Source organism: Astatotilapia calliptera, chromosome 18, assembly GCF_900246225.1.
Source record: "Astatotilapia calliptera chromosome 18, fAstCal1.2, whole genome shotgun sequence".
NCBI classification, from domain to species: domain Eukaryota; kingdom Metazoa; phylum Chordata; class Actinopteri; order Cichliformes; family Cichlidae; genus Astatotilapia; species Astatotilapia calliptera.
Window position 1 is genome coordinate 29,127,018 of NC_039319.1, and position 106,264 is coordinate 29,233,281.

At 41.8% G+C, this 106,264-nt stretch overlaps 1 protein-coding gene across 1 annotated transcript; it reads left to right on the forward strand.

The window, feature by feature from the left end:
* The first annotated feature begins 17,819 nt into the window (after positions 1-17,819).
* Positions 17,820-91,786, forward strand: zswim5 (zinc finger, SWIM-type containing 5). The gene is made up of 16 exons (XM_026148527.1): positions 17,820-18,932; positions 73,037-73,224; positions 74,337-74,505; positions 75,911-76,059; positions 77,933-78,083; positions 78,880-79,056; positions 79,221-79,397; positions 80,012-80,158; positions 80,248-80,385; positions 83,558-83,709; positions 84,465-84,567; positions 84,844-84,979; positions 85,661-85,818; positions 85,930-86,093; positions 86,716-86,797; positions 87,419-91,786. Exons 1-16 carry the CDS (start codon positions 18,404-18,406, stop codon positions 88,279-88,281), a joined length of 3,483 nt encoding a protein of 1,160 aa, XP_026004312.1. The 5' UTR covers positions 17,820-18,403; the 3' UTR covers positions 88,282-91,786.
* The last annotated feature ends 14,478 nt before the right edge of the window (positions 91,787-106,264 follow it).

Sequence of the window (106,264 nt, forward strand, 5' to 3'; positions counted from 1 at the left end):
AGGCACAAACGGTGCGCTCGCGGTTTCACCACAGGATAGGTGATTGCACACTTCCCCATCCCCCGTGACACAGACCCACAAACACACACACACTGTCTGGACAGTCCCCAGCCTGTTAACACCCTGGTCTTAATCATCACCTGAGTGTCACGGCTGGGTAAAAAGAAATGCACCACTGCCTTTCTCAAACTCTGCGTTTTCTTTGCTGGGGTTGTGATGTGTTACCTTTCTCTATAAAAGAATCCCTAAAGTGATCTGTGGGATTCAAGTTGCGCAACAATCTTGTTCAGGCTCGTGTTTTACCCTTTTTCTTCTTTAGAAACTCTCGTGAGGTTTTCGATTTGCATCCGTGTGGAATATTTCCTTCTTCCTGGCTTCTGCTGACTGGGAGTCTACTGTGTTTTGGAATGTCCACAGTACTTAATGATTGCATCCATGAATATGACCTCCCAACACATTTTCCATTCTAGCAGCCCCATATCATTACCTCCGAGATTAAATTTTGCAACACTTAGGTACGCGTAAACATGATGCTGTCTGGTCTCATCTAACCAAAGAGTGCATGCTTAGTAGTCATCTGAATAATGTTTACATTCTTTAGAATTGTCTACTAAAGCTCATGAAAGCTATCTATGCGATGTCCTTCAAATGGTCTGAGCTGTCACAGAAACTCACATTTCCTTTGATAGTCACGTTGCCATGTCTGAGGCGCTGTTTCAGTTGTGCTAGCGGTGTACTGTCCGTGGCAGCATTTTTACGCCATTCTAAATAGCCACACTGGTTCATTCTATACCTCCTGATTACTTGCTTGAAGCAATCTGCTGATTTTTAGTTTGTTCCCACTGTATCCTTTTCCATCATTGTGAAGTCTCACAGTCAGATCTGTCAGTTCCTCTAAGGACTATTTTTTACATATCTGTGGGGTCACCGTTTTCAAGTAGAAACCTGAAAAATTAAGAAATGTTTCTTCAACTTTCACAACCAGGCAATTAGACTGATTAAAAACCACAGGTGTATTTAATTCTCATTTAATGATCACAGTGTTTCTAGTTTTTATGCATATTTCCAATATGAGCTCTCTAAAGTAATGGTTTCTAAGAGGAAATGCCGGATTTGTCGAGTTAAAAGTGTTGCAGTTATTGAGAGGTGATGCATTTTAATCCATTTTACATTTAAGTGATGTTGTGCAGATGTGCACTCCTGTTTTATAGTTCACATGCATATTTTGTATTTGCAAATGTGCAAGGTGAGGTTCAGAGTCTGGCTTTGATTAAATACTAATTAATACATCATTTACTGATTGAAATAAAGCAGACATTAGCACATATTTGAATACCAGCACCAAGATCTAAAGTGATGCACCAATAAAAATGCCTTATTTGTTTTGCTTATGTGGAAATGTGGATTAGAGTAATGCACCATGTGACAGGAGAGCATGAGTGGGCCCTTGTCATCTGCCACCAAGCTCTCCCAACAGAGTGTAGGGACAAGCAGGTGTCCATCAGGCACTATCCCAGATGGTGTCAAAGCCACACATTAAATTAACTGTCTTACAGAACAGAACTATTTCCCCAAACTGAGAATATTTTGCAATTCTACTTATATGTATTTACAGATTTTGGGCATTACTTGGGTCTTTATTAACAAGATGGCATGTGGTGGCAGGAAAAGAGGCCTTCAAGAGAGGGGAGCTGAAAAGAACTGAGCCAAACTGAAACATGGGCAATTATGATTCACTTTTATTTACTTATTCAATAACCTACTGCTCATAAGTAGTGACAGTCCCAATATTTAGGAAGAAGATTAAGACATGGCCTCAATTTGCCATTTTTATTATGCAGTAGCCCAAGGCAATTCAGCGTAATCGTGCCCAGGTGTACTGGGAAGCTGCATCATATCATTATTTTGAAATCACAATGAACAAAATGACAACAATAACAATCCCATTAAAACTCTCTCAATAGACTGCTCTCATGGAGAGATTATTGTTAATGTTGATTTGTTGGGTGGGATTTGACAAACAATGAGACTGAAAAGCGAGAATTTTTATTGTGTCTGGTCTGGTCACATGGGGGGTAATGTACACTGTATGAGGAGGTAAAGATCATTATTGTTTTACTGTTTCTCTCAAGGTTTTGGCTGATTCCAGAGTCCAGAAGCATCCTGGTTTCCATTTGTAGTTCATTTCCTGTGAGAGTTCTACTAGAAGATCAAAAATGAGCAGGCTTTGGTAGCACGGTAGCATCCAAACAAGTGGCTATTGTCTGATACAAATTGAACCTATTAACTAGATGGAACAGGAAGTTCTTACCTCTGTTATATTAAAAAGACAAAAAAAACCATCACTGTAGTTTGCTGGGTCTGAAATCTGAAGACACGACACAGTTCAAAAACACAAGCAAACCATCTTGTTTTAGCCCTATGCTGATTCTACCGCTAAAAATTTGCTCTCTAACTCACTTTGTTGCTGCAAAGAATCTCCATATTCTGCACATTTAGTGCACCCACTAGATCTGGGAAGACTAATCCAAATAGGGATTTCCCAATCTCCTATCAGTACCAGCATAATGGGATTGGTATTCAGTTTTTCTACTCTGTGTTCAGTAGGCTGAACCCAATGTATGAAAAAGAAGATGCTAATTTAAACACTGCTACTCTCAAATCTAGCACAGAGACTTTGCGCCTCCCTTTCCCATGCTCTGCTTTTAGTTGTTGTGCCATCATGTGATTCAGCAACACTGAGCTTGCATGTGAGTCAAAGCGTTACGGCACAAAGAACGAGGAGCATCCTGTGGAGAAATTTACCTCTGCCAAGGAGGTCATGTTTCTGGTAGCATTTGCATGTATGTCATAGATCTTTCTTTAAACACCATGGCTCTGAAAGTTTTTAATGAATTCTGATAAAATGTTGTAGGGGTGTAGAGCAGGGTCATGCTAATAATCCATTCAAATTTGGCTTACATCTACCAAGATCTTCAAGTTCAACTTAACGATTTATTGGTTGAAAACTGACAAAAAGCCTTAAAACTGCGATTCTTACAAGTGTAGTGTGTGTTCTCAGCATATACAATATACCATATAAAGATTTAAAATATCATGTCTTATTTGTCATTGCTGACTGTAACACCTTTCATTGCTGACTGTAACACCTTCATTAGCAGCTAGCATGCCTCATACAGGTGAACCATGTAAGCTGGTTTGAGATCTTGCTGGGAGGGCGTCATAGACACTTGAGAACATGGATATTGTATCAAAGTGAAAACCAGGGTAGTAAATGTGGATCTGGTGGCTACATCAAAGCTGTCACGGTCCTGGGTCAGTGACCAAGTGTTTTGATTCTTGCATTATTATTGAGCTTTGATTTCATCGTGGTTTATCATTATTAGTCTTTTGATTTATGGTTCTGTATTTCTAGCTCTAGTAGTTCTTTGTTCTGTGATTTCTAGTCCTTAGGTTTTGTTTCTGTGTTCCCTTTGTTCAGCCCAAGCCTCTACCTGTGGCATGTTTCCTGTTTTATTTTTGATAGTCCCTGTCTTGTGTGCCGTGTGTATGGTTTTGATTCCCTTGTCTCGTTTGGTCTGATTTGTCCCAGTCGTGTTTCCCACCTGTCTCCCATTCCCTGATTGCTCCAGCATAAGGCCTGTGTTTTCCTTGCACTGTGTTGTGTCGTACCCTCATGCCCGGCTGTGTGTTCTGCCTGCCTGCCCGCCTTTGTGTTCTGACTTTATTTTGCTGTCTTGAATTCTGGCGATCAGAAAGCTAAATATCTGTCTGGGGCTTCTGAATTTGTTATGCTGTCATGTAGTTTGCCAGTACAATGTCAACAGTCATTCTCTTGTCCTATTCAGCTGTGCCACCTTTGTAGACAACACAATAAAGAAATAAAATTAAAAATAAAAATTTACTCTAAAGCCTTAATATGGCCCTGATTCTAAATGTTGGATTCTAAATGCCGTTTTCATTAAACAATACATGTAAAATGATCATTCTGGAAAAAAGATTTAATGCTGCAAACTGAAAAGTAATTACCTACTCAGCAAACGAATATCAGAATGGCAGAATGCTTCATTAGAGACTGAGTGGGTTGTTATGACTGCTTAGACGAATCCATGTGTTTATTACATTGCAAGGACATTAATTGCACCTGCTTCTGTTGTGCAGAAAAGAAAGCAGAAAACTATAAAAACAACTGCTCATCTGTGGTGTAGCAGGATAAATATGTGTCCACATGTGAGTGCAATCAAAGTACAAGTCAGCTAGAGAAGGAAGTTCAGGCCGATCACTGCTTAGTGTGTGTGTGTGTGTGTGTGTGTGTGTGTGTGTGTGTGTGTGTGTGTGTGTGTGTGTGTGTGTGTGCCAGTTTCTGTAAAGCTGTAAGACTGCCAGTTTCTGTCAAGCTGAACAAAGCTGAAAGGAATCACCACAGCAAATGAAAATGTGTAGTTCTGTTGGTAGGTTCCGTCATCCAAACAGATCGGTTAGGTTTAGGGAAAGATCAAAGGGGTGCACTATGAGACAGAGATTAAAGGTTTAGTGAGCTGTCGAGTTTAAAGTCAGTTTTCCGTATCACAAAAGTGGTTCTCTTTTTAACTGGCAATATCACCAGGGTAACTTATGCTAAAGTTTTGCTGGTAAAGGGTAGGTAATTTTCCTAATTTTAGTTGGCTGGAATTGCCAATTTTTACTGATTCTTTTATTTGCAGCATGTTTTAAGTGCAGTATAGATTCTCTACTGGGACAAGCCATCTCTTACTGAAACCACTGAATGAACATAATCTGTGCATCCCTTTTCCAGGGCAATGAGCATGTCTTAATTTGGTGATAAAAAAAAATGTACAAATGTTTTATACTTGATACTAATGTGATGCAAAGCTACTAGAACACAGACCAAACACCAAGAATAAATATTCAATCAATAAAATTAATTTCATTTCGTTCTTTCAATAATCTAAAGTGAGTTCCACATCTCTTTTAAAATGAACCTTAGCATTTATTGTATATATATAAGTATGTTTAAGTGTATTACTTCGTATACGTTTCAGAGCTCTAATGTAAACCATCCACATTAGAATTTACAGCTGCAGCAAGCGTGTACTCAGCCATAAAATAATTATCTTAAATTAAAATTTTCAGTTTACAGCCCCATGCGCTAAATACCAAGTTTGAGGATTTTCTCCAGCATTAATAGATAGATTTGTATCATCATTATATTGTTACATTACATTTGATGAGGTGTCACATCGTTTTGTGCTGAAGCTGAGCCTGAAACAGAAATTCCTGCTCAAGTGGGAAAGCTGATGGCCACCGCCGTATACCATTTATCCCCAGCAGGGTTTTAGGTTTTGTTAAGCCAGCTAACACAAAGACAGCCTGACTGCCTTGAACTTTATTTGTAGTTTATCCTTCAGCATTTGACATAGAGATCATTTGTGATTATCATAGTGTAGTGGTTTATCCATTCCCCTCATAGGCAAACGATCCTTAGATCAGTCCTAGAGCAGGATACAAATATCTGGGGGGGTTCTGCTGTAAATTTTCAGCAAAATCAAATTTGTGGAGTTATCTGTTTGATGACTCTGTGTGAATAAGGGAGCAATCAAAAAAGTTTGGAATAACGATAGTTTGAAAAAAGAATGAAAAATGAGCAGCAGTTTCCATCTTTTCAGGCCATTTGGTGACCCATCCATTCACCCTTACCTGGACTTTGTGGCTTCATAACTCTGTGACTCATTTCTTCTTCTTCTTCCGTCACAACTACCAGCATTGAAGCTGTGGTGGAAATGAAAGGTAACTATGGGTTTTAACAACCTGCTTGTTCGAGCAACGAATGGGGTTGTCTTAAGAGTCTCAAAGTTTCAGAGCCTGTTTCATGATCAAACAGTCCCCTAAACCCTGTTACAGTTTTTCTCAGTCGCTTTGGTGCGTTTCTCAGAACACCATTAACATTTGCACAGCAGTTAGTGCATTTCCCAAAACAATTAGTGCAAACTGCAAAACCTAGTGGATAGCCTGCTAAAGCACGTCACATGCACAGAATTGATTATCCATACCTCAAAAGCAAGTATCCATGTCAATGAAACTGTCAGTGCCATCAAAATGAAAAGTCTTGACACCATCTTTATGAACAAGATAGTCAAATGGCATTGTCATGTTTCCACTATGACAGTTTATAATTTCAGTGTTTCCCATTGCAAAAACAATTGGTGACACCTGAAAATGCTGACGACAGCACTATGGCTTACCTGTACAGCCATCTGAAATGTGCAGTAAAGTCACTGTAGATGTTATGGGAGTCTTGGGAGTAACTGAGACACTGAATACGTACGTTTCACATTTCCATTGTGTAGAAGTGTTTGTAATCCTACAGAATTGTGCAAAAGAAAAATATGCTACAGTCACTTGTTCACTGTAGAATACATGTAAACATAAAATCACCAATTTGGTAGAGCCTCCTCATGAGTGACAGCTGTAATTCACCTGAGATCAATTGTTCAATTTCGGAGACATTTCCAGGAAAAATGATACAGAAAGGTATAGGATTTGCTTGACAGATGGCCAATATTTGGCATGTGATAACTAGTTCAACAATTTTGTGTGTGATGACTTAAGCAATGGATGTATGACTATTAGTTTTATTGGGAATGACTGTTCAGCATCCATAGGTATGATTACTTTTGACTGACATGACATAAGCAAATGGAAATGTCAGAAAGCAGCAGGGAAATGTATGGAAGCAACTGATTCATGTCCAAAATCATTTGCAGTTTGTTCAGAGAGAGGAGAAATTGCTACTATGATGTGCACAAATGACTGAGTGTTGTGGAGGTTGAACTAATAGTTATGAGAATTTCAATTCTGATCTGAGAAACGCACCAAAGCGACTGAGAAAAACTGTAAACACACGGCAGTTTCAAACGGTTCCTGATACTTTAGCAGTTGAATGAATTTTGACTTGCAAATGAGTGTTTGGTATCAAAAACTGACTCATTGTTATTTAAACAATGGCATTAGTGTCTTTATTATTTGGAAAGTAGTTTTGACCACACCACAGCAAAAGCTGGATTTGAAATCAACATTTAACATCTTTGGTTTGACCACACTTTCATTAGTGACATTTCATGGGTGGCGTGGTCATGCAGTAACTAGTACTGTCACCTCACAGCTGCTACTGAAGTTCCTGGGATGGAATTTGCTGGGTTTTCCTGGCTGCCCAGGTCTTCCTCCCAAAGACATTAGGTGAAGTTAATTATGGATTACATTTTTTTGACGCTCTGTGTCCAGCCTGAACCCAGACATTCACCTAATGTCAACTGGGATAGGCTCCAGCATATCCATAACATTGTTTGGATAAGCGGTTAAGAGGGTCGATGGATAGATGTTTCACATTTAACATTGAAATCAGCCTTAGCTAGAGGTCCTTATCTATCAGTGCAGTAATAGAGAGCCCTGTTCTTTCTATACAGACAGACAAAGGACACAGACATGAAGTGAGAGATAGAAAGGTGGATATTTTTTGCTCTATTGTCCCCCACTGATGAACCACTCAAGTGGAGTGTTTATGGCGGGGAAACATTTCCCGACCTGTCAGCCCCTTGGTAAGCCAGATTCTGGGAGACAAAAGGCATGTGTGCCTGTGTCAAAGCCAGCTGCACACACACATATTATCTGCTGAATGTCTTCACACTGGTGAAGCTGTGTTCCCCCCACCTCCTGCTTTCACTGGCTACACTGATCTATTTCTATCTATTTTTCCCTCACTCTTCAGAACATGACTATTCTACCTGAGAGAGTGCATATGTTAGCGTGTAGGCCGATTGTAAGCTACACAGCATTGGTGTCAAAGCAGCGTATGCCTGCTGGGATTGTATATGAAATCAAAGGAATATGTAGATGATATATGAGAAAATGTACACATATGTATGTGTGAGCAGTTTAAATTGGAAACATGTATGTATTTATGTATTGTGTTTGGATGTAGTTGAGATGTTGGGCTTTTTTTGTGTAAAACTCTGTGGCAAAGCTGGCATTACTAAAATTCTGTATTTTAATAGCTAAAGAATGGCTAAATGAGGCTTGCTCTGAAAGTGAGACAACCTGCTTCGATTCTGTAGACAGTATGAAATGTGGACATACAAACTTTATTTGTCACATACACAATCATACAGAGTACAACATGTGATGAAATACTTGTGTCCGAGCTGCAGACGTAGCTAGGGCTTGGTTTCAGCATGGGGGGGGTCTGGTCAGGACCCTTACTGGAGTTGAACTTGCGACTCCTGCTCCAAAAGCCTGTAGTCTTACTACTACACTATGCAGCCGCCTATACTGAAGCTTCCAGGTCATAAAAAATGAAGACAGTGCAGAAGTGTCTTAACCCTGCATTCTCTGGAAGGCCACCAGACAGCAATAGCTGTGGTTGAAAATAGATTTTTGGACCTCAAAAGTAGAATACCTTTCTGCCCTGACCTCTGTAATGTCATTCATACACACACACACACACACAGATAGATAGATAGATAGATAGATAGATAGATAGATAGATAGATAGATAGATAGATAGATAGATAGATAGATAGATAGATAGATAGATAGATAGATAGATAGATAGATAGATAGATAGATAGATAGATAGATAGATAGATAGATAGATAGTATTTATTTATTGTCATTGTCAAGAACAATGAAATTGCGTTTGGGGCTTCCATACAACCCAAAAAAAAAAGAAGAAAATAATAAATACCCCTTAAAACCCAAGTGTACATATTTAACCCAGTGTGACTCCAATGCAATAAGACAATCCTTAGCAATAACATGAGAACATGACAAGTAGTGTTCGTAGAAATTCAGACAAAGACCTGAGAAACATGACAAAGTACAACAATGCAACCCATTCAATATTATTGTACTGTGAGATATGATATCAGATATGATAGTTATCTATTTAAGAAAGGGGGGGCAGGAGGGGGAAGAGAATAAAGATATGATGCACCAATGCAGACCAGTTCATTGCTATTAAGAAGTTGGATATGGTTATTGTCCGTGAGAGGGGGGCAGAGAGTTCAGGAGCCTCACAGCCTGTGGATAGTATTTAGTATTTAGTATTTATTTTTTTTAGTATTTATTTATTTATTGTCATTGTCAAGAACAATGAAATTGCGTTTGGGGCTTCCATACAACCCAAAAAAAAAGAAGAAAATAATAAATACCCCTTAAAACCCAAGTGTACATATTTAACCCAGTGTGACTCCAATGCAATAAGACAATCCTTAGCAATAATGTTCGTAGAAATTCAGACAAAGACCTGAGAAACATGACAAAATACAACAATGCAACCCATTCAATATTATTGTACTGTGAGATATGATATCAGATATGATAGTTATCTATTTAAGAAAGAGGGGGGGGGGGGGGGCAGGAGGGAGAAGAGAATAAAGATATGATGCACCAACAGGCTGTTGGCCAGTCTGGATGTTCTGGCCTGTATAGACCTGTACCTTCTCCCTGAGGGCAGCAGATGGAAAAGGTGGCGCGCAGGGTGATGTTGGTTCCGCAGGATACTGTGCACCCTCCTCAGACAGCGAGTGGGGAAGATATTGCTGATCTCTGGCAGACTTGTTCCAATAATTCTGCCAGCTTCTTTCACCACCCGCTGGAGTGCTTGCTGATCAGCCTTGGTGCAGCTGGGGAACCACACTAGAAATCCATACGTCAGAACGCTGCTGATGGCACAGTTGTAGAAGTTCAACATCAGAGATCTGGGTATGTGTGCGCTCCGCAGTCTCCTCAGGTAGTAGAGGCGCTGTTGGGCCTTCCGTGCAACTGAGGTGATATGGTTGCCCCAGGACAGGTCCTCGGTCACAGTTACCCCCAAGAATTTAAAACTGCTCACCCTCTCCACCGCCTCACTGCCAATGAAGAGAGGCAGATGGTTATTATGACCCTTCTTCCGGAAATCTACAATGATCTCCTTGGTCTTTTTGGTGTTTAAGACCAAGTTATTGTCGTGGCACCATGACTCTAGTTGTTGCACCTCTGTCCTATAGTTTGTCTCATCGTTGTTGGATATAAGTCTGAGCACTGTAGTGTCATCGGCAAACTTAACAATGAGATTGGACGCGCAGGAGGAAATACAGTCATGGGTGAAGAGAGTGTATAGCAGAGGGCTCAGAACACACCCCTGAGGGGCACCGGTGTTGACCACAAGGGTGGAAGAGGTGTTCTTACCCACTCTGACACTCTGTCTACGGTTAGTGAGGAAGTCCACAATCCAGTTGCACAGAGAGGAGTTAAGTCCCAGTTGGTGGAGTTTGGGACGGAGTTTGTATGGCCGGATGGTATTAAAAGCCGAGCTGTAGTCTACAAAGAGGAGCCGTGCATAGGTGTTCCTGTGTTCCAAGTGCTTCAGTAATGTGTGCAGCACTGTGGCGATCGCATCCTCGGTTGACCGGTTCTCCCTGTATGCAAACTGGTGCGAGTCCAGGGATGGTGGAAAAGCAGCTCTGATGTGTTTAATGACCAGTCTCTCCAGGCATTTGGCGGGAATGGGAGTGAGTGCCACAGGTCTGAAATCGTTCAGACATGTGACATTTGACTGTTTTGGGATGGGAACGATGGTTGCTGCTTTGAAACAGGATGGTACCAGTGAACAGGACAACGAGGTGTTATATATAGAGGTGAAGACGTCCGCCAGGTCCGCAGCACAGTCTTTTAGCACCCGGCCCAGCACTCCATCTGGCCCGGCCGCCTTCCTGGTGTTAATGCTCCGGAACACACGCCTCAGCTCATGAGTGCTCAGGACTGGAGCAGGATCGGTTGAGGGGACAGGACAGGGTCGGTGTTCTCCCTATCAAAACGGGCATAAAAGAGATTTAGATCCTCAGCCAGAGTAGAACTGTCAGCTGAGGGTGATGGTGTTCTCCTTTTGTAGTCCGTGATAGCCCTGATGCCCTCCCAGACCTGCCTTGGGTTTGTGTTGTTCTCAAACCTGGCCTTGATACGCCTCCTGTGCTGCTGCTTGGCAGTCTTGATGCCTCTTCTCAGGTTGGCCCTGGCAGCACTGTATGCCTCCTGGTCCCCGGATTTGAAAGCGTTGTTCCTCGTTCGAATAAGTTGTTGAACTCCGTGTGTCATCCAGGGTGGATTATTAGGGAACACACGGAATCGTTTCCAAGTTGTTACATTGTCCACACAGAAACAGATGTAGTCCAAGACAGTGGAGGTGTAACTATCCAATGCGACACGATTGTCAGTGTCCTGCACCTTGAATACATCCCAGTCTGTGCAGTGGAAACAGTCCTGAAGCATCGGAATAGCATCCTGCGGCCATGTTCTCACGGTTTTGGTTGTAATCCCAGTGCTCTTGATCTTTTGTGTGTATATTGGGTGTAGCAGAAGGGAGAGATGGTCTGACAGACCCAGGTGGGGATAAGCCTGGGCTCTGTATGCATTCGCCATGTTGGTGTACACCTGGTCCAACGTTCTATCTCCTCTGGTAGCACACTTCACATTACGGTGGAAATTGTGAAGTACAGATTTCAGGTCCGCGTGGTTAAAATCCCCAGCCGCAATAAAGACACTGTCCGGGTGTGCTACCAGGCTGTTATTGATGCTGCTGCTCAATTGTGCTAACGCTAGCTTAGCATTAGCATCTGGTGGAATGTAAACAGCGCTGATGTAAACGGCAGAAAATTCCCGAGGGAGATAGAATGGACGGCACTTTAACACCAACAGTTCTACCTCTGTACTGCACAGTCTTTCCGTTACCGTGACGTTCGTGCACCAAAAGTTGTTAATATAGATGCACAGCCCCCCGCCAGTCTTCTTACCCGAGTCCGCAGACCTGTCGGCTCGATAGGCGGTGCGGCCTGCTAGATCAATAGCCGCATCGGGAATGGCGCTGTCCAGCCAGGTTTCAGTGAAAATCATGCACGAACAGTTATTAAAAGTCCGTCGAGTGGCGATCTGCAGTCGTATTTCATCCAGTTTGTAACGGATTGAACGGGCGTTGGAGAGGAATATGATCGGGAGTGGTGGTTTAAACGGACTAGTCTTTAGCCGTGCCCACAGGCCTCCCCGCCTGCCTCTCTTCTGCCTCCGCTCGCAACGTCTCCTCCTGCGGCTTGCTGTTGCGGGTAGCCCCGGGGGTTGCTTAACGATCTCCGGGGGGATGAGATACTCGGATGTTAGTTGAAGATCTCCACGGCTTAGTTGTAGTAGATCATCTCTGTTGTATTGAAGTAACCCCAGACTGTGTGAAATAATACACAGTACCACCAAAAGTACAAAAGTGTAGGAGCTCCGGGCCGCTGCGTCTGTGCGCGCCGCCATCTTGCTGTAAGGGTAGATAGATAGATAGATAGATAGATAGATAGATAGATAGATAGATAGATAGATAGATAGATAGATAGATAGATAGATAGATAGATAGATAGATAGATAGATAGATAGATCTCATAAATCTTGGCTATACTATGTTTCAAAATGGAGGATTAGCTGTGAAACCACAGACTCACTGGCTAATGAATTTTCAATCACGAGTCATTAGCCAATGAGTGTGTGATTTCACAGTCAGATCCACCCCACCACCCCCACCCTTGATACATAATTTTTTTGTGGATGGAAACAGCAGAGACACTCGTCTTCAGGCTTCAAACAAATGATAATGCTATGGTGGCTCCTTCTCTCTTTTATGTACAGTCTTAGTGCGCATGGTGAGTCAGAAACACAAAGTTCACTGCCTTGCTCACGGGTAAGTTGAAAGCATGTTTGTTTGTTTGTTTTTTTGTTTTTTTTTTAATCATTTTAAGATGAGAATTGACCTTCCAGTCATAAACCAGCCTCTCAAACCTCAAGCGAGGCTCCTCCACAATAACTGCAAACCTGTCATTACAGACACTCTGCGCCTTTACATTCCCTGGACACTGCCTGCATCTGTACATGTGATGTCTCAAACCCTTTACAGCACTTTCCCGAACCGAGCGATATTGAGAATGATACACAATGGATCCACTTTTCTCTTTGGAGTCAGGAGGGAGAAATAGTGAGAAGAGCAGGCAGACAGAAAACAGAATACTGAGGGGAAAGAAGGGCTAATACAAGGGGAAGAAAGAGAGGAGTGGGAGTGACTGCAAGAGCAAAAAAGAATGATTGCCTATTGACTTGATGAGAGCGGAAGCATCATTATATAATTGTAAATCCCAGAAAGATAGGGTGTAATAGGACTTTCTCTCCTCCCACTGCTGCTTTGGTAATTTATCCCTCTCTCTTTCTCTCTTTCCATCCCTTTCTATCTCTCTGTTTCACCCTGTCACCCATCAATCTTTTTCCAATTACCTGTTCTGTCTATCTACAAATCCATCATCATCATTTCCATGGTAACGGGCCGCATCCTCCATTGGCTTCGGCCTATTGTTCAATATAATTGCACGCCAAAAAGCAGTCTTTAAAAGAGGGAAGGGGATACACAGAGAGGCACAGATCTGGATATTGTCTCCGTGCTCAGTGACTAATGTCTCTCCCACATCTCCAAAGAGTCAACTTCAGAGCAGATCATCTGCTTAATTTTGACCATGGCATCCATTCATCAGGCATTTTAGCAGCCATTATGTGTGGATTGGCTTCATCCCAGGCTGATGAAACATTTTCTCTGCCTGTGCAATTGTCAGTTATTGTGAAAATGAGGAAGTATAACTGCCCGTGCAAGGTCAGTGAGGAACAATAGTTATATGTATTTGGTAGAAATAAATGGGAGACACGGCTATCCAAAAATCTATTAAGGTGGTTTTGTTTCATTTAGCGACTTGTAATTATAAGTTAATGGACACGGTTATTCTGAGTGCCTGAGGCTTGTCTTCTTATTTTTCCACATAATTACAAAAGAACCACTTTTTTCACCCAAAGAGCACTAAATTCCTCCCAGCCTCTGAGGTAATACAATCAGTCTACTGACATCAGCACCAAAACTGTCCATGTGTGCCGAGTTCTCTTTCCTTTCTAATATAAGGTACTTTGTCAAGAGTGAAAATGAATCTAATTAAAATGACACAAGGTGGTTTTTCTTTTTCAATCTTTCATTTATTGGATCCATGCATATTATGATACTTTGAAGAAACAAAATTGATGGCAAGTCTTCATTTGAGGATTGAAATTCTGTTCTTGCTTTAGTTTCTGTGGTATGAGTAAACGGCACTTTTGAACAGCAGATAGTGGTGCGTGTTCAACCGGTTTTCAAGCCATTCATGCCGGACTGCTGGGAACTGGTAGTTTGCATAAGATGTGGATCCAGCCTGAGTACTCTACAGCATTCCTGTATTGTGAAACTAATCCATCTGCCAATCCATTTTCTACAGCTTATCCAGGTTTGGGTTGTGTGTGGGGGGGGGCATTAAAAACAGAGGTGCCCAGACCTCCCTTTCCCTCAGCTCCGGTTGTTCTGAGATGCTTTGTCTCATGCCTGGCATCTCCTCGTGGTTGAATCTGTCGAAAAACACCTCATCTAGGAGTCATCGAGGATACAGATGCCCACACTACATCACCTCAACTCCTCACTCTCACCCTAAAGATGAGCCAAGGTTCAAGGTTCAAGGTTCTTTATTTGTCACATGCATAGTTATACAAGTATAACACACAGTGAAATGTAGCCTGACACGCTCCTCGACGCTCCAAGACGGCCTTCAGGGAAACATTTATGACTGCTTATTCTTTCAGTCACTCCAGCTTATGGCCACAGGTGTTGGTGGTAGCGGGGATCTACCAGTAAACCAACAGCTTTGAATTAACACTCGGCTCTTTACCTCAAAGGGCTCCTTAAGCATCGATTTCACTAGAGATGTTGCACTAAACCATCTGCTAATAAGGAAGAGTTCCACTCTTCTCACCCCTCCACTTGCGGACAAGATCCCAAGTTACCTCCACTTCTCCACCTGGGGAATGAAAAGCTGATGGCATCAATACTTGATGATGCGTCTCCTTTGTAAAGAGCAGCAACACCTGGTAGGTATTTTCTTATACAAGTACATTATGAAACATTTCAGCAACTCAGGAAGTAAACGTCCGTGTCTGATCTTGAACGTTTAAAAAAAAAGGCAGCCACACCTAACCTGAAAGGGTTTTTCTACACTCCAAGTTCACAGAGCTCGATGAAATTCAGCTTTGTCTGTTTTGTGCAATTATCCAAAACTCAAATCAAAGCATCCCTCAAGCATTGAAACAGAATCGGCTTCAAATCTAAGCATTTATGCACTCATGTACCCCCAATCATGGAAAAAATCAATTTGCATCAGACCCACATTGATCATGAGGACCACTGCAGAATCTGAAAGGGTTATCTAATGTGTCATTTTTTTTGTATTTTCATTGTAATTCTGCAGGGCTTGTTATTCACTGGGGAAGCTGATAGAACTACATCTCTGTGTGCATCTTTGTTGAGTAACTCTGGCACGTTCTCTCTTCCGTAAAGCATTTTGCATTTCGGTCACAATAACTCATGAGAGACATGTATGCATTCAATGAGAAACGTCCCAAATCTCATCCTTCTCAAACTATACATGTTGTATAGCTATTGGCATAAAGAGATCGGTCAGAGGAAGAATGACTAAAGACTCAACAACATGAAAGCGAGCAGCGATGGAAACAATGTGCTTACAGTGATCATTGTAAAAGTGAATAAAAGCATGTGTCTGCCAAAGGTTACGAGAAAATGGCTTCATTTGGCGCTGTTGTGCTGTTGGCTAGACAAGATAAACCAACCTATTGTTGATCTTTGTCACAAGAATATAAATATGTCACATGAAAGGAAAGCTGAAACAAAGAAATAAAAAAATACAAAGAAAAAAGTCTATTTTAGCCTGTATCTTGTGCCCGTCTTTGCTTTTACTCATTAAAAACTCTATAAGAGCAACTTTCAAAAGTGGTTTTATCAATACAGCTGCTTCCCAGGCCAGCCTTCGTCACTTACCAAGCTGATAATCTCGCAGGACATATGCACATACTTTTAGTGTGATTCACAGACGTGCAAAACACTCTTAAACAAACAAGGGAGATGTCAGAGGTCAAAACCTGACTGCATCCAACTGTTACTTTTTCTTGTCTCATATCACACATTCAGAATTCAGAAAAATGTAGCTAATTTTGGCTGATCCTTTATTCACAACAGCAGGTAGCCGAGCATATTTTATTTGGCAGATTTTTTTAAGCAACTCTCAAGGGATTCATGTCTCCCCCACAGGGGAGTGCTTTGCTTGTGGGGGCAAATGTATAGCCCACGAGACTATAAAGCTCAAGTTAAATATAAATAATATTCACAACGGTGTAAGGCAAAGAGTGGTTTTGTCTAACGTCATACTCATATTTAACATCAGCCATCTGCTACGATCTCACAAGGAACTCCATACACAAAAACAATAACTGCACGAACAGACCCACAACTTCTGCTTAAGGCATAGACAGAAAAATGACAAGAATTCATTCCTGTTATTGTTCTCAAAAATGATGCCGCGATGAAGATATTAGCCCCACTGCGTGCCTTTTAAAGTCCTTAACATCCAGGTATGGCCTCAGGTATATGAGCAGCAGGCTCCATTGTGATGTGAAATGAGCATTAGCCAGAGTATTAGTTTAAACCCTTTGTGTCCTGCTGTGGGAGGCACACTCGCAACTGCATGCTGGACCCATTCAAATGAATGTGTATTTGCTGATCGGCGGTAATTGATATTTATGGGACACATAACACTGTGACTTTAATTAGCAAAATGGCAACTTTGTTATTCATGTGGAGAAGCTGAAATCGCTTTCTCCACTGGTGGAAAATGCTCACATCAAGGAGTGTGCTGTGGTTTGAAAAGAAAGAGTGAAGGAAGAGACTGAGCAGTTAATAGTCATGTATTTTCACAGTTATAAGAAACATCAAAGCCAAACTTCAGTGAGTATTACATGTATGTAAGTCATCCATATATATGACTTATTACTGTTGTTTTATTCTCTTCCTCCATGTGTGTATTTGCAGTCATTTGTATAATTACTGTCTGAAAGCAAGACAGCAGGTTTGGGACATGAGTCTAAGCTATTTTCTTGTCATTGTGCTGATTAATGATGCGCAGCATTCTCTACCTGTAATCAATCCTTCTCTCTCTCTCCCAGCTCTGTTGCCCTCTGTGCCAGCTAAGCTGGATCAAGTCACACAAACTTACCAGGAAAACGACAGGAAATCCAGAGTTTTGAGTTTTAAAATAAAAGACCAAAAGACACTGCATTTTCAAATTCAGAGGCAATGTCAGCATCGACTTCTTAACTGAGAATAGGACGAATATTTACCTCTGCAAGCCTTTATACATCCTAGGGGAGCTTTATCTGAGAGGAGAGAAATGAGAGGCAGCTAAGCAAAGTTTCTACAACTCTGGAATACATGCAGAGACAAAAGGGAATGAGGCGCAACTACCAACACATCAGTAGGATGGAATAAAATAACACCAGCAGTGGAGAGTTCAAAGACCTTGAAAGAACTACAGCTTAAAAAGTTTAAAAGAGGCCAGAGAAGCTGAGGAACTAGAAGCACCTAAATCAGGTATCATTACTGACTGTCAGACTGCTACCTCCAAAGCAATCTTCCAATTCTTAAGCATGTGGAAAATGTTTCTATGTTATGAATCAGAAAGAAATAATAAAAGCTTTAGAGGAAAGGCAGCTAGCTAAGTTAAATATTAATGATAAAAGGTATTTGGCTGTCATTGTTTAGTGGTTATATTACATCAGTAAATGTGTTATTTAACTTAGTTTTGATAATATACTATAATAACTGATATTAAGGGTAAGTTTATGACACCAGTCTTTGGAACTGATGTGTCAGAATAAGACCTAGATAATTAATACTTTAGATGAATGAATGGCATGTGTGCAACGAACTTTCAGGTCTTGACCTGATGTCACTTTGGGAAATCAGAATGACAAACATGAGTTAAGCTAAACAAAGCTGAATTTGCCAAAATTGCTTTTACAGCCGCTATCCGATGGATAGACAGATCCAGGCATCCCCTCATCCTTTGGGGCGTTTTAATCTAAATATGAGCTCATTGTGGTATTTTTCACCTGGAAAGTAGGCGTAAAAGACCTTGAGAAATGTCTCATTGATATCAGATCACAAGAGCCTAATTTTGATGGAAATTCACAGCATCAGGTCCGTGTTATGACTTAAATGGGCAGATTCTCTCGTTTGCGTACGTGTTTTATTTTGACAGCTGTGACCGGAAGCTCTGCCTGAAATACTTGCTAGTTTGACACGAGCCCCTATTTAGAGTGCTCTGGGAGCACAGAGAGCTTAGTGTGTGTATGTGTGTGTGAGAGTTGTTGGCTTCCTGCTGCTGCTCGGTGTCCGCACACCGTCCGTCTCGTTAGTGTTGATCGGCTCACCATGGCGGAAGGACGCAGAGAACAGTCGCCTCATCCTCTTCTTTCGGTACCACCGGCCAGCAAGCGACCCTGCCTTCGCCCAGCACCCCGAGGTCCCGGGCCGGGGCCCGGCCACGGCAGCGGGTTGCCCAGCTCCCGGTATCGTTCTCCCGAGTCTCTTCTGGACTGCGCTGCTAAAGCAGTAGCGGAAAAGTGGGCCTTCGAGAGAGTAGAGGAGCGCTTCGAAAGGATCCCGGAGCCCGTCCAGCGCCGCATCGTCTACTGGTCTTTCCCCCGCAACGAAAAGGAGATATGCATGTATTCGTCGTTTCAGTGCCGAGTCGCCGGGGAGGAAGGTCCGTCGGCGACTCCCGGTGGGGCTGGGGGTGCTGGTTCCGGAGCTACAACCGCCGGTGGCGGTGGAGGATCTGCCGCCGGTACAACAGCTACCGTTGGGGCAGCCGGGGCAGTGGGGACGGGAGACGGACTGCCTTTCCGTCGGGGTATCAGACTGCTAGAAACCGGTTGTGTGGAAAACGTTTTACAAGTCGGTAAGTGGAATATTTCTGTCTAACCGAAGCAAAAGCTGCCTGGCATAAACACACTGGACTGTTTTTTTTTCGAGTCTCCGCTGCGGCTGCTCTTGGACCTTTTACGGCGGATGATTGATGGAAGTTTTTGCTGCTGTCGCGGAAAGTATGCAAAGCGCCTCTTTTCAGCGCACATAAAACTACACAAACACTTCGTGTTTTTTTTAGTTCGTTTCAATCGTACTGAGGCATTTGTTGTCGAATTTAACGCTTTTTTGGTTTATGGGACCCAAATGAAAAAGGGAAGCGTAGGAAAAGGGGCGCTTGCTAGGTTAGCCGACCAGCTGCTGTTTAAAAATTAAAGGGCTTCCTATTGCGTTACTCTGTAGCTGTACCGCTGGCTACTGCCACTTTACCCAGCGTTGTTTAGCTTAAAGCTTCAACTTGCCTTTTTTCTTTTCAAAAGAAAAAAAAAGCGGAAGCCATGTCTTGGCAACTATGAGCACTTTTCTGCCTCGGCGAGGGTCAGCGTCGACGGCCGGAGGTGGCTGGAGTCGTGAGACAGGCGGAGGAGGAGGGCTTGACAGACGCGGATACAAAAGGACCCAACGTTATAGCGTCTGGGCTTTATCATTTCCCCCCCTCATTCCCTATTGCAGAAGTTTTTTTTCTTTTGTTTTTCCTACTCAACGCAACACTGGTTGAGGGTGGCTTAAATAAGGAACAAAGACGGTTATTGGGTCTCTTACTATGATTAATCCGGTGTTAATCCGGGGAAAAAATCCCCCGACTGCTTTTTGTTTATTTGCGGCTGCTGCTCGGACCGGACAAAGAGCTCCGACGCCACCAGCGTGGAATAATAAAAATCCACGTTGGGAGTATTTTTGTAGTTTCTCTAATTAAAGAGAACCTTAATAGCAGACGCAGTACGGCATTAATTTTCGTTATTACCGATGCCGTTTGCCCGCAGCCTCGCAGTCGCGCGCAACACAAAAGGTTTCCAGTTGAAATGATCGATAAGCGTCTCGCATTGCCAGCGCTGCAGAGAAGGCTGTTTCCAAACAAAGGGCCATTCCGCAAAGCATCCATCTCCACTCAGATTTTTCATAGGTTCTCGTGCACGGCCACGAATTTGAGCTCGAACATTGGCGAAATTGATCCGATGAAGCCGATGGATAATGTTGAAAAAAGTCGTTTATGGTAACTGCAAGGATTTTTCTTAGACCATATGGTGTGAGAGCCACTGAAGCTTGTCTGGGTTTCATGTTGCTCCAAGGTATGGGGGGGCGGTGAAAGCTACAAACTGTTTGGCTGCTTCTTTTCTTGCTGACTGCTGTATCTAATTGCATTTCATAAATGCTCATTGAACTAAATGAAATCTGAAGCTGGATGCAGTCTGCTTTGATAAGTTTCTTATTTTTTCTTCCAAAGAGAGTTGAGGACCCAGAGGCTGGTCTCACCTCAGGGATTCGAAGTGTGTGCTTTTGCAAAGATTGTCAGCAAACCGCAGTCTTGAGTTAAAGGTGTAAGTTCTGAGTGATGACCTATTTTATCACTTCCTGCCATTACAAACACAACCACTGAGGTGAAAGTCTGGGTAGAAGGGGGTGAAGGGGATCCTGTCAGGTCTACCGTCTGCAGCTACGGAGTACAATTACAGTAACTGTGAATTTTGTTGGTATAAACTTGAGTTTTGAAAGTTCAACAGTCAAAACAAAGAGTACATTCCCATAACACAACACCTTACTAAGTCTTACCTGGCTCCATGGCGAATCGTTTCCATCCTCCTCCTCCTCTTACCCAGCCTCCCCCTCCCAAGGTCAGTCAAGGCAGGCAGGCACATGGTTTTGTCTTTCTGTCAACAAAACACAAGACTGGGGCCAAATAGCTGCGTGACATCAAGATAAGACTCGGCTTGCTCGTCACTGTGTGGAGCATGGGAACCGGTAACTGTGGAAGTTTTTTTTTTTTTTTTTGCTGACTGACTGACTTAACAGGAGTACAATTGTCTTCGGGTTGTTTTTCACAGCTAGGTTTGGATAGGTTGGGCTGGCTCACACAGAATAGTTAAGGATCGCGTTGCACAGCCGCAAAAAATGTGCAAGTTTCAAGAGCTTGCTTTGGCCCGATGCGTGGCGTGTTTCTAAATGCCACTTATAGTGGTCATACTTGTTTTTTTGTTTTATAGGAAAGGGAGATGGACGTGGCTCATGTATTCTTTAATAGCAACTTGCTGGTGAGTGATTAGGAGCTGCGTGCTGACACATGCATGTTGATGTTGCATGGCTTGGAGGGGAAAAGGGGAGGAGGAAAGGTGTATTGGGGAATTGCAGTCTGGAACTGCTATTCAGTTTCTGAACCGCATGGTTTGCATATTAATGGTTTAGAACATACTCTGAGCTACTATTTGTACACCAAAACAAAGTAATTCAGTTGGGTGTTTTTTATGTGAAGGGTGAGACTGTGCTGCAGCCGTGCAGCCTCGTGTCTGCGTTTGACTTTTCTAGAGCTGAGTCAGCTGTTTGCCTGGGTCACCAGATTTGGGCTCTTTTATGGAAATTAAGTGCATTTAAAGTGCAATCGAGTTTTTCTTTTGGTTTGTTTTTGTTTTTTGAAGCACAGATGTGATGAGCCCACAAGCTAAACCATCACGAGATATGCAGTTTTATTTGTATTTATTGTTTTTGTTGTTGTTGTTCCTCACAGCTATTACAAGCACAGCAGGAGCTCCTATTCCTTTAATCTCCTGCTCATCTTTTGACTTTTTTGCCCCATGTTTCTCAGAATTGGTGCGCCTAGAGCAATCTCTCAAGTCGTTCTTGTGTTCTCAGGTAATAATTATTGGGACACAGCGCTGGGCAATATTCAGCGGACATGGTGTTTTGCTGCTCCCTTGCCTCTAGCTGCTGGGCTTTTATTGCTTTATCAGCTTGCGTAATGTAACGGCCCCTCGACTGATGAGCGCAATAATGAAATGAGAAGAGAAGGGGAGAAAAAAAGGATCTCTTCAGTTGAAAGTGATAACCTTTATTGCCAAAGACACCCATTGATTGATGCATTGACCATTTAGAAATGAAATGGCTGGTATTGTTCCTTAGTAGCCCCCCCCCCAAAAAAAGTACACTACAAGTGAAGGGCTTTTGTGGAAGAGCCTCTTTTAATAGTAATAGTGATGGATTGAAGGGACGTGAGCTCATCAACATCTCATTGGCACATGTGTTTATAATAATGTATTCCTTGCTCCAAGTCATAATTTCAATAATCAAAGCGAAGCATGCTTGTTTTTGTAACCCCCCCTTTCCTACACTGCAAAGTCGCCCTGAAGCCCCCATGCCACAGCCTTTATAAAGTCCTCAGAGAGCGGGAGGAAGGGATATAAGTGGAGGGAGGGGGAACGCGCGCGTGTGTGTGTGTGTGTGTGTTTGTGTGTGTGTGTGTGTGTGTGTGTGTGTGTGTGTGTTTGGGAGGGAGGGGGCTTCTTTAGCTTTGAGTCAAGCTTTGGGATTATTGGGTCATGCTTTGTTACCCAGCTGTAGAAAAACTCCTTGTTCACAGAAAGGGGGTGTTTGTGTGGTGTGTATGTGGAAGGGGGGTGCTTAGTAGTATGTGTGTGCACATCGCTGTCTCCGTGACGTTACATAAAACTGTAATGGGTCTCCGACGCCTTTTCAAGCACCGGTGACTCTGACAAAGCTCGGCAGCAAAGTTGAACAGGATTAAAGTGTAGAGACTGACAGCCAGTGGACTGAAAACCGTTATTGAAGAACCAAAAGTCGATACTTCACGGAAAAGTTGGCTCTGTTTTGTGTTCCTTTACTTGTTCTGTGGTCAGGAAGATGATATTTGTCCGTCACTGTTTAGGCAGTGACGGACACTCTCATTTTGCAGAGTGTGAGTGTCCTGCCAGTATTTCCACAGATGTCATTTCCTGGCAGAATGGCTGTGGGGTTCATTGTTGTAGAAGAGCTTGCGAGCCTCTGGTGTAAACCTGCTCTTGGATTTCTCAAGAACACGTTGCGATAAAAGACGGGGGTTGGTGAGCTCATCCTTCGCTTGCCTCATCTCCCATCTTTCTTCCAGATTCGAGTCTCAGGCCCCGAGTCCGCTGACACCTCTCGCTTTTCATCTCTCCTTCCACATCTCCATGAGCACTCTGTCTTTACTGTTCTTTTGTTTTTCATAAAACTCCGTGTGTTTTCCATTTATCAGGCTCTTTAATCTCTTTTGCAACCCCCCAATACACACACACACTTTTCTGCAAGTTTTGGGACAAGCTGGAAAGAGTCAGGTATGACTGAGTAAGAAAGAGGTCATACATTTGATTATGACGATGGCGATGATCTGGGTTTGTGACTCAGCGGTGTTTTTTTCTGCTGTGTCGGGATGTTGACTCATGTTTTGGCTAATCATGAGTAAACTTTAGACCCCAGTACGTGGAATGGTGTGGGATCTGCTAATAGTCCGTCCCAGTGATGATGACTCTATGTATATTTTCAGTGATTGTGTTCAAATCTAAAACTTCAAATGCTTGCTATAATGTCCTTCACATACTGCTTCCCAGCACTTTTGAGTCTTGTTCTGAGGACATTTCACATTTGTTTTATCCTGTTTTATGCACACTACTGGTTTGACGATTTTAAACTGTTATAAACTTGAAGTTGTTGCTGAAATTCTTTGTCTTATTGTCGCTTGAAAGGATGACTCATTCACCAGCCATATAGGCTTGTGGCATTCTTCCTGCTATGGAAGTTTAAATAAAGTTTTCTCTGCAGACTTTCCCACGGTTGTTTCACTTTTCTTTTCCTTTTCATTCCCACTTTCTGTCCTTTTCTGACCCAGTTTGATGGGATTTATGTCTGGCTATGGTGCTGGTCAGCCAGCATTTAAAGCCTTTAGTTAAACTGTTTTGGGTCATTATCTTGCTGCAACATGAAACCCTGACCAACCAGTCTGTCCTCATTTCTTCTTTTTTGCCCTTTTCTCACCCCTCTCATATCACAGAACATCACCAAAGAAGAAAAAGGGGTAGTACTGGTCAGTTGATTGTGGAAAGAATGAATGCAAAATTCCTACTCTTACTCTCGTTGTCTGCCATTTGGAATGAGAAAGACTTGCGATAAACATTGTCTAGGGCTCTAGTTTAACAAAAAACACAAACTTTCCCTTAACATTAGTAATGAGGGTTTCAATGGGAAGGGCATTTAAAAAGTGGAAAAAAAGTTGTCTAAATCTGATGTGGGTACTTCCACCATGGTGACCCCATTTAATTAACCAAAGGAAGGTTCAATGAAACTGCTAATGAAAACAAAACTGCATGAAAAAGGGAACTCATCAAATGATTAAAAAATAAATAAATACTGGACCCACAGGGGCTCAAACCCTCATCTCCCAGGCGAAAGTCTTTTTTTGTTTTTTAAATATCCCAAAGCTCTTATTTAAATGCTCATCATCCCTCTCATGTAAAGTGCTTTAGCCTGCACTGCAGTGGTGACTGTAGAAAAAGAAGGATTTTCTTTCGCGTCATATGCGTTTTGTTGTAGATTTATTTGACTGAGCCCAAACTTTAGCCAGTTGGCTATTTGCTACTCAATGCATTGGGGAAGAGCTAAAAATCAGACGGACAATATTTAATCAGTGTAATTAATTCCACGCCTGCCACACTTGAAAAGGGAAAATTGGTAAGACAAATCGTCCCCACACTCTTATTAGCTCTTGGAGAGACTCGTGAAAGATGAGGCCATTAGGAGGACTCTCTGTTGTTGTACTCATCAAAGGGCCAGCCACCTGTACGTGTGTGTGTGTCTGTGTGAGACAGAGAGAGCATGTCCTGATTACATAAAATCATTAATCAAAGCTTGTTGTTCTTTGAGAGCTTCCTCCACTATTTGTACATTACATTTAAGGCACGAAAGGAATGATGGAAGCAGAATAGAGGGAAGTATTAACCCACCCCTTCTTTTGTCTCACTGTTGTTGCCAAGTGCTCTACGCTTTTCACTTAAACAGCTGATCCAGTGCTACTTTTTTTTCTTGATTTAGCACATGGTTTTGAAATGTTAGTGTCAAGCCGTTCATGCTGTTCACATGCAATGTGTTGTCAAGGCACCACATGAAAACCAGCAAGAATGAGGAGAAAATGACTGGAAGTTAGAGCAGTTCTTTACGTGAGGGATTGTCTAACAATCCGGTTGTTCAGTGATGACGCGACGGATCCTACTTCCGGGTCTAAAGTAGTCTGCGTTTAATATGGCTTTTGTGTTGTTAACATGTTTAATGTTATGTATTTTCTTCTATTTGATCTCAAAAAGCTCCTAAAACAGTCGGTGATCCCTGTTGACCTCCCTCGGCTTTTATTACCACTAATCATTTATTTAAGCTCAGTTTTTAAAACCTTAGGCTGTAACTACAGCCCAGCCCATGCAGCAGTATATGAATGACTAACCTCGTATTGTGGATGGATTATCTCAGTTGTTCTCCTGGCTGAAGTTTGGTCCTTTTACAGCATCCTGCCATGCGATTACATTTGTTCCTGACCACCGAGAACACTCACGGTAACTTTTATCGAGTGGAAAAAAAGTTAGCTTGTTTATATTATGCTAACATAGCTGTGTCGCTAGCGGTCATGTAGCACATCATTATATACCAGCTAGCCAAACTTCAGTAACCCTGCAAACGTCACTGCTGTTTAGTTTTCTGTCTTGGAAGTGATAACAGAGCTGTACGTTTTAATTTGTTTCCAAAACCCCGCAGTCAGGACATGCTATATTGTATTTAGATAGAAGCTAGCGAGCTAACTCCCTGCTAACTTCTAACTCCGTTAAATGTCATAAATTCCGTTTTCATGGATGCCTGGATGTTAAACTCAATTTTTACACCTGGTAGAGCAGAACGCTGATCATTTTATTAAAGATGAAAGACTTTAGACAGTTTTTCAACTCTCAGTAATGCCATAGTGATCGTTTGATATATGGACCTGCAGCGGAGTTTAGACCCAGACACGGCTAGTGACGTCAGACTGAACAACCGGATAGCAATTATAGCACATGCAGCAATTAAAAAGATGTTGCAACTATTATACCTGCGTAAGGGTTCAACATGATCTCCATGGCTTTGTGTTGATTGTCAACAACTGTTAATGTGTACATGCATTCGTGCTCAGCCCTTACTAAAGATGTAGTGGATACCTGATTTACATCTGACACACAGGAAGGGTGCTCTTGCAGTCAGAGAAGACATTGAAAGCTCCTTGACATCTCAGTGTCCTTGCACTTGTGCTTGTTTTTTTGTTTTTGTTTTTTCTTCCTGTGGGGCAGGGCATGTTTCATGCGTTATACACAATTACTTAGTTTATTTTTTTTTTTGTGCAACATCATGAATTCTTTTGAGAAAACAGAGGGGTTGGCTGTGGTCTTGTGGTGGTGCTGGTTCCCAGTTTTGCTTTTATACATAAATTAAAAGCGTATTGCACAAACTAGTGTGTTTCAGACATGTGTGAGTCAAAAGTTTGCCCAGGAGACGTGTTTCTCTGTAAGGATCAGAGCAATGAACAGTTAATGGAAACACTTTAATGAGAGAATGGCTACAACCAGCTTTGTTACACTGTAACCAGAATAAATGGCCCTCACTTTAAACACAAAGAACCACTAAAAATGCCACTTGAACTTTTTTTGTTTTTTTAACTGTGATTTCTTACTTTGCTGTTTCCACTCAGGACATGTTTGCAGTAGGTAGCAAAAAAGGATGGCATTCTTTGCCGTTGGTATTGTTTGCTCTACTCTGTCCCTCAATAACGGCTCCTTTCTTACTTTTTTGTCACAGTACCAACATGTGTGTGTGTGTGTATGTGTGTGTGTGTGTGTGTGTTTGTGTAAAATAAAATGCAGTGCAAACACATTTTTACTGCTTCTGTCCTGTTCTCATGCTTCCCTATCCTGTGTGTTTTCCTCCTACCTAGCTTTTAGTGCTTTTACCTTAGATGGGTGTGCAATTATCAGCAGAGATCAATGGTGGCCTTGTCCTGTTTTTTTTTTTTTTTTTTAGCTCTTGAAGCTGACGGCTTGCTGTATTCAGTTATTGCACTGTTCCACACCTGTCCTTTATTGGCTTTTTGTATGTGCACAAGCGTATGTTTACTATGGTTGTTTGTGCACATTTGGCCTCTGTCCCCGTCTCTGAGAGAGGCTGAACTTGAAAAGGAAGATTAATGCTTGCAGGCTGGACTTATGTCTTAGTTTGGTTGTAATTGCCTAACAAATTTTGGGGAGAAAGGAGAAAAATGGGCTGACAGCGAGTAAAGGGTCATTTGAAATGCAAAGGAGACCCGAAATGAATGCAGTCCTACAAACAGGTTGTTACACTCTTGCAACAGAAACCCCCCCCCCCCCCAGTATAAGCTCATAACCTTCCCACATAAGATTAAGTTACACATTTCCATTAAAAGTACAAGTAATGCCTGTGGAGTGGAAATCCTGGATGTCTGAAGTGTGGAACAAATGCTTTGACAGGTAGCATTGTTTAAAGGGGGAATGAGATAAATCTCCTGAGTTTAGACCCGTCTGAAGAGGATGGGATTCCTTTTCGAGTTTTCTTTTTGGGATGCACACCAACCCAACAGAGTAATGTTACCCCAGATTAAAAGATGTTCTCATCATATTGACCTCAAACCCATTATCCTTCCTCCTGTCTTTAACTTTGTGGGAAACGGGCAGAATTCCTCTCTTCATCTCTGCCCTCCTATTGATTACTTGATGGTTGGATAGAAGTCAACCAAGCAGAACTCTCATTCAAGGTGCCCCCCCCCCCCCCCCCCCCCTTTTTGTTGCCTTCAAAGCTTAAAGGGATAGTTCAAACTATTTCACGAGTCAAAATGACTTTAGGTTGTGTCAGTGTGAGTTGTAGCGTAACAATATGAGTCATCGTTCTTCCAGTTGGCTTTAAAAACTGTTTTAATTGTCCACTGCAGCCACTTTTTGTTTCTCTTCGATACTGTTTTGGCTTTTTTTTTTGGTCATCTTTCTATACGTAGTGAACCACATGTTCAGCCATTGAGGGTTCGACCTATGCACACAGTTTTCTCCATTGGCTCTTTGGAAGTCTAAAGCAACTGCCTCTCCTTAGCTTCTCCATCAACGGAAGACCTACACTATGTGGAATTATGACTCCCATATTAGTCATGGCTTTGAGAATGCTGTGGTGATGACTAAGGAGGTTTATAATCATAAGAAAACAATGTGTTTGTATTAGCAAATTGGCCATAAATTGGTCTTCCCCCCATACTGTTGGTTTGGTTGTTGATAGAAAGACTGATGTGGTATAGTTTTCTATCATCATACTCCATATCATACATATGTGTAATCTGTTTGTAAGATCTGGGATCCTTTGAGCCAATTAAATTAGGGTTTGTTTGTTATTTTTGTGTGTTTTGTTTTTAACACTGACAGGTTTCTGTAGCTGTGGCCACTTCTGGGTTTGCACAGTCCACAATGCAAACTTGCACTGCACGTATATAAAATGCAACAGCTGGAAAGGAATCCCTTTTAAAGTAATATGATTTATGTTTTTGAGCTCCACATCTGTAGCGATCTGAGCACAGCGCTCTGCTGGCTTTGAGTGTGAAAGAAAATTCCTTCTTTCTGCTCCCATTACGCCTCACTTTGTGTTAGCCAGGACTGACTGTTTCTTGATCTCTATGCTAATGCTCCAATCTTTCTTTTCAACGCAGTGTATTTGGCCCTTTATTGTGCTGCCCGTCTCCACTTGGAATGGCCATTCGTAGATCATAGATTTCAGGCACAGATAATAATCGCCCTCTTTTTCGTTTTTTTCCCCACCCTCCTTTTGAATACACACAGCTGTGTATTGCAGCGAGTGCCTCTATCCTATGTGCATTTCCAGTCTCAGAGGCACTGAAAGCCCTTCACAACAGCGCTATAACTGCCAGCAAGACAGAAAGGGGCCCATAGGAGGCTGTTGTGAGACACAGCCATTAGAGTTGGATTATAAACTATTTCCATACACTTTCAGACTTTGATCTCGGGAAATGGAAGTCAACAAGCATGCCGGATATCTTTCTTCTTGCACCGCTTGGCGTTCTTGTGGCCTGCAGATGTCCTCCTCCTCACCATAGTTCTTTTCTGTTCCCTTCACATGAAAACATTTTCTGGCCTTCTGTTAACCGTTGATATGTAATTCATCAGTGCTGACCTCTTAACATGATTTGAGGCTTTGAAGACTGGTCATGGTTTTTCTTTTTCTTATTTCATCCTGCCATATGTGTCAACAAGGTTTTAAAAGGAAGCACTTAGTTCTAAAACTACAAATAATTGTATCACTCAGGGACCAAGCTGCCTATTATGGTGATTCAGACTGTCAGACTGCATTAGTAAATGGGCCTGGCTGACTCCCCCACCCCCCCACCCCCCACCCCCAGTGTGACCAGAACACCAAACTAGACTTATCCCCCCAAAAAATTGTCTTGCCCAATTGCAAGCTTTCCTTTGTAAAACTTTCTGCGTTGTCAAACGCAGCAAACTGAAACAAACTAACAGCAAACTGAGTACACAAAAGTAACAATGGCCAGTTGTGACACTGTCATAAATTAAAAATAACAAATGAATGTGTTTGTTTTAACGAGAAATCACAGGTAAATCTCAGTTAATAAAGAAATTATTATCTGAAGCAGCACAGTGGTGCTTGGAATAGCACTGCTACATCACAGATGATCATGGGTTTTAATTTTTTTTTTTCATTTATTTATGTAGAGTCTACATGTTCTGGCCCTGTGTGGGTCTACACAGGTGCTCTGGCTTCCTCCTACAGTCCAAAGCCATGCTTGTACTGACTGTAAATTGTCTATCGGTAAAAATGTGTGTTGTTGCTGTTTGTCTCTGTGTAGCCCATAGTTTATCCTCTCAAAATAAAAGGCTTTTATGGAAACGTGCATAGCCCAATGTCGTTAATGCAGATGTTTTTTCAAATTTAATTCTGTGTGTTAACGCTGCACTGAAACCGTTGCTGTGTACCTGCCCCAGGTACACAGCAACATGTGTACCTGGGGCGTTCAAAGCAGAGGCTTTGAACGCTCCCTGCATGTCTGTCAGTGTGCCGTGTAAATGCTGTTGGGTCATATTGCTCCACTATTTGGCCTCTGCTCCTCTAAACAAGCCAGTCAGTTAACTGCCAGAGCGCACAGACACAGTCAAACGAGGCCAGAGAGCAGAAGATGCCTCCTCAGCACTTGTTAATTGAACAGCACATTAAAATGAATCACCCCAGTTACCCCCCCACCCTTTTTTTTCCTTCCTCTCCTGTTCACAGTTCTGCTGTGTTTCTCCCTCCCCTCTTTTCTACGCCTGTCCATTTGCCTCCCTCCTCTTTCTCTCCCTATCTGCTAATAACAGCACTCTGTGTGGGTTTCTTTTGTGGAAGGCCTGCTATGGCCCATTAGGCCGCAGTCTCACCGACAAATGAATGGTAAGACGACTGCAGAGAGTGGAGGAGGAAAAGGGGGAGGAGGACAAGCTGTGTGTGGGTGGGGGGGGGGGAGTCTGGGCAGAGATGGGATGGATGAGATGAATGTGGAGGGGATGGGGAGGGTAGGAGAGGATGTAATGAAGGGAGAAATGGAAGGAAAGGGGGGTGAGGGGAGGTGTGAAGCAAGGAAGAAGCGACAGGAGGGAGGAAGAGGAGAGCTGAAAGGCAAATGTACAAAGTACATAACCAACCTGTCACCTCTGGCTCCCTGCCCCCCCCCCCCCCCCCCCCCCCTTCACACACACTCCTGTCACAAAAAAGCCAAAGGGGAGGGAGGGACCTCATTAGACTCTCAGCAGTCCATCACACACACAGAGAGGGAGACTACAGGCTTCACAGACTGGTGGTGGTGGGGTGGGTGCTGCTTGGAGAGGCAGGGAGGGAGGGGAGAAATGAAATTGAATTGATAGGAGCAGTCAAGTGCAGCAACACACAGGGACAGGAGGGACAATCGCACGCACACATCCTCTATATGCAACATGATTAATGTGGTCAATAGCTGTGAGGATCAGTGTAGCTGAGACCTCTCACCCTCTTTCTCTCTCTCACTCACACACACCTCCTATTCACACACCCTGCTCACCCCAACCAGCCGTCTCAATCCTCTTCTCACCCAAACAAAGATGGAGGAGACGAGCCAGACACAGTGTGTGTTTTTGTTTTGTCCCTCTAACTTAAATGCATTTGATTCATTAGCTTTTGTTCAGTGTAACTGGATGCTATGAAGGCACTGCAGTTGTCTACACTGTAAACCCAAAGAAGTTCTGCTATTGGTTGCCTTAATTTTTTTTTTAAGTTTATGAACTTAAAAGTTGATGCTTATCAGAACTCCAGTATTTTGATTATATTTGACGTGTACCTTTTGACTAAAATAAAAGCAAAATGTTTAATGAATTCAAAAATATTTAGTAACTACAAACTTTTCATTTGTTTCCCATACTCCCGTACATAGACCGATGTCCTGGTTCTGTTATTTTTTTTTTTTCAATACCTGCTTGGTTAACATTCATATTCAAAACAATGACTATCAGAAATCTCTTGTAGTCCAAAAACAACAACAAACAAAACAGGATGCTGTGCTGTGATACAGTGATCCAGACTCGTGAGTCTCTAAGTTGGGACCATTTCAGCAGCTCTGAATGAATACAGTGCTGTTCTGCTCCTTGTAATTATTGTAGTAGTAGATGTAGTGCATAGATCACTCCAAACATACCGAGAAGTTTATCAGCAGTTCTTGGGAGACCTTCACAAAGTCACTTTAAAAGAATTTCACAGACTGGTGATGAACTGGGTCGTTGTCATGGATTATTATAACCAAGGCCACTGCACCATCTCAGATCTGGCTCATCAGACATGAATGAACAAAAGCATAAACACACATTAATCCACTAATTCACAAGATCATTTTATAGCAAATCATCTCTCCAATTCATTATCGTAATCATACAATACAGCCAAACTACTTAGGTAAATTAATTTTAAACTGACTATGATGAAATGGTAGTTATTGGCTCTTCTCCATACAGTGATATTTGTTCTTCCACACAAGTGTAGGAGTTACTCCAAGTTTTGACCTGCTGCTTTTTCATCAGTTCTGAAATCTTCATTAACTTCATCCCCTTAAATTTGAAAGACTTCATCATAATGTCGGTATATTACAGAGAGCATTGCATCAAAAAAGGGGAGAAAACCTCAGAACAACACATTGTCCGTAATTTAAAAACTTAAGCCTGTCTTGGCTACCTCTGCACTGCTGAGCTGTGAACTCGGTCAGCTAATTTAGTAAAGTGGCTGTGTTAGCTTATTAGCTTTTAGCTAACAGTGCCACTGAATGAGCATGCTTTAATGTAACACATTTTCACAGTCAGCAGTGATGAAGACAGCCGCATTAAGACTGATGTCTCTAGCTTTTCAGTGAATCTTCAATCCCGCCTGCTCACATTTCAAAAACGAACACCTGCAACCGAGTGGACGGACCTCCATATTTGACAGGAAATAACCTCACTAGTGAAGTGTTAGAAGAAAATAGATTAAAAAAAAATCAAAATGAAAAGCTCACTTGACCGTTTTTAAAGTTTGCTATTAGTGCTTTTTTTTAATGCCCAATGGATAAATTACAGTAAATTCATAACTTTGAAATCACATTTATAAATGTTTATGTAATGTTTCAGTAAGAAATAAAACAACTAAAAAAAACAAGTTGTTAAACTTTGTGCATAATGTTAAGACAAAGACATTTTACTTTTACTCCATTGTCCTCTTCAGAATTGAAATCAATCCAGTTGTTATATCAGACTGAAGATTCCTGAGGTGAATTTGACACCAAACATAAAAGATATTAATCTTTTATGTTTGGTGTCAAATTCACCTCAGGAATCAAAACATTCCAAACATGTCTGTCATGTAATTTAAATAAATTAGTAAAATGAAATTATGTTTTTATAAGTAGCAGGTACTTGATATCCAAATAGTAGAAGTTGATCAAAAATAATAAGTCAAGCTAACTCAATTGGAAGAGAACCTTTAAAACTTTACGTTACTTAATTTCTTTAGGTACTTTCAGGGTACTTTTACAGTGTATCATTTGTAGATTTGTAAGAAGAAAATCTGAAGGTTTTAGGGTATACTTGATCATTATAAGACTGACTCTGTCAGTGCGCCCCAGGGTGGCTGTGGCTACAATGTAGCTTGCTATCGCCAGTGTGTGAATGTGTGTGTGAATGGGTAAAAAAAAAGGGCAGCACGGTGGCATGGTGGTTAGCACTGTTGCCGCACAGCAAGAAGGTCCTGAGTTCAATTCCAACATCAGGCTGGGGTCTTTCTGTGTGGAGTTTGCATGTTCTCCCCGTGTTTGCGTGGGTTCTCTCCGGGTACTCCAGCTTCCTCCGACCGTCCAAAGACATGCAGCTTGTAGGGATAGGTTAATTGGATAACCCAAATTGTCACTAGGTGTGAATGTGCAAATGAATGTGAGTGCGAACGGTTGTTTGTCCCTGTGTGTTAGCCTTGCGACAGACTGGCGACCTGTCCAGGGTGTACCCCGCCCCTCGCCCTATGACAGCTGGGATAGGCTCCAGCGACCCTGAAAAGGATAAGCGGAAGTGAATGGATGGAGCGAATGGATGCATGGTTGAAGAGATTCACTTGTCTGTTTTAACAGATGAGCTTGTGTGTGTGGTTTAATGTAGCTAACGAACCTTACTAATGCTAGTTCATATCTTAACACTACACTCTTCATCTATATAAGGTAACCTGTTCTTCAAAAATCTGCCATGGCCGCAGCAAAATGCTAATATTGTGGTTTTTAGCATGTGAAGTCCAAAAGCTAATGAGTTACTGTGGCAGTTTCCATCTTTTATGTACAGTCTATACACAAAATCTTCATTTTTCTCAGTAAATAAACAGAAATACTGGTGTTTTGCCTGTGGCTGCAATCTTTTTAGAAATCACCACAAAAATCTTCTAAGCAAAAACAAGAAATGCTGAAATTGTAACGGTCAGTCGTTTTACAGAAAAGAACTGGGTGACAACATGAGCAGCACTGTGAGTTACCTCTTGGCCTTACACTTCTACACACAGGCCTGAGTGCTAGTAAATGGGCAGCATTAGAGTCTTTAGCAGCTGTAAACAAATTTCTACAGCTAACGTAATGAGGAAATGGATTCTGGGTTTTTACCCAGAATCCATTTGCTGTTTGAAGCATTACCTTTGTATGATGGCCTCAAGATGTTTGAACCCAGACCACTTAAACTGTCAGCTCACATCAGGCACAGTAAACTGTCCAGCACAGGGGCATACAAAGGATACTAAATGTCCCCTCTGTGTGTGTGTGTGTGTGTGTGTGTGTGTGTGTGTGTGTGTGTGTGTGTGTGTGTGTGTGTGTGTGTGTGTGGGCATTTGTCAGTAAATGCAGGGTTTCTAGTAGTTGTCATGGTGTAATAGGATTAGGTGCCTTCTCCGCTGCCTTACCCCACAGTGGTGATGTGGTGTAACTGTGTGCACATGGGGTCCACTGGTAGTGTGTTGTCTGTGGGTAGTCTTGGAGTCCTGTAAACTCAGGTCGTGTGTTTGGTTTTGTTTCTTGTTTTTTGTTGTTGTTGTTTTTTTGTTGTTGTTTAGCGTGTGCCTTTTCTAGTTTTTGCTTACTTCCTGTTGTTTATTTGGTTTTACTTTGTCTTGACCTTGATGGGAATAGTGTTGAATTCAAGAAAAGATCCAGCACCGTATCTGAAATCCTCCATTCTTTTTACTCTCTGTTCCTCTCGACACACACAAAGCCTGATCTGTATACTTTTTTTATTACCGTATTATTTTAAAGTCTAATTTTCACCTAGTTAAAGTTTGCCCCCCACAAAAAAGAGAGCATGTGGCATGCTAAGCACTTTTTCTGCTACAGCAGCAGAAAGGACATCTTTGTGCGTGTATATATGCATATATATATTGTGTGTGTGTGTGTGTGTGTGTGTGTGTGTGTGTAAATGAGTGTTTTAAAGTGTTGTGTGTTATCAGAAGGATGAAACACCAGCACGGTAACAATGGGATTAAAGCTGAGCTTATGAAAGAAGCAATTAAATGGTATCTTATCTCATCTACTTCTAACACCAAAAAGCTAGTTCATATTTTTCAAGTTTTCTCCTCTTCCTTGTGTCTGTTAGTGTATGGAGCTTCCAGGAAGACACTGCTGCTGATTGGTTGACAAACATAACTGCCCTTTGGTCTGATTTTTCCAGCTGCACACACTTTGCAAACATGTAATTTTTATTTATTCTGTTGATCCGTTATTCTACCAAGTTGTGTCCCCAAAAACAGTTTTGTTTAAACTGGAACTTGTCATCATTGAGCGTGCTGATGTAATCCAGAGTCTAGCACCTAGAACTACCATTTCCATTAATTTTGTTTCTAATTATTTTTTCTGACTCTCATGTAGCCGTTTGACTGACACTTGCAGCTCCTGTGTCAGTTATTGCTACTAGAGAGACCTGCTGGCTTCTTTTGTGTGTAAGGATCTGCAAAATTAGAAGACACAGTAATGCAAATATTAAGTGTCTGCATGCGGACTGCTTTAGTTTTTGCTTGTTCCAATCAGCCTAACAAAGGCTGTGATGGTAAAATTCACCAGTGTTAGATTGGAGTATTTATAAAGAGAACTTTTCTACAGCTCCAGCTTTATTGAGCCAGTGGTGACGAACTATCACCCCTTTACCCATAAACATTGGGTTTGGGCTTACAGTAATGTGAGTATCTGTTGTTGCTGACATATCTTTCACTTCACCAGAACAATGGTTGTGTTTTTACTAAAGGAAATCTAAAATGGATGTAGATTTGCCAAAACGGAGGCTGCACTGAAAATGCCGATACAGCAGCTGCTGTGTGAAGTCAAACACACTGCACTGCTGTACATTTTTAAAATGCTATATTTTAAATTTTTTGAAGAAAATGGATTGATTAGATGTTTTCTGATGCTCTCCTTTTTTTCTTTTTCTTTTTTCTTTTTTTTGGTGGTGGTGGAGGGTGGGGAGTCGGGGTGTAACAGGGTGTACTCACAGCTATTACCTTTAATCATCTTTCACCTCTTCATTCTGAGTAGTAGGATGGATGAGAGGAAAGCAAAGAGGGGTAGCGGTGGGGGTAGTTGGATGGCTGATTGAAGAGGGTTTGTCAGGGTAATTCTCTCTGATGGCGGATTGGCCGCAGTGAGCGTCTGAGCTGCTACTTAGATTGAAGTTGGTCTTTTTGTCCTCTGTGTTGGTCTTCATTCTTTCTTTTCTACTCCTCTGTCCTTGAAGCCTGAGTCAAACATAAAAGTGGCTTTCAGGGAAGGTATGTCCTCCATATATTTATGTAATTGATTTATTTTTATTCTTCGTAGTTGGTTTTAAGTTCAATTAGATCAACAGATAAGCTTGCGTAAGACAACAAGTCATTTTTATCTGAATTTTCAGTCAAACTGAAAGTGAGAACTAAGATCACTGGAGGCAGTGTGGTTGCCTGCAAACAGCAGGTCAGTGCAGTGGAACCCAGGAACCCTGGAGATCGAACTGTGGGGACGTCTGCGCTCTAAACCGCTCCCTTTCTGATCTCCAGCCGATGGTGACAGAAGTTATTCAGTCAAGTCTGAGTTCAGCTGTTATGCCTTTTGGATCAGGAGTTGGTTTGTTTGTTTTTGTTTTGTTTTTTTACTCGCAAATTTGGCAGTTATCATGAACAAGTGTAATTCGGGTTACTGACAGTTCTGTTCATTGCGTCCTGTGTACATGTCTGAGCTGGTTAAGGACAGGAACGTTAAGGATTTTCAACACTCTGCTTTCCAACTGTGGCTCACCTCTTTAAATACATTTTTGTTATCTTTGTGGTTCATCTATTTATCTATTTATCCATCTATTGCATATTTTTAGTGAATGACGTTTACAAAAAGGTCAGAAGTTGGAACCCTCTGAACTTTGTTACAAATCTAAAATTCTGGGCAAAACCAGAACGATAAGTAAAGTTCCAGAACTACACAATTGGGTCTGAATTGGTGCACAAAGTCAACAGATGTTAATGTGAGTTTGTAGATTGCTGTTTCTATTGACATACACACATAAAGCCAACACCATTCATGTGTGTCCACAAAAAACAAAAGGCGAAATCATTCAGTGCTGTATGTGAACAGTGACATTGTCAGAATCAGAATAGTTTGTTAATCTTTAAGGGAGTTATGTTGTTACATTTGCACCAATAAGAACAGTAACAGACTGAACTAAATTAAATAATACAAAAAGTTACAAAATATAAGAAATAGCTCTAATATATACAATAGCTCCGATATAAATATCCGGGATATATATGATTGACATTTTACTCTAAACTGTATAACTTTCCTATTTATGTTCACTGTAGAGGATGTGCAAAACGGTGTAACTATTGTGTCCTGTGTAATGGATGTAATAGATCGTTTCTCTGTCATTCGTCTTTCCTCTTCTGTGCAGAGCTGCACGTATGCAGCTCCACCAGTCAGTCTATGACACTGCAAGATTGGCATTTTAGTGGGCTGACAGCTCAACGTTTACTAAATCAATGTGATAATTCTCTGTGGATTTAATATTTTCTGGCCCTTGCACAGTACACTTAGCCAGCTGATCTTTTTGCAAATACATAAAAATAAGTAGTGCAGAAGTACTAGAAAGTGATGGATGCTGAAGGAAAAACTACAAATGTAACCAAACTGTGAAACTGGAGACTTTAAAGCATCTTTCCTAACCATGCCATATGCAGTAGCTGTAGAGGGTGCAGCAGGCAGGCGTTCCCTTGGTTTTCAGGGCCATGAGACAGATAACAGCAAAGGCCCCACAGTAACAGATGCCTGTTCACATTCATGACTATTAGCTGCTTCCCCTGTGGCTGCCACGCAATCCATATATCATACAACACACACACTAACTACATTGGTAGTTTGATACAGACTCTGTTTTGTTCCTATTGCACGCTAAACTGATGGTACTTAAAAACACACACTGTCACACATTGTGCATATACTAAGTGACCCTGGCCTACACCCCTAGGGGGGGGGGGGGTTCCCATGCTATTTAACCGCTGCTTTTGTTGGACCGGTCTATAGCCTAGCTTGGCACACCTTTTACTTACAAAGACCATTTCATTGGAAGGCAGTGGTTACTGAGGCCTGGGGGCGCACTGTGTGTGTGTGTGTGTGTGTGTGTGTGTGTGTGTGTGTGTGTGTGTGTGTGTGTGTGTGTGTGTGTGTGTGTGTGTGTGTGTGCCATGGTGGGAAAGCCAAGGCACCGTGATCAGAACCTTGTCAATTTTCCAGTTCTTGCTCTTTTTTTTTATTGTTTGTTTTTTTCTCTCCAACCTCCCGACTATATTGTGTTCAAACTAAAGCTGAAGATGTACTGTTCCCTAAAGAACTTTGCATTTTTATTTGTTCACTCACAAACAGCCCACTGTGGCTTTTGTTTTATCGATGGGTTTGCTGTGCATGCTAGTTAGGAGAAGCTTTGGTAGTCTGACTTAAATTGAAGAGCTGAGGGGAGACCGGGCACTAGTTTTTACTGTGTTGCCAGGTGACTGATTCACCAAGCCCAACAGCAGTAGCTGACTGGTGAGCAGAAGACTGAAGAATGCTTTTGATATCAAATACCACAAAGAAGGGGGAAAGTCTTCTTTTTTCCTTCTTCTTCTTCTTTTTTTTCTCCCTTATCATTTTTTCCCCCAAAGGCGGAGAAAAGCCACTCAGGGCTTGCTTGGAACCAGCTCTAAATGCTGCACTCAGTGAGTACCAGTTACTTTGTAGTAGAGAGCTACATTCCCCATGACAACAAGATGCAGAGACGAATCCCAGAAATGATGTGCAACATTATAAACCCCAGAGGTGTGGCCCTGCTGGCCATGTCGGCTAGAGACCAAAGGCTGACAGAGTCTGAGTGCAGAGCAGACAAACTCTGATCTAATTTATTCTGAGACAAACTGCTCATTTTGTTTAAAAAATGAGTACATTTAACAAGGATGTCAGAAATTACACCACAATCAGATTAAGGCAACACTGGCTGTTGTGCAGAGGTGTTTGTTGGATTAGTTTAACTGCATTAAGCTCATGATCTTCTTTAACATAACCCAATTAACACAGCTAGATTCTTTTTTCTCCCTGTTTAGCACTCACATATTCTTCTGATTGATTGTGAATTGAGCTTAAATAATTTGATCGGTCTGTCTTCTGATGTAAAGTGAAATGACAACAAATTTGCTAATAAACATTTTTATCCTTGAGCTTACGAAAATCCAATTTATTGGTTTTTTTTTTTCTTAAACAGCAATATTGAATGAAATAACAAGGCCATGTGATTGTAACAGAGGTTTCTTAAAGTTAAAAACCAGGATCAAACCGTCAGCTCTACATAGCTCTCATTTTTCTGTTAGTCAGTTTGGTTGCAGAATTGCAATGTTCCTGTTTTGGTTTAGCCAAGTGCTCCTGCCAGCCTAGTTTCCTGGTGCAGCAGGAAGCTGTATTCACTGACAAAGCTCTGATAAAGCATTTATAACTACAGACAGACAACTGGCTGAACAGTTTCCAGCTAATGAGTGTGTGGGGGAGGGGATTTGTTTATTTTTTTCTTTCCAGCAGTTGGCGGTGACCAAAATTGAGTTTTTTAAAAAAGGTGGATATCGATATCACAGACTTGGCTCAAGTGGCGTCTCTGGTAGGAATGAAGATTAGTGAGTGAAAAATTTTCTTAGTGTAACCTGTGAAATGCATCTTTCAGATGTGCAAAAAAATGACAACATAGTTACTGTAAAGATGATTAAGGGTGACTATTACCTTGATGTGGTGAGTTAATGTTAACATAATGTTAAAGTGCATACGTGCAAGTTTCCTCCAGTATGATAAATGTGGTGTAATAGATCCATTATGCTCTCTCTGTCTGTCGGCCCCTCTGTGTCATCATAGTTGAATCTCTCTCTGCTCCTTACAGCAGTGTATCATTGGTGTCTGCTAACTTCAGGGGGAGTTTCCCCATTGGTCTGCTTCTTCTCCCTCAGGTCCACTTTGAAAGGATCTCTTCCATTGTCGTGTGTGTGTGTGTGTGTGTGTGTGTGTGTGTGTGTGTGTGTGTGTGTGTGTGTGTGTGTGTGTGTGTGTGTGTGTGTGTAAGACTGCAGTGACACTTTTCTGCTGGTTCAAAGCAGAGAGAGGGGGTGTTTGACTGAAGGATGCAACTATAAGATCTCAGTGTGTTAATATGTCACTCTATACACAAACACGCACATGCACACACTTTGGAACCTGCCTCTCCCTGAAGCTTGAAATCTTAGAGCTTGTCTTGTGCCACTGCATTGTATGATATTTCATGCCTAGCTAATGATCCTCACATTGACTTTTCATTGTAGAAATGCAGTATGCAATACAATGGAAGATATTCGAGCCGCGAACGGGGCTACATTTACTTACACACAGACACACACAACATATGTATTCACAGCACTGATCGTACGTTTTTTCCCCCTGTGGCTTTAAAGTGAGACCGGGCTGGTTTTGTGTCATAAGAAAGGCATTTTCATTCATACTCTGGCAGGTTTGGAACGTTATGTGCACAGCAGCTGTGCATGAACACACACTGAAGTCTAGTCTGTCACTATGTGTGTTTGCAAGCATGTGTGCGCTTCCCCTTTTGATGATGGCACCAAAAAGAGAAAATCCACACCATTATCAAATCCTTCTTTTAATGTCTGTAGTGCCAGCCAAGGGCTTCCATTCACTACCCTTATCTTTTTGCTTGCTTTGATTCTTCTTAACAATTAATATGCTTAAAAGTCCTGTAGGGCAGTTACTCAGTTCAGTCCATCTGTAGTGTATGTGGCAAACTGACTCTCAGTCTAAATCTCTCTCTCTCTTACTCTGTTAAAACTGTAAATAAGTAAAGGTATACACTTGAAGGGTTTTTTTTTATTTCTCATCTGACTGTTGGATTGTGTTGCGTGCAAAAATCACAAGATCTTGTCTGTCCCTTCTCAGGCACTGATTGAAAACTTAATCTTCCCTTTTATAATAGACACAGCACACATTAGACCTTCATGTGAAAACAAAATAGGCTTTGGATCAAAGCGGTGGTCAAAGGATGGAATATACAGCAGTGAGTCGAGGATTTGCACACTTGATTTTCTTTTTAAGACTGTAGGAGAATCTGTTGTCGTGTCAATGCCATCTGCATTTTAAAGCACAGTACTAAAGTTGGCCAACACACAGCCAGATTGAAGTAAAAGACTGGTTACATAAGTCTTGATCTGACTAAATTCTCGAGAAATGAGCAAAGCTTTCCTAGTGTTCCTAGAACCGGCCTGGAACCACATCTGAACATGAAACTAAACCGGAATCCTGAACTGAATACCCAAATTATACAAAGAACTGTGAGCTTTAAAAGTCTAGTTCTCAGCAAAGTTTGCGTTTGTACAAGCTCCCCATAATCTCCAGTGGGAGTGTGATAAAATGAAACTTTAATAGCCCCTGTGGGGAAAGTGGATATGATCACAAATTTACCCGACGCATCATTCTACATTATATTAAATTTAGCATTTACCAGAGGCTTTCATCCGGGGAGACCTGTACCAGCGTTACTAGGTTTTCATAAGCATATAAAGTACTTTTTTTTCCTTCCCCCCCTCTAAGAAACTACGTTGCCTTCACATCTGTTTGAACTGATCAGGGGAGAAAATGTTTAAGTATGCTTGGAGAATCCTCCCAGTGCTTTTTGCTAATTTAAGCATGCGCATGCAGAGACCTGTGAGCTCACTGGCCTCCATGCAGGGCCATCACCAAGCTCTCTACACTGTCTTTCCAAGCTCTATTCATTAATTCATTTCTTATTGGGACGGAGATAACAGGATTAGTGCTCCAAGCATCCAGGAGTCAGCAGGGAGGGAGGGGGACCCTTTAACCCTCTTCCCTGCTGCAGACAATGGCTGTGTGTGTGTGTGTCCTTGCCAGATGGGACCAGTGCCTCTTTTAACTAAGAAAATCAGAAACACACACACTGTATTCTCTAGCCCTCATCTTTCTCTTGGTTGGTGTCCAATCATCCACTCCTCTCCATTGTCTGCTCAGGCTTCCAGCTGGGCTCTGTTGACACAACCAAGCATCAGTCATTTTGGCCAAGTATTGCTTTTATACTAGAGATGATTGATTTGGATGCAGAAAATTAGTAACATCTTGATGATATGACATATTTAATAGAATTATGACAGCAGGTTCACTTACAAGAAAACCTGTTATTTAGTTGTTATGTAGTCTTCAGAGGTGGAACTTTTAGCTTTGAGTCATATATCAGTGTTATATGTGTTACTTGGGTAGGCCTCCCAGATATATTAATAGTATTTTTTTAAACTTCAGTGTTGCGGCGTTTTGCAGTATCATTCTGCTGGTCTGCTCTCTTCTCCTGCCATACTGCAGACCTCAGTGACGCAGTCATAGGTCACAATTTCCGCCTGTCCACGGTAGTCCTTGTTCTGTTCTCGAGATGTGCTGCAAGCTGGAAGGGTTCTCAAAGCAGGGGCTGAAGCAGGTCCACGACTGCTTCGTGCACCTCTGCACTGAGCTTGCAAGCGCTCCTAGGCCTGTCCACGGGATCTCCTGGATGCTGGGGATTATTGTAATGTGCCATTATTTATTAGTCTGATTGATGTTGGTCATTTAAAAACAAAAAACAAAACAAAAAACAAGTCATAATTGGCATTGTTTAGTGTTTGTGTGGCATCCAAGTGTGTTCGAAACATAGATTGGAATTAGTATTGAAATTATTATTCAATAGTTCCTTAGAGTAATTGCGTTACACCGCCAGTGTGTGAATGTGTGTGTGAAAGGGTGAATGACTGAATGTAGTGTGAAGCGCTTTGGGGTCCTTAGGGACTAGAAAACCGCTATACAAATGCAGGCCATTTACCATTTACTATTTACATAAATTACACAATTTAATGAAGGTCGCGACTCACTGTGCAGACTCTCCATGTAGCATAAACAGACCTCTTTGGACATCAGTGGCTGGTTTGGGGTTTATGTGGCTCTCAACAGTTTTTAATGTATCTTGAAAACAGCTGTTCTCTCTCTACCTGACAAGCTGACATAACAATGGTATGTAATGTGTTTGTAATGGTGTGATACCCAATGTGGTACCTCTTACAATTCTGCAAAAACTATGAGTTAAAGATTGTTTGCTGGTTTGCGCTTTTGTTTTTTCTTTCTTTTCTCTCTCTGCAACAGCGCTTTACCCTTTCTTACACAATCCCAGTCCCTTCCCACCCCTTCTTTCCTGCTGCTGAGACAGACTCCTCTCCCTGTTACTGTGGAGAATCTAGCAGCATGCATCCCAGGAATGCAAGCATACACCACATTCCTACGCACACACACTCACAACCACCCGGTGCCCTGCCAGCTTTGCGGGGTCATTGTATTTGGCACGTGGGCGCGCTCTCACTCGCTCTCTCTCTCTCGCTCTCTGTCTCTCTCATATGTACACAATTACACACACACACACACACACACACACACACACACACACACACACACACAGTCGCCCCCTGCCTGACTCCTGCCTTGGCAGACAGCTCCTGCTGAGTAAGGAGGCCCTTGCACTCTCTCTCTCTCTCTCTCTCTCTCTCTCTCTCTCTCTCTCTCTCTCTCTCTCTCTCTCTCTCTCTCTCTCTCCCTCTCTCTCTCTCTGCTTCCCTTTAGGTCCGTGCAGTTCCCTCATCTCTTCCTACAAATTTAACATGTCCTCAACCACACGCAGATTGAATGAATGAGTAAACCCAGAGCACTCCCATCCTCACCCGTTATTTCCTGATGCCGGTTTCTGGCTTATCAAACCCTTGAAAGGGTTTTACCGTCAGCCATTTTCCAGCACCGCTAAGCCCCGCCGCATCCTTTTGAATTTACACATTGTAACTGGATGTGAAGATTAAACTCTGGCCATTAGTCACGTCTTTATTCTCCTGCCGGCAGTAATGTTTCAACAAATAAGAATTAGAGGTGGGGCGTCTGGGATTCAGGCAGCTACATTTAACCTTAAGCTACAGGCAGTGTTTCACAATGGTAGCTAGTGTATAGCCGGGCTTGCCCGGTCCCCTCATTGTGACTCATATGAGTTATCAATGGAAGCTGCTGCTGCAAAAAAGAGAGTTAGCTTAAAATGGACAACGTCTATATGTTGGAACAGTTGTGTTAGCATCGCTAGGGGGAACACACTGAGCATGCACGCTGACTCTTGATTACAGGATTTGTGCTCTGAATGGCATCTGAGTCACTGGAACAACTGTTAAGCTGCTTTCCATACAATCACTACTGTCCTGTAAGCCATATAGATAATAACAGTATTTAGGGCTAGTGAAAAGAGGGCACAGTGTGTTTTCTTTAAACCGTGGCACTGTCTCCTATGCACTAACTACACTAACACTATATGAAAGCATAGCTGTGGTGTGAGAGGAATGGGCAGAACTCCTCTCAGTTCATTCTATGTTAAGTTTTGCAGGGATCGAGGAGAAGGCGCGTGTAAGGCATGAAGTGTTATTCCCCCATATAGCAAACAGGTTGATTTGTCGGTTTCTATCACCACTTTAATGTTTTTGGCTTTTCATTTTGATTTCTACTCCAGCGCTGATTTCGAGGTATTGTCTGAGTGATGACACCTATGATTCAGGAGAGTACTGCAGCAAGTACTTGCACCATTAGCGCTAGTATGAATGGTACAGAGCTTTGACGTCACCCTTTGCACATAACACGACCAATGTGAAGAGTATAATGGGCCCCTAAGAGGTAGCCATTCACTGAGTCATCACCAACTGAGTCATTCTTTCAGATCTAACATGTCTTTTTTTTCTTGTGGTCTATACATTTACGCTCAGTTTCCAGGCAATTGCATTTTCACCTAAAGCACGCCCTTACATGCCTCCCCATTTCTCACAGTGAGAAAAGCACATTTCAAGTTGGAGGAAAAGAACAAAAACAACAAACCTATAAAGAGGGGGGAAGTGGCCAAACTTATCGAGAAAGTCACCCCTCTAATAACCAATAACTGGAACCTGTTTGTTCTCCTCTGTATTGCTGTGATTTGCTTTGATAATCAAGGCTGTTTTCAGTGTTGGCTCCACCAGTTATTCCATTTCTTCTTGGAACAACTGTGCGATTGACCAGCTGTACAGACCTTTACAAACTGGCTACTTTTATATCAGGTATGAATTCAGAGTTGGATCCAAGTCTTACTGAACATGGTGGTCAAACACAGCTGTACAATGTTCTACACTTGATTATAGTTTGGGTCTTGATATTGATTAGTTTGATACTAGCACTGTTTAATGCTGCATAATTGGAGCTGGTGCCGCTTCAGAGGCATTGTAATCTGCAGTAAAGCTGAGCTTCTAATCTATGACTCAGCTGCTGGTCATGTTCCAAATGTTGCTTTCCTCTTCTCAAAGGTATCAATTTGTTTTTCCTTTATGAACTCATGTTAAAATGTATGCCACTAAAGTTAGTGACTAAAACTGATGCATCAGTAATTGGTTGACTTCTGTTGCTAAGGATGGAAGACAAAGGTTTGTCGGATAATGGAAAGTGTTTTGATTGAGGTGTGTTTGCCCTTCATGAGGTTAGAACTTGCCAGGCCTTGACTCAAAAAACTTGAAACTTGTTTTGAACCCATCCACTTACTTCCCAGCACTGCAAGTGAGGTTTAAAAACAAAACACACAAAAAGAAGCCTATCCCAAATATCAGTCCAGCTCTCTCCACAGCAGCCAGCTGAGTCTTGTTCAAGTTCCTCTGTGTTTCTTATCCCACTCTTATTTCTAAGATGAAAAGCGAATTCTGTTGCTTCTGTTTTGTAGCCCGGCACTGGCTCTCTTCACTGGAATCTGACGATCACAACTCTTTAAGTGTCAGGCGTCTTTGTAGCACCACTTTTCTTTATACCTGAGAAGAGAGGGAGAAATTGTGTGTGTCTTTTTATGTGTGTGTGTGTGTGTGTGTGTGTGTGTTTGTGCATTTCATTGTCATGCCAAGGACAAGCGGGCTTGTCCCGTGCCAAGTGGTGCCAAGCCAGCTGGCTGTCGCTCATGCTTTTGTTTTGTGCTATGCTCAGTATTCAGCCCACAACACGCATTGTTGTGAGGAGTCTTTCACTCACTCTCCCTCCCTCGTCGTCCTCTTTCGCGTGTGCGTTTCTGCATGTGTGTCCTTTATGGCCGTGACCTTGATGTGGCGTAAACTAGAAACACGAGTGAGCCCAAAAGAATTAGAAATCAAACACCGCTGCATGTAATTGCCAGCTTAGTTGCCACTGGTGTTTAACTTCGGACATACAGTACCTCTGATTTCTGCTCGTGCTACACCAAAGAGGTGAAAGGTCATGCGTGACTTAAATTGTGTAAAGAGTATTAACACGAGAAGCTCTGAAATGACACATGCTTCTTCAGTGGCAGTGCTGGAGCACTACAGTAAACTTCTCTCAGTTCTTGACTGTAAGCAAAGTAAAAGAGTGAATCCACACTTCATGTCACTGTATTTAAAGTTAATAAAAGAATAGAGATTTGTAACCTGAAATGTATACATGTGTTAGCTCTTCTACAAAGAGTCAAATGTGGTCAAAAACATCCAGTTTAAACACATCAGAGTCTAAACTCCAACCATGCGACACAGTTAGGGTCTCCTAGTCACACTAGGAGAAAACGTTGATTGGAGATTGCAGCACGACCAAAGTTACTGTGACCGTGTGCAAAGTACATACGATCTGGTTGCCTTCGAAGACCAGGACCAGGTCTGGGACCATTCTTATTAACTCATCAGCTTCGAGCTCAAGTTTAGAGTTCTGCGGGAAATCTACGTTCTAACTTGTGGAGCAACCGGGAACTCTTTTTATCCCTACACTGCAGAGATAAAAGGCAGTGTAGTTCCGTAGGTTGTTACAATGTAGGGTTAAAATGAGGTTCCAGTTATTGCGGATGTATCAACTAAGATCTGATGCAGAAGTATAATTCAGGGGTCAGTTGTCAGGGGATTGTTTGATTGCTGGGATTTTCTCTCTATTATAGCCCCTTTCTACTAATACCTACTCTGCTTTTCTCAAAGTTATTTTTTAGTACCTGGCCAGCTTGGGTTCCAAGCGAGCTCGTTCATTCTAAATATGTGATGTATATAGACTGCATGCAAGTCGATGACTCCTTCACAAAAGCCAAACCCGCCATTTTTGAGTAGAGGGAGATGGCTACACAAAAAATGCAGTGGTCCCCGAGTCTGACAAAAAGCCACAGACTGAGCAGCAAGTATACCATCCCATCAACGTCCTCCATTGTTGTGTTGTTTGTGTTGCATACAAATGACGTCACAGGACTTTCAGCCATGTTGCTATAACAACCCCCAGCATGTTTGGTGGTACTCAATTATTATGGGTAAAATGTATGGAGCTGAGCCAAGCAGGTACTAGTAGAAAAGAGACTTTATCTCAGGGTCTTTACCTTACACTAAAGAGCTCCTGCAACTGTTGTGATTTGGTGCTATACAGATAAAACTGAACTGAATTGAACTACTTACATTCATAAGAATCACAACCGGTTTTCCCACTCACGAGAAGGTTCTGTTTTTTCTCTAGTGCCATTACAGAGCATGTGGTTTTAGAATGGGAGCTACATTGGGACTACTGTTAACACTATTTCCTTTCTCATCAGCAGCCTTTGTTTGTACTAGAGTGTTTATTTCCCCGTCATGTTTTGGGTTTTACAAAGCATTATTCATACAAAAAAATTAGGGGAAGAAACACTCTCCAAGCTAGCTAACTGGGAGCCTGATTGTAAACAGGACTGCATGTTATTGAAAAGATGCATTTATATTGTTGACTGAAGCCTTTCAAAATAAGTTGCATATCACGTTCTTTTGTGCATGGCAGTTTTAGTTATGAAAACACATCGGTCTCAGGCTTTTGTTTGATAGACAAGAAGGTTTTTTTCTTTTTAAGTGTTATGCAACAGTCCTATTTTAAGTCCTTTTTATTGAACAGCATTTAAATGCTCTGGCACTGCCGTTTCCACATTGAGGCCAAAAACAACAACAAAAAAAAAATACAGACTGGCTTGACAGATTTAAACTGGGGTGGTAGAAAGAGAATGTCTCAAAAGAAGTTGATTGGCTGGTTCTCCCCATGTGGTGAACCATGAGAGGATATGTTTAAAGTGTCTGTTCATTAATATTCATGAGTGAGAGTGCAATCCTGCAACCCCCTTCGCCCTCCCACCTCCTGCCGCCTCATGTGTCCAAAGCTGTTTTTAAATCTACATAATTTGGGTTGAAGTGCCTTTCAGATGGCCTTCCCTGTTCCAACACTTTGAAAACAAGGGAGAGACACACTTATTAATCAGCCTCTTATTGTATACGCCTGTGTGTGTCTGTGTCAGCGGTGAGCAAGGATAGGTGGCTGCAGAGAAGGAGTTAGTAAGAAAGGAAAAGCAAGTTGCACACAAGTAGAGTGAGACGGAGTTACATGTCAAATGAGATGAGGAAGACTCGTGCTGAAGTTACATTATGGCTTAAAAAGGCAAAACCCGCTGACATGGTGAGATGTTGGTCAACCACAAGAGCAAACTGCCACAGTGGTTTTAGAAAACAAGATGTTGAACCTTTCCATGCACATCCGTGCAATTAGTTATTCTCTGGTGTGTCTGATCGCTTTAAGAGAGAGCACATGGGTAATGTATCTCAACTTTAAGAGTTTTTGATTGGTTGAGCTTTTTATTTGAATGAAAAAAAAAACCTGTTGTACCAGTAGCCCACATGCTCACGCCTACTCTGTCTATGCAGTATCCTGTAGCCCCAAACTCTGAGAGTGGACAGACCTTCTCCATGGTCTTTTTGGCCATGTCAAGTTTCCATCTGTGATTGGTTACCATTAACCACACGAATGCAACTCCAGATATTGATTGGCTAGAATGAAGAACCATGGTCAGTCCCTCTTCTCTCCTCTCCTTCACCATCACCAGTAAGGCTACTTTACAAGTCAGCCTGTAAGCCTTAACTAAACCAAATCTGCATTCACACCTGAATTCTTTGTATTCTCATTTCTATTTATTTATTTATCTTTGGCCTCACAATCAGTTGCAAGACATTGCATGACATCTCCAATCTAATGTCTATTATGCTTTGCCCAAGTGGAAACCCAACATCATTCCGGTTACTGAAGTCCTTTTGAAGTATGCGGCTTGGATCACATGCATAGAGCAGCTTGGTGACATCAAGAAATGCCACAGCAGCAACCTGTGAACAAATGTGATACAGGAATGGCAGTTGCTAGGTGATTAGCAGCTGATGAACTTTGAAAGTGAGGGTAAGGGAGAGATCTAATGGGAGGGGATGTGAAATGTTTGGATGGCTTCACTCAAAAACAGTTTGTTAGAAACACTGAGTTATTCTTTTCTTTTTGAGATTTGCTCACCATGATGCAGTCCATCTACTCTGTGCACTCTATTTAAAAAGATAAACATTTCAATTACACTCAAACAGGCAGCATGTACATTACATTTTAAACAGCACAGGATCCAGAATGGAGCCCTGGGGGATTCCATATTATAAAAATATGTAAAAGTGATTAAAGGTCTATGCCTTCATCAAGTACTAAAGGGAACATACAGCTATTTGTACATTCCCTTTTTTGCAGAGTACAGTCACAGGTTAAATTAAGCTAGGCCTGCAGTTTTTCAACAGTTTTTCTGAAGGCATTTCTTTCAAAGAAATCGCTGAAGCGTAAAAGAATGTAGGTCCAGGTTGGGTTTTTTTAAGACATTTCACAATAGCAGTTTTCATTGCCAGAGGGAAATAGCAGAGGGTAGAGGACGCCTGACAAATACCTGCTCTTGATTTTCTTGACAACTGAACACTCTTAAAAAGCTTGCTGCAGGTCTGGGCCCAGAGAAGAAGGATTTGAGCTGAGATTTATTTTTTAGCCACTGGGAAACGTAGATCTGTCCTTTCACGTTGCAGGGAGGTTTTTTTTTCTCCCAATATTACATTTATAATTATATGTAATTTATATAAGCTTTGTTTGAATGAAAACCTTGTATACTAGCAGCCCACATGCTCACATGCATTCTGTCGATACGTTGTTATTCTCAGCCCTGCGTTGTCTGTACGGAGCCAATTGGAAGGTTTGCATCACTGTTGGTTCAGTCTTAACCCATCCGTGCACTGTGTGAATCCGAGCTATTGTGATGGGTTGGTGTATGTGTGTGTGTGTGGTGCCATACTGAGTGTGGCCAGCAGGCGTGCTCCCGATCTCTCCTATCTGCCCTATATTACCAGCTTGGAGGAAAATGAATGAGACCCTCATAGTGAAGAAAGCAGAGCAAAGTGTAATCTGGGAAACAGTTTATTTCAGAGCACGCTGATGGGGAAAGGGGGGACAAGACGAAAAAGAGCAATTGAATGACTGAATGGAGGAAGTGAGAGAATGGTCTGCCCGGCATTGTGTGTCCCTCAGTGTGTATCGTAAAGGTCTGTGTCCCTTTCTCGCACCCCAGTTCTGTGTGTGTGTGTGTGTGTGTGTGTGTGTGTGTGTGTGTGTGTGTGTGTGTGTGTGTGTGTGTGTGTGTGTGTGAATGAATGTCTAGTGATTGGAAACCTTTTTCTTTTGTAAACTCAAGTCCCTGCCAGAGAGCATTGTGGCGCATTGTTTGCCAGCCTCCACTTCTTTGTTCTGCCTCTCTTTCTGCATGTGTGTCTGCGCGCGTGTGCACGCACTTTGTGTATTCTTGTGACAGTTGACATTATCAGATGATTGCTCCCACGGCTCAGCTGTGTGTGTTCACGCACAAGCATGCCTGTGGTTGTGTATATGACGGCAGACATTATTGGATTGGTGTGTGTGTGTGTGTGTGTGTGTGTCCATGAACAGCTGCATGCTTTTATGTGTCATGGTCGACATTACTGCACGACTGCCGGTGTAAATGTGTGCTTGTTTTCCATTCAATGGTGGCTTGTGGTTCAACACTGAAATGAAGAGTAAGAGTTACCTTGTGTGTCACACATGGTACTGCTGGAGCTGAAACTCTAGTGCGGTGTCGTGCTGCAGGTCAAATGGTTCTAGTTTGTGTTGCAAACTCGGTGGTGGCTGTTGTCTGGTGCCCACTGGCTTTTTTTGCTCTTTTAATCCATGTAAATCTCTAATGCTTTTTTCATTCAAAGCTTGTGCTCTGCAGCCAAACCTGAGTCAAAGCAATAGACCTGTTTTTAGATTGTAGGGTAGAGCCTAAAAATGTGTCGCAGCTGAAAGGACTTGAACACAAGGATAAGGAAAGAACTGCATTTCAAGACATTTGTAACAATTGTACATTGTGTTTGTAGAGCTGTCTCTCTGACATGAGCATATTCATGGAATCCCCTCTCTGTTACATCATATGCTGATCCTGTCTTCCTCCTCTCACCCCCAGCTGGTTGTGGCAGATGGCTGCCCCTCCCAGAGGCTGGTTCTGCTGGTGGTTTCTTCCTGTTGGGCGTTTTTCCTTCCTACTGTCACCAAAGCACTTGCTCATTGGGGGTTGTCTGTATGTTTGTTGTGTCTTTAATACAAAGCACCTTCAGGTGACTGTTGTTATGACTTGCCTCTGTATAAATATAACTGAACTGAATGCATAGCACAGAGCAGAAGGAAAAAACAGCTGCATGAAGCAGAATGTTTAAAGCAGTCTGAAGCTTGAAAATGTCTTGTACTTGAGCAAAGCTCATTATTTCAAACCTTGGTTTCACCACTGTAACAGTATGTAGCTCCATAACTATTTGGACAGTTTTTGTCATTTTTGGCTCAGACTTTCAGCTTTTATATGAGCAGTTTAATAAAAGTACTGCATTAACTGTTTCACAGCGATCTTTTAATGTATAATCCACCATGTCTAGAAGTTCAAAATAATTGTACAAACCCACGGACATAATACCACCAACATAATAAGAAGTACTTTATAACTATAAATGGTCTATAAAGTTTTGCGGCTCTTGAAAGTTTGGTTGATCTCGGCCCTGCCACATGAAACTTCAGCAAAGGTTGCTGTGTTGCTGAAATAGCAGACAGTATTTTTATTTTTTTAATTTTCTTAAACAGTGCTGCTGTCGGTGTGAACACTGTAAACCTCAGAGACGCAGCCCGGCTGCACTGACAGATGCTCCTATTTGAAATAAATAAATGAACCTCCACTGGAGGATAAAGCTCACTTTGTTAAGCTTGATCCCAGCTTTAGATGGCGGATTCAATAGAGTAGACAGCCTGTGTCCAGTATGATGCTATAGTGGCTTTGTGAACAGAGCTTGCATCATTCACACATCCTTTTTGAGGTGGTTAAGCTGCTCCCCCTCTTCTGTTAGATATTGTTTTTCTGATATGATGTTTATGGTACTTAGTTTCCACTTTTAATTTTCTTTTCATCTCTCGTTCATCTGAGAAAATTGGTTTAAATTGCAAAGCAAGAAACCCATCTTTCGCCATCCTCCTCCCTTTTAGTAACTGCTTGCCTCACACTCTCCCCCAGCTTCCTCCACAAGGCCTCCTGGCTGTTGCCTGCCTGCCAGCCGCCTCTCACCCATTGTGGGCTAACAATGGCAGGCGAGGCCCCAGCCTCGAGGCCTGCAATGTGGACCTTTTTTTTAGAGGGGGTTGTCGAGGTAGACGGTGCTTGGGGAGAAGGGGTGTGCGCTTGCCTGTGAAAGGCTGACTCTTTGGAGGCAGCCAGTAGGGGAGGGAAGCCAAGAAAAAGCAGGTCACGCCCAGATTAAGATTCAATGTATGTGAATGTCTGCCTACGTCAGCAAGCAGGCCCCGGGTACATGGTGGTGGGTGTGGGCAGGAGAAGACAGATAAGGGGAGCTGGGATTCTCAGGATGTTCGGGGTGCCATGCTGGCTTGCTGGATACAAGGAGAGAGAAAACAGGGAGGGACATGAGACTAAAACTTAAAGGAGTAGAAATGGAGACATAACAGTGGAATTAGGAGAAGTGCATGTGTATGTTTTTGTGGAAATGGAAATATGGAAAGGGGAGGAGGAGGTAGCAATCAGTGTGTCTGGACCTCCTTGTTTGTCTTGTTTCAGCTGTTGTAGCTCAACACACCTTCAGGGTGTCTGTGTGTTTGTGTCCGCGCTAGGGGGAGTCTTAATGGGGCAGCAGTAGCGTCATAATTCATGCAAGACAAACCTGATTTGGTGATGCATGCTTCCTTTGTGTTGTATTTGGGGATGAGTGCAGGGGTGGGTGGCTGGGGGGTCTCTGCAACACACACACACACACACACACACACACACACACACACACACACACACACAATCAAATTCCCCTCTGTTTTGGGCCCCATCCCCATATGGTGGCTTGGCTTGATGAGAGCTTGATGAAGTCAACCAGAAGTCCCCCCCACCTGTGTGTGTGTGTATGTGTGAGTGTGTGAGTGTGTGAGTGAGTGAGTGAGTGAGTGAGAGAGAGATGAAGAGAAGAAGGATGTGTGTGAGTCGTCAGCTTGTATACTGGCTTGCAAGCTGTTTTTCTTTTCTTTTTTTTGTTTTTTAATTATTATATTTCATTATTCATGTTTCATGCATGGCTGTGCATGGCGAGCAGTGATCAGCTCCACAGGGGTGGAGGCTAATCAGGGGGGTTGGAAAGGTTTCTAAACTCAGATGTGGAGACGGTCCAACAAAACCACAAATGTCATGACCTTTTGTGTGAGACAAAATTGTTCGTTTTTTCCAACACAACCGAAGAAAATCTTCTCGCAGAAGTTGAAGCCGAACATAACTACAGAGACTATTTATTTTCCGATTTGCGAAAACCTACAGCGCCAGCAGGGATTGAACCAAGTCCATGTCTGAATTTCTTTTGTTAGGATAGGAGCCTCAGCGGGACTAGCTTGTTACTATGGTAAATGGGCAACCGAATTAACCAGTAAACCAGCAGCACTCACTTTTATTGTGTGGATGCTTTAAGCATCCACACTATTGAGTTCCTCTTGGGACTTCCGTACACTTTTTGGCACTTAACTACTTCCACAATTTTCAGCCGATTTTCACCGTTCAAATTTCTGCTAATTCCTGCTATGTCTTTTGGTATTTTTCACTATTATACTTTTTAAAATATTAAGCTTAATTTGTCCCATTGAAATGAATGGGAAACTTCTGCAATTCTGCTAAAATTTGCTTGTTTCTGAAACTTAACTACTTCCTCATATTTTCACGTAGAACAACCATTCAAACTTTAAAATGTTCTCAAATTATTGGGCTATTCAGGTATGATTCAGCTTTTTCAAATCTTTTACCGTTTTACCTTTATGCCTCTTAAAGTTTTCAGTTGCAAAATTGTGATTTTTCACAAAATACATGCGTTGTTATGGTTGCTATGCACTTGGCTTCCAGTGTGCCACTGAAGGTTTTGCAGTCTTCTCTTCATGTCCGAACAACTTCTTGCTACTTGCTCAATCTTCACTCAACTTCCACAAATTATACATCAAAACATAGGTATTTTTGCTGGGTTTCCGAAAATGTCACTATCATTGTTGTGGTATTCATAGAACTTTCGCAAATCTCCTCAGACCAACACAATGTCGGAAAACTCTCCATATAAAGTCAATGGAGAGTTTGTTCAAAATCACCGCTGCATTTCTGTAATGAGAGGCATATTCGAATCGTCATATCTCCTTAACGAAGCAAAGTTAAGACATGAGGCTTGTCCCGGTATATCTTCAGACACTCGTGACGCTCACAATTCAAGAATTTCTTTCTCACGTATTACCGTTCTGAAATGAGTTGGACTTGTTTGAGGGTAGGAAATTCGTCCGTCGCTCAGATTTCTTCAAATTTCAAACTCTGGAAATGAACCACTTTTTCTCTCGTCATAACTTTTTGTTGGATTTCCACAGAGACCTGAAAATTTCCATGACTGTTCACCAAAGCCTGCTGTCTCTTACGGTGAAAGAATGATATCGATACTCCAAATAGATTTCGAGTTACAAAGCGTTGTTTGAGGGCAAGTCAAGCCAGTTTTTGCTTCGCTCTACTCAGTTATGGTGCATTAGAAGTCAAATATCTTTAATAATTCACATTTTAATGATAAATTGTCAACACTGGAATATTCCCCCATCTCTTCTGAACAAAACGGTGTAAGAATGACCGCTCTAGCCCCTACGGTTAGGAAATTATGGTCATTTGTTTGAGGGGAGTCGTCATTATGAGAAATAGGCTGCAATAATCCTGTGCCTCTCTGTGCTGCGTGTGTAAATAGATGCACCTGTTTTGGCGGGAAAAAGTACACAGGCTCTCTGATTGGTGGATTCAAATTCAGCAGCTCCCAGGCTGACCTAGAAACTTACTTCTCTCTCCCTGTGCATCTTTTTGCTGATTTTTTCATTTAACAAGTATATTTGAGGGACCCTCAGCATGTTCAGCATTTTTTCAGCTGTCCATTTTGCTTTTCCAATTTTTCTGTTTAACTTATTACTATTGTGCTAAATCATACTATTTCTGCTATTTTATAAGATTTGTGCAAAATATAGTATTTCTGCCAAATATAGTATTTCTGATTATTTATAGTTTTTCTACTAAATCATAGTACAGTATTTCTGCTTTTTATAGGATTTGTGCTAAAACATAGTATTTCTACTAAATGTAGTATTTATGCTTAATCATACTATTTCTGCTTTTCATAGAATTTGTGCCTAATATAGTATTTCTGCTAAATTACAGTATTTCTGCTTTTTATACTATTTGTGCTAAAACATAGTATTTCTACTAAATGTAGTATTTATGCTTAATCATACTATTTCTGCTTTTTATAGGATTTGTGCCTAATATAGTATTTCTGCTTTTTATAGGATTTTTGCTCAAACATAGTATTTCTACTAAATGTAGTGTTTATGCTTAATCATACTATTTCTGCTTTTTATAGGATTTGTGCTTAATATAGTATTTCTGCTAAATTATAGTATTTCTGCTTTTTATAGTATTTGTGCTAAAACATAGTATTTCTACTAAATGTAGTGTTTATGCTTAATCATACTATTTCTGCTTTTTATAGGATTTGTGCTTAATATAGTATTTCTGCTAAATTATAGTATTTCTGCTTTTTATAGTATTTGTGCTAAAACATAGTATTTCTACTAAATGTAGTATTTATGCTTAATCATAGTATTTCTATATATTTCTGCCAGGTCCCCAGGCAGCCAATCCTCTGTGAGGACTGAGACATTCAAATTTTCAAATCAGGGCCTGCACGGCTTCCCAGCCAATCATATATGTGTCCTGAGGCATTCAAATTTGCATATTGGGGCCTTCATGGCTTCTAAGCCAGCCAATCATATCTGAGGGCTGAGGAATTCAAATCCACAAATCAGGGCCTGCACGGCTTCCCAGCCAGCCAATCATATATGTGGTCTGAGGCATTCAAATTTGCATATTGGGGAATTCGTGGCTTCTAAGTCAACAAGTCATCCATGTCATATATCTCTAAAAATTCATATTTTAATGATAAATTGTCAACACTTGAAGATTCCCCCATCTCTTCTGAACAAAACGGTGTAAGAATGACCGCTCTAGCCCCTACGGTTAGGAAATTATGGTCATTTGTTTGAGGGGAGTCGTCATTATGAGAAATAGACTGCAATCCGGTTGTTCAGTGATGACGCGACGAATCCTACTTCCGGGTCTAAAGTAGTCTGCGTTTAATATGGCATTTGTGTTGTTAACATGTTTAATGTTATGTATTTTCTTCTATTTGATCTCAAAAAGCTCCTAAAACAGTCAGCGATCACTGTTGACCTCCCTCGGCTTTTATTACCGCTAATCATTTATTTAAGCTCAGTTTTTAAAACCTTAGGATGTAACTACAGCCCAGCCCATGCAGCAGTATATGAATGACTAACCTCGTATTGTGGATGGATTATCTCAGTTGTTCTCCTGGCTGAAGTTTGGTCCGTTTACAGCATCCTGCCATGCAATTACATTTGTTCCTGACCACCGAGAACACTCACGGTAACTTTTATCAAGTGGAAAAAAAGTTAGCTTGTTTATATTATGCTAACATAGCTGTGTCGCTAGCGGTCACGTAGCACATCATTATATACCAGCTAGCCAAACTTCAGTAACCCTACAAACGTCACTGCTGTTTAGCTTTCTGTCTTGGAAGTGATAACAGAGCTGTACGTTTTAATTTGTTTCCAAAACCCCGCAGTCAGGACATGCTATATTGTATTTAGATAGAAGCTAGCGAGCTAACTCCCTGCTAACTTCTAACTCCGTTAAATGTCATAAATTCTGTTTTCATGGATGCCTGGATGTTAAACTCAATTGTTACACCTGGTAGAGCAGAACGCTGATCATTTTATTAAAGATGAAAGACTTTAGACAGTTTTTCAACTCACAGTAATGCCATGGTGATCGTTTGATATATGGACCTGCAGCGGAGTTTAGACCCAGACACGGCTAGTGACGTCAGACTGAACAACCGGATAATCCTGTGTCTCTCTGTGCTGCGTGTGTAAATAGATGCACCTGTTTTGGCGGGAAAAAGTGCACAGGCTCTCTGATTGGTGGATTCAAATTCAGCAGTGTGTGTGTGTGTGTGTGTGTGTGTGTGAGAGAGAGAGAGAGAGAGAGAGAGAGAGAGAGAGAGAGAGAGAGAGAAGGCCTTTTAATGGGATGATCTCATTCTAAGATTCAAATTCAATATATTTAGACTGGTTGACTGAATTGGATCTTGTGTGTGTGTCTCTCTGTGCATGTGTGTTTCCTTATGTGTACATATTTCTGATTGTGTGGCTGTTATATATTTTTTTGCTGATTTTTTTCATTTAACAAGTATATTTGAGGGACCCTCAGCATGTTCAGCATTTCTTCAGCTGTCCATTTTGCTTTTCCAATTTTTCTGTTTAACTTATTACTATTGTGCTAAATCATACTATTTCTGCTATTTTATAAGATTTGTGCTTAATATACTATTTCTGCTTTTAATAGGATTTGTGCTTAATATAGTATTTCTGCTTTTTATAGGATTTGTGCTTAATATACTATTTCTGCTTTTTATAGGATTTGTGCTTAATATAGTATTTCTGCTAAATGTAGTATTTATGCTTAATCATACTATTTCTATATATTTCTGCCAGGCAGCCAATCCTCTGTGCGGACTCAGACACATATCACATATCAGGGCCTGCACGGCTTCCCAGCCAGCCAATCATGTCTGAGGTCTTCCGTTTCCTCTCTTGTCATATCTCAGCGACGGTTGTACAAAGAGCAATGAAAATCGCAGTCAAAGTACACCAAAGTCCGCTGATTCACCCAGTACAAGAATTATGCCTCTTGTCCACCTAGTTTTTGAGTTACACAACGTTTTGTAACTCCAAAAAATGGCTTTTTTTCGCCTCTCACCGGGATCTAATTCTGACTGCTCATCACCCTGTTTTTCAAAACGGTTCCTCTCTTTCCCAGTGGCGCAGTTGGTAATGACACGGGTCTGCAAGCCAAAGATCGTGGGTTCGATTCCACCTTGGTCAACATGTTTTTTTCCCTACAAATTAATACACTGTCACAGACCAGTAATTCATATTCATCATTTATTACAATTCTGCAAACTTTTATGATTTTACCAGCTTTTCTAATATGGACCTCACATTCTTAACACTCCATGGCACAAATACTCTTACCTTTAGGCTCTGTGTATGTGTGTGTGTGTGTGTATCAATATTTCTCCCATTTTAAAGTATTACTCCTCCATAATTGTATTTCTGTTAAATCAAAGTACTTTTACTACATCTTAGTACTTCTGCTCAATCATAGTATTTCTGCTAAATCATTGTTATTATGCTATATTGTAGTATTTCTGCTCAATCATACTATTTCTACTATATTATATTTTTCTTTCTAAATATAGCATTTCTGCTATATAATTGTATTTCTGCTATGTTATAATATTTGTGCTAAACCAGAGTATTTGTGCTGTATCATAGTATTTCTGCCAAATTATAATATTTGTGCTAAAACATAGTCTTAATTTAAAATTACAATATTCATAGTTCATCACAGTGTCTCTGGTAAATCACAGTATTTCTGCTATGTTGTACTATTTTTCTAAATCATAGTGTTTCTGTAATGCTTAAGTATTTTTGTCTAAATATATTCTTTCTGTTATCTTATACTATTTCTCCTAAATTCTTGTATTTTTGAGAAGTTATGTTTCTGGTAAGTTACAATATTTCTGCTAAGTTCTGCTATGCTATTGTATTTCTGCCAAGTATTATGTTTCCTCTAAGATATTGCAGTTCTGCTAAGTTATTCCATTTTAGCAAAGTGCCTTTGCTTCTGCAAAGTTTTTACAATTTCTGCAACTTTTCAGCTTTTTCAGCTACTTTTTGCATACAGCTTCAGCTTTAAAGCATCCACACTGCATTTTCGCAGGAAATGCAAATTTTTCTAGTTTCCCCTTGGCTTGCTCAGATCCAAATTCAGATTTTTTGAATCTTAACATCTAAAATTATCTGACACGACTGGCTTCAAAGTCGGAGCAATTTTGCACCGTTTTTGTCAGAATTAAAGCTGAAACACAGCAGCGTTTGCCCTGAATTGTTGACGTGCTGTACTGTACTATGCAAAGCATCAAAAACGTATTTAAGTATTCATACTGTGTGTGTTTAGTTTTTGCTTTTGGGTTTTTTTTTTGCTAATTTTGTGCACTTGTGTATCCAGCACACTTTGCTTCAGAAGCACCATGAGAGCGTGACATGTGTTTGACAAGCCTGGGTCAACACTCACCACTTCTAAAAGTTACTTTTGCTCAGCCTTCACACGCCGATCTGGCAGCTCCCGTCACACTTTTGGCTTTTTAACCGTACAGTAAACAAAACGCACAGATTAATAAAGCTGGATTTGTATTTGAAATGTTCCGCTTTGTGCTCAATTGTGTTTGTGCGCTAGCTACAAATGCTCGGCTTTGTGCCTCTGTTCCTTCTGTGTGTGCATACACAAACGGCATCACAGCAAGCTTTTTCTTTCCCTTTCTGTTTTTTTTTTCTTTTGCCACCCCACCGTTCCTTGTGTTGTGTTCGCCAACTCAGAATGGAGCCATTTTGTCTCCTTCAGTTCCTGAAATGAAATATAAGCCTCTTAAATGCATACTTATCTTGCCCTGCAGACTGTGCATGAAGAACAAATACACACACACACACACACACACACACACACACACACACACACACACACAAGCTAAAGAGGCATTGTGATGCCAGCCCTTGTTGTTCCTAAGACAGCCGCTGCATGCATATGGCAGATGGTTGTTCCTTTGCTTTGCATGCCGCCATAATAAACAAAAACCGTGGCTAAGGCCACAGCAGGTTTAGGAAAAGGGCAAAGTGCGCAGGGAGACTGAGAAAGAAGAGACAAAAGGGCAACAGAGGGAGAGACGCATAGAACGGCCTCTGCATACGTAAACACGAGCAGGAAACCCGTGCTTGTTTAAATGTGCACGCGTGTGCATTAATACTACGTGCGTAGCTTACGTAGATGCACACATTTTTATGAATTTACTTAAAAGTATGACACTACTGGTGATGGAATTTTGCTACAGGCAAAGGTTGACCATACGCCTGTAGCCCGTATATGTAATCCAAATCATAAGTCCAACATACCTGTGCTACATGTGTACACGAGTATATACAGAATGTGTATACGTCAATGGTAACTAAAGGGTGAATCCAGTGCAGTAACAGTTAACGTGTGTGTGTGTGTGTGTGTGTGTGTGTGTGTGTGTGTGTGTGTGTGTGTGTGTGTGTGTGTGTGTGTGTGTGTGTGTGTCCCATTGTGCATGGCTTTGTTTTGAAAAGCAAGTAGAAAAGGGAGCAGACCGTTGTAGTTATGTCTGTGGTTCTCAGTCATCCAGGTCATTGTAGTCAAAGGAGCTTGCAAAGACTTCCTGGACTTCTTTAAGTTGCTTGAAGACGTTTCACCTCTCATCCGAGAAGCTTCTTCAGTTCTAAGGTCAAATGGTGGGGGAGTGTGTGTGTGTGTGTGTGTGTGTGTGTGTGTGTGTGTGTGTGTGTGTGTGTGTGTGTGTGTGTGTGTGTGTGTGTTAGAAGCAAGTGGAATTAATTGAATTTCTGTACAATGGGTTTCACAGGAAGTGGCTACTAGCAGAACAGATACGAAGGAGGCTGTTTGACAGATTTTTTTTGTACCCTTTAGGCACGTCTCCACTTTAGATTGCACTGAGCAGCTCATTTACATATTCAGTTCTGAGTGGCTGATGTGACACTTGGGTGCTTTAGTTTCTGTGGGAATCAACGCAAGTCTGACATGAGATGACGCCCAGTGTGCTGTGGGACCCTTGTGTAAGGGGAAAATTTGCTTTGCATCCTTACAACGCCGATGCCTCGTGTTGCAGGTTAGTCCCTCTACGGAGTCTGTAGCTCTTCTCGGTGCATGCACATTGATCAGTCATAGTATTAAGACCACGTCATTATGGTACCTGTTAGTGGGTGGGATGTATTAGGGAGCAAATGAACATTTTGTTATCAAAGTTGATGTTAGAAGCAGGAAAATGCACGATAAGTGTAAGGATTTGAGCGAGTTTGACAAGAAGACATATTGTAAGGGTAAGACGACTTGGTCAGAGCATCTCCAAAACCGCTGCACTTGCGGGGTGCTCCCGGTCTGCAGTGGTCAGTGTCTATCAAAAGTGGTCCAAAGAAGGAACAGATATACCAGCTACCTAAGCATTGTTCCAGACCATGTACACCCTTTCATGGAAATGGTACTCCCTGATGGCTGTGGCCTCTTTCAGCAGGGTAATGCGCCTGCCACAAAGCAAAAATGGTTCAACAATGGTTTGAGAAGCACAACAATGAGTTTGAGGTGCTGACTTGACCTCCGAATTCCCCAAGTCTCAATCCAATCAGGCATCTGTGGGATATGCTGAACAAACGAGTCCGATCCTGAGTTGGGAGGTGCAGGCCCCACCTCCCAACTTACAGGACTTGAAGGATCTGTTGCTTCTTCTAACCCAGATTTGTAGGCTTCACCACATGCAAGCAAGTGACTTGACTCTCTAAGTGTTTGCAGCGTGATAAATTGCTTTTGCTCTGCCCTTTGTAAGACAAGGCCACGGCACAGTAATGCCTCTATGCTGAAACAGTGCAAACAACAGGCCACAACAAAAAAAAAGTGCCCTCCTTATCGTTAATGTAGCCTTGAGTGAACTGGGAATGCTGCAGTGTATGACATTGTACTAAAGCCCTTTAACTCTGCTTCACCTCCACACAGCTTCAGCTTTGTCTTCCCCACAATGGTTGTGTGTGCGTGTGTGTACATGTGTGCATTTCTGCTCTCAGGTTTCTGGTCCTGTATCCTCCTGAAAAGCTGAAAGCACCATTTATAGCATTTCTCCTCGCCAAGTAACCTTCATTCTAGTGTCGCTCACAATGCTATGAATCAACCAAATGACTCTCCATTAAAAAGCGGAATGTGTTAGAGTCTTGAAATGGACCGCTTCAGCTTGCTTTCAAAGTAGACAAATCGAGTCCTTGATTGAATTTCACGCACGTCAAGCAAAGGATGTCAGCCATCCATCCACACAAGCTTTTATCTCAGTCAAGATGGCTCTAAAATAGCACGCGCAAGCTCTGCCTTATGTGTTCTTGCTCATTCTGATGGTTGTGACCGGTCTTTGTCTGTCCTTATCTCTTTTCGGCAAGTATTTTGCAGAACATGCTCGTCCCTTCGGAGCAATCCAAGTGCTACCTCTCCTCCCCCTGAATTTCTTCTCTTCCTCAATTTTTTTTCCTCCGTCTGTCTTTGTTGCCCTATGCTCAGTCGGGTTGAGGACTCGTCAGCTGATTTCCACCCTCATCTGTTCTGTCAGATCTGCAGTTTTTTTTTCTGTTTTTTTTTTTTTTGTTTGTTTTCACAGTGACACATCAGCTGAAAAGGACTTGATTAAACCTTTCTCTCCCACTTCTTTCTCTTTCTTCCTCTTTCTCTCTTCCCCCCACAAGTTGCAACAGAATGGAGCAAATCAGGGAATCAATTCAATGTAATCATGACAAATGAGTCCCGGCGGTTCGTGCGTGTTTGTGCGTGTGCACGCTTGTGTCTGTGTGTGCGTGTGTGCGTTTGGGACAGAGCTGCTGGGAAATCACAAATGAATCAATCAGCTGTTATCACATCAGCAAACACTGCAAGAGGGAGGGATGGAAGGATGCATGCGTGAATGATGGATGGATGGTTTGATAGGCAGAGGGGAAGATCGTGTACTCACTGTGTATGTGTGTGTGTGTGTGTTGTGCAAAGATAGATGGCAGGTTGAAAAGATCTTCGTGTGTGTGTGTGTGTGTGTGTGTGTGTGTGTGTGTGTGTGTGTGTGTGTGTGCGCGCGCGCGCACGAGCAGGAGGGGGGAGCTGTGTTAACCTTGGAGCTGTCAGAACAGATGGGAAATGGGGAGGGCCACAGGCTGAGAGGGATGTGTTGTCTGGTGGAGGAGGACGAATCCTGGCTACTTTAGGAAAAGGGGAAGTAAGATGGCACAGGGGGTGAAAGGTGGCACCAACATGCATTTTTTTTCTTCTTCTCCAGAGCATACTTCTGCTGACATGCAGTTTCCTGATAAAAGTTGCAAATAGCAGCCGTGACTGGAAAGCAGAGTGAGAAATGACAGCACAGGACAGTTGGCATGAAGAGACGAGGAGTTTGTGGGTGGCAGAGAAAAAAGGAAAAAAAAAAACAATAGTTAAGATGGTTACTTAACTAAACCAAGCTGATGCTCATCAGCAGTAATCGGTACAAGAACAGACTAGAAATGCAAGCTCAAGCTCTAAAAATGACCTGTTTTTAAATTCTGACACTACTGGATGTTTTATCTAACTTTTAATCCATGCTTCTTCATGCTTGTATGAAATGGCATGTTGTCGCAAGGCAGTTATGTTAAAAGCGCTTTAGTGATAAATGGTGGTCAAATGTGGCAGGGTGCCGTCCATATCTGAGCCTTTGAACATTTACTTTCCAGTTTTCCTGTAAATGTTTTTATTTTTTTTCTGTAAGTACCGCTTCCTGTGGAAGCTCTGCTCTTTTGCATCGCTGTTGCCAGTGGTAGTCTGTGTTTTTGCTCTGCAGCAGCCTCCGACAGCTCGGAGTAAGCGTGAATGACAAACATTTCTCCACCTTCTGCAGGCTCCTGTACGAGGACCACCGTTGCTTGTTCCTGTCCGAGACGAGTCTGTTCACCAAGTCACACAGAGACATGCTGTTTGATATGGTGGTGGTGGTTAGTATATGGAGTCGAGGGCATCTAAGGGTTGTTGTTTTTTTGTTTGTTTGTTTTTGGGGGGGGGTCCCTTTAATTAGCCACCCATCAATATCACTCTGCCAAATGCTGCGCCTTCATTTTGACGCCCACACAGGATTACTGCACCCCACCCCCCCAAATTTGTTAAAGTGTTTGTAGTGTCGGCACAGTGCTTTGGGGGAAAGAAGATGAATGGAATCAAGGATGGTCTCCTCCACAGCTTTAAAGTGCGGTGGGAGGGGTGGGCGGGGTTTTTCCCCCATCTATCTAAATCGAGGCTTTTGGTTGAATACGGCTAGAGTGTGCTTGTGTGTGAGCGTACATGCATGCGTTGGCTCGGCTCACAGCTCCATAAACCCAGCTGATTAAGGGTTAATGGCCTAGCATAGGGAGCTCTTGGCCTCCTGATTGGCTGATTTGTTTCTGTGGGTGGGGTTGTCATCAAGTGACAGATGGTGTATAACAGGGAGGCAAGGCGCAGTGGTGTGTGTGTGCGTGTGTGTGTAAAATATATACATATAATATATAAATAGCTACAGGGTGTCTCCAAGTATAATGGAAAGATGTACAATGGAGGTCCCTCCAGTCTCTTCACGCTTTATTTTTCTTACGCAGCAATCATTTTAAAACTCTGCATACACACTATAAACAAACCAACACTATGAATTCTGAAGTCTTACACACATGCTGTACATGGTGATGGAATTGTGTGTAATCCAAATTAAGTTCATATTAAGTTCATCATATTTCATCTCTCCCTTCTAGACGAGCACAGCCCGCAATCAAAGTGTTAATAACCACAAATGCCACACAAGACACACTTTTTTTTTCCTTTTTCTTCTTTTTTTTTTCAAGCATGAAAGATGTCAGTAGCAGAGTGTGTGTCTGTGGGGTTTTGGGGCAAGTGCGCCTACCTACATTAGAACAGGCACGCACACATATGTACATCCACAGAGGTGTTTTTTTTTCTCTTCTTCTTCCCCCTGAGGATTCAGCCAGATCGTTGTAGTTGGCAACATTCCCAGTTTACACACATCACACTCCTGATTCACCTTGTTAGAAATTCATCTGTTTTGCTGATCCAGGCTCACAACTAGCATGCATGAAGTGTGTGTGTGCGCGCACGCGAGTGTGAGAGAGATTAGCAATATCTTCTGTGAATATCACTGAGTAGTTTGCACCGTTTCATCTTTCTGCTCAGTGTGGCATTAAGAACAAAAGCAGACAGGCTCTGAAAAGGTTGCTTTGTTCACCGTGTTTACGTGTGTTTGTGTGTTCTTGCAGACGGTCTGATGGAGCGTCTTTGTACCAAGTATCGTTGCATGCCCATCTGCTGAAGACACCCTCAGTGTCACACACAAAGGATTCTATATGTGAAAGCAACTGGGGTAAAAATGGGTACACCAAGCAATACTTCACCCTCCGAGGTCTGAGTCGTCATCATCAGCGATGACCCCAACTCTGCAGCCTGATTTAGATTTCTGCAGGGAATCTTTGTAGAGCTGACGACATAACCTACTGAAGTGGCCGACATCGTTGCCCACATTTATGCACGAGCGGGTGTGTTATCTGTTAATTAAAGTGTGGTTTTGTCCCAGTGTTTTATATGCAGTACCAGCCAGCTGGGACTTTTCCCCTCCAGGATCTCCGCTCTACGCTGTGGTCACTTTTTCAGGGCTAAAAATATATTATCATTCATTTCGATAATTTCAGCGATCTCCTTGACACATGAGTCCCCATATTGTTTAATATTTTTCCTTATGCTGAGATGATGATTGTTATTCTCTCACTGATGTACTGAAAAACTGCATCGAAAAAAAGTATCCCGACATGCCCTGGACAGTGCTGAACAGGCCAGCCACAAAGTAGCTGCAGGCTGCGTCAACCTGACGTGTAGTTAGGGCGAAAGATTTCTGAGGTATTTACAGCTGAGATGTAGCTTTGGTGTTTCCAACTGAAGAAGAAATACATGGAAATTCAGAACATGTAGCTTTTGCTTTCATGAAATTGTAAGCCAAAATATCAGGTTAATGTAAGGTTTGAGTCACTCGCACTGTTTTCATTTCAATCCTGTTGCCAAGACTGGGAGAAATCAGGAATCACATATTTTAATAGCTTAGGGTTAGGGGTACTTAAACCTCATGGTGATGACATGTTTGGAAAATGATTTCCCAGTTTACTGCTGTGGTCTTTTTGCCCAGATCACATTTATACTTTAAATAAAAGGCTTAGATCAACATGAGCCATGGAAACTGAGAAAAACTGAGTTAAAATTTGCCTGGCTATTATACACTATCATGTTTAATTTTTCGACTCTTGACTAGAAGCAATTACTTCTTAAGGAGCTCTAATTTGCTGAAGGACTGCTAGGGATTTATTCTTTTCCTTTATTCAATCCACCAATCACAAGAGTGTTAAAATCTCTCGTGAGTTTTACCTACTTTGTTGCGATGGCCGTAGCAAGGTGCGACTGCCCCAGAAGTATCTAACTTAGCCAGGTAATTAAACCTAACAATGATGAGAGAAACTGTCAAAAGATAAAGAGTCAGATAGACAGACTGTGACCTGTTTGTCAGCCATTTCAGACTTGATTGAAAGTGAAAAGAGCAGCAGTGTCACCATCACAATCATCCCAGAGGGCTGAGTAACAATAGGCTTTAACCTGACAGACGTAGATAGAATAAGGCGGGGGAGTGAGCGGCACTCCCGGATTTGGAAAGACCAAATCTCACATGCCATCAAAACTTCTCTCCTCATCTGAAATGCTAAGAGTAGAGTTTTTAGAGACAAGTGCAATAGTCAGTGATGACTGACAAGGCATTGTTTAGACAGCTCAGAGGGGAAGATGGCTCTCTAAATGTCCCCCCAATGCTTTTAAGAAATGCGCTCCCCTGATTTTTGCCTGGTCTTTGGCGCTCCGCTGCAATGATTTCAGCGCTGGAAGATCAAATTTGGATTCCCTGACACTAAGCTATGATTAGTGCAAATTGATTTTACAGGTATGTCCATTATAGAGACGGAGGGGAGGAATAGCAAGCCGTTTCTGACATTTACAATATTACTGCGCTGCAAGACACCAAGATTGGTTGGACAGACGGACTCAGCGGGAGGGAGAAATTTCAACAGTTTGGAGGACTCTCCATGTCTATCACTGACAGATGCATCAGCCTCGCTCTTCCCTCTGTTCTCAGTGTCTCACTTGTCCTTCCTATCATCGTCAGATGGCCCGTTTGGCTCGGCGGACAGTTTGGTCAGTCATGTAGAGTTTTTAGATCAGTCACTGTGTTGGTCAGTGGACAATATTAAGACTGGTCAGTAGGCAGTAAGCGGGCTGAATGGTTTGTAGTAGGGCTGCTCAATTAATCGAATTTTAATCACGATTACGATCTGGGCTTTCAACGATCATTAAAAATGACTGAGCCGATTATTAGCCCCTCCCTTGTTTATCCGCGACACCTTAAAGGCCGGTCCGTGAAAATATTGTCGGGCATAAACCGGTCCGTGGCGCAAAAAAGGTTGGAGACCGCTGATTAAGAGGACCCGAGGGAAGCTCGGAAAGCTAAGCAGAAGTTATTTGGAGAGGAGAGTGACTACTGTTGGTTGAAAAAAGAGGTAAAAAAAAACAAAAAACTTCAGTGGTGTTGCACATTATTTTATATTATTTTTTTAAAGTCATTGTTAACCCTTTAAAGCCGTCAGAGCAGCACGCTCCGTTTTGTGTAACTATTTTTAAATCCCTGTAGAACCTGGACCATGTAAGCTAGCGCAATAATTTGTTTTGCATATGAAACCGGAGGAGTTGTACTTACATCTGATGCCATCAGCTTGTCTTCGGTCACGGTTTCCTTCCACATAAAGCTTTGCAAAAATTGCATAAAAAGCGCTTGCAGGAACAAAAACATAATATTCCAGAAACATGCTTCGCTGATCCGATCAGCTGTTCGTAACACTTCCCACAGTGAAACAGGCGTCAGCGCGAACTATCACATGTCCGCCATTTCCTGGCCGAAACCGGAAGTGACGTCATTTTCGCGGAAATGTAGTTTTTTTACTTGTAGGCCTTAAAGGCCTTTACTGGTCATGTTTGACTTTTCTGAATAGTTTCTGGGATGCTTAGAACTCGAATTGAACTGCTGGAAATAGTTTATTTTGATGCACCTGCTGTTTTCTTTGCAAATTTGCATCATAGGATTGTTTTTTCGTTTTTCCTGCAGTATATAAAAATTGGTGTATCTCCAAAATAAAACTATGAACACACTCAAAATAAGTTTCCTGTTGTTGTAAACTATTTTTTGCAACTTTTTTGTATTTAAAGTTTTGAGGGATAAACCTCTTAAATTTCTCCAAGTAGAAATATATGTAAAAAAACAAACAAAAACGATTTTCAATTTTTTTTTGTAGTTTATTGCACTTTTTTGCAATTAATGTAGTTACTATGGACTTAATGCATACATATTATTAAAATATGGGCTATAACAGTTGTATAGCAACTTGAAATGCTCCCATAAATGGCACTACAACATGTAAAAAAATAATATAAGCTCTGGCGGACTTGGTTCTATAGTAGGTCTTAAAGGGTTAAATAAATATCGTCAAATAATCGAGATCTCAATTTCAGTGAAAATAATCGTGATTGTCATTTTTGCCATAATCGAGCAGCCCTAGTTTGTAGCCATCCAGGGCACTGTGTCAGATTAATCAGCGTGGCTTCGGTGGTTGCTGGGTGTGTTGGTATATGCATGTGGGTAGTTCAAGTGGTTTGGCCACATGTAGATTGAAAGTAGATCTGCACTGCACATACCGCAGGGGGCTACTTTGGCACGAGTGTGTTGCTACCGTGGACTGTATATCAAAGATGGATGTAGGTTCTGCGTCTGAAAGGTGAAGCCAATGCAGAAATGCTTCAAACCTGCATTATTCCTAATGGCTGTCAGTAATGACATTTCAAAGTCTCATTGAGTGCAGCAGGCTGTTAATTTAGTAACTTACAAGCCCTATTGAAGTCAAATAGAGCGGAGTGCGACTGTCAACTGCCTGCTCGGCATCTTGTAATTTTTCCTTCAGTTTCTCAGTCAGATCCACCCCGCATTTGGCACATCTGCTTATAAAAGTGCAAGATGGCAAAGGCAAAAATATGAAGTTTGAACCTATTCCGACATGACCGTGACCATCTGTCATAGAGACACCTCTGATGTAAGTACTAGTAGTTTGTGTCCTCTGGTCCGTCATCAGTGAGTATGGGGTCTGTGCATATGCCTGCACTTTTGTTTTGTTTCCCACACCATGTGGACTTGTCCAGAGAATTTATCACAGTTTCAAATAAATATAACAGGAATGACTAAGCAGTCGTGTTATATAGAGTCTGATCAAGTCTTGAAAGGAGAAAATACAGTCCAGTAACAGTAGACACCAGGAAATAGGCCGCTCAAGAAAATTATTAAGACGGCAAACGCACTTAGGACAAGTAAAGATGGACAGAAACATCAGCCTTTTTTCTTTCTGACAGTTTTGAGTGTAACTGGTACACTTATACACTTTTCATACTCTGAGGTAATCTACCTGGAATGTACATTTAAATAGAACCTGCAGGGCAGCACAGGATTACATCGTTTTTTTGTTTCAAGGCCTCTGAACATTGGAGGATTGCAGTATTAAGTGTTGTGGCTTTGTGTCTGCATTTAACATGTGTAGTCCTTTGTCAGCAGCTTGGCTGTGGATTGAGATTTCGGCGTAAAGAGAAGGCTGTTAGCTTGTACATTTGGAGGATGTGGTGAGTTGACCAGTTTCATTTTGGTTCAGACGGTTTTGTGAGTTGGTTGGCGAGACGATACGCGCTGTCAGTGTCGTCGTCACTCTCTTCACTCGCTCTCTCGTAGCTCCTTATCTTCCTTTGTCTGGTGAAAGCAGTTTACAGTTGATTGGCTCTGGCTGTGTTTGCGTGTGTGTGTGTCTGTGAGCTACCTTGTGTTTGTGCTCACAGCATTTGGTTTGGAAAAGCCTATTGTGGGATTTTTGCCAGGGGATGGCTTAAAACAAGCTTATTAGGCCACTCCACCATGCTGGCCCACACCCCAGAATTAAGTGTGTGTGTGTTTCCTTGTGTTTGCACTGATGTTTGTTGGTGTGTCAGAGTTTTAGTTATGTACCTTGCACATAAACCACCATGACTAAAATAGCCATACTATTAGGGCTGAACGATATATCGCATTTGCGATAATATCGCGACATGATCAAGTGCAATTTTCTAACCGCAAAGGCTGCGATTATACTCTGGACATGTCCAAATTCATGGGCTGCATCCTCCTGAGGCCGCATTTGTAGACCGATTACGTCACAGCGACGCGCCGAAGGCTGTCCAAATTACTACCATATCCCAGAATTCATAGCGCGGCCCAGCCAAACTCCAGTTTCCAACAATGGCGGCCGCTACTAAGTTTTAAAATTACTCATACTAATCTTTCTGGGTCACAAAATAAACTTTTAAAATATTTTCAGGCGAGAAAGTAGTTGTGTAAACATCAAATATCTGCTCGGTTTATCAAGATATCCCATATTTGCAAAAGTGCTTCGACGTTTTCAGAGGCGTCTGCTACCCACCAGCTCGACAGCTAGCCGGGAGCTCGAGGGTTACTGATGCGGCCGAGAACGGCACAACTCCCGGCACATCATTTTCAGATCACCGCGGAGTTTCGCTGCTCGGGTTAAACGTAATATATAAGTCACTTAGACAACCTAAAAATGTTATTGTTGGGCTTTTTTCAGTGTTTTGTTTGTTCGTGAGTAAATCGGTTTGGCTGAGATTAAAGTTATTAGATTAGATAAAATAAAACTTTATTAATCCCCCGGGTGGGTTCCTCCTTGGTTTTCACACAGCTGACTAAACGTCAAACAGAAAACTTATTAAACAGAAGTATGAGACAGTCGAGAATTTACGCCAGTGTCTGGTTATATTTTAGATAGCAAGAAGCAGACGGCCGAGTTTATTAAACTCCACCGAGACAGCGGTGACGCTAATCAGAACTAGCCTTCTGATTCAGAAGGCTAGACCGTCCAATTTCACGCCTTTAAATTTTAAAGGCGTGTTTGTGTGTGTGTTTATACAATTGCTATTATGTTTGCACTTTATGTGTAATGTTACTGACTGCAGAGATCAGTAAGATGTGTGTATTTTTTATTTATTAGTTTTATTTATTTAATATTATTTTTTAATTGAATGACTGTCTAGTAGTTCACAGATGTCGAAAAACTGAGTGTGGTAAAGCCACTGATTTTGTTTATGTATATTTCTGCAATCTGCACATTGTACTGACTTTCATTTTAATGTTTACACCAGGGTTCCTTGTCAGCACTTTATGCTCAGATGTTTGTAAGCTAAAAATAAACTATTGTGTATGTTCAAATATACTGTTGTGATTGAAGAAGTTAAATAAAAATGTCAGTCATCAATTCATGCATCACCTCATGTTATCATAACAGAGGTCTGTCTTCCAGGAAAGAACAGTTTAAAATTAATGTAATATAGTATTGGCCATACTATATGATGTATTGCTTGTCTTTGTTTAATAATACAGAAGACAAAGACCTTAAAAAATAATCGCATATCGCATCGCAATCGCAATATTGGGGCAAAAAATCGCAATTAGATTATTTTCCATAATCATTCAGCCCTACATACTATTGTTTTGCACTTAGGTTGTTTGGCATCCCCTTTATGTTTTGTTTTTTTGTCTCTGCCTTTTGAACTTCTATGTGTAAAAGAAGCGGTAGGCTATGGTTTGTGACAAAGTGCATGCACACACACAAACACCTGCACACACTCTTTACCTCATAAATAATTGACCTGTCAGAGTGAAATGACATGACAGAACAGATACTTTCCCCTCCTCCATTCTCTTTTCTTCTCTCAAATTTCTCCACCTTTATCTCAATCTAACACTTGACATTAGTCAGGTTGTAGTTCCTGACTTTGGATATGTTTGCAACAGCTATGTTGTATTTAAAAGACTTTTTTAAGCATTGAAATATGAAACAGAAGAGGACCAAAGATGGAGCCTGGACTTGCTCTTGCTTTCATTTATATCTAGACTCTGGGTGTCACATGGGGTTAATCAATAAAATCTCATGAGTGGTTACAGTGATGTCATTTATTGCTTGTACAGTTGTTTTTAGCCTCATGCTACTCAATTAAGTGCAGGTTTGGAACTTGTTTGTGAAATTGGCCAAATGGTTACATCGAGTCCTGAAATGCCTTTTAAAAAGTACAGGAAATGCTCATCTGCAGACAGCCGACAACAAAGGCCAGCACTAAATGGTCGGCCTGGTGTGTCAGGGCTAAAGATTAACCATGCAAAGTGGACATTTATTTTGCCAACTGCCTTACTATCCTGTGGGTGTAGGTCTGGGTGTGTATGTGGGGCCAGGAAACGATCCCACCCTAGCAACCTTCCTACTACACACGCACACACAGATGCACTGAGCCTTGGACAGAGAGACCCTGAGTATCAGATGGCTCAGTGTCCTGTTGAAGCCTGATGAAGATGTGTGTTTTGTACTCAGTCTTCACTCTGTGTGTTTGTAGAGGCTCAGGTTACCACAGTTTCTCCTGCCTTTTTTTTTCCTTCTACATCTTTATGTTTTAACATAAAACTTAAACAAATTAAACTGTGTAAAAGTTGCAATGAAGTTGAATTACTCAAAAAAAAAATGTCTGATTGCATTTTATCATACTTTTGTAAGACCATTTAAAGCTCACCCATCTCTATCGTCCCTCCTTTGTGTCCCTGCAGGATTTCACCTCAGCGGCACAGTGACCGAACCCGCCACATCGTCTGAGCCGGAGGTCACCCACAAGGTAGCCATCAGCTTCGACCGGTGCAAGATCACCTCTGTCACCTGTGGCTGTGGGAACCGAGACATATTCTACTGCGCGCATGTCGTGGCGCTCTCACTATATCGGATTCGCAAGCCCGAACAGGTAATAACCACAGCTTTGTGATGCTTCCTTTCCATTGGGTTAACATTCCTTAACCAAAATATGCAACACATTCCGTTAGTGCTACGATCAGTGATGGTTTCTCTTATGTTTATCAGTGCTGGTTACATCACTCAAAACACAGTAGAGGCTGTAGTGCCATGAATCAAAGTGGCTCTATGCACATTTTCAGCTCTGTGCTCTTAAATTTGGACTCTACTTGGGTAGCTTTGCATCATTCACCAGTCAAAATGTATCGATTATACTTTTAGGCTAGCTTTGTTCCGATTGGCTCCCCTACAAAAACACAAGGTTTGAGCAGCAGCTGTGTAGAGTTGCATTGCTCACAGCCTGAGCTTATGTGCCTGTGATGACCATATTAGGGATTCCACTCTCTCTCTGACATCATACAGAGCCAAGAGTTGGAAAAATAAACTTTCTGATAAGCTTTTGATTCACCGGGATTATTTGTACACATTAATTGAAACTTTTTCCAAGCTTAACACGAGCATCCATCACTGTGACATTATGCAAATAACTGTGCAAATAACTGAGAAATCCAAGAAGACATCCACCACAGTTAATACAACGTGGCTCTACGTACCTTTGTGTCCAGATCATAGACGGAGCAAAAGATGGACAGAGTTTCCAGGTCTGAAAAGTGAAGCCAGTGCCGAAATATCTTAAACCTGTATTCTTTTTTTAATGGGTGCAAACGCCTCAGAAACATGATCTCTTTAAACACTTTCCTAGTAAGTTTATGGCTTCAATCACTGAATTTGATTATATATTGAATAAAACATTTAGTCCAACAAAGTGTCATAGTCGGACCTGCTCCTCTTTCGTCACATGTGGTTTTAAAACACTCATCCCAAGGTTTCAGAACACTTCATCCATCTTTTTTAATATGTTCTACGGACCAAATTAAATTGAGTTTATTAAAAACTGCCCTGAACATTCATAGTACAACTGGATAACTGTATTTTAAGGTACATAAATCATGTCTCCTGAGCTCAAAGACCAAATTATGTTTCCACCTGGGACTTTGCGTTTAGAAAACTTTACAGTAATAACATGCAGTTGACACACTGGACACCCACTTGTGTTTGTTGCAGGTGAAGCTACGGCTGCCTATCTCAGAGACTTTGTTCCAGATGAACAGAGATCAACTACAGAAGCTGGTGCAGTATCTGATCACAGCCCACCACACCGAGGTGCTGCCCACTGCTCAGAAACTGGCCGATGAGATTCTCTCTTCCAACTCTGAGATCAACCAGGTCCATGGTGAGAGCACAAACCACAAACCACATTCCACGCCAGGTTTTCAAGGTTGCCGTAAATTCCTGACAGTCATTCGGAAAGTTACAGCTCTTTCCTTAATTCTTAAAAAGTTCTTGCTCTGTGGAGGTGCTGCCCATCCCTCTGCAGCGATATCTTCACAGCAACAGGCCACACTTAAAAGCCTCGCAACTTGAAACATGCTGCACGCCAGCCTACAGGCTGTCATACGTCAGAGCCCCTGATTACTCCGGCGAAGCAGCAAGGCAGGCTTCAAATGGCTCGTTTGATTTCTCTGTTCTCACTCTCCAGTCGCTACCTCCTCCCACTGGCAGGGGTAGGTTGAAGGAAGCCCAGAAAAAGGGACTCGAATGATGAAATGGATGCAGGAGAAAGCGTAGGGAGAGATGTGTGAAGAGGAAAGGGACATTGAGAGGAGGAGACAGAAGCGATGGCACTCTGGGAAATGGAAGAGAGGAGACGGAAAGGAGAAGGAAACATGAAAGGGCCGGAGAAAGTAGAGGGAGATTAAAAACTAGGAGAGCCAGAACAGCTCCGCGTCGGGGAAACGACAAACTCTACACATCCTTTCGCCAAACAAACCTCTTTATCTCCTTCTCTATTTCATCCTGCCCGCTAAATGTTGACACACTCCAGCTCCCTCGTCCAGGAAGCCCCGCGCTGTGCTTCCTGTGTTTGACAAGGGGGATCATGGGGGTTGAAGTTCAGTTGATCCCAGGCGTGAGTCTGGCTTTGATGGAGGAATGTTGCTGTTTGCCGCGGTGTTCTTCCAGTCAGTTGGAAATGCATCTCTGGGCTTTCCTCAGCTCACTTCCTGCTAGATCAAAGCCCCCCCCCCCCCCCCCCCCCCCCAATTTGGTGCATATCTCCATTTCCCTGTGGTATCAGTCAGACACACACAGAAGAAAAATAAAGTTTGATTAATCATGCACTCGGGGGGGAAAAGCAAACACAAGCAGCATTTCTTAGGTGTCGTGTAGGGGCGCTGCAAGTTAAATGTTAAACAAAGAGGCTTGAGAGCAGAGGATCAGTGCCAAGATTCAGAGAATTCAACTTTATTTCAGGATAAAAATTTCTAACTATCCTTCAGCACTGAGGGATTACATTTGAGATGCAGTGTGTTTGTACTGACCTAAGAAAATGGTGTTGTTGCAGCTGAGGCTGTCTTTAAGTAAACTCCCTTTCCCATGGTCACTGTCTGTTTATCTTTTTCATCCCGGGGTGTGGATTGAGGACAGGAAGGAATGAAGTTTTCATATGAATTCAGGGCTTTTGTTAGAATCCATGTGCTCTCTTTTTGTATTGTTGCTGTGTGCATGTATTGCAGCCACTGTAGGATTCACTGGCCCTGTCATTTATTTGTGTGTGTTGTGTGTCTGTGCGCTCTCAGGTGCCCCGGACCCAACTGCAGGCGCCAGCATTGATGATGATAACTGCTGGCATCTGGATGAAGATCAAGTCAGGGAGCAAGTCAAGCAGTTTCTGTCGCAGGGAGGTTACTACGGTTCTGGGAAACAGCTCAACTCCATGTTCGCTAAGGTTGGTGTCACTGCTCCCTTCCTCTGCATCGTTTGAACATTTATTTGTTTCCTCTGTTTTGGCAAATCTAAGCAGGAAAATAACTACATGAATAATACGTTTCTCTGCAAACATAGTGGAAATCTGCCCACTGCTACCATAACAGCTGGCTAGAAGATGGTGAACATAGCAGAGAATTTGACAGCAATTTATCCACACCTACTTAAATGTGGGCAATCGCTAAAAATAAAAAGTGTACGGCAGTTAATTCAATTTTGAAATGTGTCACCAGAGAAAACCCCAACAACTCCTATGAGAAAGCATTTAGCAACAGTGGGAAGGAAAAACTCCATTCAGGGAGGGGCAGCCATCTGCCTTGACCAGTTAGGGGGTGGGGGGATGGAGTCAGGACAAAGGACACACTGTGGAAGAGACCAGAGATATAAGAACAAATGAATGAATGTGTGTGTGTGTAAACACAGAGTGAAGAAGAAACACTCTGGGAAGCCTATTGCAGCATAGCTAAGGAAGGGTTCAGGCATCACTAAGTTTGATCAAATGGAAAGTTTTAAGCCTGAACTTAAAATTTAAGACCGTGTCTGTCTCCAGAATCCAAACTGAGGGCTGGATTCACTGAAGGTGTAGGCTCTGCCTCCGATTTTACTTTTAAATATCCTAAGAACCATAACTAAGCCTGCACTCTAAGAATAAATTTGATTTAACAGGGAACCAATGAAGATAAGCCAATACGGGAGAAAAACGTTCTCTCTTTCTAGTCCCTGTCAGCAATCTCACTGGGACCATGTGAAGGCTTGTCAGGGAGCTTGTAAAACAACCTGACGATAGTAATGAATTACAATCCAGCCTAAAAGTAACAAAGACATGAACTAATTTTCATCATCACTCTGAAATCTGATATCTGGCATTTAGTTTCTAGTGGTTTGTAAGTATGTAAAAATGTTCTATTCAAGTAAATCTATGTGCCTGCAACTCCTGAGAATAACCTTTTAATATCTGCTTGACAGTATCTTAATTTTCTCAATTAGGCCTGAACAGCTTTCCAGTTGTGGTTAAATATGAGTCGGTGCAGATGTTTTCTATGCTTTCTCTTTCCTGACTGAAACAAGCCCACTTAACACATTCTGATAAGGCCAAGTTCTCAATTTCAGGGCCAAACTGTTTCTTTTATTTGGTTTTAATTGGTATTCAGAATGTTTTGTAGAATACATGCATCATGAATCGCCAAAAGCCATGTTCTGTCTTTTGTATTAGTTCGAATTTCAAATTCGAGGGGGGGCATATGATGTCATCTGAAATGGTAAATGGACTGATTCTTATATAGTGCTTTTCTACTCTAATGAGCACTCAAAGCACTTTATGCAACTTGCCTCATTCACACATACACACCTATTCACACAAGCACTTTTTTCTGTGCTTCTAATATGCAAGTGCTTTCTATCCGACATTCGCACACATTCACACTCCGATGGATGCATCAGAGAGCAACTTGGGGTTAGTATCTTGCCCAAGGATATTTGGCATGCAGACTGGAGCAGACGGGGATCGAACCACCAACCTTCTGATTAGTAGGTGACCTGCTCTACCGCCTCCACAGCCACCCCGACACAATGTAAAAACAATGTTATGTTTAATGTTCTAAACTGAAAGTAGTAAGTGGTTTTCATACCCAACTTTCCAGTAAGAATGCAAATGTGCACAAAATGTCCAAACTTTTTCTCTATTGCCAAGTATGTGAACTTGAGATGTGTTCTGTCTTTTTCTTTGCCTCCACCTTCTGCTTCAGCCTGTGTGATTATTCTAAGGTGCAGGAGGTACATGCTGCTCAGTCAGACTATTGTGTTACTCACAGTTACCAAGCCTGTGCTCTTTCCAGGTGCGAGAGATGCTGCGAATGCGGGACTCCAACGGTGCCCGAATGCTAACGCTCATAACGGAACAATTCATGGCAGACCCCCGACTGTCACTATGGAGACAACAAGGCACAGGCATGACGGACAAGTGCAGGCAGCTTTGGGATGAGCTGGGTAAGAACAGTTACACACACACAGGGAGAGTGCGATGTCTGACAGTTTTAGTTTGGAAAAATCAGAAGGGATCGGCTGTGTAGTTGGTGCAGTCACAGCCCTAAAGAAGTCTTCCTTTTGTTGTTCTGACAAATTTCTAGTCACTGTGTCAGGTAAACATCCATCTACTCAGTAAGCTATTAGGTTATCCAGTCAGCTGCTCCGCCTCATGCCCGGGCCTCTCTCTCCACCTGCACTGAGTGAATGATAAAGGCTGCCGATCAATATGGCTGCTCAGCTTCTCCACAATCAATCGCAGTATTTAGGAGGTCAATAAGAACACTTCCCGGGTGAGCTGGGGAGATCGTGACACAGACGCAGACAAGAATAACAGACAGACAGTTGGAGTGTGCTGCCTGATTTTTCTCTGATATGTGAAAGCCTGCCAGTTAAAACGCACAGATTTACTTAATTTTTTTTTCTTTTTCTTTTTTTTTTTTTTTGAGAATTGTTGCAGAAGAAGAACTGCTGGGTTTTTAAAAAGCTGGTAAAGTTTTTCAGGACAGCAACCACCCAGATAGTTTTGAATCATTAATGCAGTGTTCATTTTCTTGCTTAGCTTATCAAGTAATTTACACTCGGTCTTAGTGCAGATCACCTTAAGCCTACTTTCTTCTGATTGGCTGCACCTGGTAAACAAAATATTTGAGTATTTGGTCAGTATAGTTTCAAAGACGTGACCATATTAGGGATACACCCCCCTCTTAAAAGCTTCTGTTATTAAGAGTCTGACATCTGATCCCCTTACTGTTCACAGGTGCATTGTGGGTGTGTGTGGTGCTAAATCCTCACTGTAAAAGCGAGGAGAAGAGTGGTTGGTTGAAGCAGCTGAAGAAGTGGGGGGACATGGACATCTGCCCACTGGAGGACGGCAACTATGGCAGCGAACTTCCCAACATTACCAACGCTCTGCCGCAGAGCAACCTCGCCCAGGGTCAGCACCAAAACCACAAATGTGCACACATTAAATTCTGAGCTTACTGCAATTGCAAGCAAGAACTGATCTGAATTAGCAGAAAGATTCTACAACTTAAACAATATAGACTGCACGCGCCTCGTTTCTACCAGTAACCATGCTTTTTGTGTGTGCCGCATCAGACTCTCTGTCCAGGCCGCGGAGGACTGTGTTCAGTCGGGCTGTCGAGGCCTGCGACCTCCACTGGCAGGACAGCCACCTGCAGAGGATTATTAGTAGCGACTACTACATGTCTCCGTCCTACCAAAGAGAAGGGGAGAGCCTGCTGTTCAGCCCGCAGGGCCTGCCACTCTGGCTAGGTAGGGTTTCATTACTCAGGTCCAGGAAAAGCAACCGTATTTACCTTTTGCATCATTTACAGTCTGTGATGTGTAAAAGTGCACATTCATGATTTAGTCAAATAATATAGGCTACAAACATGCACTGAGGAGCAGACAGTTTCTTCATTACAAGGCATCATTTTCAGGACGAATGACAGTGTTTGTGTGTCAGCTTGTACACACACAATCTCAGATTCAGCTAAAAGCCAACCCAAAACACACACACACACACACACACACACACACACACACACACACACACACACACACACACACACACACACACACACACAGTAATTCTGCTGATATTGAGGCCAGTATCTGCAGTAAGCAGCTTCCAGCTAAGATCTGTCAGATTCTGCAACTTAAGCCAGCTATCAGACACACAGGCTTTCTGCTGAGACTGCACTGTGAGTTTGGATGTGAGTTTGAGTCTGCGCATGCCATTACTAACTGCATCATACATCCTGTAGTGTGTGTGTGTGTGTGTGTGTGTGTGCGTGTGTGATTAAAGTACAATGTGTGTATAGGAAGGAGTTTGTGTGCTTGTGAAGGTATCCTGACCTCATCTTATTTCTGTGTTCACCACACAGACCACGTCCCAACGGCATGTGCTCGCGTCGACGCCTTGCGCTCACACGGTTATTCCAGAGAAGCCCTGCGATTGGCCGTCGCCATCATCAACACCCTCCGCCTACAACAGCAGAGGCAGATGGACATCTACAAACACCAAAAGAAAGGTAACGGCATTGTTGGCTCTCTGGAGAAAGTGCAGCGTCTCAACTGGTGGTTCTAATGTCGGTCTCTCCCCCTCCTGTACCTTTCTCAGAACTTCTCCAGAGGGGTGTTACCTCCACGACTAACCTGGAAGGCTGGGTGGGCCATCCGTTAGACCCGATTGGCTGCCTGTTTATCACGCTCACAGAAACGTGCCGTGTTGATGACGACAACACCATGGACACTGGAGGTACGAAAACAAAGGCACCGTCCTTACCCTTTTTATTGTATTCAAGAGGTCATCACAGCTGGGTGTCTAGTTTGATGGCAGTTTGCAGTTCGTTGATCACAAAGATCTGCAAAGATATACAAGTATATCTTTGAGTATATGAGGAACATGTCAAATTAAGCTTTTACTGGTTTGTGTGCTTTACTTATTGGATTTAAATAGGACACTATTTCTAAATAAGTAAGAGCAAAAAATAGCTAATAATTATGATAAAATGGCTAATAAACAGGTAATGGCTAAATATTTTTCACTACAAGGACGTCTAAAAACCTGTTCATACAGAGAAAGGTGCTGAGTCATTATTGTTGAAAGTATACTAGACTGTGGTGTACAGAGTTTAACTGCTGAGGCAGCATGATTGCATAGAATATCTTTACAGTCAAGGGCTATAAAAGTGAACTCCTTTATGGTTAGAAGACAGACATTGCTAATACTGAATGAAAAGCCAAGTGTGACTTTTTTCCCCCCTAATTTTCTGAACCATCCCAACTTAAATATCTTTTCTGTAAGCCAAATTCCTAGGTATTTGTAGGGCTCAGAAAGAGTTACATGGGTGCCATTTACAGTTTTAATTGCAAGGTAGTTGAAGAGTCAGAGGTAGAAGTAGATCATCTAATCATTATCTGTGGATCTAAAACAAGTCTGTGATTAAAGAGTGATGACTTGAAACTGAAGATTGCAGACTGAAGGTTAAAGCCTTGGGCATATAAAACACATCACTAAAACTAAAAAGAATGAAGGCATACACTGAAACATAGCTTAGAAGTCATAATATAAACTGCAGTGGACCTAGGATAGAACCCTGAGGCATCCCATTTTTGATTGTAAGATAGCTTCAGCAACAGCTGCATGTTCTCCTTAAAACCAGTTATAGTTTGTGGTGTAAAATATGATGGACAGTCATATCAAATTCTTCAGAGATTACGCTGCACACAACTGTTTCTTATCCAGTTTGGAGACGGCAGTTGTGTACTGTAGCTGTAATATGTGTAGGAAGTCAATACAGGCACATAGTTTTACATTAATTAGTGATTTCTTAATTTTTTTGGCTGAGAAGTTCAGAAAACCTCTGCTTTCATGTTGAAACATGCATTTGAAAAAAAAAGAAAAAAGATTCAGTCTCTTTGCGTCTGCTGTTTAGTCTGCATCACTGTTGAGCCAAGCTTCTGTCCAATACATCTACACAGCAAACCAACGTCTTAACATGCACCTTAGCAAAATACATACATACCCATGAGTCAGAACCCAGGTTTCTTACAACTATACAAAGAGCCCATTTACAAAACGCAAGGTATAATTTCAGGCCCACATCACCAGCTGATGCAGTATATAATCCTAACCAGAGGTGATCGGGTTCACCAGCAGTGACTCATCACACAACAGACGCCATGGTCTTATATGAGGACTAGGCACTATTGTGCTGCAGGCAGCCATAAACTAGGAGAGCATGAATGGATTGGGCTGGAACACCCTGCTCATTTAGTCCAGACCACACTCCTGTGCGTTCATGTATTTGTGTGTGTGGGGTATGTATAGAATGTATCACCATTTGCATTTTCTCACTGCCCAGGGATTTCTTTTTTTCCCCTTTTTGCACCAGTGGCTATTGCAACTGAACAGAATAGGGGTTGGGTTTTCTCATTGTTACCAGGCTACAGGGAACTATTGTCAGTTCAGACAATGCTGACCACTGGCACACTCATCTGTGTGTGCGCGCGCGTGTGTGTGTGTGTGTGTGTGAGAGAGAGAGAGAGAGAGAGAGAGATAGAACAACAGAAAGAATGATTGTTTTGTGTTGTTTGGGGAATTTGAGGAGAGTGGTATGATAATTTTGCGTGCTTGGGAGTATAGCTTGGTCACCATGTTTTCATTCCCCATGTGAGACAGCTGGGAACATCTGTTGTAAAGTGGGTGGATCTAGACTATGTCTAACCCAATCGAAATACGATTCCTTCTCTGGCCTTTTCACATCAACCAATCAATCTAGAGGGAGAGGAAACAACAGCAAGTTGGCTAAGGGGTTAAGTCTGTAAGCCCAGTTTCCACTTTTCTCTAGATTACTACACATATATACACACATCCCTAGAATAAACAGGATTTGGGGGCGGGGGGAGATCTCTTGCTCAGGCGGGATTTAAGCAGAACGATGGGAGGGGGAGCGAGAGAGAACAAATGGGCACCAATCAACAGCTGAGGCTCTTGTGGCATCTGTTCTCAGTTATAATTGTCAAGCATTAGTGTAGGGCAAGCAGCCATCTTACATATATGAACAACCTACTGTCTAAGCCACACTGATATAAATGCTATACAGTGTGGCTTATATGGCACACACAAATATCTGTGTATTTTTGTTGTATTTTTTTCTGCTATTGTTTTATTTTCCTCTTCAAATGCTAGTCCTACAACAGATTATAATTTTTTTTGATATGGCAGAGCCATTATATATGCACCATGTAGCCATTCCTATAACCCATTAACTGTATGGTTTAGTAATGTGCTAAGCTTGCAGGCTCTGACTATCCTTAACAGTAATCTTTTATATACTACTAGGCAGATAAAAGTGGTTTTGGTTCATATTGTGATAATTTTCTATTTTCTACACATTTTAGATAAAGGTTAAAAGCATCCCAGAACAATCTTTTATGTTTTATGAATATCCTTCTGTTGGAGTTGTTGTATTGATAAAACCAGAGCAATATTATGTACTTTACTTTTGCTTATGCTAATACACTAATGGGGTCTAGTGGAGTTTCTCTGAATTAGCCAAATTAAATAGCTTGTAGACTTCTAAAGTGAGTTTGTTGAGGCAGTTTGGGATGTTTTTGTGCTGTGAAGGTAGTGTACCATAGCAAAAACCTAATCTTCTCTTTGAAGTAATAAAGCTAAAATTAAGAAGAAACTATATTTAAAGCTTTTTCCCATTTAGATTATAAACAAGGTGATTGGAAGCTGCTAGGGCAGCATGTCAGTATTGGATAAGGTGGACTTCTGAAACTTTGCTGTTATGAAAGGAATCTTTGCTGAGTTGGTGTCTTTGTTTTTCTGTCTCCTTGGATTTCTTATCATTCTGAAACCAGTATAGATGACGTGAAGTTAATGACTTACATTTTTGGGGGAATCTTTTTCCTTTTAGACTGTGACCCCAGACCTCCAGTTTACCATCATGTGCCAGTGTGGGGCAGTCCAGATGCAGGGGAGTCCTACTTGACTCTGGCCTTAGAGGTGGCTCTGATGGGTATGGGTCAGCAGAGGATCATGCCCGAGGGACTGTATGCCCAGGATAAGGTAATAATTTAATATCACCTTAAAATCATAGAGAATATAGTAGAGTGAGGATCCTTGAATTGCTAGTGAACACCGAAATACACCTATGGCACACTTTTATTATATAAAGTAAATTTGTGTAAATTTGTAGATGTCACCTTCGCCATCAGTAAATCACTGTAATTTATGATTTTGTTTAAAGTAAATGTCATGGAAGGAGAGGGAAAAGGTCGCAGCATTTGTTTCCTGAAAAACAAGCAGAAAGCCACAGTACTTAAGTTCACTGTGATTTAAAATAAATCCATGGAACATTTCTTTGTGTAAATGCTAATCTGCTTTAGAGGGCTTAACACTACTGCCACAGACCTTTCCTAATGTCACTGGAATTAGCTGCAGCCTCTATGTTTCAACCAAGAATTGCATTTAAAACCAGTCACATGCACACACAGACCTTTTACTAGATATTTTTTCCAGCAAAATAAATTTTTACCATCTGTGCTGTAACAACAGATGTGAATAGATGCAAGTTTGTAAGAACGTACTGGTCATTTAATGTCCTAAGGTCAAAACCCTTTCTGAGAAAGGTATTAAAACTCTTTTGATCTTTTCTGTCGTATCATTTTTCTTGCTGGTGGGTTGATACACATTTTCTTTCTTGAAATTCTTGAAAGTAGTTGAATTTCACTGAAAACACTTAATAGCTAAATGGCTACTTCAGAACTGAAAATGTTCTTATAGTTAGAGTGAATGCTATTTGTGTCTTCAACATGTTCTAGGTGTGTCGTAATGAGGAGCAGATTGTTGCAAAGCTTCAGGAACTGGAGCTGGACGACCTATTGGTTCAGACCCTCCGGAAGCAGGCCATACAGCTACTAGAAGGTACGGTGTCTGCAGTAAATTTTATAAATTTCATTTATTTATTTTGTCCAATATTAAGAACATTCATCAGATATTGAAACCTGCACGGTTTTGAGTCCAGAACGTGAAAGGTTTTTGTTGTGACGGTTGTAAAGTGTAGCTTGAAAGCTTTGACTTCAATATTTATTCAGTGCAAATCACAATCGGGCAGTGGAGCCCATACCTAGCACAGTGGTCTCTTGTGGCACGTTCTTGAGACAGAAGGTAAAGAATATTTTGTTTTTCTCTTTGCTCCAGCTGGCCCATTCAGCGGTCTGGGTGAGGTCATCCACAGGGAAAGTGTTCCAATGCACACCTTCGCCAAGTACCTGTTCTCTGCCCTGCTGCCGCATGACGCAGACCTGGCTTATAAAGTGGCTCTCCGCGCCATGAGGTCAGACTCCCCTTTCACTGCAGCTTCAAACAGTTATTGATGAAAAGTATTTTATGTTGCGTGTGTAAATGATGGTAATTTTGCCTTTACGCAAACAGGGCCACAGTAAAACGAATAAGGGCCTCTATTTCATGACATGGCTTTTTTAATCTGAATAGTATTCCTAATTAATTCAGAAGATATGACCTAACGGTTACTTTGTGACAGCCAAAGATTTAGTGCCACATATAAAATAGCCAACTAGCTATTTAAGTGTAGCCTGCTCACAGCTGCTATGCATCTGCAATATGCTTTGCAACCCACCTCGACACCTTCTTTTATGCTTTATCTGACGTACTCTGTGTCATATCTGTTGTCACTGATGCCAGCTCTGTTCTGTGTAGCTATAACTTCTTTAGAGGTATTGGTGAACATTTGGGTTGAAAGTTGAAGTTTTTTGTAGGGCTGTTGTATTGGGTGTGTGTACAGAAGTAATTGTATTTGTGATGCTTTGGTAATGTGTCGTGTTAAATTGCCATGTGTCCCAGCATAAAGTTTGACATAAAAGTAATACGGTTGCACATACTGCAGCTGTAACTGAATGCATACTCAGATCCATATTTTAGTGTTACTCTTGGAATAAATAAAACATCAGGACAAAGTGCCATCTGTCTAAAACAGATCTTTTACTACATGTGCCAGGTTGCCGGTTCTGGAGTCATCGGCGGGCTCTGGGGATGTCGGCCACCCTCATCACGGTATCTCCATAGTTCCGAGCAGATACCCACGCTGGTTCACACTGGGCCACCTGGAGTCACAGCAGTGTGAGCTGGCTTCAACCATGCTCACTGCTGCTAAAGGTAATGCCAGCTTATTGAATGCCCGCTCAGATGTTACTCAAACAGGCAAAGCTGGCTATTGAGGCATTTCTCCATCATGATCTTAGTTTGCGTTGTGTTTTTTGCTTGCAGGCGACATGTTGAGATTGCGGACGGTGCTTGAGGCCATCCAGAAAAACATCCACTCCTCTTCCTTAATCTTCAAACTGGCCCAAGACGCCTTTAAGATAGCAACACCCGCAGAGAGCCCACCCGATATAACCCTGCTCAACGTGGCGCTGGAGCTAGGACTGCAGGTACTGTATGTGTGTGTGCATGGAGAGAGTGCAGTCGAAGTATGAGGGCAAGTCAGTAATTTTCACAGATCATTTCACCACAGCAAAGAAAATCAAATCAGAGCACCGATCGCCAGTCAAAACATGCAACGGTTTCCTTCACCTTGTCATTTTTTCCAGCCCTCTGCTGCCCCACTACAAATTAACAGCAAAAACATCACACAGAGTCTTACTGTTGTTGATGAGAAGAAACCACATAATTAAACCTTTTGGGTCCCACAGTAAACACAGAAAAGTCCTCAGATCATCAGGCTGCAGTGACGCTGTGGCTTCCCCCGTCTCTTTCTGCTGGTATTTAGAGTATCGGCTGAATTCCTGTCAGCAAAACTGCTAATAAAGTGCTCAAAATGGAAGGGTCGCAAATCATCATCTGTGCAATTATGAGCATATTCTGGTTACATCTGTCATCAGAGGAGCCATGTGGTGCCATGCAAACAGCTAAATTATGAAAATCACACACTACACAAAAATGCTTTGATTTCCAAATGCACATATTCATGAAAACTGCCAAGAGGGTATAGAAATGTGTAACAGTTCAATGGCGCTAACAGAGCGCATCATGTTCTCCATGTGTGTTTTGCAGGTGATGAGGATGACTCTGTCCACTCTGAACTGGAGGAGGAGAGAGATGGTTCGCTGGCTGGTAACCTGCGCCACTGAAGTCGGTATGTGCATCCGTTTTTAAAGCGGATTCATGCTCTAATTACAGCCTCCGTGCTGCGTTGTGATCTTCAGTAAGTTCAGCTTTACAGTTTCTTTTGAGCTGAAGTGTCTTGTTAGTCTAAATGAGGAGGGATGAACGATGTTTTCCCAAAAGAGATTCCCTCATTTGATCTTTGAAGACAAGAGGGGCTGCATGACATGTTGCACCATCAGTTAAGAAGTCAAATTTATGCCTCCATAATCTTTTTAAGAATAGAGACTCAAATTATACCAAGTGTAATGAAATGATTTAATGATTTTAGTAACTTTAGCAATTTGGGACGATTATAGGTCGAGGTACACATGGCTTCATTTTCCAAGTCCTCCTAACTGAAAAGCTGAGTGTGAAGTGCTGCTCTGTTTTCCCTTTCCTTAATCCTTCAGCTCAGTGCAAGGTGCTATACAGTCGTTTGGTAGTGACCAAGGGGCTGCTGTTCATGAGGAATTTGAGTGTACCATATAAGCTATAGTAGTGCTCACTCTACATCTGGACAGCACTTCAAAGTGCCGAGCTTGCTGATGTGAATAGTGAGCAATTCTGGTCACAAGCACTGAATGGTAAATCTCTTTTTCCCTCTCATCAGGTCTGCGGGCGCTGGTGAGCATCTTACAAAGCTGGTATACTCTGTTCACGCCCACCGAAGCCACCAGCATTGTGGCGGCCACCGTCATGTCCCATAACACCATCCTGCGCCTCAGCCTCGACTACCCCCAGCGGGAGGAGCTTGCAAGCTGCGCAAGGACCTTGGCCCTGCAGTGTGCCATGAAGGACCCACAGAACTGCGCCCTGTCAGCTCTGACGCTCTGCGAGAAGGACCACATCGCCTTCGAGACGGCCTACCAGATCGTGATCGACGCGGCGTCGACGGGCATGACCTACTCGCAGCTGTTTACCATTGCGAGGTACATGGAGCACAGAGGATACCCCCTGCGGTCGTTCAAGCTGGCCTCGCTGGCCATGACACATCTCAACCTGGCCTACAACCAAGACACTCACCCAGCTATTAACGACGTGCTGTGGGCCTGTGCGCTCAGCCACTCACTGGGGAAGAATGAGCTTGCGGCTATTATTCCGCTGGTGGTGAAGAGCGTGCACTGCGCCACAGTGTTGTCTGACATTCTACGGCGGTGCACTATGACTGCGCCGGGTCTCGCTGGAATTCCTGGGAGAAGGAACTCTGGGAAGCTGATGTCCACGGATAAGGCACCGCTGCGCCAGCTCCTGGACGCCACGATCTCGGCGTATATCAACACCACGCACTCTCGGCTGACACACATCAGTCCACGGCACTATGGAGAGTTCATAGAGTTCCTGAGCAAAGCGCGGGAGACTTTTCTGCTGGCACAGGACGGACACATTCAGTTTGCCCAGTTCATAGACAACCTGAAACAGATCTACAAGGGCAAGAAGAAACTGATGATGTTGGTCAGGGAGCGCTTCGGCTGACCTTACTGACCTTCTCTCACAGAGACCCTCTTCTTGGGGGAAGCAGTTACACTTCTGTGTTTCTAATTTAAGTTTTATTTCTTTTTATTTTCACGTATTTTGAGCCATTTGCTGACTGAGGTTTTATCCTGTTGTTCTCTTTCTTGAATGTGAACCAGGAAGTGTTCGCAGTACATTGCTCTACTTCATTAAGACTGCAAAAGGGGGGGAAAGGTTTGAAAAACTAGAAAAACAAAGCATTTTGCCCTCCTACTAATGTTAAATTTAGTGTTTAAAAAAAGGGAAAAAAGTCAAAAGAATGTGACTGCAAAAGCAAAACAAACTTTAGTTTTGTGGGGGTACATGATGATATGAAAACCAAATGATTTAGCTGTATGTACTGTTGAGCCAGAAGATGCTTTCAGCTGGGGTTAAGAAGAAGGAGAGGTTTTCAGAGTGGAAGAAGCATGTTATTCCCAAAAAAAATCCACTGAGGTCAAAAACACACATAGTGTTATTGTCATACCTCGACTGTACTGTCAGCTTTAACTTCTTGATCAGAAATGGCCTCTTTGTTTCATTCAGGGCATTTTAGAGTAGAGAGGGCAGAATACAGAACTCCCCATGTGGTCTCTCTGTGGGGGAAGTCAGTACCTGCAGATTTAAAAACCTTCACCTGCTGGTTTCTGACAAATATCTAAAATAGGAAGTCCAACGATGCTTCACAGAGTGTGTGTTTTTAAATCCAGACGTCTGACAGTGACGTTCAGGCTGCTGCTTTAGCTAAGGTAGGGTAGTCGAGTCTCTATATATAAATACAGTATATCTGTTATGCCCTCCTATAAGCTTATTTACAGTGACAAAATACAACTGTGAGAACCGGTGGAGTCTCATCCACTGCACTGCTCTTCAGCTATTTGTGGCCAAAACCTTTTGAACGTGCAAGACTCCAGCACCCACTTTACCATCACTACATTGAGATTTAGTCAGCAAGCAATATAAATCAAGCCTCTGCTTCGTTTTTATCACTAAAAACAAGTTCACTTTCTGGTGTTGTGCAAAGAAGTGTTGGAACCTGTTGGGGCCTTGTTGATTTCACTGACTGTTAGTTCTGCATGTCGCCGAAGTCCCTTTTCCATCACAAGAACTGGAAATCAGATGCATTACCTCAAAGGAATGCATCCTCAGCTGGTTCATGATGCTGGCTCAGTAATCCTTAAAACCTCAGAATGAAGTTTGAGTTCTGTGGTCATGTGTCTTAACCAACATGAAGTGCATTTCTTGTAGATGTCACCATGCTAGTTTTGCTAAGTTGGGCTTAGACACATCTGCAAATGTTTCCTTTGGCATCATGTCTCATTGTGAAATTTGGCTTAGCAATTGGTTTTTCACTGCGATCATTTCAGCTCACTATTTGAATGGGTTTAGTCACCAGAACCACCTGTTTAGGTTTAGATGAACATCGTGGTCTGGGTTCAGATACCTCCACTAACAACACATTCCACTTTGAAGCAAAGTACTAAAGGCAGAGATGCCAAAGGTTCGATACAGAACATACTGGGAGTAAGAGCGTGTAGTGACATGTTGTAGTAAGAACACGTCTCACATTATTCATTAATTAACATACAGTTTAATTTATGCATACAGTAAATGTGACATGCCTGCAATGACTATGTCTACACAGAGCCGCCACAGTGTCACTTTATCAGAAACTAGCAGTGTTATTTATGACAAATTTGAAAGGGACTTTAAATGGGGTTTGAAAAAATAATGAAAATTTAATACAATTTAGCCAAGTGGGTGGGAGGATCCATCTATCCATCCATCCATGCAGTTTCATAACAACTTGTCCACTTCAGGTTTGCCGGGTTGCTTGAGCATATCCCTGCTGTCATGAGTGATAGATGGGGCACACCCTGGACAGGTCGCACTCAAATTCACACTAACTGCTATTTCAGGATGACCAATTAATGTCTTTGGACTGTGGGAGGAAGCCACACCACCCAGAGAGAACCCAGGCAACAGAGAACGCATATAATGTGCTAATGTCAGTGTGCTGTTAGCTTATTATTGCTGCTTGATGATAAAGAGATTTCAATAATTGTATAAAATTTTATGATTATATATAATAATTTAACCAGATGTGACCCTCTTTGGATGAGAGCAGGAAGTTGCTTATGCTAGCACTGGCTAGCTAGCTTGGTTTAGCGGCATGCATTCATTAAAATGAAAACAAAATCTACTCCCCAGAATCTTTTAGTCCAAGCAAAATTTAAAAAAAAAGAAAGACTAGAGTTGCAACAGACTAATTTTAAATGTAATATTTGGCTTGTTGGGTATTTTATCGTGGATCTGCAGTTTGTTGCCCCACTGCATTGGCGTCATTAGTTAGCTTTGTTTTTAGCTTACTCTGCTGGTCCCACATTCAATTCAATTCAATTTTATTTATATAGCGCCAAATCACAACAAAAGTCGCCTCAAGGCGCTTCATGGACAAAAATATTAAAGGTATTCAAGTAGTGTGTTCAGAACCACTGAAAACCTAAATAAACAAAATTAAAAAGACATAAATGTAAAATGTTAAATATCAGGTGAGCAGCAGTAAATAGACTAGCCCCGTCATCTTTCCTTCAGTTTCTCGGTCTTGTGATGGAAAAGACGCAAAGTCACCTGTGAAAGCTGCTGGTCATGATCATCATCAACAGTGAAGATGAGTCCTCCTTGACTTTCTCACAGGACTGCAGTGCAAACTCAAAGACTAGAGTTTACTTGATGACTTCATTGTATGTATTTGAGACCACATATCTTGGCACAGGAAGCCGTTTTCTCTTTATGGGGGATCTCCACACCCCCTTTTTCTTACCCAGTGGCAAAGTGTTGTTGTTACCAGCGGTAATGCAGTACAGAAAGAGCTTGAATCTTTTACTGGTCAGACTTAATGTCATCGTTTAAAGCACTTCACACGAATACCTCTTCAGTGCGTTCCTGCCTGCTTCAGCATTTATTTATTGGTAGAACACTTTTTGAATGGAGGAACATTTTCCTGTCTGCTTTTACATTCCACAAGAGCTACCTTCACCCAAAACCTGGGTAGTCAGTCACAACTCTGGGCCTTTACTTTCTTTCTCTCTGTCTTTTTTTGTTTTGTTTTTGTTTTGTTTTTTGGATCTGAAGAAATGCAGATAGAAGAATGGGAATGAAAAAAGGAAAACTGAGCAAAAAGAAGAGAGGCTAAACTCAGTTCTCAGGGACACCACTTAAAGAAACAAAACAAAAAGTAGTAGCATTTAGCATTTAAGATATTGTAAATACTAAAGTGTCAATTCAAAAAATTGTAAAGTTATAATTATTTATGATGTATGTTATGGTTTTGTTCTTTGTTTTTATGATTTTGACAGGGTGTACTTGAATTGTTTTGGACAGGGGTGTTTGACAACTTTTTTTTTTCCCTTTTTTGTTTTGTAAGAGCAAAGACTTCAAGGCATTTCTCAGGTGCTCCTGTGTACATTTCTTTCAGTTTTTGTTTTTTGGCTTTTTTTTTTTTCTTTTTCTTTTTTTTTTTTTTTTGCAATAATAGCTATTATTATTTGTATTTTATAGAAGATGGGGGGTGTTTTCCAAAAGTGAGCATGTTATTTGAAGTTGAGTAAAATGAGGAAGGCATTCATTTGTAAACGGATTCTTACTAAACCTGACTATGCAGAACCACTCCGATGGTGTTGTCCCCTCTTTAATATACCCCCTTAAAACTGAGTGCAGAGACCCAGTGGGTTGAACCACTATTAATGAGGACGGGGGTGTTGCGGACGAAAAGGAGACCCATCACGCTTATATTCGGACAGTGCACAGTGGCCGGCCTGTTTCCGCTGCAACGTTTAGAGGAGACGAAAAAGCGAAAGACGGTGGAAAATGCCTTTCTGGTCGATCAATGTACAAAAGTTGTTGATTTTTTATTTGTTTTGTTTGTTGGTTTTCTTTAATCAGGACTAAAGCCTTCAGTGTCTTCTCAGAGGTGTCGCATTGTGCGGCAACACTGTGGTGAGACGAAACGATACGCAAATGTCAAGAAACGGCAACTGTATGAACAAAAAAAGAGACGGCTTGTGGATGACCTCGTGCTCATTCCTTCTAACTTTTAAAAAAAAATGCTTTCTCAGTTCCTCTTCACCTCATTAAACTGGCTGAGTTCAGGTCTTCTATAGTTTTGTTTTCCCCCGATGTTCTTGAACACCTCGATCCCTCTCGCACAAGGAGGACGTTGGATTTAAAGCCAGTTGCGTTTAAGTGCGACTATCCTGAAACACGTTGACATCAGTGCGCTACAGTAGCTTGCAGAAAACGAAATAAAGCTGCAAGGTTTCTACATGAGGATAATGAAATGATACATTGATTTTTTTTTTTTTTTTGATAATATATTAGGAAAATAATTTCGCCGGGGAGCTCCAGTCAGCTGCCTTTAAGTGATGCATTCACTGCAGCAAAGTTTTCCTTGCTTTTCTTTTCCTTCTTTATTAACTAACTCAGCCAGTTCCTGGGCGTTTTTCTTTGTTGTCCCCGTCTGTCTTTGGTTTGTAGGAGAAGTACTGTTTGCTGGTAGAGATCTAGTTCACCTACTGTTTTCCCAGTTTTTGTTTTTGAATTCTTTCCAACTTTAAGGGATATTTGAAAGTGTTTGTTGCCTCTTTGTGCTACTGATTATGAAAAGGTATCTCCAGTATTTGTTGCCACAGAAGTATCATAGCTTATCATCAACACCTTTTCTTTTTTTGTAATTTGTTTTTTTTTGTGCGACTTCTTGAGCTACTGTCTATAAAGCGAGAATTTATTACTATTTATGTAACGCTACTACCATTTTATATTGATTTGTGTTGGAATCTCAGTGCTTTTCTATGAATAAAGTGTGAAACACATTACCAGGATGTTGTTTGTTGAGCCAAAATACATTAGTTTAAAGTTTGCCGGCAGACACTCTTGAATTATTTAATACATCACAAAAGATTGAAAAGCTCGGCATAGCGCAGCCATCTTTAAAGGTTGCCCTGTTAGTGGAAAATCCCCTTCACTGACCTCAGGACATCGTCAACACAATCATGGAAACCTTTATGGCGGAGTCTCAGTGAAAGTTAACCAGTTCGATAATGTACTCGTCTAGCAACAAATCAATTACTGCCTACTACACCCATGATGAAGCTAGATCGATGTATTTAGTTGTACAAAGTGTATTATTTGATCCTAAATTATTACTTGGTGATATTTAAAAACCCTCCAACCATCTTAAATTGTTTATACCTGGAACTGCTACCAATACATGCCCAGGTTAATTAATATTTTCAATTCCGTACTAATATCGTCTTACTAGTTGGAAATTGCACAAAATTGTTTTTGGAGGTTATTCCTAAGAGAAATCCCATTATGTTCATGTATTTCCCCCCCAAACACCAGGTTCTAATGAATGAGCCATTCAAACTGGTCTGACCTGAACTCAAAAAGGTTGATCAACATGGGACAGAATGTGTCGTAATCATCAAAAACAGCAGAATAAAAAAATAACAATAAGGAAAAAAGAAAAAAGTAAGTCATTCAAAAAGGCTACATTTGATTATTAATCTTTGTTCTACTTCTGTGCTGATTCTTTCCAGTTTTGCTTCATCATGTTTTTTCATTTCAGTTCCAAAGCAAAGCTCTCGTGGGTGGATATTATGGACCGGAAGTGAAACAAGTGGTAAGACTTCAGTATTTCCCCCACCAACTTCTCCTTCTATTTTTTTTTTTACCTCTCATGCAATGTGATTTAACTACTCTTTTAACCATCTCTCCTTTCTTTCCAGTTAGACTTTTGTGTTCCCTTAACTCATTTCAAACTTGAAATACACAGATAATGAGCAAAACTGTGAATTTATAGTACCCAACTTGTAAGAAACTTGAATTACATTTAACAAATCTCAAACTCTGTGACAGCAAGTGATCCAAAGTGGCTAAAAACCTGCATTCTTCCCAGCTGCTGTGGTGCAGTCCTTACAATTTCACCCATCCAACCAATCTGCCAGAGTGGCAAATGAAGCACACGGAGACTGATAGAGTTCCATCAATATTTCACTCATTTTTCTCTAATCAGAATATTTTTCTTCTATCCCGCCTTCACTGCTTCATTCTCTCTCATTACAGATTTCTGCAGAGCCATATAAGCAGACAATCAGGGCATCAAGAAGCATTTAAGTGTGCTCGTAACTCCATGTATGTGTGTGCACGTCCCTGTGTGTGCATGTGCAAGTGTAAATCTAGATTGATTGGCTGAAGACAAATGAGCAGATTTATATTAATTATCCAGACAGATAGATGGAGGAGTGATTGCTATAAGCCCAATCTTTTTTTCGCCTCACTTTCCACTGCCCCCCCACCCTACCCCACCCAGCCTGCCTCGCTCTGCCCCTCCTGCTCATACTTATATTTACTCAGACACAGAAACACTAAACACATGAGCAAACGAGCTGCGTTTTAACCAATCACACGTTTTCTCTGGTGTACTTTTCCCTTTGCATACACTTATCCTGTTGGATAACTAAACTAAGTGCGCGTCCTCTCCTGAGCACAACAGCAAGACCAGTCTGTGCAAGCTTCTACATTCACTACTTGGATGTGACTCCTTTACCGTGAACTATTACATCAGTGTGACGTGGTTTCATGCAGGATATCAGCTGTGGCACTGCTGAGCTGTTACTGAAGCCCAGATTGCTTTAATAGCAACCTTAAGCTCATTTTTCTCTTGTTGTATATTCTCTGTGGGGTTCAGGCCAGTCGAGTTGTCTGATCAGTCAGGAAACTGTTTGGTAGCAGTTTTGGCACTGTGGGCAGGTGCTAAGTAAGGAAATCGGCATTTCCATAAAGCAGATGGAGGCATGAGGTAGACTGCTGCATTCACTTTGGACTTGATAAAACAGAACGGACCAACCTGCATCCCCAGCAGATCACGTGGCACCCAACTTCACTGTGGATTGTATGTTTCTCCAGTCTTCCTCCAGGCTCTGGGAAATTAGTTCCCAAAAGGAATGCAAAACTCGCTTTCATCTGCAACAGTTTGGACCACTGAGCAACAGTTGTTCTTTTTAGCTCAGACTGAAACCAGCCTAAACTGACTCCTTGTGAACTTTCCATTAATACACACATACAGCACTCTGAACAGCCAAGATTTTCAGCAACCACCTTCTGTGAGATATGAAGTTAGCTTTTTAGACCACAAACTTACTTTAATAATTGTTTTTCTTCAATTTTATTTTATTTTAAAATTGTTGTTGTTTTTTTCTGTAATATTGTACATCTTTATTCTACAATACAAAATGTCCTGAGGCAACTGTTGTTGTGATTTGGTAATATATAAGAAAAATGTATTTTAATTAGACTTCAGAGTCAGAAATGATGTCCATCTTTTATATACAGTATATGGCAGTGCCACATATACACTGGTGGTCCTCTAACTTGTCCAAACATAACTTGAATCGTGACAAAGCAAGAGCACATGACAGCTTTTGAGTGTAAACAGAAAAACATGTTAGCACTATAGTGAGCACACTGAGGACCTGAACATTGAAATTTTTTCCATTTGGCTCATTTTTTTCTTTCTTTCTTTTTTTTACCTTCAGCTTATTTATTTTTCTCCATTCTGGGGGGGATTTTATTCAGTCCTAATGACACAATTTAAAGTCATACCATCAGAGCGGTTTCTTTAATGGTCACATAGCTTTGGAAAGCCCCTCCTCCCACACCCGCCGTTCTTCAATTCCATCAATGGTGCAAGGTCCTTGGGAACCCATCCACTCTTATCCAAATGAGTGTGACGCTATGACACAGGATCATTTGCGAGTAACTTAGTGACAGCAGAGGTTAATATCAACATAGCGTACATGCTGGAATACTAAGGTATCACCGGCAAAGAGAGACTGTCACAGCTGTCAGCATCTGCATTAGCGTCTCAAGGTCCTCGGACTAAAGCCAGAGTTTCACTTCCTGCCTCCACCTCCCTCCATCCCTCCACACAACCACTATGGTAATAACGCCCATCAGTCTCTGTCACAGTGGGCTGTGTGTGTTCTTTCATGCATGTGCTTATTGAAAAATTGTGTGTGTGTGTGTGTGTGTGTGTGTGTGTGTGTGTGTGTGTGTGTGTATTTGTAAGGGGGTGGTCACTGATAAAGCGCTGATAGTGTCCATCCATGGCAGATGATGTACAGCCTGCTGTCTCTCCAGGCAGATTGGATTTTCTGGCCTGCTGATTTGCTGAGAGATGGAGCCGGGACCTCCTTCAAAGGCACCCTCTCTCACTCACTCACTCACTCACTCACTCACTCACTCACTCACTCACACACACACACACACACACACACACACACACACACACACACACACACACACCTGTTCAATCTCTGTGCACAAAATAAGCGCATAAAACACACACAAATGCACGATGAAATGATTCATGGACACACAAACATGAACACAGAAGCGCACACACTTATATATTATTCTCCTGCCAAAGCCTTTAAAGCAACCATGTGGAAATTGATCTCCATTTCTAAAGAGCACTGATTCATTGTTACCTTTTCTCTTTGTCTATTTCTCTATTTCTCCCTCTCTCTCTCTCACACACACACACACACACACACACACTCTCTCTCTCTCTCGCTCTCTCTCTCTCTCTCTCTCTCTCTCAGCCTATCACTTTATTCCCAGATGGCCCACTGACACACAGCCCAAGCCTCTTTAGTCTTACCTGTCGACAATCAGCGGTGATTTTTGTTCATTTGTCTTCACTGTTTACGCAATACGGGGGCCACAACAAAAGCCTCCGTGTGTGTGTGTGTGTGTGTGTGTGTGTGTGTGTGAGAGAGAGAGAGAGAGAGCCAGAGAGGGAGAGAGAGTGTGTTACTACCGCACCCACACAAAGGAGTGAGATGAATGAAAGCCTGCTGCTATTCCCCCTCTCATCAGCTGCTTTGAGCTCTGTGTATTTTTGTACATATTAATAACACTCACTGCTGAACAGTCTTAATTATCTGGAAGCTGGATTTCTACTTTTCATTCAGCTTCCATTTTAACAACAAAGGCGCTGCTTCGCTGCTGCACGTCCACACTGGCGCTCTGTACTGGATGACATGTTTCTGCATGTTTTCAGCCAGCCTCTCGCGCACCATTGTACTGCTGTAAATGCTCTCAGGCTCAACAAATTTGTATTATTCGACAGTTAAAATTCTTTAGCTGCTGCTGAAGTAACATTTGTAATTTTTAACAAACTGTGACTGTTTTTCATCAAAATGATCTCAAACATATAAGTGTTTGATGGCTAAATAATTCTTCATCTTTTTGATTTGACCCAATGGGAATCTTTTAACTAATAAATAATATAAATGTCAGCATAACTTTCCAGAACCTTTAGTTTGGAAGTTCGTCTGAAATATTAACGGTTAATTTGTCATCAATTTCTGTTATTATGGTAAGGTCACTTTGGGTTATGGAAGGGAGCAAACTTACATTTAACAATTACACGAGTGGATGTTTTAAAATGTGTTTTCTGGGAAAATTAAAATCTATTTAAAGTGCAGCCCAAATGTAAAATTTATTAATGGACAAATTAACAGATTTTGTCTTAAATGCTTTAAATGTACAGTTAAAGGGTGTTTTAAGCACCAACAATCATTTATTTGATCAAATTCCCCAAAATGCAAGGAATCTGTCCCTCTGAATGATCAAATCCCTTGCATCCTTGGCTCTTAGAATAAAGCATGCATACACCTAAATATTTTTGATATATTACTAATAAAAAAAACAGGCAAATTGCAATATTTCTTATTGACAAACAAAGGAAATTTGTTGAAAAGGTCAGAGTTGCTTTTAAATGGTGGTTTTTCAAATACACCATTAAAGTGCCAGAAATCTTTTCATAATAAAATTTGAATTATATCAAACCAATACCATCTAAAATGGTTGTTACTGGGATTGTCCACAATCCCAGTAACAACAACCTGGTGTCCCGTCTGTGAACCAGACATGGGATTGAAGGAAACCCCAGAAGTCAGCACCCTTAAACCGCTCAGTCAGGTCACGTGATGTTTGCTGGAATCCTTCACAACAACAACATCAGCATCAGCAACAACAAATGGATTTACTAGAATCTGCTTATCGGACGTTCTTAGCTGCCTCCTGGACAAAAACACAATTTTGGATTAACTGATCTCTCCTTTGAGCTCCTGTTATGATTAAATAATGATGCCTGTGATTTCTGTGTAATAAAATGTAGCTTTGTATTTAGCCCCCATTTACTAAATTGTTAAATTCTAAGAGAGTGAATACCTTGAAGATTGTGATTGGATACTAGCCCTCACGTCATACTTTAAAAAACTTACGTTCATCACCCTGGGGACCGTTTTCTGCCACGCCCGAAAAATGCTATAAAAAGATTATATATCCATATTTTTTCCACTTTAAATTAGCCAGTCTTTTAAAACTACTTCTCCCTGAAATATTCATGTAAAGTTTTAATTATATTTCGGGGGTTTTAACCCTTTTAATCGCAGTTTAATTACATGAGCGCACCGTTTTTTTTAGCCCCCCAAAACAAAACGAAATATAAAAAAAAACAAACATTTGAAGTAATATTTGATTGTTATTATAATTAGGCCTTTAGATGGACTAAAGATTAGCACCAACCTTCATTTCGATCGCCTTTTTTTTTTTTTTGCAGGAGCAGAAAATGGTCTCCAGGCGGCCAATGTTGCTCCTCTAAGCCGAAAGAAGTGTCTTTCCCCGGCATAAGTCGCGACGATCACCGGGGCATGTTGCGTCGGACCCCTTTTTCCAACACACACGTCCGGTACCACGTCACAACAAATACGTCATTTCCTGTTGATTAAAAAAAAAAAGCACCCTCAAACGGTCCTAGGGGCCGAAAATGGTCCCGCCCGATCAGCGGGCGAAGCCGCTGCTGCACGCCGGAAATGAGGCTTCGTCTCCCGCAGGTCTGTTTAAGCAGCCCGCTGTTTTCCAGCCCGGGGTCAAATGTGGAGCAAGGGCGCCACCCGGTGGACAAATAAAAAAATTACAACTCTAAGGCCACTACTGCAAACGGAAACGGAAGCATTACCTATCACGATCGATTTGACCGTAATTTTTTTGCCGTGAAAAATAGCGTTTATAATGGGTTTCAATGGGGCACAAAACGGTCCCTAGGGTGTCAAGTGTGAGTATTTTTGCTGCTAAGCCGTGTTAGGCTGATGTAAGAAAATCAGACTGAAATTTTGAATTTTTTACAAAAACGAAACCGGGTGGCAAGTTTGGCTATATTACACCCAACACAGCGGAAATGGCTTTCATACGAATGGGAAAAAGTGGCACAAAAAGAGCCCAGTATGACGTGAGGGCTAGGAAATGCTTAGCTTTTTTTTTTTTTCTGTTTCTTTTAGTAAAGCGCCTGTTTGGCAGCTGAGCTGGAAACAGTTCAGAGGGATGACACCTGATTGGTGGAGATAACGCTTGGCTTTAACACCACTGCCTGTCGCTAGGTGACATTTGAACCTGGAATGAAATAAGCCTAAGCCGGTTCAGCTAAAAGATTCCTAACAGTTCTCTGGACTTCCTGTAGTTCTATTAACAGAGGGTGAAGCTTCATTAAAGGTATGATCGTTAACTGTTGAGTGATGTAATTTTTCATGGCAGTGTTTTTTCTGTAAAATTGTAGTCAACTTCATGACAGAGAAATCCAGCATTTGGTCATCTATTTGGTTTGGAGGAGCGAAAGTGAGCTGTTCAAATCACTGTACCAGCTATCAAGCATGGTGGTGGTAGCATCATGCTCTGGGGTTTTTGTGCTTCCAGTGGTTGTGGTGTAAAATAGCTAGAACAATTACAGAGGACTACCACCAAACTCTTTAACTTCAAATCAACAGTTACAGTTTAGTTTAGACCCAGGTGATCCAGCAGCTAAATAATCCAAAACACACATCAAACTGGTTTTGAAATGGACAAAGCAGGCTAACGTTACGCCTTACTAAAGCCCTGACATTGCCCCTACTTTATTGAGTATGCTTTAAAGCCAGGTATGTGTCAGAAAACCAAGCTATTTTTAAATGAACTCTACTAATTTTTACAAGAAGAGTGGTCAAAAACTCAGTGAGAATTATGCCATAAGCTTTTTGAGAACTACCAAAAGCATCTAGTGAAGGTGCAACTTGCTAATGGAGATTTAGACAAATCAAACATCCCTAGCCAGAAGTGACTGAGACCAGTGGCTGTGGAGTGCTAAGCTATTTGCTAATGTTAACAAGGTTGGTTAGCACGCTGCATCCATAAGGTATAAGGGCACAACACATGGGCACACATTCCTGCCAGCTGAACACCGTGGCCATCCGAGAGGTTTTCCCTTTATGACACTCGGCATATTTATTTTGATGGTTTTCCTTCCATCGCTCATTTGCAGTCTAAGATGAGCAGGCAGACATTTAGGTCACATTTGGAGAGCAGACACAGACAGCTGGACTTGTCTCGGGCCTTTTGAAAAACAACACTCAGCTGTGCTGGTTATCACTTGGATTTAACTTCAAAAATTGCAGAAACTCCAAAAGACGCCAAGTCTGAGAAACTGTAACATGTTGTCAGAACACTGTCAGAAGATTTCATCAGGGTCAAGCTGTTAACCGGGCCCACTGGAACTGAGTGGAAAACTCAGACAGGTCAAAACTCACGATGTGTTGAGTGGAACTTTTTTTCTTTAGAAGCTCACTAATTCAGTTTACTGTGTTCTAGAGGCCACACTGTTCTGTACTGCTTAAGCTGTTTATTTATAAAGATGTTCATTACAAAGCTTTTCTCAAAGGACTCCTGACTGTCATAAAAACTTGTTTCCACACCTTCAGGCAGGACACTGTCTCACTTTTGTCCCAGTTAAAGAACCAGTCACTGGGACGTCTTTGTCCCATTTTCCAACTCAGACCTCAGCCTTGAATTGCTGTCTGTGTACGTCATCACTGCAAACATAAGGTGTATAAGTGGTTGAAAAACAATGGTGTGCTTGGTTTCAATCTAACTTTTTCCTTTCATGAGTTATTTAAAAGTTTCTCTTTGTGCACATGTCGAACAGGTTAACACGTGAGGAGTGGATCGAAATTGTGTTGATATCTGGTGAACACAGTAACCATCATTGCAGCAGATTTCAATGCAAGACACCCTACGAGACCACCCATCTCCCATGCTACAGTTAGCAAACTGCTTGCTAAGTTTCATGAAACTGGTTCAGTGTTGGATTTGCCAAAATGTGGACGCAAGAAAACTGTCACTAATGAAGAAACATCAGTGGCTGTCCTAGCTTCATTCAGCAAGAGCCCACAGCGTAGCACTCGCCGCATGTCACTGGAGAGTGGCATTAGTCAAACATCCCTTCGGCGGATATTAGCTACTCACAAATGGCACCCTTACAAACTCCAGCTACTGCAGCATCTCAACGAGGATGACCGAGATCGGCGCACAGAATTTGCAGAATGGGCAAAACAAAAATTGGAACAGGACCAGTGTTGGTCAAGTTACTTGAAAAAAGTAATCAGTAACTAATTACTGATTACTTCCCCAAAAAAGTAATCCCGTTACTTTACTGATTACTTGTTTTCAAAAGTAATTAATTACTTAGTTACTTAGTTACTTTTTTAAAACACGATTTACAACCTGAAGAGGTGATAAAGCGATAGATCTTTCAGCCCAATTCTACTTTTTCTGCATAAATCATCATACAAAATGTAATCAAATGGAAAAGTCTCTTTTTAAAACTTGTTTTATTAGTTTTAATCTTTTAACTTTATGCATCAAGCAAAAATTTTATTATATGCAACATTCTCTGACTTGAATAAATTAGTTTAACATTTAAAGCTATTTTCTGCACATTCCAGCATATAAAATACAATATTTTTTGTGTTTACACTCACTCTTTCAAATAGATGCAAGTAAAACACAGCAGAAAATAAATAAAGTCAAAGACTCAGCGGTCCTGTTGCTCTATTTTCACCTGTAAAGCAGGACTGCGGTAGGCGGAGGTTTACCCTGATGCAGGTGTGCCGCGGTCAGTTGAAGAATCCGCGAGTTTCTCTGTGAGTTTCCCATTATGTCGTTGCGCACTCGGTGCTTGCTCGGAAGTTTAGGGGTTTTTTCGCTGTAAAAAGAAGTTTTCTTCCCACGCACGATGCACGCTAATGTTTTTGTCACTTTTTATGGTATCAAACTCAAAGTAAGGTCAGTACTTCCACGCTTTAAACGCTGCACGCTCATACTCTCTCCCGCACTCGATATGTGATCCATTGTTGATCTGCACACAGCTGTTGTCACTAACGGCGCACTCGCTTACGTCACTGTCATGAGACATTCTCGCAAAATATCACGGTTTTAGTAACGCAGTAACGCAGCGTTCCTATGGGAAAGTAACTGTAATCTAATTACCGTTTTTGCAATAGTAATCCCTTACTTTACTCGTTACTTGAAAAAAGTAATCAGATTACAGTAACGCGTTACAAGTAACGCGTTACTGCCCATCTCTGAACAGGACCCTCAGTTCACGCAGAAGATTTTGTTCAATACTGAGGCAAACTTTTATGTGAATGGTGAAGTTAACAAACAAAACCACCGCTATTGGTCTGACACTAACCCACATTGGGTGGATCCCTCCACGACTGTTGGAACAACAAAAGTGATGGTTTGGTGTGGTATATGGGGTACAACGATAGTGGGTCCATTCTTCATCAATGGAAACCTCAAGGCCACTGGATATTTGAAATTGCTACATGATGATGTGTTTCCCTCTTTATGCACTGAAGCTGGCATGTTCCCTGAGTTTTTCCAGCAAGATGGTGCACCACCACATTAAGGGTGCCAGGTCCGAGCATTCCTAGATGAACAGTTTCCTGGAAAGTGGATTGGTCGTCGTGGGCCCCCAAGTTGAATGGCCCCCAAGGTCTCCTGATCTGACCTCCTTAGACTTATATCTTTGGGTTCATCTGAAGGCAATTGTCTATGGTGTGAAGATACGAGATGTGCAGCACCTGAAACTACGGATACTGGATGCCTGTGCTGGCATTTCTCCTGCGGTGTTGCTATCAGTGTGTGAAGAGTGGGAGAAGAGGGTTGCATTGACAATCCAACACAATGGGCAGCACAATGAACACATTTTATGAGTGGTCAGAAACTTGGAAATAACTCATGAAAGAGTAAAGTTACATTGAAACCAAGCACACCATTGTTTTTCTTGTGACATTACCAATAAGTTTGATGTGTCACATGGCCCTCTTCCTATTGAAAAAACAAAGGCTGTATCCAAGATGGCCGACTTCTAAATAGCCACCATGGTCACCACCCATCTTGAGGAGTTTGCCCCCTCACATATACCAATGTGCCACAAACAGGACTTTAATATCACAAACCATTCCCATGTTATTACGGTGTATCCATATAAATGGCCCACCCTGTACATTACACAGAAAATGAAATATTTCAGTATTTTCTAAGATCATTCAGTTCAGTTCAATTTATATAGCGCCAAATCCCATCAGCAGTTGCCCCGAGGCAGTTTATATTGTAAGGTAAAGATCCTACACTAATACAGAGAAAACCACAAACCAGCCTATTCTGCATCAACTATCCCACATTCAGTCATCTTTCTTCCCCATTCTGATCCTCAGTTTGAAGTTCAGCAGGCTGTCATGACCATCTCTTCTTGCATAAAAGCTTTGAGTTGCTGACCCATGATCAGCTGACTATACAGTGGGGCAAAAAAGTATTTAGTCAGCCACCGATTGTGCAAGTTCCCCCACTTAAAATGATGACAGAGGTCAGTAATTTGCACCAGAGGTACACTTCAACTGTGAGAGACAGAATGTGAAAAAAAAAAAAATCCATGAATTCACATGGTAGGATTTGTAAAGAATTTATTCGTAAATCAGGGTGGAAAATAAGTATTTGGTCAATAACAAAAATACAATTCAATACTTTGTAACATAACCTTTGTTGGCAATAACAGAGGTCAAACGTTTACTATAGGTCTTTACCAGGTTTGCACACACAGTAGCTGGTATTTTGGCCCAGTCCTCCATGCAGATCTTCTCGAGAGCAGTGATGTTTTGGGGCTGTCGCCGAGCAACACGGACTTTCAACTCCTGCCACAGATTTTCTATGGGGTTGAGGTCTGGAGACTGGCTAGGCCACTCCAGGACTTTCAAATGCTTCTTACGGAGCCACTCCTTTGTTGCCCGGGCGGTGTGTTTTGGATCATTGTCATGTTGGAAGACCCAGCCTCGTTTCATCTTCAAAGTTCTCACTGATGGAAGGAGGTTTTGGCTCAAAATCTCACGATACATGGCCCCATTCATTCTGTCCTTAACACGGATCAGTCGTCCTGTCCCCTTGGCAGAAAAACAGCCCCATAGCATGATGTTTCCACCCCCATGCTTCACAGTAGGTATGGTGTTCTTGGGATGCAACTCAGTATTCTTCTTCCTCCAAACACGACGAGTTGAGTTTATACCAAAAAGTTCTACTTTGGTTTCATCTGACCACATGACATTCTCCCAATCCTCTGCTGTATCATCCATGTGCTCTCTGGCAAACTTCAGACGGGCCTGGACATGCACTGGCTTCAGCAGCGCAACACGTCTGGCACTGCGGGATTTGATTCCCTGCCGTTGTAGTGTGTTACTGATGGTGACCTTTGTTACTTTGGTCCCAGCTCTCTGCAGGTCATTCACCAGGTCCCCCCGTGTGGTTCTGGGATCTTTGCTCACCGTTCTCATGATCATTTTGACCCCACGGGATGAGATCTTGCGTGGAGCCCCAGATCGAGGGAGATTATCAGTGGTCTTGTATGTCTTCCATTTTCTGATGATTGCTCCCACAGTTGATTTTTTCACACCAAGCTGCTTGCCTATTGTAGATTCACTCTTCCCAGTCTGGTGCAGGTCTAAAATACTTTTCCTGGTGTCCTTCGAAAGCTCTTTGGTCTTGGCCATGGCGGAGTTTGGAGTCTGACTGTTTGAGGCTGTGGACAGGTGTCTTTTATACAGATGAGTTCAAACAGGTGCCATTCATACAGGTAACGAGTGGGGGACAGAAAAGCTTCTTACAGAAGACGTTACAGGTCTGTGGGAGCCAGAGATTTTCCTTGTTTGAGGTGACCAAATACTTATTTTCCACCCTAATTTACGAATAAATTCTTTACAAATCCTACCATGTGAATTCATGGATTTTTTTTTCACATTCTGTCTCTCACAGTTGAAGTGTACCTCTGGTGCAAATTACTGACCTCTGTCATCATTTTAAGTGGGGGAACTTGCACAATCGGTGGCTGACTAAATACCTTTTTGCCCCACTGTACCTAGACTTGACTTTACTGGTGCTACATTCTCTAGAAAAACTGTAACAACATCCTGCCAGTGCAAGAGAAAGCCCTCAACACAAAAGCTTCTTACAGAAGACGTTACAGGTCTGTGAGAGCCAGAGATTTTCCTTGTATAAATATGTGCAAAACATATTTATATTCATTTGGTCAGGAGTACCGTTTTTAAGGGCTCATCAAAGTAAGTACAATTCATCTTGAGACGGGCATGTAGTGGTTGTCAAAGACAGGCTGAGTGGCTATGGGTTGGATATTTCTCATGTAACGGAAATCTAAAAACATAATAGAATATAAATTCAGATTAAATCTTTATCTAATGATGAATGGGAGGAAAAAGAGACTGCTTCTCCTAATAAACCAGATTTTCTACACAAAATTCAGATTTAGGGTGAAAATCAGAGCAAAGCAGCGTCTTCGTGTACAGCGCGCATTTGTTAAAAGATCTTCTATCAGCAGGAGTAAAAATAAAACTCTTCCTGCTGAGATCCAGCAGGAGATTTGTTCACAGTTAAGATGTTAGATGGAGGAATGATCAACTGCCGGGTGCTGACATTTTTCCTTTAAAAATTGATTTTATAACTGCAGCAGAGTGTC

Excerpts from the sequence above, each read along its gene's own strand:
- zswim5 (XM_026148527.1), top strand. The coding sequence starts at position 18,404 with ATGGCGGAAGGACGCAGAGAACAGTCGCCTCATCCTCTTCTTTCGGTA. Across the intron at positions 73,225-74,336 it reads GGATTCGCAAGCCCGAACAG|GTGAAGCTACGGCTGCCTAT; the intron begins GTAATAACCACA and ends TGTTTGTTGCAG. Across the intron at positions 80,159-80,247 it reads CTACAAACACCAAAAGAAAG|AACTTCTCCAGAGGGGTGTT; the intron begins GTAACGGCATTG and ends TACCTTTCTCAG.